The sequence below is a fragment of the Spodoptera frugiperda genome, chromosome 28 (assembly GCF_023101765.2).
Source record: "Spodoptera frugiperda isolate SF20-4 chromosome 28, AGI-APGP_CSIRO_Sfru_2.0, whole genome shotgun sequence".
NCBI classification, from domain to species: domain Eukaryota; kingdom Metazoa; phylum Arthropoda; class Insecta; order Lepidoptera; family Noctuidae; genus Spodoptera; species Spodoptera frugiperda.
The window spans coordinates 3,359,282-3,486,064 of record NC_064239.1 but is presented as its reverse complement, the minus strand read 5'-3'; the positions used below and the strand labels follow the sequence as shown (position 1 = coordinate 3,486,064).

Here is a 126,783-nt window from a genome sequence, read left to right as displayed (position 1 = left end):
AGCTCCAATATAGTTATGATGAGATCAGTGGCGGCGTTAGATGTGTAGTTATTGTACTTATTTTTTGTGTTTTTGTTTTTTATGTAAAATAATTATGTATTTTTTTAATAACAGGCTACTAATATTCTTACCTAACTATTGTTTGCCCAAAGGGCAGGTCATGACTTATCTATTTAAATTGTATTTAAGACATGTATTATACACGAACCTGTGAGCCACAATAAATAAAAAATAATTTAAAAAATTAACACAATTTAAATTGCGTACATTTTGCTAGTAATCGCTATTCACCACTTTATTTAATCTGATCAAGTCCCTTGTGACTCATATTATATGTTGGTAGTGAGCCTAACGGCGCAACTCAGAACTATTATAAATAATACTTAAATATTAGACATCATAATAGTTTAATACATATTTAGAGAACTAATTAACAATTTACAACAACTTTGTAAGCATTTACATCGTAAGCAGGTAACTACTAAGTACGGCAGGTACCGTGAATCTAATTAATTATTGAAACAATGTGTCTGTTTACTACAGAAAACACGTTCCCTAAAGCTCTTTTGTCAAAAATTTTATTATAAACTATACATTTTATAAAAAAAATTGCTATGCTTTAACATTTAAAATACCTACTCGTGGTGGTGGAATTGACAAGCAGAAATCTTTGCTCTAATCTCTTTTTATTTGAGGGGGAAATCATCCAATGACTTCTCCCGCCTTTAACGAGACGTGAGAGAATAAAAACCACCCCGTTCCTACTCCTGCTTTTCGAGCCGGAACCCTGGTAAATTTGCTTAGGAAGTCCGCAGCTTTGGATCTGGTGGTCTAATGTTGTGGTCTCTTTGAGACGCGATCCCTGAATTGACTACATAACTATCAAATACAATCAGCACAGCTATTTACTTTGCAGGTAAGAAAATAAAAATTGACTTAGTACAGAGACAATAACTGTTATTATACTAAATTATAAAGCTTTATACCCAAGCCACATCTACAACCATTGGTCGATTCAGTAGCTATCCAATTGTCACTGTCTTTATACTGAACCAATCTTTATTTTTTTTACCTGTTTGTGTTTTGTTACGTTGTGATACAAAGAGATAGTAATAATGATCGTAATTTCATCAACAGTACTAAAAAAATAAAATAACACAATCCAGTATTTTCAAGTTGGCTAAATGCATTTGCGAATCGCGAGGTGTCAGTTTCTCTCCTCGATTTTTACGTACACTTGAGAATACTGTACGAGAATAATTGACTAACAAGCGTTCAACAAATAAAAGTAACTACCTATGTGTATTTTTTCACCTGTTAGTCTGCAATAGTAGAAGAATGGAGAACAGGGATAAAATGGGATAGAAAAATATGGAAAATGTAAACAAAATATCGCTGGTAACGTATGCCGAATGGTTAACAAAGGAATTTACCTACATGGTGGTATGTTTTTTACATAGATATCGAGTAAGGTACACAGAGCATTGTTAGTCTTTAGTCAGTAAAGAATTTCGGTTTTGATCCACCGCTATCATATCAAACAAAATATTTTGGTTGAGAATTTTCTCTTTTTATTTGCTACTAACTTTCTAACTGACTATTCCTGCGAATAATTTAAGAATATATTGTCGGTTATTATGTTTATATATAATAATATTTTAATAACATCATCAACAGCCTATAATATAAGTGACCACTGTAGAGACTGCACACACTTCTCGCACGGAGAAGGTTTGAGCATTAATCATCACGCTTGCTCAATGCGGGTGGCAAAATTTTAAATTTATAATTTAGATTAAAAGGCTAGGTTTCCTCACGATGTTTTCCTTCACTGTTTGTCAGTGATATCTAAATAATCTACAATATTTTTAATAGCTTAATACTACTTTAAAATCTTAATTTAAATTGGTAACCTTATACCTCAGGCAGGTTTTCTTATTAACATCTACGGCACATACCTAATAATAAAGTTTATTTTACGTTTACATTTCAACTCAAGATCAAGTGAGCTCGAATTTCCCTTCAAGTACCTATCGTGTTCAAGTGTTTGAGTATCGTTTTAACTCTCTTAAACGTGTGAGTGATTACTAAAACTGTATGAGTATGTATATCGTGGCTAAATATCATACATCGACAGCCAATGAAAGTCAACTGATGGACAATGGGCATATGCATGACAAAATATGGATTGTCTATAATGTTCATGCCTGGTAGGCGCGTTGGATATCGCAGTGGCAAAGGATCAGATTTATCAGTGAGCGTAGTTTTGAATCGTAGCTAACTGCCATAGCATATTCGGCGCACCAACTACGAGCTGCAAGCGCGCAATACGACGATGTTTTACCTGCGCTTGGCGAGTGACTTGCTGTCGGCGAGCAGTAAGCACATGGCCCGCTGGTACTGTTACATACACACTGATACACGCTTCCAGCAGGCCGAAGGTTGGACCTCACTGAACAAAACACGTCAACTGCTATTCAAGAGGACCGCACGCTGGCCACCCACCTTCAGTTTTTATTTTGTATTGACGTTATGAAATATATCATACGACATATGATTTAGAGTTCAAATTAAAATGACAAGTTAATTGCTGGGTTGCTCGTTAATAAGTGTATCCTTTAGTCGGTCTTTGCGACACCCCTGGTAAGAGTAGCGGTGGTGTTAAACTGCTCTAACTCTCACAAAACAACGCTAATATTATAATTAAGCTTAATATCAATTGGCAAATATAATTTAATCTATGTACTCACGTTTCAATATTACACCACTGATCATTACGTTGTATGCAAATACCGTTGCAATTAATCGAAATTTGTATCAAAATGTTCGGTTTAGTAAATATCAAAATTCTATTGTGGCAAATTGCTATACATTTTGGTATTAAAATAAAATGAATAGGCTTATGTAGATATAAGTACGTACGGTAAGTGGTAAAAAATCAACAATTTTAGATTTTGTAACCATTGGTATATTTATACAGGGTTAAAGGGTAAGTCGACCTAAATCCTTTAAGACGTGATAGTTTACATCATTCCTGACCGATTTGACCATGGGACCCCATATCCCAAACTTAACCGTTTTCAAATTATCGGCATTTTAACTTTTTTGATAAAATTTCCCATTTTTTTGGCTATTTCTCCCTTGTTTTGTCTTTGGTGGCTAAATTTTGTTTTGTTTTTGCTTTTTTGTGTAGTAGATTAGTTGCTTTATTATTTAGAAAACTAAAACTGTAAATAACTGTACCAACTGAGTCGTAGCAGACGATCGAATGTTAAAAAAAGTAAATAAATTTGTGATACGTTGTTTTTCTTTGTAAGATATTTAAAAAAAAGTCTATGACAACTGTTCTGCAAATGTGCGTTAAAATATCTACAATTCTTCAGCTTTCTGATAAGGTATAACATGATAGGGAATAATTTGAATTCTTTGCCAAAACATCGATGAAGTACTACAAGGTAGTAATAAGAATATCGATATTTAAGCTTCAAATTTAACTTGAGTCAGATAACAAAATAAAACAAACTGGTTCACTTCACTTCAGAAGGAGTGTCAGGGAGTGGCTTTTTTTTTGAGTGGAGAAAATCATCCAATAACTTCTTCCACCTAGGGCGAGGCGAGAGGGAGTGTCAGACTCTTACTGACTAAAAACCACCCTGTTCCTTCTCCTGCTTTTCGAGCCGGAGCCCCGGTAAACCCGCTAGGTAGTCCGCAGCTCCGGATCAGGCATCAGCCCTACTGGGCTCCATCTGTGGTGGTCTGATGGCTCTTTGAGGCGCACAGACAAAACAAGGGAGAAATAGCCAAAAAAATGGGAAATTTTATCAAAAAAGTTAAAATGCCGATAATTTGAAAACGGTTAAGTTTGGGATATGGGGTCCCATGGTCAAATCAGTCAGGAATGATGTAAACTATCACGTCTTAAAGGATTTAGGTCGACTTACCCTTTAACCCTGTATATTTTATGAGCTATGTAGGAATCGTAACAATTGTCGTTCCATAGTCTTTGCCTACTCCCATGGTAGACAAGAGTGAGATTATGTATTCATGTATGTTTATTACCTAAAATATGTTTACTTATTCAGGTGTTATACTTACGATAGTAAGTAATACCTGTAATATTCTTAGCATAATAATTACTGTGATCTATACTCCAATAAAAATAATAACATTCTTTGCCCGACTGGTTTTGAGCCACATTAGGACTCATAATCACAAGCTCTAAATGTTTATTAACTACATATTTTTTATATCTACATAATAAAATCTAGCTTGGTGTGCGCTAGTAGTTTTAAAATCAGAAATACAAATCTCATATATTTTTCTAAAAAAAAAATTGATGTATCATTATTTATTTAAATTGTTCAACCAAATTTTTAGCTAACTGTACCAAAATCTACGTTATAATAATTATTCTGGGTACGTTTTATTGGAGCATAATATTTTATAGCCGCTTTTGTGGTTTGTTATACATGATATTAAATCAAAAACAATGGCTGGCTCTCAGCCATTTTTGATAACATAAATATTCAAAGTGCATACGTATTTATTATTAATAATTTTAAACTAACTTGTACTAACCCTGTTACTATGGCAAGTTTATTTCAAAAAGTATTATACCTAGTATTTTTTTTTATAGATTAAAAAATATGTTGCCCCACATTAGGATGTCCTCCTGTGTCATGGGTGCATTTACAAACTAACGATTTCACATGCACATTGTGGATCAAATAAATAGTTGCTCCGTGCGGGAATCGAATCCGCTACACGTTGCACCTGCCATTCACTGCACCAGCCGTGCAGTCAAGTCAAGTCAAGTCATTATTAGACTGATATGTATAGCGTGAAGCGAGGTGAAGCGTGAAGCTCAAGACGAATCGCGATGGAGAACTTCAGTGGATGTCCACTGCCTTATCCAGGGCACACGGGATGTTAAGTATGTATTATGAGTATCTTTCATTGAGTAATTGAAATTGTAACTGCGAATCACAAATTTTCAGATCTAGGTAGGAGTTTTTACCCGTACGTGCGGCGCGTCGCGTTCCGTGCGCGCCTTAAACACCCTTTCATAAGAACCTCACAGATGGGGCCCAGTAGGGCTGATGCCTGATCCGATGCTGGGTTTACCTGGGCTCTGACTCGAAAAACAGGAGTAGGAACGGGGTGGTTTTTAGTTAGTAAGAGTCTGAGACTCCCTCTCGCCTCGCCTAAGGCGAGAGAAGTCATTAGATGATATTTCCCCCTTAAAAAAAAGGTAGGAGCTTTTATAAGTAATGGCGAAATTAAATCTTAAAATTCTTGGTAGTTTGTGTAAGTTACGAATATAATAATATATCTTGCTTTAATGTTTGGCAAAACACTTAGTTCTTGTTGTAATAAGCTTACGTAGGTAAAATGATTCACTATAATAATATCTACACTACAGTACAGCTCTATTTACCACTTCGTGGAATAACAAGCGTTGTGTTATATTGAATATACCTTGAGTGCTTTTCAGAGAACGCAGCAATCATCTCTTATTTCCCTTAATATGATGTTTTTTTTACGAAATTCTTAGTAAGTCATGTTTCGGGATAATCTCCAGATTTTCCCCAAACATTGGCCTTTAGTGAGATTTATTTTTTTATGGTATAAGCCGGATCACCTGAAGGTAAGCAATTGCCGCCACCCATGTATACTCGAAACACTAGAGGAGATACAACTGTGGTTGGGGAAATGGAAAGATTGGAAAGAGTGGCAATTGTGCCTCCGGAAACCTTCACTCATACGACGCAAGCGTTGTTTCACGTCGGTTATCTGTGGGGCCGTGGTATTACTCCGATCGAGCTGGCCCATTCTGGCGTACTTCTACTGCTGAAGTATGAGCAAATCTCTTACAAACGAAAATTTTACCACCCCATTTTGATTCTCCACGCCCGTTAGGCATACAGGTAGGAGATCGCAGCATAAAAAGTGCAGATTTATTAAATAGTATTGCGGTCATCTCTGTAAGCCCTTAGTAAGATCTTACAACACTTCCGGGAAGACAAAGGGTTAGTGCTAAAATGTATTTCTACCACGTGGCTTAAAAAGGTATAGGAAAATACAGATCTAAAACCAAAGTAAACCTAGCAAAGTTTTCTCATAAACTGTTGTAAGCAAACGTTAAATATCATGCTACAGCCAAGAAGGCAAACTTAAAAAAAGACACCACTCAACTTTTTAATGGCATGGTCGAGTTAAGATAAAAATTCTGTACCGCCCAGATATTTAAATAGGTTTATGGGGGCCATTTACCGAAATTTATCGCCCACTAGGTCATTTTTATATTATAATTATTTAGAAAAAAAGAGACGATTATTAAAATTTTATCTAGATAATGGTACGTTTATTTTAAACCAACAAATCATGAGCTTCTACGTTGACATTTAATTTAATCTAAATTTTCTCTAAATTCAACATCGTAAAATTAAAATTACTATCACTTTTGATTTTATTTTATAAAACTAAAGGAAAATGTTTTTATTGTTTTATAAAATATAGGTTTATGATTTATTTCTCAGATTTACCTATTGAATGATCTATTAGCCAAGCATAATTTTGCCAATTTAACCAAGTATAAGTTAAATCTCATCACACAACATTTAAATTGCATCCAATAACTCTTGTACCTTAAAAAACATAACTCTGATAATGGACGTTATATAGTGCGTGCGGAACTAGTTGACCGTTCCTTAGGTGGCGAACTGGGGTGAGGTGTGAGCCTCCTCAGGGTTTACCAACTGCTCGCAATGCATATGGGATTAGACAATGATGATTGATGACCAATCTCGAGATATCGTGAATAAGAATTGCCCAATTATTGAAACAAAAATCAAATGAACTTTTAGAAATTTAAGGATGCTTTTCCACCTGCATTATGTAGCTATGCTACGAAGATGTAATAGCTAAGTTGTTAAACTATGAAACTGTTTCCATTACTACTAAGCTATGCTGTTCGAGGAAGATACGCATTTTGAGTATGCGATGTATCGATTGTAGGGAAGCCATCTATAGGACACATCCATGGCACGCATATGTGTATACCATATAAAAAAGATACCTTACCTGAGTCCATTTCCACCAGTTCTAAGCTATATGTACCATTGCACCCATATGATGGGTGGAACCAAACATATCCACAAGAACATAATAATTATAGCACATATCTTTTGGACAAGCGCCCTAACGCGTCAATTAGTTCCGTGCGCACTATAGTATTCTGTGAAGCTATAGCAGGTATGCGCTACACGCCAACTCACCCTTTTTGAGAATAAAAGGCGTATTAAAAATATAGAGGGCTAATATGTCTTCCTTACGTGTTTCTGTGGGAAGGAAGTGGATATAGATAAAAAGATGAAAAGATTCGCATTGCGGCTAAAAAACTACGTCCAACCTTTTTTACTAGCAGAAGCTGGTTGAACAGGAAACTAGCGTGTATGTAACGTTTTTGCAAATCGTTTTTCGCTCTGAATATGTACTGAGAGTTATATTGCCTTGAGATATTTTACCACGGAATAAAGAAAGTCAATATTGAACGATGGAAAAGTAGTTTAGCTGAGTTTTCTAGAACATTGGTGGCTAATGTTTAGTTAATCGCTTTGTGGTATTGTGGTACATATTTAACTATGTTCTTTACTAGTTTTATATTATATTTTCCGGTACTAGTTGTCTAGTTATACAAGAGAGTTTTTTATGGGATATGGGACATACGGTAGATAAAAACTCGTTAGTTTTTACCTATCGTATGTCCCTCGCTTGTCAAGTGACATGGGGATCTTTGTTATGAAATCTAATATCTATACCATGTTTCCCATCCTTCGTTCATTATTAGCAGTTTACAAATTTAATATAAATACAATACATAATATATCGTATTAAAACAAATGAGTTCAAAAGTAACAAATGAAGTTAATCAACAAGCCAGAACAAAATGCTGTTTAATTTGAATTAAACAAAAGCATGATTAAAGAGTAGACATAAAACAGATAACGTTTTGTAGGAGTTTTTCTTTTTCAGATGTTACTGAAGCCATTTACTTGAAAACTTTTCACGTTAGAGTTTCGAACGTTTTCCTGGATAATTCAGGAAGGGGTTGCCTTTACGAAAATGTACTGGTATAATCTAATGCCTGAACTTTAGACGAATAAAATTGAGATATTAAAATGTTTATTATATAGCACATTATATCTTTTAACTATTTTAACGAGAACAGCGGTATGTTACCGCTGGGACCACCCAGCGGTAACATACGAAGCTTGGAGAGTTGATACTGGAAAGACTGCTGAAAAAGAAGTTTGGTTAAGATTGACGGTTATCTTTGTCGTTGGATTGGTTATACATATACAATATACATACGTTGTAATGTATAAACCTGAAACCTGGGCTTATAGTTACTAATTATAAGTTTGGAATCGCCAACCCGCATTGAGCAAGCGTGGTGATTAATGCTCAAACCCTTTCCGTGTGAGAAGAGGCCTTTGGTCAGCAGTGGCCTCTTATAAGCTGTTGATGTGATACATGCGTCCATTTTGTACACATAGTGATACTAGCATATACCATCAAACATAAACACAACGCCATACCAATTTGTTAATGTCCTATATTATTGTCTACGCAGAACAAACATCTTACGAAATCTACGAATCAAATTATAGATTCGATTACAAAACTAAAATACTTAAGACAAACACTAGCGTAGGAATCTACTACCCATTTAGGAAAAGGTCAAAAGATTCTAAGTACTTGATTCTAAACAAACTTTTGGTTTTCGTTCCCACTTGAAATTCACTCGAGAGCAATGAAATTGGGTCGACCCCGAAATCTTAATGTCACGAAACTTTAATGTGGGTTACTAAATAATATAATGGCATAAATATTGACTTTTGATTTGGTCCTATAATCTCTGCTTCTCAGCAGCTACTCTACTATTGACAGACTGGTTATGTCCGACAGGTAGTGCTAAAAGAGGCTACCAGTATGCACCTCACAGTGTCCTGACATGTATTCTTGCTGCCCTGCTATACTCGTTAAGCGAACCACCAATTACAGACATTATTAGGACGTTCTATCTTTTGGGTGATCTCCCACTCTTCAGTTTGTTCAGGAAAATAAACTACTTTATGTATCGTTATTACGAAAACATTTTTAATGCAATCAATAGCACCTGAAGTAAAATAACATCAATAACTGCTTTTCGCTTTAACAGCAGATAAAATACTAAAATATTCAAGGATATATTGTGTTACGTTGTCATAGCCATGTTATGTGACTGACCGGTCAAGCCATAAGGAACAGGACCTCAACTTTAGCTGACCTACAAATAAATTAATCATGTTTCATAGCAAGTTCCTTATCGGTAATAGTGTTGACTCGTCCGTTGGCAACGAGATTGTGTTTACATAATTTTATCTGATGCACGCTTTACGATTACTGCGAGCCTTTGACATGATACTCATCGGGTCGGTACATAATGTTCCTCGTTTGTTTTCTCTCGGCCTCTTTAAGCGTGTGTGCCGTGTTCCTTGATTAATAAAACTGTGCGAATTACATGCATGTTGTTTGGCTTGTTCATTCAAATATTCGCGTTGTTTATGTTGTGATGTAGTGAAACGCGTTTGAGAGGTAATAGTATGAAAGTTATGTTATAGTTACTCTATTGGACTTCATCTGTCAAGGACGAGGTGAAGTTGGTAGTGGGAAAAAACTACTAGTTCTTTAGTAAGATATATACCTATCTATCTGTATCTATATGTTGTCCTCCTTTCATTCCATTTGTTTTCTCATAATTATTATTTATCGTCAGTGTAAATATTACAAAAAAAATATTTGTCCAAATTCAGGTTGTTTTTGTGATTTTATCATACCTAACATAAAACATTTTTCCAATTAAGGGTCTATTTTTATCCATGTTATTGCCTACTGAAATCATAAAGCTCTTCCCCCAAAAATACCTGGGCTATAAAATTACGTCCTGATGTAATCACACTTTTCACATTTGTCATGTCACCATTTTGTCGCCAACCTAAAATTACTTTTCCGTATTCCCACCTGTATCTAAAAATACCGTCATACGTATTATTCATACGTTCATTTTAGAAGATTTCATGGCAAATGCTAAAAAAATCCAGTCAAGTCAAGTCTGCAGCGAATCTTTTCTGCCCAATTTCTCGAAAAGATAAAGGATTTCATATTTTATTTATAAAGTTTTCGGTACTTTATATCAACGCCATCTATTGCTGTAGTCACAGACTAATGTTGAATTATATTCTTTTAAAGAGCGCCATCTATAAAGAAGTGCCTGCAATCATTCCTTTAGAATGTAATTTAAGATACGTATTCGTTCTACTCTCCATAACTAGATGGAGCTTTTGTCAACAATATTTTGCGATTTGCGGAATCACCATTTGATATTTTTTATGTACTGTTTAGATTTTACTAGCTCCAATATTTATAACAAAAAGTGTTTACTTTGATAGGTTTATTAATTCAGAAGAACGCTAATTAAACGGTTCTTTCTCCCTTACCTTTTATTGAAAGGTTTTGTTTGTGAATATTATTTGTTTAATTATTCGCTCGTTCTGTGAAAATTCGTTGCCAAAATGCCATCTCATTATTTTGGGCTTATCTCTAATTCTGAGTTTCCGACTTGGAGCGCAAACTTTGGGCATTTATTTGTTTGGATGAAATGAAATGCTTTTCATTGTTTGACTCAAGTAATGTTGTTTTTATTCAATTACGTAGGTAAGTATTTGATGAATTTGCCATAATAAGAGTTTTTATTTTGTTGCTGCTGCCAGGTACAGCTGAAACAGTGGTCATGTGCTGCCATGCAGCTTGCACGACAAGGCTCAGGGGAGTCTGCCGTCTCCCTAGGGATGTGCCGTAACAGGCGTTGCACCATGGGGCTCCGGAGCAGGTCTATTAAGGTGGTGAGGGTGGCCACCGGGGTGGTTTTAGTGAGGTAAAAATCCCACACTTCCTAGTTTTTTATCCCCAAAAAGCAAGGCGCCTTCTGAAGATTTCCCCCGTCATCAAAAAAAAAGGTACAACTGGAAGAAATAAGTAAAATTTTCACTTATTTATTGGTAAGTAAGTACCTATGCGTCTGCAATTTCTAATTATTAAGATAGATAAAACTTACAATTAATTATTTTCTATGTGTATTCCCAAGTTGCTTTAGATCGGTAAAATGTTTATTTTCTACTCTCCCTAGCTGTCAGATGGCAATCTATCATATTATATCAAATCTCTCACAATCTTAAACAATCGCTCAATCTTTTCTTAAGTCCCTTTCTATCTTACCGTGCTATGGTATGAAACCTTTTAATGTTTACGCCATCTAGCGGTTAACATGGAAACCACCGAATCGGTTGTCTCAGTGTTATCCTTAGAGTTAAAACGAACACCTGTTGGATTGTCGTGGGGAGACTATAAATAACTAGATGGCAGCACGAGCAACTGTTGGCTTTTCTTTTTACAATTATTTTTGAAATGTGTTTTGTGCGTTCTCTTATGAGTGTAAGATGTTAATTAAGTCTAAACAACTAATAATTTTATTAGTAAAGTAATGTTTTCGCTTTTTTATAAAAATCTTGCTCCAAACTTGCCTACGAGGAAGTTAAAATGTATTGTGTGTGCGTTTAAAACACATGATTTTCAATGCATCTGAACAAATAAATAAATAATTATAATAGTACAGATTTATTCTATTAGGAAAATTCTGCTGCAAACAAAATAATTATATACATACAAACAAATAAAGTTACCCTAATCCAATTTTCGGTTGAACACAAAGAGAGTTAAACAATAAAGATAAAGAATTAACTTTAACTAATATTAATGAGAGGGTTTCAACGTATTTTCTCTATCGATTTAAAACCAATTTGACCGAGAAGCGTATTAAATATCGGACTAAATAATTAAGCGGTTGGCTAAATTGGGGTTAGTATTGTCAACCCTGGGTTAGGTAATGAAATTTTGAGTGTGCAGGTGTCGTTATGCCGCCGGCGTCTCCGGAGATTAAACTGGACGATGTCACCAAATAACACGGGTCAAAATCTTGGAGTATGGTAGCAATGGAAGGTTAATTTTGACATATTAAATTTGTTTATTTATATTTGTTGATAATTTCATAATGGAAAGGCTACGTCTATATGCCGCTGTGATCCACAGTTTTGCAGTTTTATAAGTTAAATGATACTTACTTACGTTAAATACTATGCATTTTCTTAGCTGAAAGGGTAGGAAGAGATGTAGCGTGAGTTAAAATACGCAATTTGTATGATTAAATAGTTCAAGATTGAATTTCATTCATAAAAACAATTAATTAAAAACAATAAAAATAGAACTTAAAAACAATGAAATTCGGACGTATAAACTTAAAATCAAATTGTAAGTAAAGACAAAACCACACTCAAGTATAATGGGTATCTTTTCCGCTTAACTGACATGTATAATATTTAAAATATTAACATTCTACCTCTTCAAAGTCTTTTACAAAATATAAAAAGCCTTAACACCATTTATAATATCAGCGACCAACTAAAAATGACTTAGTTGAAGTGAGAGCTTAGCTTGTGGTTAGCGTTCCATTAGTTCCATAATCCGTGGCTCAGACCCATTAATGGAAGACAGCTCCTGATATGAGACGCTGTGGAGTGTTTTATATATTATAAAGCAAGTGTTTTGGTGATTTATAGGCTGGTATCAAGTAATATGAACCTGGATTTATTTTATTAGTACTAAATTTCTTGTAGATGGTATACCATTGTATACAAAACATGGTAGACTTAATGCCTAGTAGGAAAATCATCTAATAGGCTCAACTCGTCTTTATCAATCAATATCGGATCTAATGACTGAAAACCACATATTAATAATCCTGCTTTTGACTCGAAGCCCCGGTAAATGCTAGGTAAATTTTTGGCAGCTCCATTGTCTTTGCCTATCCCCATTCTGTGACAGGTATGAAGTTATGATAATTAATTGAACTATTGTTTTTAGTTTTTTATTGATAATATGTATTTAGAAAGTAAATTAAATGGTAACTTGCTTGCAATACATTTTTATAGGCGTAAATAGATAGTGTAATTTAATTTAACTACATTTTACGAAAAATAAATTGTAACTAGCAAATATGTACTACGTTTAAAATTGAAATATTCTGGGTAAAACAAAATTTATTAACATCCTAAGTATAAAAAATTAGCTTCTATAATTAATATTAAATAAACATTTTATACCAGTGTTAAACGTGTCTTAAACAGGCGAAATGGTGACAGTGACATTTTAAGACAACCCAAATTACCATAAGCTCTTTTAGCTACTCAAACCGGAACAGTATATAGCTATGCTTGCTGTTAAGTATAGCCATTCTCACCAGTAGGAACAGGGATGTCTCATACACAACCGAATAAAAAAATGCAGCCCTTTTCTGAGTAGTTCGTTCCATTTTTGCTTATTTCTTGGTCACCGAATACTAATTAATGAGAATACATAGTGGGTTTTAACAATAGCGTTGAAACGAAGCCGCAAATTGAAAATAAAAATTACACAGCAATCGTTATAAATATGTAAGCTAAATATCACATGACAAAAGTAAATCGTCGAGATGTTTTTTTTTTTTGTTTAGATTGTAAATTTTCTTAATAATGAATAAGGATTAGGACTCCACGCTACATTTCTTAATACATATTACATCAATTTAAGTAGCTTATGATTTTTGCATAAGCCTCAGTTTACACCATAACATAAACAAAGTTATTAGATTAGCTACAAAACGAATTTACGTTTATACGAAATAAAATTATGTCAAATAAAAAGCAATTTAAATTAACAACAGCTACGAAAGAGGAATGAAATAATAATTGGTACTTGAACACCGGAGTTTGGGACATTTATTAGGTGTTATTAACAGGATTTAGGGTATAACCTGGATTGTCAATTGGTAGTTAGTATAGAAGATTCATGAACTCGTATTTTGAATTTAAATAAAGGGTTTACCTGTGTTGGTTGAGAATTTTTCGTTGGTGTTATAGTTATAGCCACCTGAGATAACAGATTTAATTGTCAATTAGTCGTAGCAACTTTTTTATTCATTTTATTTTCATAAGTTTTTTGTTTATTGTAAAATTTAAAAGAAAACGTATGAATATATATAACAAAAATACCTAAACTTCCATTATCTTTTTGAATATTGAACAAAGAGATATCTTTCGCTAATCAAATATGATTCGTATATTAAACAAACAACTATGCTTTTTAAATAAAACTAAAAATTGTATTTATTGGTACCTTCAAAATGTGGTGGAAAATGTAGACGACATCAATAAAACCAAACAAAATGATTTATTCTTTTTAGTATGTAGACAACCCTACCTCAAAGCTTGGTACATGGCTGATAACAAGGAGAAATAGAGCGAGGAGCAAGAAGGGGTGCCACCAGCTCCCGAACTGATGTGAAAACGATGTTTCTCAAACACATTTCCTTTATTGCCACCATCTGTGTTACGTTCCATCGAATTTTATAGTCTAGGCTATAAGTATAGTTCGTTGTATAATTAAACCGGCTTTATTACTGTTGATGGTGTATTTTGGTAGATTAATTTAGTAGTGTTTAGTATGCGAAAACTACGCTACTTTTTTCAGAGGTTTATTAGATAAAAGGTATACTCATCTATACTAATATTATAAAGCTGAAGAGTTTTTTTTTTGAACACGCTAATAACTACTAGTCCGATTTGAATAATTATATTTTTGTGTTGGATACAGCATTTATCGAGGAAGGTTATAGGCTATATTAAATAAAACATCACGCTACGATTAATAGGAACCGAGCAGAGCGGGTGAAACCGCGTGGAAGGAGCTAGTAATGTTATATCCTTTTTTTATTTGTTATTTAATTTTATATAAGTAGGAGATGGGCTTTTTGTCATACATTTCGTACAATTATAAGGTTTGTGGTATTAAACAATCGATATGCTTCTTCTGATATTTAAACCTTTGCTCAGCACGATTAACAAAAGTAATATTTAGTCTTAAACAAAACTCAACGTGATTTAATGTCATTTCGATTTATATCGTAACTGTAACTAGCTCTTAGTTGGAATGGCAAGCCTTTTCTATTTTCTTACTAGTCTAAAAAACATATAGCCACAGAAACTTAATTCATATTTTTTGTTATTAAACTTTTTTACATCTCTATGCAATCACGTATCATATAATTATCAGACAGTTATCACTAGTTCTTTGAAATGCCTCAGAGAGAGAGAGAGATAGACTAAAAACAAAACAGGCATATTTGCAGCGAGTCCCAAAAATCACTTTAAGCAATTCACGTAAAATTGTTGACCCCGTTCCCAGCTCAAACTAGATCTTCAACCGGTCTGCATACTGCATACTCGATCATCCAATCAAAAATCCATTTATCCTTGAGCTGTGAGCTAAATCCTTGCATTCGGAAGTCTCCTGAAAGTCGCCCCTACCGCAGATGGCTTTTAAAGCTGGAAAACAATCGTTAAGATGTTAGGATTAATGGGAGAGAGCTCGAGTTTCGGCGTTTGGACTCGAATCCCGACCCACTTGTTAACAGTTCCGAGCTTATTTTAGAAGTCAATAACGTTTCCAGTCTATTCGAGCTCGCTTCGAACTAACAGGGAACTAATTTATGTCTAACTTCGAATACGATTGCTGCATCTAGTTGGTCAACTTCCAACCAATACGTTTTGTTTCTTTTATAGAACAGTAGGAAAGTTCCCCGCTTTATACGGAACATATGCTGCCAGCGGAACGTACTAATTACGAATTCAATATCGGTTAACGCTGATAAATAAGTAACGATGTAAGTGAAATTTAGTTCAATCGAATTCTATTTAATGGAAATTGTGATATATATGTTTCTTTTTATTATAACTTTCGTGAGACATACTAAATTAAATATTATATTATAATAGGCTTACTCACGAACTGATGGACGAGGAACTCGACTAGTTTCAAAACATTGTATTAGAGAATCATATTATTCATAATATGAGCATCTAGCATGGCACGTCAAACTAGTCGAGTTTCTCGTCAAAAATGTACATGTAAGCCGATAACATAATAATTAATTTAAATATTTCTTGTTCTAAATAGAGAAAATATATGACATGACTACTTAGGAAGTCTGCTTGTATTTTAATCATAATTTAATCCTTATAAACAAACACGATCATTGATACTGTTATAATAAAAAAAAGGTCTGATTAAGTCACCAACCACTAATAACGTCTAAATCAAAATGAGTTGATTTTCAACCTCATCAAACTTTAACTATAGTTACCCACGATAGTCCCTTAACCTTTGCGCCTCTAATGACACAAATAGGTAATCCAAACAACGTGGTTTTACGGGAGGTCCCTAAAATTAGGTGACCGGAAAATAATAATCGCTTTAAGCCTCGATCCGTGGTAAAACCGGTCCCGACCAACTTTGAATTAAAAACGACGTTGACTTTCGTTTGTTTACTCGGAATAATTTGAATAATTCTGTGTTATATTAATTGGGAAGTTTGTGTAATCGACAAATCTTTGATTTATTGGTTTTATGGGTTCATTGTTTATTTTTGGATTAGTAGTTAATTGAGAGTTTACGGTCGACCGTCAAAAAGCAATATTGATTGTACTATGAAAATAAACGCAAGACAGTGGAAACTGTAACGTAGAAACTATAGGTATATTTATTTTTTTCTTCTCTTCTAATAATATCTTCTGATTTATCTTATTGCTGGATTCAAGTTATTCCTAGGATGCGCCGGACTCCAATATTCCGATGTTAATCTGTCGTAGTTCCTGGCTTACAGGAGTTGCAGGTTTTGGAAGGTTATGGCAGGCTTGTCCCATAAAAGAAACGTAAGACAGTGACAGATAAAAGAAAATAAAGAACAGAAGAATAATGACTGACACTGAAAAATATTTATTCTATTTATTTACAGCTTGATTCAAAGAATAACCTAGAAAAACAGTTTTCTATTGTTATATCTACTTGATTGCGAAACCTCTTAAGGTAAAGAAAAATATTTGGCTTCAAATTTGTGCTTATTTACTTCGGAACTCAGCGTTCATGGCCCATTTTCATCAATCGTTTTCGGCCACTACGCTATACTAAAACTAAAAATATATTCCTTTGTTAGCCAAAAGATAAAGAGATCACAGGGGTTCCTAAATATAACACAATATTGGCGATTCGACGCGAAGAAAATATTAGTTTTATCCGGCGTCAGCGATCCGAAGCAAGACAAAGACTGAGGCCCTTTTGTTGTTCTCATACTATTTTGAGTAGACTTTATGTAATAACATTGCTTACAAAACGTCTTGATAATGTTTGTTAGTGATCCTTATAGTGTGCTCATGACTTGCTATAATATCTTATTCAAATTGTGTGCAAGATATGGTCTGTTTCGTTAGGGGTAATTGGAAGAATATAGTCTTATTCATAATACTCAGAAATGTCTGCAGATCGCATCGTTATAAAGAGTGTGAAATTTCAATCAGCGTATTAGTAGATATTGAAAGTAAATAAATTCTTAGCTAACGATGCTCCAGAACTATTTAGTGCATTTGATTCTTGAAAGTTAATTGTGTAAGAATGACAATGCTCCAGTGTTTTTTGAATAAAATACAGTGCGTTAACCTTATTGTTAACACCACAGTTACAAACAAAATATCCTAATACAGGAAAATACTTCGCCAAAAAATCAAAACATTAACCCTTTCTCTTAGAAGCCACTCAGTATCATAAAGCTAATCTTCCTATGTCCGGCCAGATTTCCTTACGAGGATAAGGGCTCCGTAATGCGAGTTTATGACTCTCCTGCAAAGCTTACATGCAGAGATTAGGGTCGGGCAGGTCATATTTAGGCACTCACTGATTTGGGTCCAACTTGTAGTATATTCGCCAACATATTTGCCATTCTACAACCGAAGGCTAAAGGTATTACAGATATCTGGGTATTATAATGACTATACACAACATAGTTAGATCTTTTGCCTATTCCTTTTTTTATGGAACGCGCCGGTAAACGAGAACACGTATCACCTGATGATAAGCAATCGCCGCAGCCCATGGACACTTGAAACACCAGAGGCGTTACAAGTGCGTTGCCGGCCTTTTGGGGGTAAGGAATTTAAGGGTTATTAGGGAATCGGGGATCGGGAAGATTGGGAAGGGGAGAATTACACACAACAGCAAGCGTTGTTTCACGTCGGTTTTCGGTGAGGCCGTGGTATTACTCCGGTCGAGCCGACCCATTCGTGCCGAAGCATGGCTCTCCCACACTAAAAGAAATAGAAGATTATAAGTAGTGTTTAATCATTGCAAGATTTATTTTTCCTTTAGAAACCAATCTAAAAGTGCTTTAAAATAATAGAAATGAAACACCGACCAAACGTTTCACACAAAGAGTATCTAGTTACATCGAGTAGCAAATTGCATAGTATAGGGTAGGTAAGGTAAAGTTGTTGGAAATTGCAACAAGTTGGGGTGCAAAGCTTAATGCTAATGGTGCAAACTTGGCACCAGCACTTTACGAATAAGGTCAGCTACTCACATCAGATTTTTTCTATATATTTTTTTTTCTTTTTGTAGGGAGTCGTGTCCGTGTTGGATTTTTTATGTTCGATTTTCAGAGGAAAATTTGGTCGTGCGTAAAATTGACGGAGGTGAGTGAACCGCCTACGGATTGGCAGTGTACTCCCACTTTAAAAAAGTTAACGACACCAGACTAGGTGCATATGTGTTTCTAGCGAGTTGCCAAGTTGCAAACTGTCTAAGCATGCCCAGTTTCTTGAATAGGTTTTAGTTGCAAAACTTCGTTCTTAGAATTTGAGATTAGATTCAATTCTTAAGGCAAAATATACGTTGATAGATATTTACTGTTCTTTTCTACGAAACGATAATATTAATGGTTTTATTTGTATTTTATAATAATATAAAACGTTATACGTTTAAATATTATAGCGATACACATAATATTAGGAAATTGAAACTGTATAAAGTTAATTATATGTTAGTTAACTATGTGTGTGTTACCTATACTTAGGAAAGTCGTGGGAAAGCGATGCTTCGGCACGAATGGGCTGACTCGACCGGAGTCATACCACGGCCTCACAGAAAACCAAAGTGAAACAACGCTTGCGTTGTGTTTCATTGTGTGAGTGAGGTTACCGGAAGCCCAATCCCCAATTTTCCAACAACCCTTAAATTCCTAACCCCTAAAAAGCCGGCAAAGCACTCATATCGCCTCTGGTGTTTCGGGTGTCCATAGGCGGCGGCGATATCTTACGGTGGTCTATCTGCGTGTTTACCCGTTTATACCATAAAAAGCCTGATCCGATTTTCATGCGTTACCTGCAAATTATAGAAAGAGGCTACTTACATATAAGCTTGTTTTCAGCTTTCTTGACGCTACAAAAACAAGGACTGTTTAAAGTTGTACTGGTCTTTAGCATAGCCAACGAAACAGTATTCATAAGCTAAAAAAATACTGAGTACATTAAAAATAACTTTTTTTGTCATTGAGCAAAATACTTCTGTCCATGGATGAATAAGTAGTTGGCTACTTGTAACAAATTGCCGCTTCAACATTGTGAGCGTAACAACGCGAAATCGCAAACGCTTTGATAAAAAACTTTGAGATTTATTTCTTTGTAGTTTTTAGAGATCTGCAATAATGGAATCTGATATTGTATATTTTAAGTAATGCTATTGTTGATACTATTCATAAATCTTTTGAGTTAGTGTGCTCTCAGATACGTATTTGAAACTTTAGATTTCACTCAGTCATAATTTACAAATTGTGGATTTTTCTGACGAGCCTAAGTTCTGTACCCTTATTACGAGTTTGCTTGACGTTTAAAGTAATCGAAACGAGAGCGCGTTCGGCGCTCTAATTGGTTGGTTTATTCGAGTCGGCCAATCAGAGCGCCGAACGCTCGTTTCGATTACTTTAAACGTAAATCAAACTCATACTATAGTTACTAGACTTAACTGTTACGTGAAATAAACATTGAAGAACTATCTAAAAACCACATTTAACCATCTAAAAAACCCTCTAATTTTATTTATCGTCCTAATATACAAACAAAGACAAAACAATCACAAAGACAACAGATATACCTATAATGTTCATACATCTACATGATATAATGGCACGACAATATTCCATCCCGAATAATTCCCAGCTGCAATTTGAATTTGAATGTCTCGGATAGCGTACGAAGGATTAAAATTGCATACCTTTTCGCTCGACGAACTCTTTAATTAGAGAACCCTGGTAAGACAAAATGGCTGCCTCTAATTTGTTGGATACAATATTTTTACGTATTTATAAAAGTAATGAAGCATCCGTTTTCCTTGGTATAATATTTGTGTAGCTAATTTTAACTTTTTCATCGAATGGTTTTCTAAGAAAGATATTTTAGATCTGTATCGGCAATTATTAAAGAACGAAAGACGATATAAGTTACGTAAATGATGCATAACTTAAACGTCACGCCTTTTATCCCCGAAGGGTTAGACAGAGGTGCACACTGCAGGAATTTACACAGGCATTACGTAAATGATCTAAAATAAAAACACTAAAACAAATATCTCATGTACACTTTTGTATGCAGTCAATCTCTATTAGATATATTTAGCCGCCATGAATCCATTCATTCATTCTAAAAAAAGCACCGAACACACAAATCCCATTCACCACATTTCCATTCATATTTCCCATTCAGCTACAAATAAAAACTGCGCAGATAAAACAAGTATGATTGTCAAGTATAGGCGTGATACCAGCTTACTCTAATATTGATATTCAAAGGGTATTTTCTTGCATTACAAAGGGTTTCAATTTTATTTGCAAGCCCCTAGGGACCTCACATAAAATCTGTCGGGATTTGACGTAGCGCTGACTGGATGAAAATAGAGGTATAAGTATTTTACGCTGAATTCTCTGTGTTATACCGACCTGTACGGCAATCCGAATAAATTCAAATTTGAAAAAAAAGAACCGTTCCGATTCGCGTGTCATGGCCGCCCAAAATCTAATTTAGAAAGCTATTTTTACCCTTTTTTTTTTCAAAACAAGCGTAGGAAATTGTGTTTGGAGTACATTCAACTAATTAAAATTCGCTAATCGAGTTGCGTAAAAACAATGGACGGACGGTGACATTAAACAATGAACGGTACTAAGAACAAATCCAAACCCTTTCGGGCGGTCGGTGCACGAAAACAATTAATATGATTTATGAGAGAAATAAAAACCCTTGAGGCCATTTAGCAGCATTTTTGCTTTAGCAATAGTCGACTTTCGTAATAAAATTTGATTTATAATATATTAAATTTCACAAAGAAAGCGGGAGAATTGTATTAGAAAAAAATGTCGATAAAAATTCGTAGGTAAGAAACGTATGTTATAATATAAACGAGATCTCTCTTCCATGTTATATTTTCGGAATTTCGGAAGCCCGCAGGTTTTCTTCAAACGAAGTGGGCAATTTATATTTACAAGTGAAATAAGCAGGTGTGTGTACCTAGTCAAGGGAATTTTTATAGCAATAAGTAGGTACGTACATTTTGTAGGTAAACTTATTATGTTGTCGGCTTCTTTCTTTTTCGAGATAAACACAGTATCTAAGCGAAATACTCTTTAGTTCGGTGGTGTACCCACATTACTTATGATGATAGGTGCCGGAAAATACTGGTATTAGATTGAAAGCCGTGCCGAATATACACTTATGTACAGGATGTCTCATTTGGAGTGGTCTTACGTAAAAACTCTGCTAAGGACTGTGTACAAGATGATACATTTTCTTAATAGCTTTACGTTTTATCTTTGTCTATATTTCGTATCTGAAAATCTCTATACAAATGGTTGGTCCAACTTTTGATGATATTTTTTCATCATGTTCTTAGACGAGATAAGAGGAAAAGTACTTATCAAGAAAAAGCTAAACGCTTTATCTGAAGTCTTACTATTGATAACATTTTCTATCATAAAATGAAGATAAATATTTAATCTGTTGAGTAGTTTATTTTATTTATCCCAATACAGAAAAGTAATAAAACTTTTTATATAAACACTTTAGAACACTAAGAAATATCTGAAGTCTATATACTCTACAATGCATTTTCTAGCCTCTAAATAAAGGAATTACTTCAAAGAAGACTTGCCCAGCGAACTACGTAGATAGAAGTGATCTGTCGTGCAAAGGTCACGAGCCACATAAACATGGGTGACCTTTCTTGGCGCGGTGGCTCGAGTGAGCCTTAGTTATGGCACACTGAGCTAATAGGTGTTGACATTTTCAAACATACTGTAGGTAAGTTTAACTCTCTATAAGTGGATTTGAAGATAGATGTTTTTTTTTGGTAGTATTAGCTACAATCAGTGCGATTTGTCTTGTGGATAACTAGGAGATTAATTACAATTAATAAATAATTTATTAAGTCCACATGAAACTTTGTTTTAAGTAATTTAAAATCATCTTTCAGGAAGTTATAAAATGGGTGACTATACTAATTAAAAAAGTACCTAACTATAATTATTTTACATTAAATCACCCGATATCTAATTTACACATGACTGCACGGTTGGTGAGGTGGCTGGGAAACTGGTAACGCAACGGATAGCGAGTTCGATTCTCGGAGCAACTCCTTGTGTGATCTACAAAATGTTGCTTCGGCTCTGGGTACCATGTGTATGTGAACTTGTATATTTCTAAACGCACCAACAAATTCCCGCACGGAACAACTCTTTGTGTAATCCACAAATTGTTGTTTCGGGTCTGGGTATCATGTGTATGTGAACTTGTTTATTTCTAAACGCACCCACAACACAGGAGATATATCCTCATTTGGGGAAATTTTTAACACTTTATATGACTCATCTACTCTTTAAACATTCAATGAGCCACTGAGTAAGTTGCAGGCCATCACAGTTTGCAGTGTAAAGTAGAGATCCGCAGAGGAATAAAAGTTTGAATGACGTGTCATACCATAACCGCAACTACCGTTTAAAACTTCATACGGCGACAATGTCGCATTTTAAGATCTATGGCTGAGTCTACACTGAAGCGTTTGAAAACGAAGAGGAATTATTGCGGACTGCCTGGTGGGTTACCGAGGCTCCGGCTCAAAAAGCAGAAGTAGGAACGGGGTGGTTTTTAGTCAGTAAGAGTCTGACACTCCCTCTCGCCTCGCCTAAAGCGAGAGAAGTCATTGGATTATTTTCTTCTCTTAAAGAAAGAGAGTCAATGTTTAGGTACGGTTCCATTGGTTTAAATTTTAACAGTGTAAAGTATATCTAACATTTTAACTGTATTTGCCGTTCACAGACCACAACTGACTAACGAGCTTGACTTGACTTGACACTGTTGCGGGTGTCCATGGACGGCGCTAATTGCTTACCATTAGGTGACCCGTCTGCTTGGTTGCCTCCTATTCCATAAAAAAACGAGCAAAGAGCCCAAAGTTTTATTATAGGTTCAGAAAAATGTTAAAGGAATTCGATATTTCTTAAATTATTTATTCTAAAATAATATAACTAGTGAAATCGTAATCCACTAAAACAAATACCCAAACTATTTACTGGAAAATATTTTCGTGGAGACACGACTTTATGGTCGGTAATGACAGAACGTGGTCGTAAAATATTCGTGTAAAACTGCAGTAAAGCCTGATGATATCCCCAGTGATAATTCAGGAAGCGATTTAGTAATTTCTGCATAACTACTAGTCAGTAGTTCTTAGCATGTCTGTCGTGGCGGCCCGGCTTAAGACGCCCGCTTCTCATGCATGAGAGTGCGGGTTCAAAACCTACCAACGGCAAGTACCAATGTGACTTTTTCTGAGTTATATGTGCTTTGTAAGATTATTTAGACACCACTGACAAACGGTGAAGGAAAACATCTTAAGGAAACCTGGGCTTATAATTTCTAATTATAAGTTTGAAATCGTCAACCCGCATTGAGCAAGCGTGGTGATTAATACTCAAACCTCTTGTGAGAAGAGGCCTTTGGTCAATGGCCACATAGGCTGATGATGTAGTTCTTAGAAAACAAGTCAAATTATTAATCCATCTGCTTTACAAATAAATTACGTAGCTTTAGTCAAGTTATCTAACATTTACCATTTGACTAGAGCTAAATTTAATTGGAACCTAACTTCATCGTGAATATCAAAGAATTTCTCATAATTTTCATCAATAGTTTGAAAGCGCTCTTTAGTTCAGTCTCTGCAAGATATCTGTTTAATTAAACCTTAAAACTATGTTAACTTTCTTGACAAATATTGTTCATTCGTCTATAGCCCACTTATAAAAGCGAAATGTTAGGTATAAATGATAAAAAATTGCATGTTTTGACATACTACATTTCGAAACAAATATTTATAACTGGGTTTGGCTAGGTACCCGTGGAATAAAAAATATCCTATCTACCAAGTCAGGTCATATCCTGTCTGTATACCAAATTTCATTAAAATCAATTCAGTAGTTTTAGCGTGATTGACGGACAAACATCCAAATATTCAACCTAACTTTCACATTTGTAATATTAGTACGATGATATGCCTAGGTAGATTATTTACAAAATAAACCTATATACACCATTTCCACAATCCAAACATTGAACGCCAGAAAATATAAACAAAATAAAAAATAAAGATCAGACATCATATACGGAATACGAAGTCATCATTCAGATCAGTATCAATTTATAAATAATAAAAAAGATATTTCACATTTAATATTTAAAAGGCAACCTGTTAAAGTAAATCGTGATTCAGTCGGCGTCCATCGCATGCGGCGGGTGAATCGATACCGTGTCCGGCATCCGGCTGTCAGTCCGGTTGGACAGCCGGACAGCCCGTCCGTAATTGTGCGTGTCAGTGAGTACGATACCAATTTATTCTGTCACCCGGTAATAGGTCGGCTAATAATACTTTTAGAGGCTAATTTGAGTAACCTTTGTCAATTGAGGGTTTGTAATGTGCGGTATTTTTAGAGTTTGTTTTACTGGTTTTGGATTGTAGACTATTTAGGGGACCCGGAGCTGCGAACTGCTTAGCAGGTTACCGGGGTTCCGGCTCCATAAGCAGGAGTAGGAATGTGATGGTTTTAAGTCAGTAGGAGTTTGGTACTACCTCTCGCGTCGCCCGAGAACGTCTTTTCCATTTACAAAAAAGTCGCTAACTCTTTGGTTGAGTGAGAGTAAATGCGAATGGACGATGTCAAAATAAATTATCATTTCCGAAAAAATATAATTTTCAATTAGAAAATTATCGATTACTGATTTTCTCAACTTGATTCCAGCCACGGTGTTCAACGACACAAGCTCGTCATGTAATACAGACTAAGGACTAAGGAAATATTTGTAATATAATACTGGCAAGTAAATAAGCTTCAAGGAATTTAAAACAGTATTAGCACATTCCAAGACGTAAACAGACTTAATAAAGAAATATCTATCACGACATACAACGCATCCTCTCATTTTAACCATACACGCGCAGAAGCATAAACAATTCGTTCACGCAAGTTTAATAATGGCAGCCACAGTGGCCGAACCGGTCACGGTATCTAGGCAATACACTGTGGCACGCGGACAGGCGGTTTACGAGCGGCCCAGTTTAAAACACTCCGGCCCTAGTTATGTGGATGAACAATGAAAATTTCAATCATTCTGATGTAATCGCTTTACGTTTCATTTTGTTGTCTTTCGGGAATAAAATGGGTAAATTATGTTCTCTCATAATTGTATTGCGTTCGTTGTGGTTAACGCATATGGTGTTTTCATTGTTATGATAAGTTTTTGGTACCAATAAAAGTAAGTATTTGTCACTGGTATGTTATTCTGATCTGTGCCAAAAATATTTACATGCTTTTTCTACCTTCACGGTTGGCACAGTGGTCGGTTAACCGGCTGCTGTGCAACGTGTCGCGGATTCAATTTTCGCGCCGGCCAAAAGCGCCCACCACCGACCATTAAACCCAGGAGTCAGGAAACTCTGCGATGTTTCACCGCCCGTGGCTCGGAAAGCACGTGTGATTTTTAAGTGTGGGAGAGCCATTATGCTTCGGCACGAATGGGCCGGCTCGACCGGAGTGATACCACGGCCTCACAGAAAACCGACGTGAAACAACGCTTGCGTTGTGTTTCGTTGTGTGAGTGAGGTTACCGGAGGCCCAATTCCCCCCTTCCCAATCTTCCCCATCCCCGATTCCCGAACATAAATTCCTAACTCCCAAAAAGCCGGCAACGCACTTGTAACGCCTTTGGTGTTTCAAGTGTCCATGGGCGGCGGCGATTGCTTACCATCAGGTAATACGTCTGCTCGATTGCCGGCTTGTTCCATAAAAAAAAAAAAAAAAAAAAAACGTAAAGGTGTTGATCCTGCGCCTGACTTCTCTCCGGTCATGTCGGTCTGCCGTCCCATTGGGTTTAGAGAGTCTGTTCTAGTCAAGTCTGTTCCCTTACAGACTTGTACCTGTATTTCCGCACACACCCTTGTGCAGAAATACAGGTGTGTAGTGGGCTAGTCTAGTTAGACAAATTGGCCACCGCAATCGAAATGGATCGAGAGATTTTTTATCTTTTTAATAATAATTTGATTCCAAATAGAAATATAATCATGACCTATAGTATTTTGGTGTGCGCTACCTAACTATTCCTTCTAATGAAAGTGTCTAAAAATAAAAAAATAAACAAATGTGATATTTCATTATCAAGTATATTACTCACTAGCTTCCGCCTGCGACTCCGTCCGCGCGGATGTTGGTCTAGGAGTGGATGTTTTATTTCTCAATTTTGAATAACTCTGACAATGAGATCTTATAAATATCTATTGGAACCAAATACGGCTAGGCCCATAATAATTAAAGAGATCTACTGAACTACTGCTGTTGAGCTCGCGTTCTGTAGTATAAAACTGAAAAATTTAGATTTCATTGCAACCCCTAGATTCAGTATTCACGCACGATGGCTTTAGCGTAATTCATGTATATCTTTGGTGTTTCTGTACCGATTTCTATGATTCTTTTTTTATTAAATAGGTAATAATGTTAACATTTTTAATTAGGGATGAATGAGAGTGTTATAAACGTAAGAGTAGACAAATATAATCAGAAAGCTCCGAACTGCTAAGCTATCGGGAGTTATAAGTGTTATTGTGAGTCAACCATAAAAGATAGACATTTGCTGTCGTGGAATATTTTTTAAACAATTTTAAGGAGAACATTTCCGTCATACATGTTTTCTGTGTAGCTTTAACCATTAAGGCTGCACTCGCGACGAAAGCCTAAAAAATTGAATAAGTTCTCCTGTTTTCCCAACATTTCCCTTCACTGCCCTGCTCCTATTGATCATAGCGTGATGAAAAGTATACTATAACCTGCCCAGGAGTATGAAGAACAATTGTGCCAAGTTTCGTTGAAATCTGTCGAGTGGTTTTTGTTTCTATAAAGAACATACAGACAGACAGACAGACAGACAGACAGACAAAAAATTTTCTGATTGCATTTTTGGCGTCAGTATCGATCACTAATCACCCGCCGATAGTTATTTTGGAAATATATTTCATGTACAGAATTGACCTCTCTACAGATTTATTATAAGTATAGATATGTGTAGGTACCTACAAATACATAGGTATAAGTAGCCTATACATACATATTACACAGTTCCATGTCAAACTAATCACCGTTCCAGTACCCGTGTAACTATCCTCATTGTTAACAACAATATGTGCTGTGATTGAGACATTTGTAATAGATCTTGGAATCCAATTGTTAGGACGAAGGGTCTCGATGAAATGGCCTTAGTTGATGTTCATTGGCATACATAATACAGTAGGTATTATTAACTCATATTATCATTAAAGTAAAATCAGTTTCAGATACGTCAGATCATAAACACGTCATTTATCTATCTACCTGGCATGGCTTGCATAGTATGGCTCTACTAAGTGTGGGAGAGCCATGCTTCGCCACGAATGGGCCGGCTCGATTGGAGTGATATCACAGCCGCACAAAAAACTGACGTGAAACGACGCTTGCACTGTGTTTCGTTGCGTGAGTGAGGTTACCGGGGTCCAATCACCCCCTTTCCAATTTTTTCAATCCCCAATTCCTCAACAAGCGTTAAATTCCTAACCTCCAAAAATGACGCCTCTGGTGTTCCAGGTGTCCATGGGCGGCAGCAATTGCTTTTCAGGTGATCAAAAAGTACGTATTTATGGTTTAATCGGAATAATTAATTTGACTTTGACTTACCTTCAATAAAAACTGAAATGTAACATAGTAGTTCATAAAGGTGATAAGTAACCTGAGTACGTAATAAGTAACCGTCACAGATTCGCTAATAATAAATTGATAACCAGCTAACAAAACCACAAACAAATACAAATGACACCAAACAATCCAAACATAAATCACTTACTAAAATTGTGTCTGACCACTTGTATCGAACGTAAAATCTGTTTGTCCATGCATCACATCTGTAATCGGGAGTAATAATGAAACAGTCATCATTATCCGAGCTATGCGGTTCACACAATGCTTATCGAATCGGAAACCATTAGCAAATAATCTGCCCAAGTAATTATTCTGATTGGTCTTTGGAACAAGCGAGGCTTTATGATTGTGAAGTTATGCGGTAAACTAAACGAGTAGCTGATTCAATCATTGTTCATATTAATTATTCAATAATGATAATTATTATCCGTCTATTAGTGCATACATATATAGGTACATACGGCTTATCAGTTATTAGACAGTATCAGGTAATTTCATAATTAATTGAGTATCTTACCTACCTACATGTTGAAATTTTGATTATGTAATTAATACTGCGGTCTGATTATCTTGATTTTGACTGTTGTAATGATTTTACTCATAACTTAATTTTATAAAGTAATGTCACGGTTTTTATCTTCGAAAAGGTAGGCAGAGGTGCACATTACGGCATGTACCTAATACTACTGTACAATGTACACCTACTTTTTACCTTTTTTGTGTTATAAATAAGTTATGATTATGATAATCATTCAATGCTTAATTTTAATGCGTACAAAACACTATGGATGGAACTGACACAAAGTTAGTTAACATCTTCACTCTCCACTCTTCTGGAGAAAACATGTCATGAACGTCTTCATATTAAAATGAATCCTTCATGTTCTGTCAGTCAGACTCCTATATTAAAACAGTGAAGACTAATTTAATAATATAGATGCAAAACAGTACAAAGTTTAGTACTCACTCTCGGGCTACGAACTACATTTAAATTCATAATATTTTCTACAAAGAACAACTTTAGGTAGTGAATAATAAGGTAGCTAAGAGCTTACACACATTATGTTAGTTTTTAGAAACTCAAACTAAAATTATAAAATTCAGTTGTGAAGAAACTTTTAGTGACTTTAATCATTGATGAGAAGTGTACTTCTTGTTGTATAAAAAACAAGACTCGATATACTGTGGCTGTGTTTAATCCTTAGGAATAAAATAATAGTGGTCAAAAGAAAAACCAGTCATTATCATTCTCCCGCGCGCGGTTCAAAGAGGCTTCAGACAACCACAGATGGGGCTCAGTAGGGCTGATGCCCGATCCGGGGTTGCAGACTACCTAACGGGTTACCAGGGCTCCGGCTCGAAGAAGAAGTAAGAACGGTTTTCAGTCAGTAAGAGTTTGACACTCCCTGTCGCCTCACCCTAGGTGCAAGAGATCATTGGATGATCCCCCCCCCCCACAAAAAGGTTTTTCAGTTATACAACAAAATAACAAAAAGCGAGCGGGTTTACACCGAGCCGTTAACTCTTTATATATTTTTTAAATCTTTCATAAAACATTTCACACAGACAAACAGATTAAAAATACCATAAAGGTTTACTTATCCTTCACGTAAAGTGCAAAAGTGGAAAGAAAAACATCCACCACATTCATGTTAATATTTGCCACTGGAAACCAAAAATATAAAATCGGCCGGTGTAAACTGGCCTGTCACATACAGAGTAACCGGCTTCTGCACGCGGATCTGCTCATGCTCTTTTAAGAGGTTGAAGGCAGATTCACAAAAAAAATTGTACGATATTTTCTTTAGTGACAAATAGTGCACGGGTCTACTTTTATTAGTAGAATTTTTTGGTCATAATTTTATTTTGCATAACAACGCATGGCAGAAACTTCATTTCGCAGAAAATCATTTGGTATACCATCATTTGCAATACATTAAATACGCATAATTTTGTAAGTCAGAATCATCTTTAGGCATAAATTGATACGCATAATAATTGAAAGGTAGAACCATCATATTGCAGAATGTTCATTGTCAGAATCGTCTTTTGGCATAAATTTCATAACCATAATAATTAAAAAGTAGAACCATCATATCTCAGAATGTTCACAGTTAGAATCGTCTTTTGGCATACTTTTAATATCCATAATAATTGAAAGACTCATCTATCACGCAAGCATGCAGCATGCAAGCAGGCTTGCAACAAGCAAGCAAACAAGCATGCAGCGTGCAAGCAAACAAGCATGCAGCGTGCAAGCAAGCATGCAGCATGCAAGCAAGCATGCAGCATGCAAGCAAGCATGCAGCATGCAAGCAAGCATGCAGCATGCAAGCAAGCATGCAGCATGCAAGCAAGCATGCAGCATGCAAGCAAGCATGCAGCAAGCAAACAGCATGCAAGCAAGCATGCAGCATGCAAGCAAGCATGCAGCATGCAGCATGCAAGCAAGCATGCAGCAAGCAAACAGCATGCAAGCAAGCATGGTTTCCGTCACGGCTCCGGCGCTGCGGGGCTCCGGCGGCCCCACGCGCCTACGCGATTTTAAATTGCACTCTAGGGGTAGGGCAGACAAGACTACGTGCAGTCGGTTTTGCAGCGATTCGGTTCTGTCACTTTACTAACTTTTATTCTACCATCTTCTTAATATGCCAAGTGAAATTATGCCAAACAATCGTCGCTCTAAATAAACGTTATGTGAAACAAAATTATGCAAAATTAAGCTTTGCCAAACGTAATTATGCGAAATAAAATACTGCCATTTTTAAAGTATGCCTTTGTAAATTGGGACATAAAAACATTCGGGCAAATAATAATTATATTAAACAATTTTTATGCCATATGTATATTCGTTTAAAGAAGATTCTGTCAGGTGTGTTATGCCAAACAAATTTCGGAGCATTAAAATTCTGCTAGATAGAGGGAACCCATAGTGCACATTCTAATTTGAAAATTAAACCTATTTGTACATTGGATACTTTTATGGTATAAACCAGTAAATGAGCAGACGGATCACCTGATGGTAATCTATCGTCGTCGCTCATGGACACCCGACACACCAGAAGCGTTAATAAGTGCGTTACCAGCGTTTTGGGAGTATCACTCCGGTCGCCCACACTTACACATAGTACCCATTGTTACTCTCCATTCCTTTAACTTAATCCACTTAAAATCTAGTCAATTCGTCGTTCCTCGAACAGCAGACAAACAGACACGCATTCACATTTATAGTATTAGTAAGGGTTCCACAATTCCACGATTTACATTTTCACATTGCTCCCGTGTAAGTTAAATTTGCAGAGATATGAAAAATGGCGGCAACTTGCAATGTTAGTGTTATGAATTGTCTGAGATAATGCCAAACGAGGGCTGTAAAATATTATTGTTGTAGTGTTAGTTGGAACATTGAGCTGCGAGATACGAATGTCAAGTGAATTGCGTTTTGAATGAGCATTTAGGATTTACATAGGTACTGATAAAATGTATTTTTATTATTCATAGTTTTTTTACACACGACGTCACGCCTTTTATCCCCGAAGGGGTATGCAGAGGTGCACATTACGGCACGTAATAACGCTATACAGTGTACATACATTCACTTTTCACCATTTGTGTTATTAGTCCCATGTAATAGGGGTTGACCCTATTGCGATATACTGGGCCCAATTCCAGACACCGCGCTACTAACGAAAAATTTACCGACCCGGGAGTCGAACCCGAGACCCCTTGTTACCATTGACCAGCCGGTAGCGGGTTCGATTCCGATTCGAGTGTAGGTTATATATTGTTTCGAATCTCGATATCATGTGTATGTTTTTAAAACGCACCCATGACACGAGAAAACGCTAGTGAGTGGCAACGTTATATAAAAATAATTAATTGTAAAATATTAACAAAAGATTTGCTAGACAAAAAATATTTTACCCAAACTAGCAATACCATTGGAAAAGAAACTAGCAAGCAAAACAAAATAATGAATTTATCGACCGATTATTTGCTTACACATTGCAACAATAGATAGTTACGAAGTTCTTTACTTGGTCGGAACATCTCATTCCCCGTGGAATAGAAACACAATGGCATATTATCGGAAGGCGATTACGATTGAATCGTATTATCGTGTATTATTAGTGTGGAAGCATATCGGCATAATACGGGATTTAGCTAACAGTTGCTGGATTATATTGGTTGAAGTAACATACCTATGTAATATTATGTAGCGTGGTGATTATATTTAAGTTCTAAGTAAGAAGGTGATTTTGGTGAACAGAAAAAGTTAGTAGTTAGTAAGCTATCATGCTTCACACTAATATTATAAATGTGAAAGTTTGTTTGTTTGGATGTTTGTTCGTCAATCACGCTAAAACTATTCAGCGGATTTGCTGCTGAGAGGTACTTTATATTCCATAGGAACGCGGACAAAGCCGCTGGCAGAAGCTAGTAAAACCAAATAAAACAAGATAATAATATCAGTACCTACCCTTACTCTTCCACGGGTTTAGTAGGAACTCCACAGTAGATTCTCGTATACATATAGGAGAAACGTCAAAGTTACTAGCAAAATTACTTCTTTTAACTACGATATCTATATTGTGAGGTTTCAGAAAATAATACAAGAAATTACGTCTTAAAAAATTAGAAATCCATCTCAAAATATATATTACTCGAGCTTCCATTTTCAAGTACGAAGCCAGTCATCACAGTTATTATATAAAATTATTCAAATTTTCGCGGAGAATACCTTAGCACAATCTTCGCAAAATAGGGAATTTCGTAAAAAAAGTCTTTATTGGCTGTTCGAATAAATAGCTACATCTTTATTATACAGAAAATATCTTCAAATTTTTGGTCAACGTTTGCAAAGAATGTTGATGAGTTTCCCAATAAGTTTGATGAATTTACTTTTTAAAACATACCTACATTTATTTTTTAGGTAGAACGACCGGAGCTTTATTAGATACTTATACGACCTAAATAATTCAAGTGATATCAATATCAATCTAGAAAAAAATCTCTGGATCACTACCTTTTTTATTGTATAAGTCGGCAAACGAGTATACGGATCACCTGATGGTAAGCAATCGCCGCCGCCCATGGACACCTAAAACACTAGAGGCGTTGCAATTGCGTTGCTTTTTGGGGGTTAGAAAATTTTAAGGGTTGTTAGGGAATCGAGAATTGGAAAGTGGGATTTTTGGGCCTCCGGTAACCTTACTTACACACACGAATCACAATACAAGCGTTGTTTGACGTCAGTTTTCTATGAGGTCGTAGTATCACTTGGGTTGAGCTGGAAGCATGACTCTCCCACACTTATTTAAACCTACCTATTTTGATTGGCTTAGTTAGCAATTAACGAAATTCTCATGCAAGTATTCATCCACAACTTGACACGCCACGTAGGTACTACAACAATATTTAAAATAAATAATCACACTTTTTATATAATACACTCGTAACATTTTTCTAACACACAACAATCTCATAATGTGTAAATCTGAAACGCGTTGTGTATTATTCAACAAGCTATTATGATTCTTATCCGGTTTAAAATAGCGTTAACTTTTACTAGCTGTATAATGATGCTGCAAAACTTTGTGTTACGAAGCAAGAGTTGTAGAAAGGAAGCGACAAACTTGAAATCGATTTGTCGAGCTAGTTTATAGTTCTGTGATATAAAATGATACTTCTTTGAAGATTTTGTTGATATGGAGCTATTTATTGTTATATTAACATCAACAGCCTGTAAGTGGTCACTGTTGACCAAAAATCTATTCTCGTACGGGGAAGGTTTGAGCATTAATCACTACGCTTGCTCAATGCGTAGGTTTGCTCACCATGTTTTCCTCTACTTTTTGTCAGTGTATGCTTATATAACTCAGCAAAAGGCACATTGGTACATGCCAGGTTTCGAACTTGCATCTTATGCATAAAAAGCGAGCGTCTTATACCTCTGTGCCACCAAAACTTATAATTATTACATGCTTTTAGTTAACTGTTGTTAACTGTGTCAGGCAAAATATTACCGCGCGTTTTTCGGTATTTGGATATTTTTCTTGGAATCTCGAATTATGTTAAATTTTTCGGTGTATAACAATAGGCTCACATCCTATTTTATAAGGTTGATGAAACTTTTAAAAACTCAAATTTATATATTCGTGACACGGTAAAAATCTGTGTGAAAAGTCAGAACTTTCTGATTTAAAACTAACCTTTACCGTGATAACTACAAACAAATATACCCCACCGAACCACTATACCAACAACTAAAATAGCATCTCATGGTATGGTATACTATCTTGCCAATCCCCAACCAAAATGATTTACGTACAGGATAATCACAAACGAGATAAATCGAGCTCGATTACGAACGTTACCGTGCGGCTAATGTTATGTGAACACCCTGTAATTATACGACGACAGATCTCAAAGACAACGGTTCATTAATTACATACATACTGTATAATATGTGTGTGTATTTCCTTGTCAACTAATAGACCTGTAGACATTCTTGTATTAATTTAGTGGGAAATTGTTTTAGTGTAGGAGCGGTCGTATCGACTCTCGAGGAAAAGGTTTCATGTTTTGGGTTTTGGTTCAGGCAAAACGTCATTTGGCTTTTTAACAGACGTGCTTCATCGTAGGCCACATCATCACTTACCATCAGGCGAGATAGCGGCCAAACGTCGGTCCATTTAACATAAAAAAAAATTCATGTAATCATGTGTGTCAGTTAACAGAGATTATAATGGAAATATGATTGGCGTCTATTATGTTGGACTCTTAGTCATAGGCGATACTGCAGCCGATGGGTTGTGTCTGCGGGGCCGCTAGTCGTGACAAACTTGGCCGCTCCCGTTCGACTTGCATGATTTTATTTTTCACGCTTATTGCAAACGTAAGACGCATCGCGGCAGAGAAGCCTACTAAGTAATAATATCGACGGATGAATTTAACATACATCATTCTATAGAAAAAAGAGGACATTTAACAGAACTAAATACAAATAATTTCAATAAAAAATTATAATAAGTAACTATTATGTGGCTTCTTAAATCGCTCTATTTCGTTCACTAATTACTTAAATGACTACATCTAGTATATTTCCTTTAACAATCTAGTCTAGACTAACAAAGTGAATCGCGTTAGTGTATTTGAATAGCGAACACAGCTTAGTTAAATTAAAACAGGTAATATTATCTATGCAGACGCAGAGTCGCGAATTTAGTTAATTTTCACTTCATTTTCTGTTGTTCATATATGATGTTAGTTGGAAAGGCTTTGCGTTATTTAGTCCCAGGCGTGGGTTGAGTTGAAAATCATGGTGATTGAAAACATAGAGATATTGAATACCTAAATAGTCTAAATCATAGTAGCCATCTCTACATTACCAAATAAATCCATGAAGGCCATTGCTGAATTGCACAGACATCTCCAATGACTTCCAGATCGGTCGGATGGAACCGACCAACTAGACCTAGCAGTAGGTAATCAATATTCCAATTTTTAAAATAACGGTTGACTATAAAGCTTTATACACAAGGGTTGTTACCCTTACTGTGTTGTGATCACTTTAAAACCAGGTGTACCTACAACTTGTGATCAAGGGTGAACATAATTGCTATGTGATAAGTAAGTAAGTAAAGATAAGAAAAAATATGATCAAGGTAAAGATAAACTGCAAGTTATGAAGGTCAAATAGCACCACTTCCAGTTAAATACTATTTAACCAACCGAATATGATTAATAGAATTATCAAAAAGACCGGAAGAAAGACACACTTTCACAATTTCCAATCCAAAAAAGCACGTCCACGTTAGCTGTCAGTATAATTCCCATCAAATTATACACAAAAACAATCCAACTGCTCAAATATAACCCTAATATACGAGAATAAAGGTGCTCACAGCGGGCTATACAAAACCAGTTCATTACGGTCTTGCTTTGTATAATGTTTTGGCACGTTCAAAGCTCAGGTTATACTGGTTTTACATAGCTCGATGTGTACTTGTGTTCACATAAAACAAAATCCGGCGTCGTAACGGCTCAGGTGCTCTACCGGAAGGCAAGCCTGCGTCACTGAAATTATGACGTCACTGATTTACAGCACACTTTTGTTTTGCTCAGCCAAAAACGTACTAAAATGTGCCAGTTTCATAGCACTTTTGTATTTTAGTAAAATATTCGGTTATTTCAAATTTTTGAAGTGAATTTTTAGTGTGTACTGTGTTTGATATAAGTTTATGTTTGTTACTACTAAAATGTGCATAGTTTTATCTTTGGGGTTTATCTTTTTTTGTAGCTCTCAACTATAATTTCATTGGTTGGTGGACTTTAGCATTTCTTTAACTTTCCTGTACAATACAACCGTACCATTTTTTTTTCTGTACGGTAACATTAGGATTTTAAAAGGCCGACAACCTGTGACTCCTCTGGTATTGAAGGTGTTCATGGGCGGCACTGACCGCTCGTTTGCACCTTATCCCATGAAAAAAGAAAAGAGGAATGACACAGAAATTTTACCAAATCATTAAAAAAATAACCAGAAAACAGCAAAAAACCTGGCCTCTAACATCGACTCTGAACAACTACAAAGTAAATTTGCAAAGAGGAAACTTAGTTAAAAAGGGTCTCGCTACCAAAGGACATAATAATGACATTTTCTCGAAAAAAAAAAATCCAACCCAAAGTAACAATTATGAATGTACATAAATTGTGATTTTTCGAGAACTTCTTAATCCTTGAACGTGGTTTAGGCTTTTGAATTATGCCTTATAATATTTAGCCTTTGATCTCAGTCAATTAGTGTTTGATAAAGGAAAATTAATTGAACCCTGTAAGCTTAGTGTGTAATTAAGATTCAATATTCTGTAACGTAATTTTATGGTATGTGAAAGGGATTACTTTTAGGTTTCTTGTGTTATAGCTTTTATTAGATATACTTAATTGATTATTATATTTTCTGGCTTCCACACCATGTGTAACTGTTTGACGAAAATCTCGACTAGTTTCAAACCACTCTAGGAGCTCATATTCATGAGCGGCATTGCGACTAACAATAACGTGAATATGCCGAAAAAGATTTTTTAAGAGATTTCTTGTAAGTAAATATTTAATTGTATGTTTTATATTATATAAATCATATCATCTAATCATTGGGGGAGGCCAATGTTCAGCGGTGGACCGTCTAATACCTGATGTGATGATGATGACGATCATGATCATCGTAACTGCTGTTTGGTCTCGGTAACATAATTTGCAAATATGTAATCTCTATAAGTAGGTATAAAGTCTATTTTCTATTATTCAGTTACCATTACAAATTATCTTTTAGTTATATCACTCACTCGGTGAGAGAACGTTTTATGCATATACTTACATATAAATTCTCAAACGAGGTACTTCCAAAAGACACTTCCAAAAATGTCTTTCTTTTTTATTTCTAAATCTTCGAAGCAGGTCGTAAAACTCAAAAGGCGGGCTCAGCTTTAATTCAGTATTTCTTGATGGAAACTAGCTCTCTATAAAATTTTATTTTCCAAGAAATAAAGAATAATATTGGCTAACATGCTTCCTGGTTATTTTCAATGAGCTTCACTCGGTTTTGTACTCGTATAATTTATGAGAACGTAACGAGATGGATATTATTGATGATTTTGAATGATGTTTTCAATATTTGGGAATGAAAAACAATGACATTGGTTTTTAAGCTAAGATTTTTCTAAGTTTTTAAACTGACATGGTCACTAATACTATCATTACAACTTGAGATGGGATATTTACCATGTTTATTTATGTCTTTCAGTTCATCGGTGATCATGGCGCTTGCAATAGTGCCGAAATATTGGAAACGCAAAGACATAAATAAAGTAATGATAAGATTTTTTATTTCAATGTTACTTGAAGTGAGAAATTTAGAAAATTACATTCTATTCAATAAGTTAGTAATATTTTTGAATGCAATATTTCAAATTATTTAAAACGATACTTACGTATAACACATGTGCATTCCATTCCAAACACGACATTGTGTTATTTATTCTAGGACCCGACTAGTTTTCACCACATTCGACACAAACTTTTAAATGGAGAAGTTGGTCTGTGCTGTTACTACCGTTAATATTTTTATATGTAAGTTTAATTATATATTTAGGCAATATCATATTAGAATATTTAGAAACGATAAGTTAGTACTAACTCTATTATTATTGCGACTCAAATTGGATCTTGCGCTGAGATAAAAGAGTCAGCATTTTCTTGCCATTCTCGTAAACAATTACACCTAGTTTGTTTTTCTATCGACTATCAAGACGAAAGTCTCTCTATCTCCTAAAAACCACTCCATATCACACAAAAATGAAAAAGAGAGGGAGCGAACGATCCAACGATTTCTATAAAATCAAGTTTACATCAATAAAATCCTAAAAGACCAATGTTTCAGGTTTACGTGGTGACCTGTTGAACTACTGACGTGCCAGCTTTGGTGGCTGGCGTTCAGCCAACCTAGGGCTCTTTTACATAATTCTCCGAATCCATGATAGCACACGTTTTAAAGCTATTACACGATTGATGACCCTTTCCGCGTTCGCAATTAAGGGCGAGATCGTTCGACAAAGATCAATGCGGTGTTACATCGCTCACGAATATTGGAAAGGTTTGAAACGTACTACGCCGTAAATCATGTTGGAACGATGCTTATCACGCTGTCCGAAATGCTAGTTTATGTTTATGCGAATTTGTTCAGTGAGGTCTTAGTATTCTTTGCTTTACTTTGCTTTGTTGATCGAGTCGGTTATATGAAAAAAACTCGCCCAAAAATTTTCAATCTAAAGACTCATTGTGACCAATTTGGTGACAAACCTTAATTTTAGAATAGTAGGCGCTACACTGTTCACTTTAGAGTACAAAATTAGTGACGATACCTTCACAATTACTTCCAACACTCTACTTACGCCACGCCATAATTAGATCGAAAGCAATAGCAATATGTATGACATAGGTACAAACCATTATGCACCTAATTGCTACTTAATTATAAGTATCAAATAAGAAAAACAGTGCAAAACCTGTAATGTAAAACCCACTATAAAAATTTAAAACCATGCAACCTAGGATTACAGTTGTAACCGTTAATTTCCTTCACTATCGCATGTTGTCAGGAAATGGCCACAAATTATCAGGTTGTTCCACTTAACTGGCTACTACCTACGATTACTGTAACCTGCTATTACATTCTTTGTATGTATGTATAAAGTATTTATTATAAAATGATTGGTGTATTTATATTGTTGTTGATAAATATTTATTAACATTTCTATAATCTAATACAGCATGATATTGTTTTCTGAAGAGATTGAAGAATAAAAATGTGTACACATTTTAATAGTACATACATACATACATAACCTCACGCCTGTTTCCCATGTGGGTAGGCAGAGACAATGGAACGCCAATTGCTACGATTCTTACACACCTCTTTCACTCGTCGGTTAAAGGTACTTTTTAATAGTATCACGCACTTTTGCCTGATATAGGAGCCAAACACGAATTCTCTAACATAGCAGCCCAAATTTTCAACCACTGTACTTATCAACACTCGATCAACGAAACAATTCAACCCTGTGGACATATAAAATGACCATAAACGTTCAAAACTCAAATGAACCAACAAAAAACTTCAATAAAAACTAAACACACAAAACACCAGAAAACAATTAACAATTAGTTTCGAAGCAATAATGGGAAGCTTGGCTAAAGTCCACAGGAGAGAAATGTTCAGTGTTCAGTGTTCAGTGTTGAATGCTCAGCAAAAGTTGTGCCGGCCGGCCGCGTATGTATTGTCGTTCCGTTGACACGCGACATTCAATTTCCTATTGTCAAGTTATTGCGAACTGCGGCTGCAACGCGACGGTCATGTTTCCTGTCGCCTTTAAAAATATTAAAATGTAAACGTTTTTGAGAGGTGACGGTTTTCGAATTTTGGTGGTTGAGAAATTTGTCAAAGAAAGTTTGTGATGTGTAATTTTTACTCACTATCCTAATGTCTTCAAAAAGATTGCTATTAAATACAAATACATAATTATAATTCAAAACCAAGGCGATTTGACAATTTGTGTTTAAATAACAACAATCTTAACGTCAGGACTTACCTTTCGTTTCCAACATTCCATTTCAAACCTCTTGGCTATAAATTCACTCACTCACTTTCAGATGACATTCAGTACCATTAAAATACCATTATCAAACAAACAGAATCAATACCCACACAAAAAAGGAAAAGAAAACTTCTCACAATACTCACAAAAGAATTTTACATTAATTATTCAAAGTCACTCGTCAAAACCTTTCAGAGAGCGTTTAAATAAAACAAGGGTCGGTATGATGACGTCATCAGTGACGTAATTAAATTAGGCCGTCCCCTCGTGATAGGGATTTCGGGGAAGCTATTACCGCCGTACGGAGTAATGATGGCCAGCGTGCCGATGGTGGGTAATTTATTTAATTTAATTAATCAACTTAGTGTCTTTAGCAGAATGAAGTTATTCGTGTAAGTTCGGTCTGTTTTCGGTGTTGTGATTTGATTTGATGGGACTGGAAATCGATTGAATATAATTTATTCGTAGATACTATTGAAGCTGTGATCGTATTTTTGAAATTGATTGTTCTTTCTTCGATAAAATTAAATGTCGTGATTAATGCTTAAAACCTTCCTCGTACGAGAAGAGGCTTTTGGTCAAGAGTGGCTACTTATAGGCTGTTGATGGATTCGAGTTTTGCAGATTAGATATTTTACATAATTATATGTATTTATTATTGTGTATGTAGGTAAACTTTCACTTCAAAGTTGTATTAAATACATAGTCGAGGGTCCGCTAATTATTTAATAGAAATCTTGAACTATTTTATAATTAAATAAATCTAATAATAATTTTCCTAACTATTCAACTAACGAGGCTGTATATAAACATCCAACTTCACTTTTACTATATTTTTATTGTTGTTCTGAAACTGCCCCAAATTGATAGTAGGGACTTTATCATAGCAAGCTTGAACTCCCAAGGGTGCGAGATAGTGTGCAAGTATACCCGGTCATCCTTTCACGCTGTAACTTGAAAAAACAGCTTTGACATTGACTCACAAGTTTATCTTACTTTTTGTATTACGTTGGAACAGTTGAGGTATAAAATGTATTTTTATTTTATTTTTTTTCTACGTTTGAACATTCAATATACTACTATATAATATTTACAACTAAAACAGAAATAAAACTAAATACAGATATATTTTTTTAATTATATTCATTGCATGTTGTCTCTTTTTAACAGTTTCCTATGGACAGTATAAAATTTACTGTGTACTTTTTAATTTGTAATAGATAGAGATGATACTAATTGCAGGTAAAGCCAATTCCACCCGAAAATAATGTAAATGATAACATCCACAAACATCATGCCTGACCCAAGGACCAAACCCGGAACTCCATCCTCAACAAACATACCTACATATTTGCGGCTACCATACTGTTCATACAAAACCTCCCTTTAATGACTTTTTCCATACTTATAAGTTTATTTTATCCTCCATACATACACGCGTTTATTGCCTTTTGACCCTCCAAATGTTAAGTTTGCAGGAAAAACTGCAATTACACGAAGCATTTTCCCTAATTTTACCCAAGTTTAACGTAGTGTGGGGGATTCACGACATGTTTTAGCTTAGGGTAACATTATGAACAAACGTGAACGAATTAAACTTTGATTACTTCTTTTATATTAATGTACATATAATTATTATATCATTAGAATTATTTCATTTTAAAGGAGTGTTATAGATATTCTCAAATCCGTATAAAAATATTGGGCCATTCTCATGAATGTCCACAGGGAAATAGCATTAATTTAAAAACACAGTTTTCTTTTTCAATATTTCAACCAGAAATCGGTGTAGTGAATAAGCATATTTATTCAACTTGCGGCTGTACTTCACTGCTCCATTTACCCTTTCGTAAAAGCAGATTTCAATGTTCAAATCCTCCAAAAGCGTATTTACCTACATAGTCGTATTCGTAATCTATCGATTGAATATTATTTATTGCCCAAGATTTTACTACATCATTTTATATGTTTATACCAACGAAATGGTGGCTCATAAAATTTTATCACTTTCTCGTACATAACATTTTCTAAGTGCCTTAGTATTGGATTTTTTTTGTAATCAAAACAACACTGTTGTTTTTGAATACCGAAAATGGTAAACAACACAGTTCAAAGTAGGTTACCGAAGTCTTTTATTCGAGAGTATACCAATAAACAAAATTTTCACCGCTGTTTCGTGCTGCCTTTGGCCCTGTTTCGCTCCCCGATAATAATTTTAGGAAAAAATAATGAAGTGATAAATACAACAGAATGGGTGTAATTTAAATTCATTTTTTCTGGAATGAAGTGATAGTAAATTGAAAGCTCCGTTTTTGTATATTATTCGGCGAAAAAATATAGGTCTTAATACATCTTCTCTTTCATTCAAAGATAGGTAGAAGACAGAAGGGAAAATTTGACACCTACTATTAGTTATTTATATTACAAATCTCTTGTTTAACATTACATAATAATATTACCTGTAGGTAATATCAATATCAAATTCTCTCACATTTTTACAAACGCGAATAGCTATCAATCAGTCGAATATTAATTACGCTTAGCGAATACTAGGAATAGCGGCTGCAAAAATAAATTTTAATATTAAAGCTATTTCAGTTCATCGATATGGTTGCAAGTTCTAAACTAGATTCGGCTCTACAGTTTAAAAATAGAAATTTTGCAGTATTACGTTTTAATTTTTGGGCTATTCTAAAAATTGAGAACGTTTTTAGATTTATCCAAATAAACTTACCGATCGTTGCTGTGGTACGCAGACCATGTTATCCAGGCTTATAGGCTTATAGATGGGTGACCATTCCTGGCAAGAGACTTCGCTGTACTTCAGAGAGCATGCTTCACCTCTGAGTAAACAAGTGATCTTTCAATCTTACCAAGTGATTTTTATTCTTAGATATACTACCTAAAATAGAAATCTTTACGTATATTCAGAGCCTTGATTGAATAAGAGTGCTGATGATACTAAGGATTAAAGTGTGCAATATATCCAATCTAGTTGCCACAATGCCAACCCTAACTAACTTTATAAAAAATAACCAAAGAACAAATAGCTTATTCTACTACATTTTTGGATATACTCGTATACATAGCTGATGTTAGTTCAATACAGCAGATTTTCTTTGGCAAAAACATCACGGAAGCCTTTGAAGTTTTCTGTTCCAACCATTACAGGTACGATATTTACAAAATAAACAGTTTTTTGATTGCAAGTGCACACTGAAAAGCCTCCAGCAAAAGTTATAGAGCACTTTGTATCTTCATTCAAAGAAATATCGCGATAAGCGAACTCATTCAGCCGCTCGTCTTTTCAAGACTCGACAGAATTGCTTTTTTTTCTCTTTATTATTGAAAATGCCGCAAAACGCTTGGTAGGTGTGGCGTATTTTAATTTCAATATGAAATGAATACCTATGGGGTAAAGTTTAAGTTTCAGTTTCAATTATAGTTTTTTATTTTATCTGATGATTTCAAATGCAACTTTTTTGTTATGAAATCCTGTGTTGTGGTGACAAATTCTGCTTAAAAAAGATCTCTTGAATTATTTTGAACACACACAGGTACTAACTACAATTAAACATTTTCAACATGACATTCTAACATTTAGCACCCCTGTCTAACAATTATAGTTAGAATAATGCACTCAACTTAGAGTTCCCTCACTTGAAAACTAGTATTCACAGGTAAAGACAGGGACCGTCTGCTAACTTTTGACATATTGCATGAATACAACGATGAAGTTGATCAACTACGCCACTCGACGCGACGTCTCACTTTCTCTGTATTTCAGACTGTTGTGGAAACATTCTTGACATGACTTCTAACTACTAAAGTGTGAGACAAAGGTTTTCTGTTTGTCTCTGTCTTTTTGTTTGAATGGTATGCAAGAAGTGAATTCAAAAGAGGAGATATTGAACTGGTTTTCGTATGGTTTTCACCAATGGGTAGTGTTTTTCAGAGGGACTTTGTAATATATAAGACAATGGTAATATTTTTGAGGGAGGAAATCATCTATTTACTTTCTTTGGATAGGCGAGAGAGAATGTCATACAATTACTGACTAAAAACCACCTTGTTCGCTCTCGAAGAGCAGGAGTAATCCTGCTCTTCGAGCCTCGACAATCCGTCAGGTCTTCCGGCTTCGTATTGGGTATCAGCCCCACTGGGCCCCATCTGTGGTGGTCTGATGGCTCTTAGCAATTCATTCATGCTGTCACAATACCACGCTTTCAGACTGCATGCATGGTTTAAGGAAATATCATAGATTTCTTTGTACCAAAATTGTCATTAATACGGCTTACGTAATTTTTTTTCTCACGAATAACTGTTGGCACTTGGCACTTACTTAGCAACAGAATAGACTGATTATCTCCTAAAAAGATATACAGCAAAATCCAACTAACAACATTCTTTCTTTTTCCTCAATCTCGTTTTCCAAGAAAAATGATTTGGTAGTAGATGTTTTCGTAATCACATTTGAAAGTTACTTTACTAGAATAATTATGTTATTCAATGTACCTCCCTGTCTCTTAGTAACAAAGAATTTTCTAGATCTGTAAGAATTTGGAAAATGTGTGGAAAAATATTTTGGCGATGGATCAGTTAACATCATCATAACAGCTACAAAATGTCAGCTACTAAACATAATTAATATTTAGTCTAATTATATGAAGAATTAAATATGTTTTGTGTTAAAAATCATGCCATAAACACCTTAAAATGGTATTCTGTATATTTTAAAACGAAGCGAATGCCATCTGCCATTCACAACCCAAAGGTTATCATACTTCTAACGTCAGTCAAAATTATTTATAGACGAGAAAACTCACAAGTATTTTTAGTCCCAAGCAAGAATCAAATTGAGGACTTTACACAAACAAGGGTTGTTTTGATCTTATTGAACAAAATATTTAGAGGAGGTTTAGAAAACATTGTTTTGTCCCGAGGCAGTCATAGCGGAAGCATTTTTTGTTGTTTTTCATTTCAGTAACCTGTCTTTTTCTTTTGAAGTTGTCACTCTTACTTAGTAGGTAAGTAGAGGAAGCGCATAATATTATGTGTGCGATAGAACATTTCTCCAATAAAATTAATGAAGTCTTTACCTATTATACAATTTATTGAATGAGAATTATCGGCAACCAGTCGCCAGTGGATTACGTCTTCAGTTTGTCCTATCGAACAATTGCTAGTCACTCTAATCTTATGGAGATGGCGGGACGAACTCGACATCTATGACTAAGATTGGCTACAAAAAGCTTTAACAGAGAAGTGAAAGGTGAGTAGGGAGACTGTTGCATTGCAGTGGGACGATCATGGCTGATCATCAATCTAAAATCATATAATCTTATCAATTTCTAAGTAGATGAAGAAAATAAAATCTACATTTTCATATAATTGGCGTTTTATATCCTCTGCCTACTCCCTTGGGAGACAGGCGTGAGAGACAAGCGTATATATGTATTCCATAATTTTGCTTGTGGGAGACAGGCGTGACGTTATTATGTATGTATATTTTCACGTCAGTGCACATAATTATTATTCAAGCAACAATGACAAAACAGTGTCAACAATCTCACACTCCAATATTCGATAATTGAATCAATTCCAATCACAAACAAATCGCACAATAGCAAGCGAAACCACGCGGTCGGATAATAACTTTTAAGTAGGAGGTTTCTATTCAAACTTTCGAAGTGAAGGGCTGATTTATGTTGATAATCTGAGTATTATAGAGGGCAGCACGAATCCTCCCCTCCGATCTATGGGCGTTCGATAAGCCTGCCTTTAATTGTATCTGTCGCTAAATTTAGTATTGTAAACAAACAAGCTTGGATACGGTGATTGTATTTAGGAGTTGAATGAATTAGATGAGATTGTATAATAATGTGTACATATAATGAGCAGCAAAAAATAGGCTCATTAGCATTAGCTTTGTTAATGTCTAAGTTAATGTAACAAACTGAAATTTATATTTAGGTAGTTTGAACGTGGCACAAATCATCAACATAGCAGCTATATAGGTTATTTAAATAATCATTTAGCGGCAAGGACTTTATATACAAATTCCGTATACCTAACGGAAAGAATAGAACTTTAATAATTATTTCAACTTTACTTACTATCAGCATAATCTTATCATGGAATTATAACACCTAACTAAGTTCCACGTCGAAACTAACACGAAAAACATAGTAACGTAACCTAACCCTATATTCCTAAACAAATTGAAATATCCTTTAATTCTGGCAGGCTGTGATCCTGCCTATCTTAATAAGACATTACTAGAAGTCAATATCTTCAAGATCTCGGCAAAAGTCTCTTCTGGCGCCTACCCTTCGCATCGAATTTTCCAAAAGGGATAATACGGGGTTAGTGGATAACTTTTGATTCGAGAGCAAGGGATTATAGTCTTTGTATTTATTTCTGTAAAGTAGGTTTTGTTTTCAGTTTAGTTTGTGATGATTTGATTTTGTTAGTTTGTAAAATTTAGGTGTTTTTAGTATGATAGGTGAAAATAAGATTTTACACTAGGTCAAATCAAATCTAATCACTTTAATGTATCCATAGTGTACAATTTGGTCTACAGTTTTACAGTAATATGTTTCAACTATTACAGGTCATGACACTGTAGACTGCTTAGCGGGTTACCAGGGCTCCGGCTCGAAAAGTAGAAGTACGAACGGGGAGGTTTTTAGTCAGTAATAGTCTGACACTCCACCTCGTCCAAGGCGGGAGAAGTCCTAGGATGAATTTTCCCTTAAAAAAAGATATCATGATGATCATCATAATGTTGAGTTTTATACTTATGGTATAAGTAATTATCTACTAATACAAACAAGACCAAAAGATTTCATATGTAAGCACGATGAAAAACGTATAATGTTTGTCTTGTTGTTCAGTATTGAATTTGTTTGGAAAGAATGTGTTTTACTGCTAGCAATAAGACTCTCTTCATTAACTTTGTGCATTCTCGTGAAATTACAACAGTGCACGACTTGAATCATAAAAATGATACGACCTCAACTATAGTAATAATGTTTACCGCACAATTAAATGTTTCAGAGAAAATGCGAATTCTTGCTTTTACTTACCTGTCGTATAAAAGTATTTTGTCGTATTCTGTTTGCGTAATATTCTCAAACTAAGAACTAAGATCACTTTGAACTTGGAAAATAAAGTATGTCATATAAAATCGACAGTAAGTTAAATTATTGTTCTGATGGGTCCCAATATAATGTATTTGCCTTTTAAAATTTTAATAATGACCATTGATGAAGCATAATATCGTTCAAATTAAATTAGATAACAATAATTATATAACTGTTGTTATATAATGTATATTATAACATAACAACAGTTATAGAACTATTGTTATTATAACGTATTCACTTTAATGTGATACTTACCTTTTCACTCCTAAAACTGCTTCCTTTTAGTGTCCATACCTGAATATTAATGTTACGCTTGAAATTTTCGAGAAAATTCACAGCTGTAAAGGGTAGGATCGCCGTTCATCTTAAATTTTCCGCTGCAATATTACGGTAACAGCGACTTCCTGCAGTAAATCCAGCTCATTTCTTTACGATTTTAATAAAGAGAAAGATATAAAAAACGTTATTTTTTCAAACATAATTTTCACCCTATAACTCATTTAATTAAAAAGTCTCGCCTGCATTTTCTAAACGAGGTATTCGACAGCGGTTTAATTAGAGTCACAGTTTGATTTTCATCGTTTGCGTTTTGTTGATTCATTGCAAATACATACTTGTATGTGTCACTATCGATATATGTATCACTATTATGGAGTAGAAGGAGGGTAGGAAAGCCTTTGCCCTGCAGTGGGACGACCACGACTAAAAATAAAATAAATAAATAAAAGTGTCACTATCGACAATGCCAGAGAGGAATAGTTTGGGATACCCCCGTAAATGAACCCATTCATCATCACCTGATGGTGAACATCATCATCAGCCGGAAGACGTCAACTATTCAACAAAGGCCTCCCCTTAGTCCTCCATGTAGAACGACTAGCCGCCATCTGCATTCACTAGCTCCCCGCCATTCTGACGATGTCGTTGGCTCATCTATTTAGAGCCTATTATTAAGCGTTTATTAACACGTTGCATGAACATTCACAATACGAGAGGAGTTAAACATTCACAATACAGCTTATAAAAGAGTCACTGCTGACCAAAGGCCTCTTGTCGCACGGAGAACGTTTGAGCATTAATCACCACGCTTGCTCAATGCGGGTTAGCGATTTCAAACTTATAATTAGTTATTTACCATTTTTTGTTGTCCTTCACCGTTTGTCAGTGGTGTCTAAATAATCTTACAAAGTACATATAACTCGGAAAAAGTCACATTGGTACTTACAGTTGGTAGGTTTTGAACTTGTATTCTCATGAATGAGAAGCGGGCGTCTTAAATATCTGGGCTACAACGACATTAACTTAGGAAACAAACCTGGCCCAAATTGATTGCTACAATGTAAATTTGTTCTAACGACCTCAAGATAGTACTAAATCTAGCTACAAACTTTGTTGACGGACCTATCTCGGCATTACGTCATCAGCTGTGATATCTCAAATTATTCCGTTACCACATTGAATAATGTAATTAATCATTGACAGTAACAGATTCACATTTATCATCGACATTTCCGATTACGAATTAATTAATTAGTAAACTTGTATTTCCTCACAAACTTACATGTTCTCGTATAGTTATCAAACTTCGTATATTACTATTGAATTTGTCTGTATGTATGTGGTATTTCATACATACATATAAGTGTGAGAGAGCTATGCTTCGGCACAAATGGGCCTATTCACCAGGAGTGATACCATGGCCTCACAAAAAACGGACATGAAACAACGCTTGCGTAATGTTTCGTTGTGTGAGTGAGGTTACCGGATACCCAATTACCCCCTACCCTATCTTCCCAATCCCCGATTCCCGAACATCCCTTAAATTCCCAATCCTCAGAAAACCGGCAACGCACTTATAACACCTCTGGTGTTTCGGGTGTCCATGGGCGGCTGCGATTGCTTACCATCAAGCGATTATAGCATGAAAAGAAACATGGTTTCGTATGAGAGTAATTAATTAAATAAATCTCTCGGATTATTGACAAACGACTTTATACTTCACATCAGTCTCCAAAAAGCAATAAACTTACTAATTATCCCTAATGCCCGCATCTTACAATGAAAGCCTCATCTTGAAAGGGTTAAGTATGTAAAACGATTTCAAAGGAGATAAGGAGTATTTAGGCTTACTCCTCAGATCCTTATTACCCAAGGGTTGGTTCTTCGGCCCACTCTGCCACAATTAGCCGCGGTACGGTTAACTTTTGGGCCTAATTTAATTACTCGGCCAATTACAGCTCATATCGCGTTACGGGTTATACGCCGTGGTATAAAAAAAGGTCAGAAATTTATTACTATGTTCATGTTGTGTTTTAGTGATTTGTTGTCGCGTTTAGGTTGGTATACTTGAGTGCTTGTCGTTTGGATTTAGTTCTTATTTACTTGTTATTTAGAGTTTGTTTTAGGTGGGATTTGTATAATTTGTGTACCGTAGAAGACTTAAATAATTGAGAATGGTTTTGTAACACGCATTGAAAATGTATTAATTTGTTATTAATAAGAAAAAAGAATGTTCCACATCTTTGCATAATTTTTATTACGCCCAAACTAGTACTTTTTAATACGGATCTATTTAAAACTAGATAAAGCAGGTATATTATCAAGAAAAGGCCAAGAAACAAAAGAAAGGCAATCGAAAATTTTCAAGGCGATACCAGATTCTCAGTTCTCTTTAGAGCCGTTTTTGAATAGAGCCCATTATTCTCCGATATTCGCCCGCTATTCGAAATCAAACGACTGAAGTAACAATCGATAGTTTAACTTCGATAGTTTCCGAGATTTATCACCAGCGACAAAACTGACACGACTCCGTTCATTTGAAGTAACAAAAACTATTATTATGGAGTTATTGCTTCGCTAACATCCGACTTCACAACTTCTACGGCCAAGTTTAGAGAATTATTTCTCTACATAGAAACTTTTATTGAAAAATCAAACTTCAGTGAGTTTCTCAGTAGCGAAGTGGACTGCAGCACTTGCATTTTAAGCTGTATTTCGTTTGTTTAGATTGCAACGGGAAATAATCTTTTCATATCTTGTTTGCGAAGTTTTCGTTTCGGAAGAAATAAAATCGGATAGGTAACTGCAGTTTTTATTGTGTCGTTAAGATTTCTATGTCTTTCTTGTTTATTACAAATGTTATGGACGTAGCCGGCAAATAATTAGGAAAGTGCGTATCGATCAGATTTTCGATGGCCAATCCTTTTATGATAGTGACTGTTACGGTCAGCAGAAAGTAGGTCTTTGATTTAGGATCGTACACAAACTTCTGGGGACTATTGAATCCATAGTTAGTTCACAAATTGAACAATCAGCAACTTTGCTAACTACAACGTGTTCTTTTACAAATTCAATGATATTTAATGAACTGCACTCTATCAAATTTTAATGTGGAGTCAATCACTCATTTTAACTAACTTTACAAAATTATTATTGTTTCAATCTCAGCGCATATAAGTCATTATAGATCATTCTAGACATAAGGAAAGAATGTAAATTAATCATCAGCGTAACCGCAAAGGAAACATAGCGGGTTACGAGGATATCCGCAACCCTTAATCATAATTCACCAGCGTGTTTAAATGATAAATGAAAGGGGTAGGCGCGCTGTTTATATTGTGTATCTATGAGTACGAATGCCTTGTTGCTGTGCGGTTGCAAATATGAGATTTTTCGCCCCGATTTTCTGGGAGAGAGTGTTGAGAATTTTTTATTGGGATTCTAGATTTTAGTCTGGATGTTGGAATTGTATGGATGCGGCATTATTGAAATACCGTAGTAATATATAACTGAATATTAATAATTGCATTAGCCTCTTCAACATTAGCCTTTTCATATCAATGAAGGATGGCTTCTTCATTAATTGGCATTAATGTTAACAATGTCATTTACATTGTGAAAATACATAACATGTTATCTTAGTACATCTTGGATATTATGTAGATACATGTATGTAGTTATTAGGACTATTTTAGGGTAGCTTTCAACAGTTTTTCAAGGCCAACTTTAATGAATAAATAAAATAAATAAAATAAATAAAATAAATAAAATAAATAAAATAAATAAAATAAATAAAATAAATAAAATAAATAAAATAAATAAAATAAAAATAAAATAAAAATAAAATAAAAATAAAATAAAAATAAAATAAAAATAAAATAAAAATAAAATAAAAATTAAAAATTAAATAAAAATAAAATAAAATAAAAATAAAAATAAAAATAAAATAAAATAAAAATAAAATAAAAATAAAAATAAAATAAAAATAAAATAAAAATAAAATAAAATAAAAATAAAATAAAAATAAAAATAAAAATAAAAATAAAAATAAAAATAAAAATAAAAATAAAAATAAAAATAAAAATAAAAATAAAAATAAAAATAAAAATAAAAATAAAAATAAAAATAAAAATAAAAATAAAAATAAAAATAAAAATAAAAATAAAAATAAAAATAAAAATAAAAATAAAAATAAAAATAAAAATAAAAATAAAAATAAAAATAAAAATAAAAATAAAATAAAATATAAATTTATTCCGGAACACAGTGAAGCCTCGAGGGCTTCGGTGTTCTATAGAGGGATTATTTTAGTTCATACAAACTGTTCAGGCCAGTTTTAACTTAATTCCTCAACATTAATAATAATTAATTTTGTTCTTAGTTACAAGAACAAAATTAGCTGTAAAAGATTAATTTCATGTTTTGTGGATTGTGAATGAATTGATATTTCATTTTTACGTATTTCGGATAGTCAGGGATTAGGGTGCTTTTCCACAAGAGATGTGCTATGTAGCTATGCTATGAAGATGTAATAGCTAAGCTGTGAAACTATGTGACTATTTCCACTGATACTAAGCTATGTAGTTGTGAAAGTAAGATGTGCTATGAAGATAAATCGATAGTAGGGAAGCCATCCATGAATGTGAACTATACATTCATAGGACGCATCTATCCATTATAAAAAAGATAGCTTAGCTGAATTCGTTTTCTACTAGTGCTAAGTTATGTGTACCAATGAATATGATTGGTGGAAACCAATCGCATCCACAGCAACGTAGTATAGCACATCTCTGATGGAAAAGCACCCTTAAGCCTTAAAGATATTACAGAGCATAGCAACACACATACATAGGAAAATTCTCCATCCAATCATTAGTAAAAATCTCCCCCGAACTAACTAACACGTTGCCGCTCAATTACTCCAATGCCGTTTGAATAATAGAACAGTACTAATGATTGTTATCAAGCATCATTAACAGAATGTATGTAAAATTCAATTTTCCGTAGTCATCCGTTTTGGCGTCAGAGTCGCGTTCATTGTGTGACGCGGATATGAAGCGCAGGGTCATCACAACACTTAATGAGTTTATTGGAATTTTGGTTACTAATAGATGGTGCTAGTAATTTGATTTGATGTGTGAAAATGTGAAAGATAATCATGTACATTTTTTTCTTTGTAAGGTGCATTGTATTTTGATTGGAAGCTGTTTTTAAGGTGCGATTGTATATTTTTTACAGATAATGGGTGCTATATCGTCTGCCTTATTATCACTACTAACCACCAGGCTACCGAATTGATTAGGTAACTTGATTTTCTTTGATATATTACAGGACCAATACTGACTTCCATTCCAATGAGATGACTTAAATCAAACTATACAGGTTTTTTTGTTTAATTTTTTAAATTGTAAATATTTTAGTCTTCTTTATTTTTATTAAGTCTATGTATTTAAGTTCATGTTATGTCTATGCTTCTTACATTTAAATAAATTATATTGTCGATCTAATTACTATTTGTATTGTAAATCAAAAGATGTTCTAAGTCAATAAAAACTAAAGTCAATAAACAATCTAGTCAAAGGTTAGACCTTTGACTATATTGTTTAACACAAAACAAAAAAGCCCGTCCTATCAATCAATAAGACTATTATTACTTTGTACCTTGCTCTGATTTACTACATAAGTCCATAAAATCTCACACACAGTCACAAACCAACCCTCCATTCCACCAGACAACATTGATGAAGTTCGTTATCTGAACAAAACCACAGGCTATTGACTATGTTCACTAAAACCAACACCAGTATCGTTTAACACCTTAGAACCTACGTACAGAATATTAAATCCAGTTTCGCCTCGCCTCGCCTTGCTTCCCGCTAGCCCTGTACATACTATGTGGCATGGACACATATCTGGGGCGACGTCACGCTCACGTCCGCCCACATACAATAGATCGGAAAATGCGAGTCGTTTCATATACATAGTCGTTTAGTAAAGTGATATTATGTTTTCTGTGTCGTATTAATCTGACATTGTGTGTGTTATCTAGATTGTGTTGTAATTTTCTGGTTGAAGAACTTGTTATGGACTTGTATAACTGATGTAGAGCTGATGTTTAAATAAAATGATAGCTAACCATCATAATATACGCACTGATAGTTTACTAGTCGGTGCCAGAATTCCAATAAAATATAACTTACCGATACTACCTACTAGTATCTACTGAGGTTTTATTATAATTTTGTTTGGGACTTGTCATGTGTATGTTTGTAAACGCACCCACGATACAGGAGAAAATCCTAATGTGGGGCAACGTTTTTAAACGAAAATAAAAGAAAGATACTATCTAATTAGATTTTGTTATAATTTTGCTTAGTTCTTGTGGCATCGAATTCTTAACTATTAGTGGATAGACACAGGCAGTACAGTGAATTATAGTTATTTTTTGGTTTTTAATTTAAGGTTTTTAATCTTTATTTCGATTTACCTAAGAGTTGATTTATAAAAATTCTAAATAAGGTAAAAGTTCACTAAAAGTACTATAATTAAAAATTGATTTTGAAAATCAGCCTGTAAATCGGTATGGGTAGTTAAATCGCTATACGTAAGTAAATCGGTAGATAACATTCATCGTCTACTAATCTAACATGACAATATTACATAGAAACGTAAGCACGTTGACTGTTTTGTAATTAAGTTTTGCGTAATTACAGCTGTCAGTATCGATGTGAGCCGTGTAAAGTTAATTATGTGAGCGAACGGATTATTGGCTCGGCTACAGTGGTGTCAAAATTATAGTTTAAGCTTTGAATAAATATATTTTATTTAAAGTATATTATGTGACTTATTACTGTAAAATTTGTACCGTGTCCAAGCGATTTAAATAACGCCTTTAACTTATGTGGTTAACAAAAAAAAAACTACAAAACATTTAATTCTGGTAATTCTTTTATCAATATTAACGTCTAAATAAAATAAGCAGACGCTTAACTTAAAATGCTATGTATTATACCTCTGTATACTTCTGTAAAAAAACCATGTGCATTAAAATTTATAAACATTGTAAGCATCTGTAGACCGAAATGATTTCACCAATACTATACCATTATTATATTTATATTTAACATATTTCACACTAAAATTCGTCAACATCAAACAAAATAAAGATACCAATTCATTAAAAGCGAGTACTTACTAAGAAACGAAAGTTTAATTGGAAAAAGTAAACTAATTTGTGTTATGAAAGGCAAACGGTTCAGAATCAAATACACAGAGATATAACTGCACTTTAATTATCTTGTCGCTTTCCTGTTCCCTTTATTTTTATAGAAAATAAAATGTAAATGGTTTTTGTATTTGATTTATTAAATGGGTAAATATAAACTACACTTGGGAGCATTAAAACGAGGCCAATAGCGCTTTTTCTTTTATTGATAAATATTTTCTGATACAAGTATTTTTTTAATTGCTAACGTATGATACAAGGCAATTTAATTACCTTTAAAATTAGAATATTTTGTTGTTCAACAAATAATAGTTTTTAAAGTTATAAAGGTTTCTTTCAAATGAAAATAAAAACGCTTGTGGCTCCGTTTCTTTGCTCTCAAGTGTAGGTGCTTAGCAAATTAACTTAAAAGTTGAAACTAAGATTGCTTCGTTAGTAAATTTATGATATAGTAGGTACGATTGCTTAACAAGTTGTAACAGTTGTTTGTTTTTTAGCGCACTCAAATAAAGCTGACAAAATTTTTTATGCAAATTCTTTATAAGTGTTTTGAGTGGCAAATATCATCCAATAACTTCTTCCACCTTGAGCGAGGCGACTCTTGCTGACTAAAAACCACCCCGTTCCTATTGCTTTTCGAGCCGGAGACCCAGTAACCCACTAAGAATCTTTGATAAGCAAGTATTAAAAAAAGCATTCATAAATCTAGTAAAATCACTCCCTCTACACCACAAGATATGCAGCATAACAGACGAAGAGCGAACACAGACACATTACATGCATATTCTACAACCTACTTACAAGTTGCAAGTAAAGATGCAAACACATAGCCAATGAATGTACGAGTATATAGGTCAAACCAATACTGTAGACTTGCATAAGCTGAAATTGTTATGCGAAGGCACGGTAACTCTCGGCCAACTTGTGGGCTTTGACGTCATTCTGACCCTAATACTTTAAATACTTAAAGCCGCATGTGTCATGTGTGTGATACTTGTGTAGTATATCTTCATAGCTTTTGTGTCTAGAAGACTTGTTATCGAGAAATTTTGTGTTTATACTTTTTTTTTCTTAAGATAGATAAGTAGAGTAATTAAGATAGATAGAAATATAGATAGATAAGAATATTGCCCCACTCGGATTTTCTCCTGTACCGTGAATGCGTTTACAAATATACAATTTTACATTATACACATGAATGACACCCAGACCCGAAACAATAAATTTGTGAATCGCACTAAGAGTTGCTCCACGGGGGAATCCAAAGTCACCACACCTTACGCGGTAGCCACTTGCCCAGCCACCGCACCAATCGTCTCATCTGTATGGGAACTTGTATGTTTGTAAACGCACCCACGACATAGAAGAAAATCCTAAGTGGGGGACAACATTTAAAACAAGAGCATACTCGATTTTGCAATATACCTAAATACCATGAAACATTAAAACAGGTATCTTATAAATGAAATACCGAAGAATGTTAATAAAAACGCAGACTACATAAAGCGAATAACAAAAAGAAAAAAAAACAACCCTCGTATTTCCCACGTTCAAGAACTTAGTAAAGGAGGAGTAATTCCACATTTTTTCGGTACATGAGTGAACCATAAAAAACCAATGAGACATAAATGTTTCATATTTTTTACGCTTACAAAGAAAACTGCGAGTGTGAAGAGATAGCGTGCTCGTTGCTAACATTTTACGATTTTAGTGATGAGACACACTCGTTTTGTAGTCGATTAGACTTGATTTACTTTGTGATAGCTACACTTTTCAGTGCTATTTTGGAGCTGTTTGACTGAGTAATTTTAACTCTAATACAGCTATATTCTGGAGCTAAGTCATTACTTAGCTGTGATAACTTTGAGTTTAGTAAAAATATATTTAAGCTAAGCTTGAGCCTGTGTATCTATATTAAAAATAGCTTTATATATTTAGCTACATAATGTTATATAGATGCCTGAGTCTTAACTTAGCTATTTATGAAGTCGTATACAAATAAAAGCTAATGAGATAATATATTCCATTCTCTCTTATAATATTAGGGGATAGGCGCAGATAATTTTTAGGATAACCTGAACTTTTTAATCGTGTCCTAGATCTTAATAAAACATAATATTCGCTTCCTACAAACAAAGCAAAATAACTCAGTATCTACTACATAATTAAAAAATAATAAAATATGAATACCTACTCATACTCAGCTACAAAACTATTCAACATTGGCCCGCTACCAAACTCATTACATACGTCTTTCAAGCAACCCAAACTGCGTCGACGGTTTTCTCATTCCATATTCAAGTAGAACCGCGAAATTCACATCTCTACGAGTGCTTTAACTTCCCACAAGTCCGACAGCTCGTGTCCTGTATAAACATGGAATGCAAATGTTAGATCTATTTAGTAATACCCCCGGGATGATATGGGTAACATATTATGGCCGCACCACCGCTCGTGATCGCTCTAGCTTATAATTCGTAATTTAAATATGAAACGACCTCTTTCTATAGCCTGCCAGTTTGATTCAAGTTATTTAAAAAGTGTTGCTAGGGCCGTCCTCTGTTAATGGAGTTCGTTGTCGAATGGGGAACTTATTTATTTGTTTTGTGATACTGGAGTTAGTGATGTGATGACCTTGAAAATTGCCTGATATAATGTAAATAATATTATTATGTGTGAACAAAAATCTGCCAAATAAATGTTAAATTCATATGCAGTATGTTCAATTTTATTCTAAGTTATAGAATTTTTGATTAATATCAGCTTGTCGTTTATACACTACTGACAAACGGTGAAAACATCATGATGAAACCTGGTCTTATAATTTCAAATTATAAGTTTGAAATCGCCAACCCGCATTGAGCAAGCGTGATGCTCAAACCTTCTCCGTGCGAGAAGAGGCGTGTGGTCGGCAATGGCTGTTGATGATGATGATGTCATTTGTCGACGAAATAGGCGGGGTCAAAGACAACAAGCACAATAACTTTTAATTAATATATTATTTCATTTTCATAAAATAGATACAAATGTTCAGATTTTTTACCTAATAAATAAACTGTGAATCAACCAAAATATTCGTTAAAACTTCAAGATGTATCGGTAAAGTAAGTCTCGAAGTAACAACTTAGGTTCGAAGTAATTAAAGTTACTGAGATATGATCATAATATTTTGATGTACGCACAACTTTTATGTAGGTTAATTATGTTGTTATTTTATTATAAGTTGATAAATAAAATCTGTTTTCATTTCATTTCTGACAACAAAACAGACCTCGTAGGTAGCTAATTCATTCGTTGACATTAAATATCTTATTTGATAATTTACTTTTTACTAATAAGACTAATCTAAAGTCTTCTCAGAATCAACAACAGCTATAAAAAAAGCGTTCACAAGTTTCACAGCCATTTTGATCGTTCCTATCAAAACCACCCAAAACCCAACTTAACAATTCCATCAATTTAATCTTCAACAACGTTCATTCCAAAAAAGGAACAACCCCGATTACATCCTATAATAATCTCATTACATCATAATGAAGATAAATCTCCCGCTTTATGAAAACCTCTCGGAAAATAGCTCGTCTAAATTGCATCTTCAATAAAACATTTGCACAAAGCCGATGAATATCAAAGTACCAGGAATTCATAACATAGAGAGAAGCTATTTCTCTTTTCAACATTCTCGGCTTCCCACAGATTTGTACCCTTCATTTCCAAAAAAGGCTTTTGTTTGATTTAACGACGGAGAGCACGCATTTGGCCCCTGTACTGGAATCCGGACGTCCGAGCCACAACCGTACATTTTTTTTTCTTTATATTTAAAGTGCTCTATCAAGCCTTGTTGGACACCTGTACCTCGGAAATCCTCACTTTACCCCGACGTTATAACACCTTCGTATTCCCGAACAAAGTTTAAACAACCCTGTCTTTGTTTTAATAACGTTCAATTATGAGAAAAAAGTTTTTAGTTTCCCTCGTGACTACAGTTAAACTGTCTGGAATAAAATTGAAGTTCTCATGAAAAAAATACAAGTAATGTGTACATATTTTTATCACCAAAAAATGGCTAATGCTTTCATTTTCAGTCCACATTAAAGGAGATCTATTTCAAATCTCATTTTCACTTATCCAAACCCACTTATCTTTTTTACCTTTCTCAATATCATAGACAGGCAAAAATGTCTAGAGGTAAGTCATTTTCGATATCCACAATCTCTATAAGTAACACCAATATTACTTAAGATTAAGATTAAAAAGTATAAAAAGAAATTGACAAATGACATCAGACAGGTGAAAAATAATCTTATTGTGATGTTGATATTAAGTGATCTCGTCAGGCAGGGAGACCTTAGTCTTCTACAAAAAAGGAGTTTACTATTATGTTTGCTTGAGCGGGTTGGAAATTGCAATTTTAAAGAAATTGAATGGTCTCTGTCAAATAATATGTACTTAGTCCCTTACGATACATGAAGGAAGACTGAGCTGTCTCAGTCTGGAATTTGACTGCACAGTGGCTGCCGTGCAATGAGTAGCGGGTTCAATTCCCGCTCAAAGCAACTCTTTGTGCGTTTCGGTTTTTCGTGTCATGTGCATGGGAGATTGTATGCTTGTAAACGCATCCACGACACAGAAGAAAATCCTAGTATGGGGAAATGTCTTTTTTAAACAAAAGTTTAAGGGTGGCAAGAAATGCATTGTTCTTATCACACGGCTAATAGCTCCATAAGTACCAATTATCAAACATCAAGTATTTATTCGCAACCAACTATGATATTTAAACCTTAGTGGTTTTTTGGTTGCTATTTGTTATTTATTGTATTATTGTGTATTTTGTGTAAATAATAAATAAAAAAACTCAATTCCATTCAGCCTCTGATTAATTTTGAATTAGCTTACAAATGATCGAGCTGTTATTTGATGTTAGTATTTAATTAATTTTAGCATTATTGACTTTTAGTGTGAATTGTTTGGTTTAGTTTAAAATCGATGTTTAGGTAACATTTCTGTATATTGTAGGTACTTACATAGAGAATACTCAGAAATATTCATCAATAGTTATCAGTCATTTCATGCGTGCTCGTCGGTTTAGGGCATTTCTAATTACTTGAGAATATAAAAAGGTAACAAATTAACAAACATAATTATTTGGTAACATATTATATCTAAGACTGCCTCGTTGGTCGAGTGGTCGCAATTACGACTGCCGGACAAGGAGTCTCGGGTTCGATTCCCGGGTCGGGCAAAATATTACTGGGGTATTTTCAGTTTTTCGAAAATTTCTCAGTAGTAGCACGGAGTCTGGAATTGTGTCCAGTATATTATTATGAAACTTATAACACAAATGGTGAAAAGTGGGTGTACATTGTATAGCGGCATTACGTGTCGTAATGAGCACCTCTGCCTACCCCTTCGAGGATAAAAGGCGTGACGTTGCATAATATATCTAAGACTCTAACATTACTTACAATTTGATTTACCATACCGATTACTTTGTTCATTTCTCACAGCAATATGCAGCTGAAAAGTCGTTGGCACGAATGTCAAAGGTAACGCAGAAAGCGTTTCCCTTGTAACATGGCAAAGTGCTTTGACTAAACCAGCCTCCAGCCCGTTGCCCCGGGGATTACACATACAGTTCTTGAAAAATACGTTCCTGGTTTAAAATGTTCTCTCTATCAAGTAAAATGTAAAATTTAAAGTTTTTATTGGTAAGTTGAAATAGGCTATTGATGTTTAAAACTATTCGTAAAATATGGAAATTAAATTATTTTTGAAAAATAAAATCTTCATCAATCTTTTTGACATTAACTAATAAATGAATGAAAAGATAAACCTCACTTATAGAAGGCAATACACTAAATTCCACTTCATAAAGAGTCAATAGTTCAATGGTATCAGTTGACTCGTTCTAACTCTAAGTTCTGTTAGTAACTAGTATCTACTAGAAATGTAGGTTTTTCCACCAAATTTCTTTATAACACTAAAAAATCAGCCACAAGGCGTGCCGACACATACATTAGCAGCACCAAAGTCGCGACATCGCTAATTTTCCTCCGTCACAATTAATGATTAACGACTCTTCGAATAGTCAAGTAAAATTGATTTTCCATCGACGACTTTCTTCTTCAATATGTATGCTTGCGTCATTGTAAACGCGCAACAGAAGTAGGACAAGATAGATTTATGTACGTATCTACGTAATGTGTTTGTCAAAGTGAATAGTGTTACAAGTTTATATATATTTTGCTGTCGTAAGCATATTTTGTTAGCTTAGTTTATGTGTTCAGTTGCTCAATACCCATCTTTTAAAGATAGTGTATATTTTTAGTAAAATTTTACAGAGAGAGAGCAGTACCTCGGTGTGAATAGGTTGGTTAAACCGGAATAATGGTAGGAGAGCCCACGAAGGCATTTCGGTGCTTGAGCGTATCAGATAAACATAATATGAGGTATACCTAGGGTCATTTTGTCATTAAGCATCGTGAAGCCCCGTACTATAAAACCATGACCTCACAAAAAATTGGCGTGATACAACATTTGCGTTATGAGCCCTTGTGTAAGTAAGATTACCGAAGACCCCAATCTATTGAAATGACACCATTACCTATTAGAAATGTTTGCTGAAATAAATCATAAATTAAAAACAATTATCCAAACATATTCCCAAAAAATATTAACACAAATGAGTATCAATTGGTACCAAATATTGTTTGAAAATACAGTATTAAACAGCTATATTAGAAGTAATACGATATGAAATGTTTGAAGCCTAATAGCGATCTGATTGCCATTATCAATTAAACTATGCGGATTCTAATTCGGTATTGGTATAATAATTACTCTGCAAATGATCGAAATTGATCATTACAGCTTTGGAAGGCAATTCAATGAACAATATTATTTGTATTTGTGATTGGTAGTAGTGATATCATTAACTAAAAATAACGTTTTACTCACGTAAATTAATGGAGAAAAGCTCTACTAGTTTAAAATCAGTAGGCTGTGCGATGTCGCCGCATCTGTGCACGCTGCTCGCGATGAAGAGTCCCTCTGTGACTCGAAACTAGTAGAGTTTTTCTCTATTTGTGTTATAAGTCCCATGTAATAGACGGTGAGTATTTTGCCATATACGGGGCACAATTCCAGACTCCGTGCTAGTACTGAGAAATTTTCGAAAAACGAAAAAAGCCCAGTAATACTTTGCCCGACCCAGGAATCGAACCCGAGACCCCTTACCCGGCAGTCGCACTTGCGTCAACGAGGCAGACATGGTTATTCTCGACTTCATATCCTTAATTAACTGTTCTCAGAATTCCAGTACCTATACGAAACATCTAACGGGATGGTAATCCATTAGCTGGTCCATTTTAGTCCAAAGCTACGAGTGGGTAGCATGAACGTCAGTATCCGACCACGCTATCGCAAAGCTATCTTGTCACAGCTAGATTAGAATAGTGCAGTGTTAAATGCAACATGTATTTTTTTATTTTTTTGTAAATGAGATCATTTCGTCATGTTTCGTTTTCAATCTAATCAAAATTCGTTTCATTACTTACTTATTACATAGTTTTATAATTATTATTTTTTGGTATTATTGTAAACTTAAAATTATAGGTAACCCTATGATTGTAAATACAGATAAGCTTAAGACATTTTTTATGTTACTGTTATATTCATTGTGCAATATTGCTGTATTTATGTTGGTGACACAAAATAAATAAATAAATATCTTTACAGTTCACACAATCTCCATTTTAATGAGAAAAACACCCGCTGTATTATTATCATCACTAAATACATTTTTAAATGAATTTCGCAAAGAAATTATATTGAAAGCCGTGTGACAAAACTTCCTTAAACTTTATAATTAATACAATATTTTTGTGAGCAATCTCTCGAAGTTCTCAAGCAAAATAACACGTGTATCTTCTAAGGAAGTAATAAAAACGAATTATGTTCTCAAACCCGTGATAAACATAGGCGATTTATATGTGTTTTTTTCCTATAGGAGCCTAATAAAATTTATCGTGGAATATGGTTGGATATTATTGTAGGCCCATGTCGAATTATGAGCGATAACAAGTCAGTGCGAGCCGAATGAATTATTCATTGAAACGACGATCGATATGTCGGATTCTTACAGAATATCTTCTGGTTTTTATATTTATTTTTATCTATATATTTCGCTAAACAATTTAGTGGTAAAAGAAAATAGTATACCAAATATAGGTACACTCATTTTAAATTAATTATTATGTTATCGGCTTACTGACTTACAGAACGAAAGACGCCGCGTCGTGTGTCGCAGAATGAATATGAGCATCTAGCATGTCTTGAAACTAGTTGAGTTCTTCGTCAAAAGTTACATGAGGTAAGCCAATAACTCAATAAATTGTTTAGTATGTCTCACGAAAGTAATAATAAAATCACACCCATTTTATGATTTACTTTTTCAATTTGACTGATTTTTCGTTTAAATAAAGCGTTTTTTTTTGTGGCTTTTCTGGAGGAGCGGTGCTCATCGCTTATAGTCCGTTTTATATTCCGTTCAAAATGTTATAAACACTGTCTTCAGCAAAGTCTTAGTTCCTTCAAACAGTTACAAAAGTATCGTTTAATAAGATTTCGTAAACAACTAACTTCTAAGTGATACCTACACATTTTCGTACCCATTGCCCTAGAAACGAAACAGACCGAGATAAGTAAACGGAAAATTGAGGCCTTGGCCCTTTGAGTGCCAAATAGTAATAAACAAGTAAACTACTATCAAAAACATTAAAAGTACTATCTTTTACCCGCGACTCTGAACAGAAACTCTCTAACAGTTTCCAGGATCCTTTAGTTTCTGAGTTGTTTAGAATTAACAATTTAGGACATCACATTCTATTAGGTATTGTACTGAATTTACCTATTACTTTTAGTGAAGTAGACAAACACATTACTTTATTATACATTTTGCTTGATTTTATATTTAGTTTAATATTGTAAATGCGATCACGCAGGTGCACCCGCGGGCAAAAGCTAGCATTAAATATAAAATGTAGCCGTTATTATTCATACAAAATGTGGTTAAGCAATTTTTGACGAGTGCAATTTAATTTACACATTATTTTCGATAACTTAATTACAATTTAACTACAGTAATTGCATGTGACATTAAAATTAAAAATCCACGATGAGGTCAGAGTGATAATTTATACATAGTTCCCAAAAAAATTAAGTTGATGTAATTTTTTTAACAAAAGTTTTTCTAAAATCAGCGAGCATAGGATTTTTTTAAAACTAATGATTTGTGCTATACCTAATAATCACTTAAATCAGGCAATTTTATTGATATTGTTAAGACTTTAACTGTTATTTATAAGATATAATATCCTATGTATACGCCCGTATACGTCCACAGAAGTTCTCCATTGCGACCTGTCTTAAGCTTCATCACCTCACTCAACGTCATACCGATGCCCATCGCTTCTGCCAGCACAATCAGGTTTGCCGAGGACGGTCACGCTTTAGTAAATGTAAATTGCTATGATTTCAGTCTCAAACCCTAACAAAACATAAAATAAAATGGAGGACTTTTTCAAAAATCGCTTAGTAAGGACAACCAAAGACAGGTACTTTATATAAGAAAAGTAATCATTAAAGTTTTATTCAAATAAGCAAAGTCTTCTTACAATCTTCGTAGTAAGAACTGCATAATAACATTTATAGAAAATGTCAACTCGCCTTTGTGTTCTAGAAAAGTCTCATGCAGTTGTTCAGTATAATTAATGTTTGTAGATTTTTATCTAGATTCCTTTTATAGAACTTTCAGATTTATTATATTGCCACAAGCCTTTTAATAGAAGGAATGGTCTGTTGTTCTTTGTAAGTGTAAGTGTAGTGTAATATTTGTTTGAAATACACGCACCTACCTACCTGTGTATGTATGTACCTATACGGTTTTATTATATAGTCATCAAGAATAAGAGTGTGTGTCAAATATCAGATTGAATTTACAATAGAAAGGGGCAAAATTCCACTTACATACATTTGACCTAAAAAACAGGCAAACTAAGTAAAGTCGTTTAAAAAAATATTTATGTTGATATTATGACTGTCATTTCCAGTTAGTTATAATTATGACTTTTACGTGATTACCATACACTGGGCAAAATTCCATACCCCATGCTGCTACTGATGATTTTAGAAAAGTGATAAAGGCCAAAACAAGCTACTGCCAGCAATTTGCCTGCATTCCCGTGGGATAAAAACTATCCTATCACCCAAGTGAGCTGTCCTATCACCCAAATACCCTGTCTGAATATCGAAATCCGTTTAGGTGTTTCAGCGTGATTGACGGACAAACATCCGAGTCTCTAAACACTCAATCATCCAAACAAACAAAAATTCACATTTATAATATTAGTGTGATTACTATGATATCTGAGACTGGCTATACAAACAGCAGCTTAGCAACAACAACCATCGTAAATAAATGGGTACATTTCGACAAGTAAATAAATTTCAATTCGACACTTGCGTAGCTCCTATATTGGACTGTCAATATACATAACAAGTACCTACACTATGATATAGGGGAAGGGAATAGTCCTTGGAAGGAGTAAATCGAATTCCTTACCAATTTCCTTTCATAGTTCGTCATCGATATACATACTTATTTTCTAAATGTATCTTAAAAAAACCCAAATCCAATGACGAAAGCCTAAAATTGTGGAAAATATATTATCTCATGTTATTTAGGGAGTTTTTCAAACAGACTTCAAGAGCCTTTTTAGAAATTATGATTAAGTTTTTTGTAACTTAACTAACACAATTTCACATCACATCATCAGCCTATAAGTGGCCACTACTAACCAAAGGCCTCTTCTCACACGAAGAAGGTTTGAGCATTAATCACCACGCTTGCTCAATGCGGGTTGGCGAATTCAAACTTACATGTAATTAGAAATTATAAGCCCAGGTATCTTCAGAATGTTTTCTTACACCGTTTGTCAGTAGCGTCTAAATAATCTCAGATAGTACATAGGTATAACTCGAAAATAGTCACATTGGTACTTGCCGTTGGTAGGTTTCGAAACCTCCCGGCCACGACACAATTTCGTAATAATTAAATAAACTTTGCAACAGAAACTTACCCAGATATACTGCAACAAGCACCGATAATATTTTTTGACGAAAAATAAAATGGTGACACCAGGAACACTGAAAATGGCTTGCAAATTCTGAAAAATGGAGAGATATATTAAAGATTTAAAATAAAATACCAGAGAGGCTTAAATTAAGCTTTTATTAATCATTCACATTGTACGATCATGTAGGTACATAAAATATTTTTTTTTTATAATTTTTAAAATGGCCAGAGGACTAAAGAAAATTATTTTATGATTTATTCTGACAATCGCTTCTCGAATGTAATATTTAATTGAAATTATTCAATTTTACTGGGATAATATTTTATTTTTGTTGTTTATTTATATTTATACATATACAAAATATCGATAGTTTTTAAGAAACATAAATAACCTGTTCGCTTTTATAAATTAATGTTTAATACTTTAATTTAAGTAAAAACACAGGATAAACTTTTGGTTAGACTCGGGTTTCCCAAACAAAGAGTCGCGACCCATTGATGGGTCGCAAGCGAATTTTTAGTGTGGCTTGTCTGTAGAAATACACATTAACCCACCATTCAATAGATATTTTATATTGGTAACAGCTTTATTCCCGGGAGGTGTGTCCTGTGAGTTTTGGAACTTAATTTCAATAGGTCCAGACAACTTTGTGTGTACATCGTAACAATATATTGAACATTATTATTATTCTTGTTAGTAAAGACATTAAGTTCAATTTACATTAAATTTGATTAATCATAAAGTTCCACAAATGTTCACAAACTTATGTAAACCATTTACAACCATACTCGTCAAACTTTACGATTCAATTTCGAATGAACAAACCGACTGCACAATTATTAGAAACTGTTTGTAAATTGCTTTTGCTTTGTTTCCATCATTTGTGTTTATTGAATAAATTAGTATGCAGTCTAAGTTTATTTAAACACAACATTAGTTAGAATTGTAGGTAATTACCTACATTCAATTTTGCATATGAAACGCGAAATAAAGTAACAGTTAATTGAATCGACAAATAGACACAGTAACCCCGAAGCTGCGGATTACCTAGCGGGTTTATCGAGACTCCGGCTCGAAAAGCAGGAGTATGAACTGGGTAGATTTTAGACGGTAAGAGTCTGACACTCCTACTCGCCTCGCTTAAGGTGGGCGAAGTAATTGGATGATTTTTGCCCTCAAAAAAAGTCAAAATTATTAATATATTAGGTAAAATGGAATAAACTGTATTTAGTACATTGAACCAAACCATTTCGCTGAATTAGAACGTAACACAAGATATAAATAAACATGCCAATTATATACCCCACGCACGGGCTGTTATTGAAGTTTAGCTAAAAATAAAAATAGGGACAGACATTGAACACATTTATCCTGAAAAGGTATAATCAATAAACAACAATTTGAAATGCCCGAAACGATTGCCAGACACATATGTTTGGATGTTACCTAATACGCCTATATGTATCTATTTTACAATTATTATTCATATACTTTCATCTATACAATAGCACATAAATAATTAATCTATTTTTAAAATATATTTCGCTTCAATATACACATTTTTTCTTAACTTATCACATCTTTTAGCCTAACAAATAAACTTTCTACAGTAGTCAGTGTAAAGAGCTGCAGGAAGACATTCAACGCCAATTTGGGAGATGGAGCCTCGTCACGGAAACCTCAATTCAATTTGCCCCGAGCAGGTTTCTTGAACTAACGAAATTAAACAATAATATTGCCTTAATTTCTCCCCAATATGTCATTTAATTTACTCAATACCTCCAAAGAGCAAATGGAATAGTTCCAAAGACAAGCCATCTCCCTCATGGCAATTACGATTAAATACCATAACCTCTGCTTTACAGCGTAACACTAATCATATCGAAAATATTCTGCTGAAATATATTAGACAATAATTTAATTCTCAAAATACGTTCTCACTTTGAAAATCACCTACCAACATGAATATTATGAACGAGAATTATAAACGAAAACGACAATCTTCATTTTTCTATTATACTAAAAAAATCTTAGATCTAAATACAAGATTAACGTATAAGTATAAATTATTGTGAGTAGTGGAACGAGTACTACGTAGACGCACACAGGTGTATAAATAATCCCCAGGGAACTTAGTACTGAATATTTTATTGTAACCTTTAATCTAGGGGTAAGACAACATTCAAAGCAGTAGCGAAAGAGGATTTTATTCCAGAAGGTTCATTAATTCTATTGTTACTGTTATTTATTCTGATAGTACATATCAAATATGACATTAAGGGAAATATGACTCCAGCTTACTTTAGTTATTGTTTTTCCATTTAACATTAACATATTACCAATGCAGAGATATACAGAAATAGCCTTTAAATGCGTTAATAAAAATAGCGATAGTTTGGTAATCCGTGGAACCCTGTAGTAACTAGATCAGATAGGTATAATTGACGTACAAAAGCTCAGGAAGAAAAAGGACACGTCCGAATGTAGTGATTGAAATATGCAATAATAACATCGTCTTAAAATTAATTATACACTGTAACGATAAACTCTAGTTACATCATAACATTAACATATGAACACAGTAAAATTATATTTATATTTCTTTTATTTTAAAATATTCATATTCGCTTTAGAACGTCTAACATCAGAATAAATGTATAAATATAATAAGGGTGTATAATAATAATTTGTAAAATATTTATTTAGCAAAACAAATGATTATAGGACAACCTTATTCCTTGAAAGTGAGACGAGGAAGCTTAAAGGTACACAAAATTGTATAGTAAATATAAATAAAGGGTATCTAAGAAATATTGAAACTACAGTCTAAAAGCCGCTTCGCAGATAAAATATTTGATCAGGGATAGGCGAGATTCATAGCGTCATTCAATTTAATTGGAGTGTAAATTCGCGGAATATGATACCGCAGCCGAGGATCCATAATGGGTAGCTCTGTAGGCAACTTGAGGTGGCGTTTGCTTGGCTTGTCTCTGAATGTGGCTTCTTCAAACTTAGTTCGTTGACTGCCACTGTAAAAAATATTTTTATAAAATACTTGGTTTACTACTCGAACCGAGTTATTCTAGGACTGAAGTAAGATTGAACTATTTCCCCAAAAGATATATAGATGGTTGAAATGCCAATTGGTCTAAGCGACATTTTTTGCGATATTTATTTATCGGAATCATTGAATTTTTCTCTATTGAATGATCTATATATAAATATTTCTTAGATCAATTATTAGCCTCTCAACCGTTGATATTGATAATGGACACGTTGTATTCCATCAATATTCTCAGCAAACATCAAGGATGAAATAAGACATGAGGTGATACTGAAAATTAAGGTCATTCGTGTACTTTAAGGCATTCATTAGTCCAAATGAAGTCTTATAAAAATAAATGCTATATAGGTATAGATACGACTTCCTACCTAACTACCTACATACCTACGCTTCGTTAGCAGTAACTCGTGGAACAGACTTTTGCTTATTTTGAGTTGAAACTTAACTCACTTGAAGTTTCTTGCGGGATTCGCATTAATGTAAATGAAAGTTTGTTCCACAGTTCGTTTTTAAGTTTCCACCAGCTTCTTTTAAACGGTATAATAGACACCATTTTAACGTTCCCAGTGAAACGTTGGAAAGTAAAAAAGTTTTTGTAATTAATTTTCGTTTTGGTAAATACCTACAAATGCTTGGGAAAATGACTTCAAATTTTTAGTAAGAAGCTAAAGTTTTTCTTATGATTTATTATACTTAGAAGATCTCCCCAATCATTGAAATGTGTGTGTTTTTTTATATTATAATAACACACGCTTTCAGTACAACAAGAGCACATTACATATTGACGATAAATAAAACTGCGGAAGAGCGTTTAATTAGAGCCGTCTTAAAAACAATGCATAAATATTACTTTAAGAACTTTAATCAAAGCCTTTACCTGTAACAGTTTGCTTCTTAATATCTGCAAATTTCTCCCCTGGACCTACTTCGTCAGGTATGGTAGCGGTGCACGTGAGTTGGAGTCTGCCGTGCGCTGGGGCCTTCAGCTCAGCTATAGACACCCATAGAGATATGGGCACCGCTGGTGGAACTCGGGGCCTTTCTTGTATCTAGACAAAGTATTATGGTATGTTTAGTTATGTTGAAGATAGTATTTTTAGGTAGTCGAAGATCATAGTGAATAGAATTAAAGAGTGAATAGATACAGGAAATGGGTGAATAGATGTTTCACATTTATTCGCCCCTCTTCTGTATCTATTCACCCCATTTTATCGTTATCTAAATTTCTTCTTTAATCTTTTAATGCCTAGTTTGGATAACAAAAAGTTGCCTTCAGAGTCCATGGTATGTACTACTTGGTGATGGTCTTGTTAAGTTACCATGGTAAAATCTTTGAGCCATTCTTAAAAGTAAGTAAACATACGAACATCAAATAAATAACTTCATAAGTAAAGATCCACATACATCCGTAAACTAAATAAACGTTAAAATGTTATTGTAACTTCATTCCAATTCCTACCAAAACATTTGTAATAACGGAATACAATAAAATTTGCATAACATCATATTCAATGAATTCCATAAAATTAACATGAGAATTCCATCGTATTCTAAGCAAACTCCTAAGGTAAAGCATACTTAAGAAAAGCATGTAACTTTGAAAACATTTCTTAAGAAGGTTCTAAAACAATTAAATATTCCTCAAGTGCCTTAACTTGGGTGAAATTATTAACGTAATCCCAGCTCAGCTGCCAAACTTGGCTAATTTTCCGTTCCTACAAGAACGTCACGGGTGTCAAAGAATAGGAAATTGGTAAAATATATGGACTCGGCAAAAAAAATCTATTCGAACTAATGAAAAAGTTCGCATTTGAGTTACGATAACAGGAAATTGGAAAGTTTTCGGAGAAGTTTGTGATGTTTTTTTTTAAAGGATACTTCTGTGTAATTAGTCTTGGTTGACTATGATAGTAACCACCGTACTCAGAGTCATTACTTAACCCAGTCTTTAGCAATTGTTTTCGCATCAAAATCGTAACTAAGGAATATTTTAACTAATCATTGAATGCCTCTGAGTTCGGCTGTAAGTCTTAGTTGGTCATAACAGTGTTCTTAAAATTCAACCACAACAAATACAACATTCCACTTTAAAGAATTTGCTTTCGAAAACTCACCACACTGACCAATCGACCAATCACAATTCTATTGAAAATAATCGTCAATTTAAAGGGAAATAATACAAAAAAAGAATACTCAATAATATTGAGATACAGATCAGCTGTAGATACTTGAGCCCAATCGACTTTGGATTGAGATTGTCTTTTGTTATTTATTGTAAGACGCCCGCTTTGATTTGTTCCTTATCTTGTACATTCATTGTGATCTTTCAATTTGCTCTTTTCAACTTCCAAGATTAAAAGGCTTTTCATCCACAAATACGTAACAAAATGTGATCCATTTTATTTTAAACAATCATCTAATTGTTGCCATTAGTCCCTTTAATCATTTACTTTTTAATTAAAAATACAAGAGAATTGGCATGTACCACTTTGCTAATGAACCTTCATGTTACTCGATAGTTAATTAATGCAGGAGCAATGGAATTCTAGCTGAATTAATGTTAGCATTGAATTGTGTGAACGACCAGTGGAGCAGTTACAACCGTAATTTGATATCAAATATCAATCAGCTAGTTGTCTGATCTTTGTAGTGATCTTGACTTAATTTAGGAAAGTATTTTTTATGGAATAGATGGCAAACGAGCAAATGAGTCACCTTATGGTAAGCGATCAGCGCCGCCCATGGACACCCGCAACACCAGAGGAGTCACAGATGCGTTGCCGGCCTTTTAAAAAGGAATATGCTCTTTTCTTGAAGGTTTGAAGATCGTATCGGTATTTCATATTTTTAATATTTTTTTACTGTGTTTTTCATCAACAACTTACTCACGTATTGGCTGCACAATACTCACAATACAATTGCTATGAGCCCCTAGCGTCACTTGAAATCAGTCAAGTTACCTCGTCAAATAGTTACGTGAGTAGGCCGTGATGCTTAACCATGATGATTTGCTAAAAATATTTAAAACACAAAGGCCGGCAACGCATTAGTAATTGCCTCTGGTGTTTTGAGCATTAATGGGCGGTGCCGATTGCTTATCATCAGGTGATCCGTCTGCTCGTTTACCGACTTATTCCATAAAAAATAAGCTTCATGTCTTTTTTTATCACGCTTTCACGTTTTTTTGTATTCAAAGGCTTTAAATTATAATATAACTAAAGACCCGTCCAAACTTCGCATAGGTGCAATATTATGTACATATGTATTATTCGTATAAACCTTCCTTTTGAGTCAACCTATCTAACAAAACGCATCAAAATCCGTTGCGTAGTTTTAAAGATTTAAGCATACAAAGGGACATAGGGATAGAGAAAGCAATTTTGTTTTATACTATGTAGTGATTTAAACATTTCACATACCTTGGCCATTTCTTCACTCTGTTGGTCTTTCAAAGTGCACTTGTGATGTTTTGAAGTATTCACAGTGGTAGGTACCGTGGTCTCGCTGACCAGTGCCCAGTATTTAGCTGTGTAGTTTGTCTGTAACTCCGGTGCTATCAGTCGGTGCTGATGTTTTCTGTGACGGAATCCACCTCCCCCCTTCGTACGAGTAGAACTTGACACTCGGTACGAGAAATATTTCACTGATTCTTCATCGACCTGGGTGGAGAAACAAATTGCATTAAATTTAAAACAAAAAAAAAAACCTTGCCCCACACTAGGATTTTCTCCTGTGTCGTGGGTGCGTTAACAAACATACAACTTCACATACACATAACACCCAGACCCGGAACAACAATTTGTGGATCATACAAAGAGATGTTCCGTGCGGGAATCGAACCCGCGACACGTTGCACTGCAGCCAGTTTCTTAGCTACCGCGCCAACTGTATTAGATATTTAGTAGGTTCCATCATCGTCTATTCAGTTTGGTTCATTGCTTGACGTAAGATTATCCAGTAATTACAAAATACTTCAGTGGGCTAAGAGGATAAAAGGTCGTGTCCATGTTTTTCACAATTATTTTCGGAATAAGGAAAATTATGTTAGTTGCAAAACTAGTTTTCAAATACTGGTATATGGATACCGAATTGAAAAAATAGCTACATTTAACATTGAAAGTTTACAATGCATTATTTATTACAATAAAAGTTATTCCAACTCATAAGTACCTTTTCATTGTCGATGTACCACGTAAGACGCGGCGCGGGCGCAGCGGGCGCGCTCGTACAGTTGGCACGCAACAACCCCCCCACCACCACATCCGGCTTACCGAACGTTATAATTGGCGGGTGTTTTTGTGAATCTGTGCAAAAAAATAAATATATTATTCTGGATATTTGCTATTTTGTCTATATTTTGAGTACTATTGAAAGAAAGAAAAAATTGAAGATTCTAGAGTTCCATCAGACGCGCTGGACTTCAGTGTTCCGGTGTTTTCATGGTTGTATCTACTGTAGATCTTGGCTTACAGGAGTTGCAGCGGTTTTGGAGATTGTGGCGAGCTTGTCTCATTAAAAAAATCTAAAGTACTACACAAAGCTTGAACGAAAATCCTTGTGACCGCTCTCAATATCAGGTAACATTAAATCCATTGCATCCATATAAATTTCACTATAGTTACTAATATAAGTACACACTATAAGTAGATACAACATAAAAATTAACAGCTCAATAGGTAGACACCAAATAACCAAACCCTTTGATTAAAAATCATCCCCCCAACGTGCCAAACCATTTGTAAGCCATCTCATATAACTCCTCTCACTACTAATATCAATATCACAGAAATAACAAACATATCAAGCTTCCAATATCTCATAAGTAATTTGCTACATTAATTGGAGAGCTTCTACCCAAGTAGAATGTATCCGTCTACAGACTAATGACGTCATCAAACATTATGTGAACATCAATTCAGATAATAGAGTTAACATTTTAGCAAAGCCCTTTAGCTATAATGGGGATGGTTGGCTAAATGTGAACACGGACAATGGACTGCAAAATAACAGCTATTTCGAGACGTATTGGTTTGTTTTGGACATTCGCCAAACACATTGTGTAGAACAATGACTATAGGTGTTAATTTTGGTAAGTTTATTATAGGTTTTGATTTCTTTTGGTAATCCACTTCTAAAATTATGTTTTAACTCTTTCTATAATTTAATTTGATAGTTAGCAAATATTATTATTGGTGGTTCATGAATGAAACACAATAGATACTTATGTTTTTAATGCGCTATAGCACACAAGAATTTGTGTATCAACATTTGACAGCATTTGTTGCATAAAATTTTATAAAAAGGAATCAACGCTGTCTTCGAAGACAAATAGATGTCTACACCTACTCTGTTATAATATCAACAACTAAATAAGATTATGAAACATCTAATCTAGAACAGCAAAACTACATCGCTTCCATTTTGATAATCGCCCGTGTAGATGCTAGTCATGAATATAAATTGTTCAATCTTCAACGCTTTGGATGATAATAGTTATTTTGTAAGAAGCTCTGAGGCTACGCTTTCGTGGTCGACAAAGTGACAGCGAATAATAGTAAGGGATATGATGGGAAGATGAGAAAATAAGCATGAGATAAGAAAATGCCATTAATAATAGCAATTTGTATTCTCTGATGTCGGGTGCTACATGTTATTAGGGTTTCTTGTTGGTTCATGTTTGATGGAAATTTGCTTTGTCATTCAGGTTTTTGGTTATGGAATGTAATCTTTTGATGATAATATGAGGAATGGGATAAGATAAACTTTTTGAAATATTGATTGTGGTATTTGATTTGTGTGAGCCGATTATGCAGATTTCTGTTAGTATTTCAATTAAAAACTAATAAATCGTTAATAACCTATATGAGTACTTAGAGGTAGAGGTTATTAGGTTCTGTAAAAATACTAGGCTCAAAATTGAATTCCACGCAATAAAAAAAATAACGCCAACTAATACACACAAACGCCACACATCTGAAGAAGGTATCTCCTCAAGAATGTTCAAGTGTTGTATTTATTTTTAAATAATATACCAAAACGAACGTAATTTAAAACGTAAACAATTATCAACAATATTTATTTAAACAGAGTTTATTAATACGTCACCCACTATCACAATATAAACTCAATTAAGATTTACTTAATTATTTACGTAAATATGCATCGCAATTAATATAAAATTATACTCGTGTCCAATTATAATATGAAGTTAAATTAACGCAAAATTCATTACAATTCCCAGAAGCATTCCTGTGGGCGTTAACTGTATTTAGTCAATGCAACAATGCTTTATTTACTGGTAGTAAATAAATAATTGTGTTATATTAATGTATAAGTGAACATGATCCTATTTCTAACATACGTAGAAATCTAATATACAATGTGATAAGGGTGGGACTTCTAACCCGTTAAGGCTGAGTATTACATCTAATTTTATCGACAAAAAAATAATAATATGGGGTTAAACCCCCAATTGAAAATAGTAAAAATAATTCAGAAATGATTGTTTTTTCTCACCAAAACATTATCAAACATATGAAAAAAGTAATGAATTAGTTAGCCAAGGTTATTAGCTACCGTTAGTCGTTTTTTTTATTTCTACGACGCTTACAACCTTTGATATCACGTAAAGTATCAAGCCTGCCGTAACAGCCATAATTTTGAGAGGGAGGGGTTCAACCCCATATTATTTTTTTTGTCGATAAAATTAGATGTAGTACTCAGCCTTAACAGGTTAGAAGTCTCACCCCTATCACATTGTGTTAAATGTCCATGTTACAATGTTAGTTACCAAATTCCTCCAAAACGGCCTTACCGATTTTTACCAAATTTTATTTGCGTATTCAGAAGGTCTGAGAACCGGCCACTATCTATTTTCTAATAGTTAGGTAATAAACATATTCTTCTCTGCCATCACTACAAGGCTTAGCTTACGTAAACTTTATACATAATACAATAACATAGTTATGTCTGTGGTTAGACATTTTTACCCCACTCCCTTAGATTATGCTAATCTTACAACTGCCCGATAGCCTAAAGCCTTGACCTACATCTATTCTGAAGAAGCTCTCGTTAAAGAGTTGGGTCAAGAGCTTGATAGTTTACAAAGTACGCAACTCTTCTGAACACGGTGTTATTATTTGGGCAGGTTATATTTTTGGAATAGAATGACGTGTAACAATGAAATGCGAAATACTTCGTATCTGTCTATTTATTTATCGTCTATTTGAAATCTATGTAATTCAACTAGTTTTCGGCGCGGGCGCAGCGGGCGCGCTCGTACAGTTGGCACGCAACAACCCCCCCACCACCACGTCCGGCTTACCGAACGTTATAATTGGCGGGTGTTTTTGTGAATCTGTGCAAAAAATAAATGTATTATTTTAGATATTGGCTATAAAATACATGTTTATATTTTGAGTACATTAAGATTCTAGAGTACAGAGTTTTCTAGAACGCGCCGGACTTCAGTGTTCCCGTATTTTCATGGTTGTATCTACTGTACATCCTCGCTTAGAGGAATTGCAGCGGTTAGGGAGAATGTCGCAGGCTTCTCCCATTGAAAAATTCAAAGTACAGAAAATTTGTATGAAAACCCATGCTATATAAACGCTCTAAATGACAGATAACATTAAATCAATTTTCACTATAGTTACTAATATAAGTACACACTATAAGTAGTTAGTTACTAAAATAAGTACACACTTTAAGTAGATACAACATAAAAATTAACAGCTAAATAGGTACACACCAAATAACCCAACCCTTTGATTAAAAATCATCCCCACAACGTGCCAAACCATTTGTTCGTCATCTCATATAACTCCTCTCACTACTAATATCAATATTACAGAAATAACAAACATATCAAGCTTCCAATTTCTCATAAGTAATTTGCTACATTAATTGGAGAGCTTCTACCCAAGTAGAATGTATCCGTCTACAGACTAATGACGTCATCAAACATTATGTGAACATCAATTCAGATAATAGAGTTAACATTTTAGCAAAGCCCTTTAGCTATAATGGGGATGGTTGGCTAAATGTGAACACGGACAATGGACTGCAAAATAACAGCTATTTCAAGACGTATTGGTTTGTTTTGGACATTCGCCAAAAACATTGTGTAGAACAATGAGAATAGGTGTTAATTTTCGTAAGTTTATTTTAGGTTTTGATTTCTTTTGGTAATCCACTTCTAAAATAAACTTTTAAATTGTTCTATAACTTAGTTTTAAACTTAAAAAAATATTATAATTGCTGGTTCATTCATGAATGAAACACAACACACATAGATTTTAATGCTATATAGCACACAAGAATTTGTATTATCAGCGTACTTGAGTTGCATAAAATTTTATAAAAAGAGTCAACGCTGTCTTCGATGACAAATAGGTGTCTACACCTACTCTATTATAATATGCACAACAAAACAACTAAATAAGATTATGAAACATCTAATCTAGAACAGCAAAACTACATCGCTTCCATTTTGATAATCGCCCGTGTAGATGCTAGTCATGAATATAAATTGTTCAATCTTCAACGCTTTGGATGATAATAGTTATTTTGTAAGAAGCTCTGAGGCTACGCTTTCGTGGTCGACAAAGTGACAGCGAATAATAGTAAGGGATATGATGGGAAGATGAGAAAATAAGCATGAGATAAGAAAATGCCATTAATAATAGCAATTTGTATTCTCTGATGTCGGGTGCTACATGTTATTAGGGTTTCTTGTTGGTTCATGTTTGATGGAAATTTGCTTTGTCATTCACGTTTTTGGTATGGAATATAATCTTTTGATGATAATATGAGGTATGGGATAAATAAACTTCTTGAAATATTAATTATGGTATTTGATTTTAGTGAATTGTTCATGGAGATTTCTGTTAGTATTTCAATTAAAAAACGAATAAATCCTTCAAATATGAGTACTTAGAGGTAACTGTTATAAGGTTCTGTAATAATACAATGCTTAAAATTTTATTCCACGCAATAAAAAAATTAAACGCCAACTTATAACACACATCTGAAGAAGGTATCTCCTCAAAAATGTTCAATTGTGGTACTATTTTTTAAATAATATACCAAAACGAATGTAATTTAAAACGTAAACAATTATCAACAATATTTATTTAAACAGAGTTAATTAATACGTCACCCACTATCAAAATATAAACTCAATTAAGATTTACTTAATTATTTACGTAAATATGCATCGCAATTAATATAAAATTATACTCGTGTCCAATTATAATATGAAGTTAAATTAACGCAAAATTCATTACAATTCCCAGAAGCATTCCTGTGGGCGTTAACTGCATTTAGTCAATGCAACAACGCTTTTACTTTACTGGTAAATAAATAATTGTTTACATTAATTTATGAGTGAAAATGATTATATTTCTAACATACGTAGAAATCTAATATACAATGTGATAAGGGTGGGACTTCTAACCCGTTAAGGCTGAGTATTACATCTAATTTTATCGACAAAAAAAATAATATGGGGTTAAACCCCTATCTAATTGAAAATATTGAAAAATAACGATTTTCGGTAAAAATAATTCAGAAATGATTTTTTTCTCACCAAAACATTATCAAACATATGAAAAAAGTAATGAATTAGTTAGCCAAGGTCATTAGCTACTGTTTGTCGTTTTTTTTCATTTCTACGACGCTTACAACCTTTGATATCACGTAAAGTATCAAGCCTGCCGTAACAGCCATAATTTTGAGAGGGAGGGGTTCAACCCCCATATTATTTTTTTTGTCGATAAAATTAGATGTAGTACTCAGCCTTAACAGGTTAGAAGTCTCACCCCTATCACATTGTGTTAAATGTCCATGTTACAATGTTAGTTACCAAATTCCTCCAAAACGGCCTTACCGATTTTTACCAAATTTTATTTGCGTATTCAGAAGGTCTGAGAACCGGCCACTATCTATTTTCTAATAGTTAGGTAATAAACATATTCTTCTCTACCATCACTACAAGGTTAACTTACGTCAACTTTATACATAATATAACATAGTTACGTCTGTGGTTAGACATTTTTGCCTTACTCCCTCAGATTATGCTAATCTTACAACTGCCCGATAGCCTAAAGCCTTGACCTACATCTATTCTGAAGAAGCTCTCGTTAAAGAGTTGGGTCAAGAGCTTGATAGTTTACAAAGTACGCAACTCTTCTGAACACCGTGTTGGCAGGTTATATTTTTGGAATAGAATGACGTGTAACAATGAAATGCGAAATACTTCGTATCTGTCTATTTATTTATCGTCTATTTGAAATCTATGTACTTCAACTAGTTAATACTTCTTCTTCTAGAAGTTATGTAAATAAGAGATTAGCATTTTGCTAAGAATATTACCGAAATAAACACCTAAACAGAAGATTCCTAAATTAAGAAGTAAAGAACCTACAGAGATTTATAACCTTCACCAAAAACTGATTTTGAACTCGAACACAAGTAACTTAGAATACATTTTTCATTAAACGACATTACACAGTTTCCGCAACTCATTCTCATAGTCAGTAATGCTAAAACAATTGGGTTAGACGGCATTCTCGGCTAATTCTCGAGCATAAAGGAGTCCCACCTTCTCTGGAATTATTCATTAAAATGTATGTATTCCGTATTCAGGGCACGATGTATGTACGATTACTAGTGCCGAAATTTTGAGTTGAAAGAGTGGTTCACATTTTGGTGAACAGTCTCCTTTTGGGTTGTAAAATCTTTGTAGTGATAATTATTTTTAAAATAGATTCAGTTATCTTTGTACCTAATGATATTTATGAAAAACATTTTTTTTTTAATACAAGATTTATCTTCATTTTGTACGTTTGTGTGGATGTATGATCTGATTTAGTCACTGATCTGTCATGATATGTACTGTGAGTGTTTTAAAAGGTAATTAATAGTATTTGTATTACAAAGATGGAGCTTAACAATCTATAACACTTTCGAATTTTATTGTACGGGCATGTTGGAGTTGCATTGCGAGTAATTAGTCTGTATTTTTTTATTATAACTTTCGTCAAACTGTTTCACTAGGAACTCGACTTGTTTCAGTTACGTTAGTAAGCCGACTACATAATAATTAATTTAGCCTGTATCTTATTGCCTAGAACTTAAGGTTCAAATATAATTAAAATCTTACTTACATACGACAGTCAATTGTCTTGGATTCGACGCAGCTGTGAAGATGGGTGTCTCTAATGAGACCTCGCACCAGTACAGTCCTGATGCTGATGGATCCAAGTTATCAATTGTTATTGAGTTTTCTGTTGATAGTGTCATCTGAAACCAAAGTATTGCATTAGATACCGGTTTCTAATCTTTCTAATTCCCGATTCTTAAACAACCCTTAAATTCCTAACTCCCAAAAGCCGGCATCGCATTTGTAACGCCTTTGGTGTTTCAGGTGTCCATGGGCGGCGGCGATTGCTTACCATCAGGCGATCTGTCTGCTCGTTTACCGGCTTATTTAATAAAAAAGATACAAATAAAATTCTTATAGCTCATCAAGGTATTAATTATGATGGGAATTAATAATAACGAACTTTACCGCAAGAACTTAAACTTTGACGGCTTCCTCATTAAAGCGCAGTCGAACTCCTGCACTCTAATGATCGAGGTATTACTCTCACATTTTCAAATCGTTAACTATTTATAAGTATCACATTTCAGTATCAAAACTGCCATAATTACATTATTTAAGTCATTATATCAGACTGCCTCGTTAGTCAAGTAGTTGCAAGTGCAACTGCCGGACAAGAGGTTTCAGGTTCGATTCCCTTGTCGGGCAAAGTATTACTGGGCTTTTTTCGGTTTTTCGAAACACAAACACAAATGGTGAAAAGTGAGTGTACACTGTATAGCAGTATTATATGCCTTAATGTGCACGTCTGCCTACCCCTTCGGGGATAAAAGGCGTGACGTTGCATCATCAAGTCACTATATCATCTCACAGAATACTGGCCAATTTTCAATGCCACCGTCAGACTTAAGAAAACAGAATTCATAATAATTTATCGTCTCATCTGTTCCTGAATCGTAACAAAAGAGACAAAACTTCCCCAGGCCATAATTTACCTGTCTTACTTCACAGAAAACTCATAAATCTAGAATAATATACAATTCTGTCTGCCATACGAAGACATAAAATACGACAAACAGTCCTAGTATACGAATCAAACGGATAAAATGGATCTCCGAATCCTATTGTGTTCAAACTAGCTCTATTGTGATGGAAATTACGTCCCTATAATCAACAGGGCCTTACAAAATGGGATGTTTTTCTTGAGTGTAGATATGTACCCGTTCTATTATGTATATGTACATGGATCTTTATGAAGGATTCGTTGAATATAGGAGCTTTATGTAGACAGATACATAGGTATATCATCTCATATTATAGTATTTATGACATGGTAACTACTAGAGCCAAAAATAGTAAATAGTAATTATACTTACATTAACTCTTCCACCAGGAAATGTATAGCTGGTGAAAGGTGGCACCCTTTCCCTGACATATTGCAGAAGCTTGGTCCCAGTCCTCAAAAACTCCACTTTGTAGAGTAATTGTGGTGGGACCTGATGCAGGCACCGTAATGTGGCTGAACCACCCCTAGCCACCCACGCTGGAGCCACCAACCGGACATCCACGTCCGTCGCCTGACCGCTTCCTGGGATAAAATATAATAACTATTTAATATCATCAAAAATGTGACCCAATTTTAATATAGGTAGAAAACATTTTGGCTTGTCAGTGCCAGCTCGGATTACATTAAATTAAACATTCTTCGCTGAACTTTGAAAGTAATCAGGTTAGTCTGACAGAAGAATTTGTCTTGCAAACCGTTCCAGAACCTGGCCTTTTGCCAACTAAAGCGCGATCAACACTGAATCTCAACAAGACTGTCTTTTTTCACAGAGTAACTCCCATCTGTCATCCTTCAGCAGTAATCCTACGTTCTTGGTAAAATTAATGACTCTCAGCTTTATATTTGCTTCTCTATGTTCGGTTGAGAAAACCATATCAACAGGTGCCTATCGTAAGAGGAAAAACTGTTTACACAAAACCTACTCCAAAACCTCTTAAGCACCGTAATGGGTAAGGCCATCTAAATGATTGCCGCGCACGTTAATTTACTCGGTGACAGATTTACAACCAGACTTTTTCTTCACGAACTTCTTTGCAAAAATTATTTACTTCAAGCGACTTTTATAGGCCGCGGCCGTCCAGAATGACATATTGGGACCGAAAATATTTTCTTCAACGTCCTCTCGTAAATGAAAAAGTTTTAATTACTTTTAATGTGAACGTTTATTTACTAAAAGATGTTAGACAACGTTTTCTGTAGAGCCCAATTGTAGAGCAAGGTCACCAAAGACTAGACTTGTTTATACATATAATTGAATCAATTAGTGATAACCTGCATTCTTCAATGAAAATCTTTAACAATTCTAACTATAAGCCCGATAGCGTACAATAACGATGCCTATTAATGTACCACTACCATCATAAATTTATCGTTTACCCAGAATAAAAAAAAAAGATATCGATACAAATCGAAACAAGATACAGCACAAATCGACACCAGCAATTTATACTACGCTAACTCGAAATTTGGAAAAAACTTTTTTATGCCAAGTTGCTTAAAATGTGTGTTTACATACGTCATAAAAAAATTGAGATGAAATATGCAAAAATAAGAAAGTTACAAATCTTATAAAACGCTAAGTAAAGGTACTTTTTGAAATCACTCGATTTATATTACGCCAACTATTATTAGCGGATCGCGAGGATCACTTTGGTCAAAGTCCGAGCAACACTGCACTAACTCATAGTTAGCGTAGTTTAGTGCGTTCATGTGTATACTTGTTCGTTTGTAAAATGAACTACTTAGCGACTTTTACATAGTAAATACTTATGTGTTAACGTATTAATTAGTTTATTAATGGTACGTTGACTATTCTTTTTGTAAGTAAGTACATGTTCTTTATAAAATATTGAAATATGCATCAGATGATTGATCATGCACTACGACGTCCCGCTACACTACGCTAAGATAAGTTAGACGTGTATAAGATGTAATTTTTTTTTGATGAAATACGTTTATATACGGCTAACTTGCGCTAAATCAAAAAATAGAAATAATTAAGGAAATATAAATATGAGATATTACAATGAATAAATTAAATATTAAGCATACCAAATTTCAAAAAAGTATCTTAATTAATGTAAAAGTTATCACGTTTTTCCCTTTAAACGCCTCTACTGTAAAGTACGCTTTTTGAGTTAGCGCAGTATAAATTGCTGGTGTCGAAATAAGACACTGATTCAGGATAAACGATGCGAAATTTATTAAGGGTTGAAACGGGATCGAATTTAAAAAGAGAGATACTAAAATCTAAATGAAAGGCAATCTGAATCCCACCTGACCTTGATCTCCAAACTCCGAATAAACAAACAGACTTAAATATGTACAAAGGGAATAACTAAAAGAGATCTTTCGCTGTCTCTTTAATAACGGCACAAAGCAAAACGCTTTAAGATACAAAAAGATGTCCAAGAAAACAATAAAGTCTTTGAAGTTAGTACACATTGTCACCACGTCAATTACACTCATAGTTCCCCAAGGTAACAGCTAAACGGAATTGTTTGCAGCAAGACAACGCTGTTAGTTGTTTACCTATTAAACTCAAGACCTTTTCGTTTTCCTTATTTCTTGTAGATTTAGGTGGAAATTCAATTCCCTTTGAATATAAAAGACGTGTGTACATAATAACGTCCCGTCTCCCCCTAATGTTATTAACATACGACTCAAACGTGTCTCGGGCTGTTTGTTCGGGCAACTAAAGAATAAGGGATTCTTAACAAACTCTTTGCTTTACGAGATTTCTTTTTGACAATCAAAATGCAGGGAAATGTTGTTTTCTTCTTCTAATTGCGTGGTTGGTTGAGTGGTCGCAAGTGCGACTGCCGGGCAAGAGGTCTCTAGTTCGATTTCCGGGTTGGGTAAAGTATTGCTGAGCTAATTTCGGCTTTTCAAAAATTTCTCAGTTGCAGTTTGGAATTGTGCCCAATATAATTATGGCAATATGCTCACCCCCCTTACACAAAGGACTTGTAACGCAAATGGTGAAAAGTGAAATGACAATATTCTTCAAAAAATAAAGTCAGTCTCCTAATTTAATTAAGTATAGAAACATTAAAGCGTATCAAGTTGATTAATGACTATATTTCAAGGAAAAGGAAAATACGAAACGGTGCCAATCAAATTCCTTTGAGTTCTTTTACGAAAACAAGAGCGCAGGTGAGTCTGCTAATGAAAACATTACTGTTGTCATTACTCCAAATTCACCAACGTTGTTTATTTTCCAGAACAACAAATTAGGTCTTTGTATTCCAGCAATCTCGGTGAAATATAGCCGTATGCAATTCGCGTAGGGTTCAAAATTGTTTGTTTGTTAATATTCATGGATTCACAGTGTCATTTCCATGCAAACACGTGAACATCCGTGATGTCACGACTTGTTGCGATACAGCGATATACTGAGGTTAGATAGCGGCAAATGTCTTGAGAGTTGCGAAGACGTATGGAGCATACAGCCTCCCCATACAGGGGGTGACATCCGGGAACGTGCATCCGGCGTACGCATCAGCGACACCGGACAATGAACGTGTCGTGTAGGGTTGCCAGATTGTGCAAATTTGATTACGGGGCTACATTTGGAAGTAGGACGCCCGGGTCGCTGGGATCAGTGCCGTGCAATACCTATTGTCTTGATCAGTTGTCTTTTGTTTTGCTCACTATATTTGTTGTTCGAAATTCGAGATTTATCTAGTGTGTTCAGTTGGTTGGGTGAATTCACACCAGCAGCTATGCATAGATTTTGCTATTTATGGTAAATGCAGTAGAAGTGTTTTGTACTAGTTTCTGCCAGCGGCTTCGCCCGCGTTCTCGTGGGATAAAAATCTTGTCACTCAAGTCAGCTCATACCCTGCCTGTTTCAAATTTCACCAATATCCGTTCAGTAGTTTCAGCGCTATTCACGGACAAACATTCAAACAAACAAGCTTTTAAATTTATAATGTTACTAGCGGACCCGACAGACGTTGTCCTGTCTACACGTCTTTAATTTGAAAATTTTAAACTTTTTTTAATAAGCTAAAACATTCTGGACCATATTGATGAAAATTATTATTCAAATGTGACAATATCTAACGTCATTAATATTTGACACTGCGATGATAGCGCCGTCTGTCGGATCCTATGTAAAACATTCCAAAATCAACAACTACTAATAAATTAAAAATTAATTAAAAAAACATTGTCCAGCGAACAAAATTGTGAATCTAAACCATTTTCAGATCCCCTTGAACACACACACAAAAATTCATCAAAATCGGTCCAGTCGTTTAAGAGAAGTTCAGTGACATACACACTTACAGAAGAATTATATATATAAAGATGTAGTTCGGTTTCATAGATAATATGAATACCTTTATGTCTTTATCTAATCAGAACTTTGAACCAGTACCCTTAGTACGAATTTCTTTTACGTTTACCAAAATCGAACTGAGACCGCGTTCGACGCTCTGATTGGTTGGTTAATTCGCATCGGCCAATCAGAGCGCCGAACAAACTCTCGTTTCGATTACTTCAAACGTAAAGCAAACTCGTACTAAGGGTACAGATCTGCTGAATCTATAAATGAAATAAAAAGGACCGTCTAGTGGTTGGACGAGTCTTGGTCACACGTGCGTCGAGCTCCGTACAAGACCCTTCCCCAACCCTAATGGATTTTTAAGTGTTTAAAGGATTTTACTACGCCACACGCCGTTTTTACGTTATTCACCTTTAAGTGTTTATTCATGTTTGATGCGACGGAATTGAGGTAGATTTTGAGAACATTAGCGTTGTTGCGTAGAAATGTATGGTCGGGTGTAGTAGGATGTAATGTTTTGCTATTTTGTGTGAAAAATCTAGTATGGACTGGTTTTGTTGATTTTGTGGTTACTATCTTTTATTTGTACCAAATATTATTTACAGTATGGAGATCAATCACATGACTTAAATTAAATTACATGTAGAGTACTACAACATGTAGAGTACTACTCGTCCACAGAAGTATAAAACTACTAAATATTTCAACGAAAACCGAAAATTAAAAAAAAACTAACTAAAAAATTATGAAATTAATCAAGTATTAAATTCTGTGTGAACAACTCCATGTACCTTGACCACAGAAGAGCTGTAATGTTGTAGGTTGTCTAGTAATGCCGTATTTGTAAAGAGTGTTCAAATTAGCTCAAAGATAATAATGCAATTTTTGGTTTAACTACTGGGCCTATTTCGCTTATTTTTCGTATATGGTCAGCCAAGATGATAACAAATATGTGGTTTAAATTAAGTTATAAGAGGTTATTCCATACGAAATAAAATTCAATTCTACTATGTATAAGAGTGAGCATATTCATATTCATGCATCAGACCAAAACGCGTAACACAATGACTATCTACGCAAAACCGTAACGAAAACTAAATATTCAGACAACAAACAATATTTCAAAATCTTCTCCCACGCAAAAAACTTTTCCAAAAAACAATCAAGCCTTTCAATTTCTTTGAATAGAAATCTTTTTTCAGCAGCAGAGCCTACTTAAAATTTATGAAGACCCTTCTTTAGGTGCTAGCTCAGACATTTTTTCAAATATACACTGAATACGGAATCTAAGAAATGTTTGCAAGTTTTCTTTCTTGTGATTACCATATACATAGATTGACTCCCCATTGGTCGAGTGCTCGTATGGCTCCCTTGTTATGCAGGACCATAAATTAACTGGTAAAAACTGGGTCTTATATTTATTAATATGATGCAGAAGTATCTGCCTACCCTATGAAATACTACAGATGGGGCCCAATAGGGCTGATGCCTGATCCGGAGCTGCGGACTACCTAGCAGGTTTACTGGGGCTCCGGCTCGAAAAGCAGGAGTAGGAACGGGGTCGTTTTTAGTCAGTGAGAGTCAGACAGTCCCTCTCAGTTCGCCCAAGGAAAAGCCATTGGGTAATTAGACCCTCTAAACAAATTTCCAGCAGAGAATAAAAAGCGTTGTGCTGCCAAAGTTTTCACTACGGATATATGTACAAAGCAGAGCTAGTGACTGTTTGTAGATGTCTCTGAAAATGACAACCTTGCATCCGACTTGTATAGCTCATGCATAAGTGATATGAGTCATAGGTTATCGGAATAGGAAAATGGAAGGTAGCCTGTATTTGATCTATAATATTTTAGTGCTTATGTGCCTATTTATTTAAATCCAAGCATAATACTATGATCTGGAGTACTTTCGGCGAACAATGTATTTATTCTATGCTTTGAGAGCATGATAAGGTTTGTGTAAATAATAAAGTTATGTCTATCTGAGTAAATACACTCGTTACTCTTAGAGATACATAATAATGTAACAGCTATTCTTTTAGATTATGGTTACTTATTTACCAGTTAGATTATAGTTATATAATAGTGGCGCTAAATAGTACCGAGAAATTTTCTTTTTGTGTCTAGTACCCACTAGACACAAAAGAAAATTTCTCGGTAATAGGATGAAGTCTTAAAATAAACTAAAAAAAAAATCGAATCAATCTCTCTTTCTTCAACAAATCAGTATCTACCTAATTAACTTGATTATAATATATCTACACAACATTAACAAATAATAGATAATAATAAATAATTAACTTGAAACTATAATCAGGTATAAACTCAGGTCTTAATACAAGACTAACACGATTATTACACGATCATACGTTACATAGACGGTGTAATCTTTAGAGGATTGCTACGCACTCGACATGCTTCATGCATTGGGCACTCCCTTGAGAGAAATAAGGTTAGCTCGCGTGGGCCGAGATATAAGCGATGAGGTTGCAGGTAAATTGATATATGTTTTTATAAGTTTTTATATAGAATAGAATGTTTTATAGAATAGAAAAAGAATATAAAATATAGGCATAGTATTTGAGTTAAAAAATAATACAATCTGAACCGATACCACGGCCTCACACTAAACCGACGTGAAACAAAACTTGCATTTTATTTTGTCATATAAGTGAGGTTACCAAAGGCCCAATTACCCTTAATCACAATCTCCGAATCCGTTTCTATCTTAAAATTCCTAACGCCTAAAAGGCCAGCAACGCACATGTAACGCCTTTGGTGTTTTGTGTGTCCGTGGGCGGCGGCAATTGCTCCGGCGATCACCTGATGGTGATCTGTATGGTTATTTACGGCATATTCCACAAAAAAAAATTCAAAAAAATTACAATCGAATACAATTACCGAAAGCATTGGCATCTATACAATACACTATCGGTTTTAATTCGACAGTTTAACAAGCAACAACTTGATAAAGTTTACCCGTATTAAGTACTAACAATCCAAATATTTCCAAACAAAATTAAAGCATGTTCAAGAACAATAAATGCCAATAAGTTTTTATTCTAATTTATAGCTGTTTCTTCAATACCCACTGGGAAATTATGGAAGCGAAATATTTGTAGTATTTTGAAACTATCGGGTAAGCTCAGTTACGTGACCTAGTTTTGGTTTAATGTGGCTGCTAAACCAGGAACGCTAATTAGAATTTATAATATCTTAGCACTTTCCAGTAGTTTCAACTGCGTTTTCTGTTGTTATAATTATAGGTAAGTTGTCTATGAGCTCTTAAGATAGGATTTATAGATATAAAATAGTCAAAACGGATATTTCGATAGATTAAAAAATTAACATATTTATCTAGTAAATGCGTATTATTTTATAGTTCCCTGTACTACGTGATATAGGTAACAGATGTGAAACTTACTTAAGTAATTATGTTACTTCACAGAATACGTATTCATAGCAATGACATATTTTCCTGAGCTGCGGACTACCTATAGGGTTTACCGCGACTCCAGCTCAAAAAGCACGAGTAGGAACGGGGGTAGTAGAATTTGACTCTCGTTTTCACCTGGCCAAAGGCGGAAAAAGCCATTGGACGAGTTCCCCCATATTGCTTTCTTACAACCAATTTGAATACTTTTCTGTTCTAAATTATTATTAATCACAGAAGTATATCAAAATTAGAAATAATATTTTACACACACTCTGAAAAAACCCTCTGGACTGCCTCGTTGGCCGAGTGGTTGCAAGTGCGACTGCCGGGCAAGGGGTCTCGGGTTCGATTCCCGGGTCGGGCGAAGTATTACTGGGCTTTTTTCGGTTTTTCGAAAATTTCTCAGTAGTAGCACGGAGTCTGGAAATGTGCCCGGTATATTACAATAGGCTCACCACATGGGACTTATAACACAAATTGTGAAAAGTGGGTTTACACAGTGGCATTACGTGTCATAATGTGCACCTCTGCCTACCCCTTTGGGGATTAAAGGCATGACGATATGTACCTATGTATGTCTGAAAAAACATACCACACTACCAATTAATAGAAAATTTTCCAAGATGGCGCGTAGATAGCATCTCTGTGCAATATGTTCGTTGTACAGCCATAGTAACCTCGTTAGTGATCGAAACTTGGTCACAGTTAATAACTTGACCGAAATTCAATTTGTTTGAAAGCAAATCCGTGTCGCCATTTAAATAATTCATTACTACCGTCCTCTGTTTACCTGCGACAAATATTTTTAGACAAGAATAATGACATTGGGCTTGATTAAAAGTACTCTCAGTCTGATTATATTAATGAATGCATTGTTTACGAGCCAATTTCGGTAATGGTATATAAATATTGTTTCTGAATCTTTGTATAATAATGTAATAATAATATGAATTCATATTCGTTGTGATAATTGGAAATGGAAGTCTTTTTGTCCGCGGAAAGTGGACAGAAATATATACGTAGACTTTTCTCCTTTTTATGATAATTTGGAAGATTGAATGCTGAATAAATCTATTTCTGGGTTAACGAGTTCAGAATCTGGACTTTATTAGTTTTTACAATTAGGAAACCTTTCTACATTAATTGTGCATAATCTTAAACCACCAAGCGATTTTATATTGTTGCGAGACATTCACTTATACCCCCGAGTACTCGTATAAAAAGAAGAAAATCGTATTTTCAATTACCATTAACGTTTTCTCCCCTTTATTCACAATTCACAGAAAACAATCAATCAGCTGACCCTAAAATTAATCAAAGAATACAATATTTCGGTCGCTTTAATCCCAACCCACACAATTAACCTTTACTCAGAAAACAACAAAAACCCAACTAATATATAAGTGTGCGATACCCGATCAATTGTGAGAATTAGACAGCGGGGCCCCACAAACAAATCGTAGACATTTCGCCTTAGTGTAGGTAGATCGGTAGAACTAGTGTATCGTGTAGAACAGCGGTTCCCAACTGATGGTCTGCTAAAGAAAAATATACACCAGACAACCACCAATAAAAGTACCACTGTTAAAGTTCGAATTAAACTTATATCTAAGGAGTCAACTCAGCTGATTTTAATAATAAAAAGTCTTATTACAACTTTCGTGAGACACACTAAATTAATTATTAGTTATCGCCAGTAGCAGCGCGACAATCGCCGCGTCATGTGTCGCGGAATGCTGCTCACGAATATGAGCCTCTAGCATGGCTTGAAACTAGTCGAGTTCCTCGTCGAACAGTTACGCGAGTACGCTGATAGTATAATAATTAATAAAAAGGTCCTTATTTTAATGAGGACAAAACTCTGGAGAAAATTTTATGTGGGATCAGATGAAAAATGGTACCGTAATAGACGTCCCTTAACTAATAAAAATATTGGTCCTTGACAAAGAAAAGGTTTGAAACCACTGGTATACAGCTATGTAATATATTTTTCCGTTGGACCCCGATTGGGGTCGGGCGATATAGTCCGCGGTTCGGTTAGTCTACTGCAACTGACACGCAACTGTATATTGGTAACCTTCTGCTAAGTTTAGCACAACGGTACATTAGGCTCAGACTAATGTGTGGTCGGATAAATCATCTTGAATGTTAAGGCAAAACGGTTTCGTATTTGGTTGGGATTTCATTTGGATCTCTATGTGTGATGGTAATGATTGTGACCTATACGACTTGCAATTCTAAATATGTTTAATGTTACATGTAAATATGAATTGCTGTTCGTTAGTCTCGCTAAAACTCAAAAACGGCTGGACCGATTTCGCTAGTTTTAGTCTTGAATTATTTTTGGAAGTCCAGGAAAGGTTTAAAAGATGAGAAAAGAATTATTGAGGCGGTACGAAGACTACCAAGTTAGAAAAATTTCAATTGGTACATAATCTGTCACGTAAATAAACCGCCTATAACCATGTAACATGTGTGGTGCTGGGGAAACAATAACTGTCAAGATTATACTTTACAGGTTGCGTTATAAATAAAAGATGTCACAAAACATTATAGTTCATACTCGTCCCTATCTTTTATCTTAAAGTAACGAATGGATAAAGTTTCCTTAATCAAAAGTTTCAATTTATGCAGTAAAGTAATGCAAGCTTCCCCAAAAGGTCGACATTGCTATAGAAAGTATCACGGACAAAGTTTCAATATCGAAAAGGAAACAATTTCTGGCCAGATAAGGCATTATGTGTAGCGAACCATGCTTCGATGGTTAGTATCGAGAATTCATATGTGTTTCGACTCGCCATGGGTATTCCTTTTACGTGCGAAGGAATTTTTGTTATTCCAATTTTTCGTAGAACTTTAGATATTTCTGTATTTCACAACAGAAGGATGTTTTCGGAAATATGTTACCCTAATCCTTCAGCCGTCAAGGTCACTGACGTTTCTGATAATTTCTGTCATACACATTGCTAAGCCTGACTACGGAAGGTTAAATTGGGATCCGAAAACCTTGAATATTTCACTAGACTAACCCTAAAGCTTATTTGAACATTTCCGACCCTAACGCCATCCACGCGCAAAAATAAAAACAATTTACCGTCAATCTGATTTCGGGACCCTGAAATCAAAACAAGAATCTGTCGCCCAGTAAATAGACGTCACAAATTTTACTCTAGGGACAGCCAATTACTGGGAGATTGGGACTGACCTACTGTGGCTTAATCGTTTTCGTCTTCACATTCCAACGGCGTCAATGGAACTTAATTTACTCGTAGGGATTGTCCCTAATTTCCATTTTAGTGTTGGGACAACCCTAATGCAAGTTCGTAGCCAAACGTTTGAGATAAGTCCTCACTCGGGGGAAATTGTATCTAAGTCGGTGAACGTATCAAAAATTGCTATCGTACCTCGGTGACATCGTTGAAATTGGGAAATAAGATCATGCTACAGCTTTGTGGCGTTCGACGTGGATTTTAAATTGTAAAGCATTGTCAATGCATGTATGTGCTTGATGTGAACCGATCGAGGGAAAATGTTGGCTCATTTATTTTCTCAAGGGCAAACCTCAAATTTACAGGCAATTACGTTTTTGACAATTTCATAGATCTGTTTAAGTATTTGCGTCTGAAATCATCCCATGTGAATGAGCTGATGATGGAAGGTACAACTAACGGTTAGGAGTTGAAAGAAAATTCTTACGAAGTTATACGTATGTGAGGCTATTATTGACCTGATAATAAAAAGTAAATCTCATTAACGTTAAGAATTTAGGTGAAAATGGATGCGGACAAATTTCGTCTCTTCACTTGTTTCCTTTTAGCTGTTTGTATGGGTAGTGTTAACACAAAATAGGGATTTAAAGGCGTGATGTTATTAATGTTATGCATGTATGTACATAATTATGTATGTTATTATGTATGTTAAAGAGAAAACTAGCATGATTGTATCTAGCTGTAAATATTTTAAGGTTACTATTTTACGTTTACAGCGTGATGTGACGTGACGTATCAAGTTGTATTGCTAATGGTTCTAAAATAATTTACTTTCAACTTAATTTGATAAATACCAAGACCATTCTGAATGCATACACAATAAATCACTATGTAGGTTATCATTATTCAGATAAAACTAAAAAAAAATATTTCCTTTAATCTACTTTACAATTTTCGAACGAAATAACAGACTTCCAGAAGCTTTTCATTTTATAAGAACGCAACTCTACCGGCTGCAGGCGCGATGCAAATCAGTTGGGTGATAAGGCACTTAATTTGAATTTATAATGACCTCAATGAATTCACCATTCTACACTAAGAAACTACCTAGGAAGTTACTTTAATATTCTAATTAGTATGTTGCGTGGAGCTATGTAGCTTTCGTCAGTACTGTTCATTAAAGTAATTACTAAGATTTTTAGGTAAATAGTAAATAATCGCAATAATTTACTACGATAGACAAAAGTATAGACCGATGGTTAGATGAGTTAGTGTAAGCACGACGTTTATCACGTTGGTCGTCGAGCACGCTGTTCATGATTATAGGCCCTTGCCGTGTCACGAAACCAATCGAGTAATCGCGTCGGACGATTTAGACTCATAAGTCGTATTGACTGTTAATTTGTGATGGACAAACATTAAGCACAACATAATTTTAGACTACATAGTTATTTAGAGACGTATAATATAGTAAAAATACTTGTTTAGTCTAATATTGCCAAAACTTTTGCATAATTTTACACGTTTATGCTAAATTAATATCTTTCATTATTTATTTGAGTAATAGGTAAATGATACTTATCAGTTCATCTTAGAATACAAGTAGGTACAACATTTTACACTCACCTAGTCTTAAACTGCAGGACAGGAGGAGTATAGCAAGCCATGACGTCACCAAATGCCGCACCATCGCCCAAACGTTCCTTATCACATCACTTAAACCATCACTTGAGTCCTATGTTATCACTCATAAGCACTATTTTATCACAATTTTATTTCTATAAACATTTTCAAAGTACTCTCACGTTCACTGGATTATTGTCATCGCGAAATCTGTAAAGAAAGAAAAAATATAATTAGCTATGTACTTAGTTAATAGTAGACACTTACTTTCATAGGATAAAATAATATTAATTAAAAACATGTTTTAAAAAATCTAATTTTAGAACATGTAGGTTAACATTAGGTATTTCCGTGCATATTATAGAGAGAGAAATAACAAAATATTTTTATCTGGATTTCACCAGAAATGCCACAGTATTTAATTATTTTTATGCAGAAAAATACAAACATAAAATAAAATAAATTAAGTAAGATTTGTGCTTGCTGTAAAGCTTTTTGAAAAAGGAGGATAAGGGAGACCCCCTTACCCTCCTTTCTGCTCTGCAGTAGGACAAACATGGCTGAAAATTAAGGAAATAATAAAATATAACTGGAAAATATTGATGTGCTACAACCAAACACTTTGTAAACAGATACCACGAAAGAAATACCACCACGCCTGGTCGTAAACACATGAAACAATCCCATAGCAGACACATGAATGACAGCTACATAACCTAAAAACTAAAGATAGAAAACATTAAAAGAAAGATTCGTCCATGAAGGGTTGTATGGCATATCGTTTGAAAATCAACCTTCAAGCAAACAGAACGTAAGTTGAATTTCGCATGTGTACGAGTATAAGCAACGGGCAACAGTTTGGTAGTAAAAAAAATAAATGAGGAAATGTTGGCCGCGTTAAAAAAAATGGCGTCATGATTCTAAAAATAAATTCTTACTGTTTATATTTAGGGTTCGGTAATGTGCTTTTCTGAAAATATTATGTCACTTGAGTTACGAAGTTATAAAAACGGTAGAAGGTACTTAATCAAAATATATTCTACCGAAGCCTGACTTCGTTCCAAAACGTTTCATTTTTAGTTGATAACCTCTTAATAGTCCCTTACTTACATAATAACTTTACACTCAAATCTAATAATTCACAGGTGAGTGTAAATTCCTTTAATCGGGTTTTTGGAAATAGTATAGTTAATTTAATAAATTCTTTTACAACCTTTTCTTAGCCTTTTGTTAGTCCATTTTCTCAACACTTTATACTTCAGCCTATCGTTCATAGTTCTTTGAAGATTAATTACATTTTAATTAGGTTTCAATATGCATAAAGACGGCGGTATCGCTACGTTTACTTAGTTTGTTGCGAGCTTCAGACAAAGATGGTTCAAGAAAATTGATTATATTTTATTAAACTTCTTGTTTTGTTACTTGAACATTATGATTAAGTTTAATGATTGGATTAAGCCACACTAATACTCTTCTAGAGTTATGTTCTAAGAAGTTGAAATCATCGTATCACATTTCATAAAAATCTAAAGGAAGACGTTCTATTTTAAAACAAATTAAATGCAGAGAAGCTCTTCAAACCACAGAAACTGCGGACAAAGCGAAGAAAATTCTCTTCAATCTGTCAAATCATCAAAAAATAACCTTCCAACGGCCGTGCGTACAAAAGGCTTGCTCCAAACTTGTTGAGACGGCAGAAACACCTAGGTATTTGTCTAATACTCGGGGAGGGTCCCTTTATCGGCCCACATCAGTCCGTACATGATAATAAAGGGGTTCACCCGTGGCGTCCCCTACCGGCCAACATTTTATTCAATGAACCTTCAATATATCTCGTCTTCTGTGGGCCGTATTTCTACTAAAATATTTATTGTTCGCAGTCCGGCTGACTGATTCAATTCACTTTGGGATGGGTGGTTGTTATCAAAGATACAAATGCGTGTAAATCAAAAGGATACATCTGGTGAAATAAGTCGCGTATTGTTTGTTTGAAAGTATATGTTTTTGTGTTTATGTTTTTATGAAAAGGTGAATTTTGATGTTTGTAGATATTTTTGTTGTCATAAATCGGTAAGGATTGTCTGTTCCATAATGTAGAGGTTTTATCTTTAGTATGCTGAATATCATAGTCGTATGTTTAGTAAAATCATTATTTTAAAATGATACGTGTGCGTTATAACAGGCTCTATTTTTACTTTCTTTCACAGCTCATAATTAATATTAATCTTTGTCATATCAATTTGAGCTAAAGTTAATATTATTATAAATTTATCATTTTGTTTATTATTTTATCATGAAAACCTTTATCGTTGCATTTATTTTCAACCGAAACATATACAACAACTTATCAACGACCATTTTCAAACAAATGCGACGTAAACCTGTCTCAACTGTCTTAGCCAATAATATATTCATTCTAAATATGGAAGGCAAGCGCGCCATTTGTCTAACCCCTGTTGTCTTCAGATAAAACGTGAACCGGTTCACCTCCGTTCCCATCTATTCAGTTAAACTGTATTTCGTTCGATTTGTAACTAAGTACCTGTCGTACACTGACATCAATATTAATGACCCTTGCTTACGAAGGAAGGGAGATAATAAGACAGATAGCATAAAGTAATATTTTACCTTTATACCCCAAAAATGGAACACAACCATTTTCCCAAAAATGTATATTAAATGTAACACAACCATTTTCCATCAGTTTTAGTACGTCTCTTGCAATAGTAGGTGACTATAGTGATGCATCAACCATAATTCCAGAACCCATGCTAATATGGAGCCACAGAAGACCTGACGGGTTGCCGGTGCAAACGGCTCCGGCTCAAAGAGAAGTTGTAGGGACGGGGTGGTTTTTAGTCGGTAAGAGTCTGATATTCCCTCTCGCCTCACCCAAGGTGGGACAAGCTATTGATTTTAACCCCTCAAAAAATATCCCATTCTGTCATTGACTGATGCGGAGCTGCGGACGACTACCTAACGGGTTTACCGGGGCTCAGGTTCGAAAAGCAGGAGTAGGGACGGAATGGTTTGTAGGCTAGCCCAAGGCGGGAGAAGGAAACGGATGATTCCCCCCCCCCTCCCCAAATGCCATGCCACTGGACATTTTCTAAAATCGAAAACCAAATAATACTTCAAGCTAAGATTTTGTGTTCAACGACTTTGCTCGTGACCTCTCGATCATTGGATGTTTAATTAATAAGGTACAAGAGATACACTATAAAAATGGAAGCGTAATTGAAACTACGCAGCTATTGTGAAAACAGTACAATTGTGATTGGCAGTATTATATTGGATACGGGCTTTGCACTGCTGTGTAAACAACAAATCAATTATGCGACACACGCCTCGAATGGATAAAAAATAACAATGCTGTTAGATAACACAGCATATTGTTATAGTTTTTATTCCATCAAGGTGTAAGCAGAGATTGTATGTAGAAATATTTACACTCGTTTCACGTTTCGATTCTTTTTGGCTTCTTAAGCAAACTGTTTAAGATACGTGGCTTTAAAAGCAAAATTACTTGTGATACTCAAAGCAAATTTTTGTCAGACTTTTTAGTCACTCGAAAAGATCGGAAATATAAAACCCTTTTGCACGGTTAGCGCGGTGACGGGATAACTAGCTGCCGTGCAACGTGTAGTGAGAAACTCTTTGTGTGATCCACAAATTGTTATTTCGGGTTTGGGTGTCATGTGAACTTGTATATTTGTAAACATATCCAAGACACAGCAGAAACGAGTGTGGGGCAATGTTTAAAAAATAATATACCAAATCAGCTCAGAAAATCATTTTGCTCAGTTGTCGCATTTTTGGTAAGAATTTTCCTTAAGAATCGACTGAAGGATCTATATTGTTGTACAAAATTCTTGATATTCATAAGTATGGTTATCCTGATCGCTGGGAAGTCATCCATCAAGTAGTTTTAACAACGTACGCGACGGTGATAAATGAGGCCAGTTGACCTAAACGTTGTCTTGGCGTTTAGACGCTGACAACACTAGAGAATCTTGCGTCTCTCGAGACTAGTGATGTGTCATGTCATCATGGTGTGATGGATCTAAACAGTCATTGGATTTGTTTTTCATGGAAATAAAGAATAGTTTCGTGTATTTTTGTGAAAAAGGTTGAGAAAGTTTAGTTTCTGGGTGACGTTGTTATAAAATTTTTTCGGTGGAGAGGATACTTTGCGTAGAAGACTTCTTTAAGCGCCTTGTGCCCAACAATGGAAGACAGGACTTTAAATTGAATCAAGTAAATCAATTCTCATGCCCTTAATTAATTATTTAGTTCAAAAACATTCCATATTTTTTATCATTTCCATGAGATATATTTCATAAAACGTCTACATTCTCTATCTGTTAATTAAATAAAACTATCCATTTCAAACAGCAACATTATCTCAGAAAAACAAATTGCATCGCATCCAAGACGCAACGTGAATACCTTTAAACAATATCTAACGTAAATAAAGCAGGCTTCAGACGGTACAAGCACCTTAAGCTCCGCCACAGCTGTTACTCGAACTAATTAACTTCTACTAAGCTAAATACTTGAGACTGCCACGTAATTATTTCTCAAGATAGTCTCTTACTCTTTAAACAAAAAGCAATAAGGGATGGTTAATTGAACGGCAAGTACCCCCGTCTGAAGCAGACACGTTTTAAAGCGAACATCGAATCTACAGTTAATAAGCCAGGAAGCCAAAGTGTTTGCTGAAGAGGTTTTCAATTAGGTGGGAATTTTCAAAATGTTTGTATTCAATAACGGTCCGTTGTCCTCTGTTTATAAGAAGGCTTTGAATAAAATGCCTTTGATCGATTTCAATTTGTGTTGTTATTTTCTGTAAAATAATATTATGGTACCAGTTAAAGGTTAACACGTACTTTGCAGTCGTGATCGCGTTTGGGAGAATAGGATAGATGACATTTTTTTATTATTATTATTTAGTAGATTATCTTAAAACATTAGACACGTGTTTTTATATCTTTACTGAAACAAAATACTTTCGACGATATATTGATGTGAAATAACGCGTGACGTCACTTCTAGAGTTTCAGGTTACGTTTTATACCTAGAAATGATGTAGCTAGCTCTATATTATATTTAGATATGTAGAAAAAAAAGTAGATTTAAATAACCTTAAGCTCAATAAGGTCATTCATAAAGCCAAGTTATTCAAAACCAACCATCCCTTCCCAACCCTCACCCATTTAAAGCGAAAATAGGAAAAAATATGCAGAATTTTCTCAAAGATTTTTCAAAAGCGATAAGGGTAATGCTTATCACGATACGTTAACGAGGCAAAAACACGTGCACTTGTGGTTATGAGTCGCGATGACACCTCCCATTACTCAACATTATGACGCTTTAAGTACCATAAAACTGTGATTGAAAAATGACAAAGTTAATGTTGAGATCACGCCGTGTTATATAGAACATGTTTTTTATGTGTAAATATTATGTTCTTTGTTTAAAAACGTTTTTTTTTTGATGAGTGGTGATTTGTACCAATTTTTACAGTTTTGTATAATTTTTTTGCAAATAATCATAGTATTTGAATATATTAGGAAAAAAATGTTATCAGATAAACATGTATTTTAACGACATTTCTCACTAAAATAGACACGATAGGTGCGGCGGCTGAGCAATCGGTGGCAACGTACAGCAACTTTGATTCCCGCACGGAGCAACTCTTTGTGTGATCCACAAATTGTTGTTTCGGGTCTGGGTGTCATGTGTATGTGAACTTGTATGTTTGTAAACGCACCCAAGACACAGGAAAAAAGATGAATAAAAAGTGATAAATGTAAATAGGCCAGGGTGATGTTATAAATTAGCTTGACTTTAAAAAACGTTTAATCCGCATATTGTAACTTAACCACAAACACTTCAATTCTGACTGTAATAACAAAAGCCCTTGAAAATCTTTCTATTTAAAATTCCAAGTGCCTAAAATTATTATTTTTATAACAGAGCCTCTGATTGTACTCGAATATTAGTTTATACCGGCGAAGATTATTGCCACAAACGAATTAATCAAAATCTTTGTAAGCACTTATAATGAGTTTTGTTTAAACAACTTTAATATTTTACTATCTAGTTTATTTTAATTTGATTACAAGATTTTCCCGTAACTTTGTCGAACACAATTAATGTTGGCAAGTTTTAAAAAAATTGTACAAAACGGTTTTTAATTTTTCTACATTAAGTGTGTGTAAAACCACACTGTTTGTCAAGTTTTAATGTCATTAGGATTAGTTACTAGAAAAAATATTATATTTTCTGATTTTAATTTGTGATTATGTTGTTCCCCAAATAAGGATTTTTCAATGTGTAAGCCTCTATCTTATCATTTATAATAAGATGCCTCTATCTTATTAAATATGTCAATACCAATATCTTGGCAAAAACTTAACAAAGAAACAATCCTATTTTCTAGGATAAAAGAGACTTACGTAAAACTATACGCTAAACTTTTTCTATTGAAAAACGTATCAACATAATTTTCAAGGTCATTCATCAGGTAATAAGTTAATAACAAAATACCTATCAAATCCTAGTGAACTATAATGGAATCTTGTAAACTTATGCTTCATTTAAATCTTGGCACAGCAAACTATCCTGAGGGGATCCAGAATACGTGATTACCTTCCTCAAGGCTGTATCTAAATATCGATTCAGGGTTCAACGTAATTTTCAAGGTACAATATTAACCTCCAGATTCTAAAATTCTAGTCACAGCAAAATCCAACTTATGCTGACTGTCTAGAGTTGAATATTGTGAATCTTTAACATCGCAGTTGTAATTCTTATAATTTTCTGTTTTAGTTTATTCTTTGTAGTATTCATAATAATACAAGAAATATTGAATATAACCTTCTATGTATATATTTACGTTCAAACTTCTGAAGTAATGATATTGAATAAGCAGCTTCTGCCAGCGGTTTCGCCTACGTTCCCGTGGGATAAAAATAATCTTATCACCCAAGTCAGCTCATATCCTGTCTGTATACCAAATTTTATCGAAATCCGTTCAGTAGTTTCAGCGTGATTGGCGGACAAACATCCAGACTAACAAAACTTTCACATTTATAATATTAGTGTGATAAATATTATAATGATAATTGCTATATAATTTAATTACTAGATTAAATTAATATTGGTCATCGATACTGGACGCTGGATCTAGTGGATCAGGATCATGTAGGTTCTAAAATTTCTTCCTAGACATTCTCTCAAATAAATGGTTTGGTTTTTGGAACAGAAAAGGCCTGTCATTCACTGTCTGATTGTTCTTGCATCACGTGAAAAGGGCTAGCTCGAATTGTGTTCTGGTATTTTAGTATTTTCACAGTTAGTAAAGAATTGCTTTTTTTCGTATGTTAAACGTTTTGTGAAAGCGATGTTGATGATGGAATGAAATTGATTGATGAAACCGAGCGTATCTTTCGTGAATTATTATTGGTACCTATCTATTAGCTATAGATACAGATTTGGTAAAAGAATCTTCAAATTATTTTCGAAATACCTTTGGTAAAAAAACACGCGTTGTTAGATTTTTTGACGTCTCACTACTTGAAATCCAAATCACATTCTAAAAGATCTGATATATTTTCCATAATATTATCTTCGTTACAAAAACGAACAAAACAACTACCGTACATATCTGGTCGAGCCACTACAAAAATTCTTCACCAATATTTTCCCTCACAAAATCTTCTATAATTTTAATTACAGTCTGAAAACTTCAAATGGAAGTAGTTAAACAAATTCATGGTAAGATGAACCTCTTAACAGCCCCGTAACCTTAGCTATAGTAATTCAGTTTTAGGGTGATGACTAAATTGTGGCCCCCAAGTATATTGCGATGCGTATCCTACGTTAGGGTGGGCCCACACTTGACTTTGATGGTGACAGGGAAAGTGATAAATTGAATTATTATTCTCTTTGAAGCGGCTCTTTTATGAGTTCAGTGAGTGTGTAAGAGGTTTTATGTTAATTAGTTTTGCTATTGTTTTAAAATGAATGGTGGTTGGTTATGGTAGAGACGGGTCTGTGGGTAGTCATTAGTGGAATAGTCGTCTATAGAAAATTGTGATAGAGAGGATTAATTTATACTGAGTAAGGTTGAATTTTCTTGTATAAATCTACTATTACGTCACCAAATTTTGACCTTCAAATTTTGTCCTTCCAGAGTTCATCGAATTTATTTCTCTCGAAATATTTTAGAAGTCAATCAGAATCACACAGATTGATTATATCAGTGATTCCATCTATAAATAGTTGCCTACCTTCAGAAACTCGTTCTTTTACATTTTGTTATGTCCAATATTAGTATTGAACTAAAGTCCATGATCAAAGTTAAAATTACATAACCGAAAAAGAATCAAACCAAAAAAATACAAGCTCTTGATAAAATCTTTTGATCTTCACAAACATATCATACATCTTTTATTCAGCAGTAATAAATAAACAAAACGAAACGAAAATTGTATACAAAAAAAAACATACGCTTTTACGGTTTACCATCTGTAGCGTGCAAAGTTATTTCGGGTCTTCATGTAGTACGTACCTTGATGAGTTGTCAAAAAGAGCTTCCACAAAGGATTTAGTAACAAAATCAACGGGCATAATTACAAAGACTGGCGTACAATGCGGGCCAATTATTATAGGCACTGTGATGTATCAAAGCAGGGACAAACACTGATTACTGTGAGATACAACATATTGTGAGTTCTCTCGGCAAATAGTCTCGTTGTTTGTCAGAAAATTGATCTTTAGAAACGAAGCTTGTCTCTTTGAAGGTTTATTTTTGAATGATTTTGTTGGTTGAAGAACCTAAAGTTCGATTGCAAATGCGAATTCAGGTAATCAATTTGAAGGTAAAATTTGTTTATAATGACGTGACTTAAAATATCTAATATATTTGTATTGTAACTTTAGTGAGACATACTAAATTAATTATACGACTACAGCGCGACAGTCACCGCCTCTTGTATCGCGGAGTGCTACTCATAAATGTGAGACTCTAGAATGGCTTAAAACTCAAACTCAAACTATTCTAGAGGCTCGTTAAACAGCTACGTGAGTAAGCCGAAAAACGTAATAATTTATATAAAATATGTCAATTAATAATATCTTTGAAATGTAATGGCCATTTTCTGGATGGGCAGGTGTTGCTAAATTATTCCATTCAAAATTCCCAATGGATCCCAGAGTTTGGAATACACCCAATAAAATAGTAATCCACGGTCCTACCCTTTTCATGGGGACTGAAACAATAATTGACAACCTATGGGACATTTCTGCTAACCCTCACGAGGTTAGGGATATATTAATATACCATGACGTTAACGATATTTTGCGAAACAATTGTTGTATGCTACGACGATTTGATTACGTGGCTGGTTACATAATTTGATGATAATAGGTTCTATAAATTAATTTATGTAGCTGTATTTGTAAGATTTGAAATTTATTAAATCTTCTTACAAATGCAAGAATGTCAATTTGTCGTAAATGTTCTTGTAAATTTTGTCCCTGCCTCATCTAAAGGCTGGAAGAGAATACCCATGGCATTAATCCCAATTTTGTGCATATTTTTGTCATTGAACCCTCAAATAAATAAAATGTATTTGTTACATTTTCTTTCACATCGCAATGAAACTGTTTAGAAGTACGATTTTTGTGTCCAGAGTGAAGATATTTAAAAAAATATGTCAGTCTCTAGACTCCTAGTTAAAAGTGCAGCCTATTTCACTTCTTAAGCTACATTTTTCCTTTAACCGCGTGAAAAGTTCAAGTATTCCACCTTACAACTTTAACGTTAATTTTGCGTCTATCCTTTTTGCAAATGAAATCTCATCCAATTTGTACCCATCAATCTCTATTACGTCATTGATCTATTGATGAATGACTTGCGAGTAATATTTTTAGTATTCCACAAGAAAATATTTATAGAATCACATCTAAAAATACAGTATTCATTATTCTGCTTCATTGATCAAGGACTCACGTCTAGCTTTATATTGAGCTTAGTATAGGTAAGGCTATCCGGAGCTGCGGACTACCGAGCGGGTTTACCGGAGCCCTCGCTAGAAAAGTAGGATTAGAAACGGGGTGGTTTTTAGTCAGTAAGAGTCTGACACTCCCTCTAGCTTCGCCCAAGGCGGGAGAAGTCATTGGATGATTTTCTCCCCTTAAAAAAGTATAGGTAAGGCCAGTAAAAACCTCTTATTTTATTGAACATGTTCCATTAAAAAATATCCAGTATGGACTAATACTTCTTAGAAGTGATTCTAAATGAGATTTATTTACAGGATAGGAATCTTAAAAAAATATATATTAAGATCTTATTTAAAAAATAGCACCCTTTAAGTAGTCACAGTTGTACCTTCCGAGATACTCAGACCCCCATAATCCCATCGTATTAATATTTCAATTTTCGTAAGCATTAAGATCGCCAATGTCCTTGAACGCTTTTAATCATAAGCTGTTAAGGTCGTTAATACTCGGGTAAAACCGTCCCACTCATCTTGCTAATTTAATCCTTAGTTTCCTCTTACGTCACCCACGACACGTTATATAGTGATCTGCTTTTAGCTTAACGCGAATTACAGATCAGGGGTGTTATGTAGGATACTTCATATTCTTAGATAATAATAGATATGGTAAATAGATTTGATATCGATTATTGAAACCTACTTACTGCCGTATCCAAACATTTAATGATTACTTACTTATATATTTTGTATGGAGTTTATGTCATAATTGTATGTCTAGTAAGCAAATCTGCAGATAGATAGGTTATTGGAATTAGCCGTGTCACTATTCCTTAGTAACGATTTGGTCTGAACACAATTGCTTAGGACTGATTTAACTAACCATTAAATTAGATATTTTTGGATATATGTAGGTTTCTATAATCGACAGAATCGATATTATAAACAGTCGATTGTTTCGACAATACCACATACATATTACGATATTACGTCGCGTTGTTCCCAAATATTTTAGTAGAGATGCCTACTTGGTTGGTTCATTGGCGCCGGCCAATCAGAGAGCCGAACGCGCTCTCGTATCGTTTTCATTCACCCTAAACCAAACTCGTTCTAAGGCTACTCTGGTCAGGGATTAAAATGCGTGACTTTGTATCATGTCTAACTGTCAAACATAATGTACTTACAAATAATACAAACTGTCAACATTAATTAAACATTCAAAGCGTGCACTGTAATAAAATACATTGTACGCTTATCTGACTCCTACTGAAATTTCGACTATCTAGCGTAATTATTAAAACGTTAAAGTAATTAAGCGACACTGTTGCTTTGTGCCACTATATATATAACATTGTAACGTTATATATACATAGTTTTATTTATGTACAGACATACAGTCGTATCGTGAAATATTTGGACGGTGTCATGAACAAGTAAATGAGTTTTTAATTTCGTTTGCCTCGCGTTGTGTTGATAGTGTCGAATGGTCTTGAAAAATGTTTCGTGTTACGACTTTTGATAGTTTAATATAGTTTTTAAGTTATACTTGTTTTGTTTTCATTAGCGAATACGGTTAGATTATGTAATAATACGTAATAACCTTAAATCGAAAATTCTTAAGGTTCATTTTTTACGGTTTACAAAAATAACTAAAAAAATTTTTTCTATTAATATTGAAAAAGGTTAGCTAATATCGTGCACTATTCTAGAGTCTATGTCTTTATAGATAATGCCTTATCGATACCTTTTGTTCTACGATAAATAAATGGAGATTAGTGGTATTTAAGTATTCCCCTAATTTATACATACCCATAACTTTAAAGAATAATAATTAACAAAACCTGACTCAAAATTACAAGAGAGTATATTTGTTTTTGATATAAATAATACATCGAACAATATCATTTATTTACCTTCCAAAGGCCAAAAAGACCACTATCTAAGAAGTAGTTTAACTAGGATACTTTTCTGTTAACAAAGTATCTACGAACACATGTGACACATCTAGCTAACGACCGGATGGTGGACGAAAGGAAACAGGACGAAGTAAGAGCTCATTTCCACCCTCCACACTTCAACAATTTGTTGCTCATATATTCTTCAACTTATTTTCAAAGAAGGTTTTAAACTGGCATGGTCACTAACACTATCATTAGAACTTGAGATGACATAATTACCATGTTTATTTATGTCTATGAGTTTCCGATATTTCGGCACTGTTGCAATCGCCATGATCACGGATGAACTGGTGAGAACGTTTTGAACATAAACATGGTAAGTATTCCGTCTCTAGTTCTAATGATAGTATTTTCAAAGAAGACGCATCTACATCGGACCACAGATCTAATTTTATGGCTGTGAGACTACCCTTTTAAACAAACCAGAATTTTTAGAATCGATTCATAAACATTCATACGAACGAATTTTTCATAACAGCGCCTGAACTATTTTCAAAGCTATTTTTTCATATGAATGTGTAAAAAATTAAGTTAGGGAGTATCCCATATTTTATTTCCTATCTTTTTTTTTTGAGATATGTCATGTAGGATAGGTCGTGGGGTAATTTTGTATGGGTTGTGATCCTTCTTCTTTAAAAGAATAATAAAAAAGTATTGAGCAAACTTCAACGCCTACTACCCTTTATGTATAGAAGGCGTGAAATTATGATATAAAACGGTGTCAGTAGTTAGGTAATACTCGTTATATACGTGGTAATTAAGTTGCTATTCGTACATTTTTGTCCTCCCTTTGGGAATCAACAAACATGGTTATTACCCCATTTAGTAATTTGTATTTCACGATTACGTTGAAAATTAAGTTGTCAAAAGTTACGATGTAATGAATTTACCACTTTACAATGTACACCTATTTTTTAAAATTTGTATAATAGGTTACATGTAAATGAGGGTGAACCTATTGCCATATACTAGGCACAATTCAAAGCTCCGTGCTACTACTGAGAAATTTTCGCAAAACCGAGACCCCTTGCCCGGCAGTCGCACGTGCGACCACAACTATCTAGGCAGTCGTAAATAATTATATTAGGTGTTGTAACCTACATTAGAATACGTATAAACATATATATGTAGATAATCGTATTTCAGTACTATATGTAAATGACCCGTTTGTGTCGCAACCATGAATAAAATGTTGTTTAATGTGCGTTACGCATGCAAGCCCTAGAAAATATTAGCTCTAAAATAGTAGCCTAGTTTGTTCTAGATTTAATTATAGTGTACCTAGGTAAGCTGACCAGTGTTAGATATCGTGTTTACCACCGTAGATACATGTGGAAATTAATTGCCTATAACCTAAACTGCCCATACATCATTGATACTTAGTTGAAGTTAGGTAAGTAAATCATGTAGCCATTTTGAACAGTAGTGGTAAGTATCTCTTGTATTCTAGAATATTCTATGTATAAACTATATTTTAGAGTGTATATTAAGAGTTATATCTTGGATTTGTCCTAATAAAAAGTGTTTTATAAAACTGAAACTTGACTGATATGAAGAATTTTAATCATCGTTACTATCGTGAGATATACTAAATTAACTAAAAATAACGGTTTACTCACGTACATTCATGGAGAAAAGCTCTACTAGTTTCGATTCACAGAGGGACTTATCATAAACAGCGTGCGCAGACGCGGCGACGCCGCGCAGTCTACTGAGAAGACCAGTAGAGCTTTTTAAATTATTGTGTCTCACGATAGATATTATAAAAATGAATACATTGCTCGACACAAGTACAATATTATTTTTATACACACCTTATACAATAAGTGATATGAAATACTAAAAGAACAAATCACACTAACACAAGTAGATTATAATTGTAAGTCAGTCTTACTTTTGCTAAAAAAATTTTCTTTGAACGTAAAATATCTGAATTAATAAAGCAAAAGTCTTCCTCTAACTTAAGAAAATATCTAAAAGGGGAAAAAGATTTAAAATTCCACCTTCTAATAGACACGAACGACATTATGCCTTTCCGGAGCCATTTTTATTTTATCTGAGGCATTGTATTTAATATTCATGAGCAGTGCTTATACATTCACAGAAAAATGGCGGCTGTTACTTAATGAGCTGCTAATAATGATAATTACTGCTTGGAGCTTTCTCTTTATTTCAGTAGCTACCTAGTTACTTGTGGTATTAGTACTGGTGTAAAATTGTTTCTAAATGAATAAGTGAATATTGGCTGTTAAGGAATATATTAGCAGGTATGTAGTCTGAATGTACTTTAAACCTATATTCTGGTCTACCGAAATTCAGTATAATGTGATACTCATACTAATATTATAAAATTGTAAGTTTGGTTCTTTGGGTGTTTGAATCATGCTGAAACTACTAAACCGATTTTGCTTTGAGCTGACTTGGGTGATAGGATACTTTTAATCCCACGAGAACGCGGGCAAAGCCGCTGGTAGAAGTTATTAATCATTTATTTTTAATTATGTCCGTAAACCACACAAAAAAGGTTAAAGATGGCTGATACAACTATGTTTTTATAAATTCATAGCACCAATCACAAAGTTTCGTTACTTACAAAATAGTGGATTTGTATGTCTAGCACATATCGATCCCGTTTACGTATCGAATATGCAACACAGACTACAAAGTAAACAATTGACAGTCATGTCAATGCATATATTGCGCATACATAGAATAAACTCACAGCGATCACACTCCCTAGCAACTCTACATATTTTTTATTTTTAAAAGCAAATCGCGTGTCGGTCAATATAATAGAATATTCTGTTTGTGACAGTCAAAAACCGTTCGGGTCAGATTTATTCTCAAAATAGATTCACCTTTCAAATGTTATATCCAAACGTATCCACGTAAAACCGTGTTATTCTAAGCAATGTCAACCGCCATTCATTGAGGTTACCTTCATGGAAAATTTCTGGAATTTTCTCGAAAATTTCTAGTTTTATGTACGAAAAGGTGGAGGTACCATTATACGTCCGTAGACCACGGAAAAATGTGCGGTCATCTAGATTCATTGGAGGTACCTACGGCTAGTGCAAGACCTAAGCTGGCCCCATTTTTCCTACATTTCACCTGCTCTTGAGTAAATGGGAGTAGACAAGTTTAGAGTAACATTTTAGTTGTTTTAAAGTATAATGAAAGGTCCAAAAATAGACTTAATAACAATATAATAAATTCATTTATTCAGTGTCAGGCGACACGGCTTTAGATGGTGATTACAGAGGAATTATTATTCATTCAAGAGAACAGTAAAGTAGCGAAATTGCCAAATTATATTGTATTACAAGGGCTTTCTGTTATGCCCATGAGAATGCTACTGTGAACTAATAAAATTATTCTAAGTTCAGATACCAAGTACTTTTACTTACGCTTTCAAAACCATAAACCTCTCAATAAACCCACATGGATAGAACTTTAATTCCTTCACAGTTTCTAGAACATTTCCTATAACTAGTTCACATAGACGATGGCACATGAAACTGTAATTTTCCAGGCTACGTTGATCCTCTAATTGAGCAAAAAGCTACATAATAGGAGGTCAGCAATTAAATGGTCACTCTGACATACCGTTGACGGTACATTTCTCTCACATTCAGTTCAGTTTTACCAAAGTCCGCTCATTTGTCCACTGTCCTGCTATTAAGCACATTTAGGTGGGCGCCTGCAAAACTACACTTTACACTAAATGACGGCAAGAGTTTTTCATTTGTTTACATTTTCCTTTTTGTTTTTTTATTTAGTTGTACAAGTTTTGAGAGGCATTTTTTGTGGACATACTCTGACGCTTGAAGGGACAGTTAGAGGACTTTATGTGAGAAGTTAACGTTTCTATTGTCAAAACTACTTTCGTCTGCGACAATTTGCAGATGTGACTCTATTATTACAGGCTAACTTCATGTCACGGGTATGATTGAGGAAAGCAACTGTGAATGATAAAAAAAAAAAGCAATAAGATTAAGTATTAACTTAATACGGAGAATGAAAAGTCTGTTAGAAGTAGTTGCATAAATAAATGAAAATATGTATATCGAATCTTTAAACTAGTGACTCTTAAGCTATCAAAGTAAAAAATATTATTACTTAACATATACATAATTCAACATCGAATCTTTCGACTCCAGATTCAAAAGAAGAACCATTGTACCAGAAAATGACTTCTCGCAACATTATGAAAAATAAATCAGGCTCCGTCAAATGCATAAAACATAACTTATTTACGGGACAACAGCTCTAGATAATTCCGATAACTTTTTATTATATCATTCTTTTTTAATTTATATTTAATATTCAATAATGCCTCAATATTATCTCTTGGGAGTTCCCCTCATTTTTATGCGCCACCTGAGATTATGATACCGCCTTGTCAAATTATCTTGGTTTAAAAGAGGTTTTATTTATTCATGAGATATTTTAACATACCCTGACCTCTGGGAAAAGGACGCAACCGCGGCTTTCGTGTTTGCGAGCAGCCTATTCAAAATTACTGGTTTTTTTTCTTTTGTGCTTTATTTCGACGAAATTGTCATCAACGACCACTTCGAGAGAGATATTTTCATTAGAAAATTCATCTTTTTTAACAATTACTTTACATTTTTTCGTTACAGAATCAGAATAAATTATCCTTGTTGTGTTTATAGAAGATTGTTGGTACGTAGTTTTGTTAATTTATAGTCTGAGTACTTTTTCACGCTGTCTCACGGTAGTGGTTGGGCGATAACTATCGCGTCTCAGATAGTTAGTCGAGCGCACGTAAGACCATTTATCCTGACGCTCCAGTAATTTTTATTTTGCTAAAGTAGACGAAAATGTTACGGAAAACATTAATGTTTAGACGTTGAAGATATATTTTATGAGTTATAAAAGTACCTTACGTGAGTTCCAAGTAATTTGTAAACTCCAAAGATTTGGTACTATTGCAAAACATTTGACAATCCCGGCTCATTTAACAAGTTCACCAACACGACGAGATTTCTAATAAGAACAAAATCCCTTGGCTTTAAAACGACATAGTTACGTGACAATACGTACAAAAGGCGAACCCATTGTCTAGATTACAGGATTAAAACAATGCAAGTTTTTAGCACACACTACATGGAAGAGTAGAAGGTTCATTTTCGTTTACGACTCTCCACATTGGGTATTAAGCAACTTTGTGACTCCAATCTTCAAAGGACTACGGCTTGAAATATCAGATACCAAAGTTACCTTTAATATTCTAGGCTTTAGAAAGTGATACAGGATTTTTACAACGTATGTAAGGGAATGACAGTATGTAACCAAATTTGGTTTATATGAACATTACAGTGGGTTGTTGGGTGGTTGATTAACAGGCTGCGGTGCAACGTGACGCGGGTTCGATTCGCGCGCCAGTCAAAAAGTGATAATAGTATTTTCTGAGTAAAATTACCATTGTTAGCCCGGGGTCAGTAAAGACAGTCAGTCTAGTTAGACAGACTGGCGATCGTAATCGAAATCTATCAGAAGATTTACGAGTATGTTCTCCCATAAGATACTACTATTAAGCAGTATCCGAACAGTCCCAGCTGGGGGATCCTTCTTTCATAAATCGTAGGGAACATCACACCCTACTCCTTAAAATATTTGTGACATTTCATTCTACACCATCATCTATTAACATTTTTATTTGACCTTCTACTCTCCAATTTTATTGTTGGCATAGTGTGAATGGTTCCGCACGCTTCGTACAGCCGAAGCTGATATAATTTAATACGCCGCTGCGAGAGGGTCCTTTGTTATAGCGTTATAGGTTCTTTAGTTTCATGGCACTTTTATGGGAAACGGGGCAAGTATTATGACAAGCGGCTTGGCGTATTTTATATTTTTATTTTTTGCTACGTCTAGAGTTTAGTAGGAAAGAAGTTTACGGGACGTAGACGTTTCTCGTGTGTTTTTTGTTTTTGGGTATTCGGTTTTTTAATTTTCGGTATTTTTGGTCAATGAAATCAAATATCATGATTAAATCAAACATTACGCTCCTCCAAAACATATGTTCTACCGAGCTTTATTTTTAAGTATTTTTGCATCAAATATTAACAGTGAACATATGAACTGTGAACAGCTTGGTCATAAAAAAAACTTTAGGTACGTTTTTACCATTCGACAACGGAACCCTAACAAAAATGTCACAACATATTTCCCTAAATCTTCAAATCCGACGTAATTTTCTGTCCCCAAATCTCAATACGAAACATTGATTACATCAGATACATGTACTTATAGGTTATCTCGAGAAGCCACAAGCTCTTTGTTAAGATCAAGTCTCTCTAATCTTAGGATATTACCGTTGAATCTCTTTTAACTAGCAAGATATGCTTCGTAAGCCTCATTGGGTATTCCCTTAAAGCCCTACTAGATAAAATACGGAGTAATCACTAGTCTTGCTCTTAGTACGTGAAAGGTAGTGCGTGGTTTGGCCAGACTCGGTTGAGCCTTTCGTGTTTAATGTGCCATTCGGTTGATACATTACTCTTAGTAGTGTTGTGGAGTTTGTTTGTGCGTTTAATGTTATTAAATGGGTATTTAAGTGATTTGAGAATATGTGTAACTTACTGATTCAATATGTTTTGTAACATTTAGTACACATTATATATTACTTTCGTTATATTCTATAGATTTTAGTTAGTTTATACGACTCAATTTTGGCAAGAAACATGTCTATTTAAACACGTAGGTCTACTTCTAGTACCGTACTATCAGAAAAAACAATTTTGTTATTAGAAAGAATTGCTGAGCTAACGTTAAAGTGCTACGTGTCGTAGCACTCGTAGCACGCACGTACGTCTTATCGTAGACAGAAACGTCGCAATAAATAAAATGCTAACTTTGAAATTAATGTAGGTGTTAAAATATACACCTTACATGAAAAAGAGAATATTAAACCCATAAATAACACTTCATTGTTTACAGATTCAAAGGCAAGAGACTGCGAGTAAAAGTTTACCGGCCATAAAATTATAATCATGCGAAAGTATCGAAACAAACAAAGTTACTTAAACGAAACTCTCGATTACTTTCTTCCTGTAGGAGATAAATAAAACAACATTTTGTAATCATTTAATTTGGATCAGAGGAAAACAATACTCAAAGCATCTCGAAAAAAAACAACACTTAAAATCGTCTCAATTTCTTAAAAGCCGATGGAGGAATCCTTTAAACGAAAATCGGGAAAACAATCTATTAAAAGAAGAACGGTAACCAACAGAGCAGAAAAATAAAAATCAAATTATAGAACACTGATCCAATTTAAAAAGCTTAACGATCCGCATTTTATTTCAGTAATTCAAGTTAATTACGATGCGAATTAAAAACATCGATACGGGATTAACGAGGTCGATAATCGATATAGCTTCGGAAAATTGAAATGAAAAAGTGTGGATTCGGAAAACCTTTTAGTTCAAAGTGAACGGTATGAACCGGGTGGGGTAGTCGTCATCCGATTTTGCATCGGAGATTGGGTGCAAAAAAATTCGTGTCATGGAGAGCTCTGTAAAAACTCAAAAGGCGTTGGAAGTGAACAAGCTGTATGAGCGCTTAGCACGCGTCTGTGTCGCACTGGAGTGCTCGCAGTCGGTCGGATGTAGTGGACGGCACAAAGGTTCCGTCGGTTTATACAGACTAACAATAGTTCGGTACTCAGAATAAATGTACCCATTGAAATTATGTAAACAATATTCCAATTTTAGCTTTTTGTTTGAATTGTTGTGGAACTGTTTACGTACGGCTACGATTTACGCGTTATTTGGTTGTTTATGTATATTTTTTATTCATCTTGAGTACAGATTTATGCTTGGTGTATATTCATAGAAAAATGTCCGTGTCATGCAGTCTTATGCTGTTAGCTTGTCATGTTATTAATCTTGTCTTTTGACAAACAGAAATGCATGCACAGTACGCTCTTTCTACTGAAAACACTTATCTTCTCGTAGAAAATAATTATAATTTTACAATATTATGATAAACAATCCACTTATCATATCATTCCACGAGATGGAACTTTTATAATGAAATTGTTCATTATAAAAGTTCCATCTTACTACTAGTTTAACTTAAAAAAAGAGGAACCGCCGTCAATTTTCTTTGCCGTCTTCATTTTTTTTTAGGTCAGGTCAAGTCTGAAAAATTCTATGCTGAAAACCGCACCAAAATCGGTCCAGCCAAACGCGAGATAACCGCGCACAAATATATTATAGAACAACGCAAAAAACTTCCTTTTTTGTAGTTGGTTAAAAAATAGATTATGCTGTGTCTACAAAATATCCTTAACCACTCCCTACTCACAATATAAAACACCTGTACACCTTTCCTACAACAGTACGATGACACGACATTTTCGTCTATTACGTGTAAATAACTCTCATACCTAAACCTCTACAGCTGAAGAATTTATTTTTACCTAAAGTGTACCACCCGTAAAATTACGCCTGGACACACCGGACCGCAGTGGACCGAAATTCTCTAATATCACTAAGAGCTTTTTATACAGCTATCCTTTTAATGAGTGTCGTGATCATCCAAGTTAAAACCCGCTTCTCAAGTAGGCACGATGTTCGAGGTACTAACGTGGTAAGGGCCAGTGGAAATTTCGGTCCAATAACACTGGTCAACAAAAATTTGTAACAAGAAAGGTGCTTACTATTTTTGAATTACCTACCTACCCTTATATAAAAACTATATTTACTTTGATTCCATCAGGTCATGTTTTTGTGTTACAGCTACTACCCATAAAATTTAAGATTAACCGTAATTTAGTTTTATTTTCACATTCGGAGTATTTAATATTTGAAGAGCGTAGTTATGTTTACTCTTTTATGAGTTAAGTGATTCTTATACAATGTCAAGAAAGTGTATAAATGATCCTGACAAGTTTTGTTATATATGTGGAGGCATTACTTTTAAAACTCAGCGAAGAAATTTGACACCTTTAGTAACCAAGTTATATGAACAGTATTTTGGCTTTGCTATCGGACAACAAGACAAAGCGTGGGTTCCACATATATGCTGTGTTACATGTGTGGGTCATCTTACTGGTTGGGCAAAACGATCTCGATTTATGCCATTTGCAATTCCGATGATTTGGACGGAACCAACGAACCACTCATTTGATTGTTATTTCTGTTTAACTGATACAAAAGGTATTACAATTAAAACAAAAAGTAAAATTAAGTATCCTAACCAGTCATCTGCTTCCCTCACAATGAGGAACTACCCATACCAGACCCACCTAAAAGTTCCGATCTGTCCGCTACACCGGAAACAATCGACGACGAAATTTTAGATTCTTACTTCCAACAAGGTTAAAGTTAAAGCTTAATCTTTAAGTCCTTATATCAGGCAATTAATGAAAGATAACATATAAAAAAAACTAAGCGATATGGAAAAATCAGCTTGGGAATCTTTCATGAAAGTGACTCAAAACTTTTCTCGGAAACCACCGATCGAATGACTATGAAAGTATTGTTGAGCAACTTTTATCTATGTATAAGGCTTTAGGGTGTAATATGTCGTTGAAAATACATTTTCTACATTCAAATTTAGTCTTCTTTCCTGAAAATCTGGGCCGTTAGCGATGAACACGGTGAAAGATTTCACCAAGATACTTCTACTATAGAAAAAAGATATCAAGGCAAGTGGAGTCCACGTATGCTGGCGGATTATTGTTGGATATTACAACGAGACATCCCTGAAGCAAAATATAAAAGAAAATCTTAAGGTTTTCCCGATTTTATTATTGCAATATAGAGAAATAACTTCACTTGGTCAATCAATATTGAAATTTTCTAAAATATTTAAAATTCGAATTACAAGAAAACTATTCGTATTTGGAACATTTTGTTTTCATTCCTATTATCCTTATCCTTGCTCGAAACATAATTAGACAAAAGTTTTCATGTTACACACAAAAACTGTTTTTTTGTTGACCAGTGTAATTATTTACGAAATTGTTGTTATATATCGCAGCCTATTACATGGGAATTGTTACAATAATGGTGAAAAGTGGACACTGGCATTATGTGCCGTAACGAGCACTTCTGCCTACCCTTTTGGGGATAAAAGTCTTGAAGACACGACTTTACAGTGATAGTGAATTGTACATAACATACTTTACTACACATAAACGTATCTTAATATCAAAATTCTTCATTTTAATTTTTTGTGGTTATTTTAACAGATTTATGTACCTATTATATAATCCTATCACCAAATACCTGGTGCATTATATAATCGGCTCTAAAGACCGTTAAATGCAAGATCCGGTATCGCTAGTAAGACTAGTACTCTTGCAGTGTAAGTGAGAAGTTGCAAGTTAAAGTTTTGATTTATGTGAGAAAGCCGAGCGTAAATACATAGACTAATAGCATATGAATACATATTGTATATGAACATCGAACAGGGTAATTAACAGCTAAGTTAATAGAATTGAATCTTAATCTGATCTTAATTGATCATCCCAAATTACGTTTAAGTACTCAGATAGATACTAGAAAATAATTCCTACTAGATACCTATTAAAACGAAAAAGTTTGGGAGAATGTATGAGTATGTATGTCTGTTAACTTCTCATGAAAATTGAAACTACTGGGCGGATTTGATAAATTTGGTACAGAGATAGTCTGAAATATTATTATTAACTTGTATCCTGGAAACGCTCGCTGACGAAGACGCAGAAGCTTATTTATAACATATACGTCAATATTAAAATATTTTTAAAATCTGTACAAAGCATATTATAAAACTTTTACATGACATCTCAGTATAAAAAAATGTACACCCCCTTTAAATTCCATAAAAAAATCTTTCATCCTGGCATCTTAATAACCAAACATAAGCATATAACCTACAAGTTTCCACATTATATATCTACACATTCTATGTAGATGCATTTTAGAAGAAAATTCAAGGAAATTGATGTGAATACCAACCCTGTTATTACTTGAGCGAGGCAAGTACTGTCGGCTCTTTTAAAATGGTTACCGTCAAGTGAAATTCTTGAGATGCCTTATTTAGAATCAAGTGTCACTTCAATGAGTGGTTCGCGAAATTGGATGTCATTAAGGAGCAGTATTTTGGTTGGTGTTTTTTATATGTGCTGGCTGATTGTTTTTTTTTTGTTTGTTATACAGTTTTTAATTTATACATTCATTTAAAAAAATATATTATTCTATATTTCAATCTTGTGTATGTTGAAGTAATTTTGTATGGTGTTATATTATTATCATTACACCGGGGTATTTTATGGATATCTCTACAAATATCTCATTTAAATATCATTTATCATTTATGCCCAACTGTTTCTAATTTCCTTAAACCCCAAATCCCAGAAATCTGAAAATTCTTAACTTCCAAAAGCCAGCAACGTACTTGTAACGCCTTTGGTGTTGCGGGAGTCCACAAGCATGCTCGTTTACCGGCTTATCTCAGAAAAAAAAAACATTAACCGAAATATTTCAATTCATGAGCATTATTTAATACAAATGTAAAGTTTATTATATTACATGCATGTTACACACATACAGTGCAGTACCACATCTCTACTTCATCAAAACCAGTTTCGAATGAAACATGTATTTACACGCATAAATCAACACTCTACCTCGAACTCTACCGACAAACCAGAAAATACAGCGCTCTGTAATTAGATGTGTCACAGTGTAATAATTATGAGCGCTACCGCACCTGCGCTACGATCGACACGAATCTACGTAGCTCTATGTAGAGCGACGTAGCGACGTAGAGACGTAGACTCAGTATCGCCAATTTGTGTAGATAAATACTTTTAGAAGGTGTAATTTATTTATGTTGTCAGCTTGTCGATTTTATGTGAGAGAATGAATTTTGTATTTGGTGTAGAGTTAGTGAAGTCTAAAGTTTAAGTTTCACAATGTTATTTGGTTTTAAATACAGTACGGTATATAGGTAAGTATATACATAAAATAATCAATATACAAATGTTTAATATAAAATATAAAAGTATATATAATTTTCAGTAAACTGCGTTTAAAAAAACCGTTTCTAACCTCCTCTTTTTATGTAGATTCATATACTAAAACCTGCCCCTGAGTTTAACAAACACTTTCCTGAAAACTACATCAAAATTGGTGAGATAATTGGGCACAAACATACATACAAACAGGTCAAACAGAAAACCTTCTTCTTTTTCTCAAGACGGTTAATTATACAAGATATTTTTGGAAGATATCGTACAATCATTAATGTAGTCATTAATTCATCATTTTGATCACCTAGATTACTAAATCGTGCAATAAAGTGTTAAGACAAAAGAAGCTCTAAGTGCTATTTTAAACCTAATTTCTAATTTAAATTTCGCGTGTACCTTAAATTACAGGGATACTATTACTGGGCACAACTGTTCTACGAAAATACCCACGCTGTATAATCTGACCACAAAATTGAAAACAGCGGTCAAGGTTCCAACAATTAAAGCCTCAATCAATCAACTTAATAATATATAACGCGGTTTGTACAGTCACCGGCAAAATGTTTACGGATACAGTCGGTTATAAAAGTGATTTTCTTTTCATAACTTTGTAAATTATGATTTTTATTGCAAATATTTTGTTTTGCCCTAAGTCGTTAATCACACTATAATATTATAAAAGTGAAGTTTAAAATTTGTTTGTATGTTTGTTCGTCAATCACACTGTTACTGTTAAACTGATTTTGATGAAATATGTTATATAGACAGGATATGAGCTGACTTGGGTGGTAGGATACTTTTTTCCAAGAAATAAACACTGGTAGTATAGTATAAATCATAGTATTTTGTGTATCAATTATTGACACGTAAAGTTGTATGACTCTGAATTGGTTTCGTTTTAAAGTATTACAAATTGAAAAGATATTTCTTGCTAACAATGATCTAATGCTCTTATGTCTTGTAATAGTTTGAAGTTTTTCTATACATTTCGGACTTCGAACGTAAAAACTAAGCTCTTATGAGAAAAACTAACATGTTGTTCTTAACTATACACTTAACTAACTAAACTACTCGTTCACCGACACAGTTAGCCTACAGTAGCCTAAACAAACAGCGCACTCAAATGTTTTGTTGTTAGAAAGCTAGAGCAAACAGAACCTTATGGGGTTGACTTTAAGAAAAATAATGTAAATATTTACTGAGGAGGTTGTTTGCAATCTAGTTAGATGAAGAAACTTGATATACTGATGAAATATGCGTTGGAGAGGAAATATAGTAACTCCATTATTATTTTGTTAGCTAAAAAGGTTGGACAAGTGGCGTTGGTGCCAACGTTTGGACTAATGTAAATGCTGGTCTAAAATGAGAAGTTGGTAATCCACAATGTTAAATGTACTATGTAATTTTCGTCTGTTGCGTCTTCCGTCTAAAAACTAGAATTAAGTTAACTGTTTTAAAATACAACTTTTACAAAAAAAAGAGTCTTCAATATCTGTTTTTTTTTATAAACCAGGCTACTCTTAGTAATAATTACCAATTTCAAATTAAAAACCATACGTTTACATAAAAAGGTTTAATGATAACTATTTGTCATAATGATTAAATGCATATAAACGCGAAGGAAGCAAAATAAGTTTCTAAGAATTGTAGTATAGTAGGTATGTATATCTATATATCCAATATGAAAAAAATAACTCAAGTATCTATAAAAGTGTGAGACCGGACCGGCAATAAAATGCAGAATAAAGTGTTTGAAACCTGCATGCTTGCATAAAAAGATAAAATAATATTATACCAAACATTATGTGCAGGACAGTCGGTGGCTCTTCGCCCGACAATATAAAAAGATACTGGCAAAATGTTTTAGCTTGCTACTCTCTAGTTTTAGTAAATCCAGTACATTTAGTAACAGCCACTAGTTCTTTTAGTGAATGCATTGCTGGTTAAATGTTTCTTTTCAGATTATTATTCTTTTCTCTTAACAACGTGTTCAAGTTATCGTTATCATGCCTCGTCCTTTTATTAATGTTTACAATACAATTACAATACAATTTCATGTTTACATGTTGTTTACAATACAATTTGAGCGGGGAATCATCCAATGACTTCTTTCGCCCTGGGTGAGACGAGAGGCAGTGTTAGATTCTTACTGACTAAAACACACGCTGTTCTTTGGTCAGTCTGGGATCTAGTATAGTTTCTATTTCAAAAGTACGTTAACTACTACTATAAATGAAATTGGATACTATTTCACTAATTAACACGACCTCATATTGGAGCACTGAATCTTGGTCAGAATCAGCTGAAAAACCGCCTGAAATACCACTAGTATTTCCAGAGTTTTGCCAATGCAGCTGACAAAAACTCATTTTTGGTTGAACTGGTTGTCGGTTTTCGTTTTGTGACTATCTGTAACAACTGTCATAGTCTCATGGTCGTTTGCATGTTAATTGAGAGTGACGGCCAGTGGTTTTGAGTTATAACATAAAAACCAGTTTTGTCAGCGCTAGTACAGTGATTGCATTTTTTTTACTGAATACGAAGTCAAAGTCAAAGCATTTATTTCAATTAATCCTAAATTAGGCACTTTTGAAACGTCAAATTGAATTGTCCGTCAGTCTGTCTGTCAATGAAGCAAGGTGCTCGTTCCAAAGTGTAGCTTCGAATGGAGAAGAATGAGCAAGAAACTCCATCGTTACTCTTTTTTGAAAAGAGTTTCTTACAATATTTCTGATACATTATTTGATCATTTATCTATTGTATATATACGAGAATTTAGATTAGATTCCAGAGCTGAGATGGTGTAATTAAAATTAGACATGTTTTATTATAGCTTGCGTGAGATATACTAAATTAATTATTATGTTATTAGCTTACTCGCGTAGCTAGCAGTAGTAGCAACAATGAAGTAGAAGCCCGACCGCCACGACGTGTGTCGCGGAATGCTGCTCATGAACATAATTCTCCAGTATGGCTTGAAACTAGTCGAGTTCCTCGTCAAACAGTTACGTGAGTAAGCCGATTATATAATGACTGATTAAGTGAGCATTTCCTAGTTTTTCAGAATCATGTCCATTTTCAAAGTTATTGATGATCATTACACACAATCGAACAATTAACTAATTAATTATTTTTTCGGTCATTAAGGCATAACCCGTTTAATCGATTTTGATAAAACTAATGTAAAAACGAAAACTTAAAGCTGCATTATAAATACTAAAACATTTTAAAATCCAAGTTTTCTAAACTATGTATAATTTAAAGAAAGTATTTGCTCATATCCCGATTTTATAACTCGTGTTAAGGTCGTAAACAGTTTCAAATCTTGTAAACAAGAATCTTAAATAATAAGAATGAAGGAACATGTGTATCTATGTACGTATGTGTGTGCCTGCATTATGTTATTATGTATGTATAAGATCGAAGAGCGTTATATCCAATATGAGACAAATCTTGTATGCATATACATATAGAATGCGTACGATAGGGGATATACAATAAACTTAATTTTATGCTAGTCATATAATTAGATTAACGATCTCGATTTTCTAGTTTTAAATATATCTGTCGATAATTAAATAAGTTTCAAATATGAAAAATGCAACTAACTCTGAAACCGATTCGAAACAATCTTGTTAGCAATCGAACGTTCTATTTAATAATTCTCTGCCGTAAATAAGAAATATTAATTAAATTATTTTTAATAAATATCTAGGGACACATGACAAGTGACAGATGACAGAGGTCGCATATCACGCGATCGACGAACAAATCAACGGATGACGTCATAAATCCTACATCGCACGTATAAAGTTTACATGAATAGAAAACCCCAACGAACGAACATTTGGGCAGAAAGCCCGCCAGGCACGATCAACTCGCCTAGTCGGAAGATCCTCCTTTTCTTACAGAACTTTACTCACTATATATACTATATAATGTATAGTTATACACTTATGTTTATATAATTATAATTATGTTACAGAGATGTATAATAGAAGTAAATCTCCATGGGAGGAATTAATAAAATGAAGAAAATATTCTTGAACGTATATAAAAGTATCAGCTGACGCAAAAGGTATAAGTAAGTAAGCAGTGCGCAGTAGATAATGCGCGGGTACGATAAACCCAGGAACACTCAACCTCCATCACCCGTTGAAAATGAAAAAAATAACATCTTAAAATATCTATTCCTTTAACAAAACATTACTATCACACAAAACAAACAGACTTATTCATTTGGCATACCTCTATAAATAAGTAATTAAGTAGATAACGTATTTTTTTTTTCAGATTAAAAGCAGATCATGGATGTAGGCATGAATAAAAATAGACATTAAACATTCCTCTCATCAAGAATGTTAGTTTGTAATAAATCTTATTCAAAAAGAACTAGATAAAAGCTTTAAACTTAGGTTTATATTAAAATTTTCCCCTGGCCTTTCATGTTTGCAGACTGAAAGGGCAGTCAGCTTACTTTCTATATCTTATTAGACTGGCTATGCTACTGGTATAATCGTTGAGACTGGTTTCTTAAAGCATTAACTATTCAAATACTACTTACGATGAAGTAAATTAAATAAGACTAAAAGAATTTTCAGATGTACTTTTAACAGGAAATGCATTCGGTATTTGTGAAGGCGGCACTTAAACTATACTGAATCATTAATCGTGCATTTGTTAAAATTATGAATAACAAAACAATAAGGATATCATGAATGACCCTTTCAATTGACATGCAAAATAGAACATTTTATTTTGGATTGGTGAAAACTAATGTTAATAGGCATACGAACAGAAATTACAAAATTAAAATGAGTTTTTGTTGAAAAGCAACACGACACCGTACTAAGTTGTTCTGTATCGTAAAATTCTTCCAAAGTATAAGTTCTGAATATCTTCAGGTAAAATAAGGATGTAGGTACTACCGCGTCTATGATCGATGACTTCCCCAAAAGATTCTGTGCAACATCGTAAAATAAAATCTAGGTCACAGGAAATTCTGCCTTAACCCTGTTACGTATTTCATATAGTTTATAGATAGGCAGATGCTTTAGTACCTCCTGCGCAGGTCATGCGCAATGGGCTGATGCGCAAAAATCACCCTTATGAACATTAAACTTTTCACTTAACTTTTTAATGAGAATCCTGTCAAACGTCAACGTTCATTTCAAAATAACGACGCATCGCAAACTTTCCTTACAACACAAGCGCTATCTACGAAACAAAATAAAGCGACATGGGTGAGTCATTACATTTATAAATAGAACAAAAGTTTAACTAAGGGTAATTCACTACAAAACTATCCACTTACGTAACGGTCAACAAAACACGCAAACGAAGATGTTCTATGAAGTATGAAAGAAGTAAAAAAATAAACAAAACTTGTTTATTTATTCGTATCGCCTATTTCCTACCACTCAACTCGTCGGGCGCGGCTGTCGGGTCGAAAAAACACTGTCATTTATCATGTGGCTGGCGATTAGGGCACCTGTAGCGTGTTGGGTGTTTTTTGCAACATGCCGCGTGTTGTGGGCCGCGGAACGGAGAGCGCGCGGTGCTTCTATCGCGACTAGGGGCACACTGAACGAACTCCCCGCCCGCTGCGATCGACCGTCGCGCCTCGGCCCCGCTCCGACTCACAAAAAGCCTTGTTATTCGCGGGACAATTAATACGATTGAGCCTTTTTCGTGAATTGCCTCTCGTCGGTCAAGTTTGCCCTAGCAAGTTTTTGTACGCTGGATTCTGAATAGTCGAGTCGGTGTGACTTTGATAACAATGTTTTCTATTGTTGCTCAATACATTTTGAAGGGATTTTATTAACAGTTGTTTATGACTTTAAAAGAAATGAAGAAAGTAAATATAGTAGGAAAAATAAAAAAATAAAACAATAAACTTTAACTGGTTAAATTTTAACATCGCATCTGCTAACCACTTAAACTTTCGGCTTTTGCAGCTCTTAAAATAGAAAATTTAAAACAAGTTCTCGCTATAAAGTATTCTGCTAAAATAGGAAGCTTGTATCCATAAAATACAGCTTTGTTTCGTTATAAATGATTTCCAAAGTAAGCGCAGACTGGAATATAAATTATAGGGGCAAGCTGCCAACACCTCGCTCTATGTAAAATGTAATATTAATTTTCACACTATTGTACCTGTTGCGATTATTTTAGAGTTTGTACGAAATGAGGCGAATGTCGAACTGTTTAATTGAAGTGCAACGAAAGGGGAAATTTGCTCGTGGAACTGCGAACGTAATGCATACATAAGTAGGTATGTTGTCTTTGATATGTTGTGGAAGTATCTCCGTCTGAATTTTAGAGAGGAATGCTTCGTTGTGCTCGTGTGTGTGGTAACTAGTTTGTGAGTGTTAGCCATTCTTGTATCTACAAGCGTAATACATTTATTTGCATGTCGACCGTGGTGAAAACATTATTTGCTGCCATTATTTTAGTGTTTTGTAGGATTTACTAACTTTGTCATACAGATTATATGAAAAATATGAGTAGCTGTTTTGAGTAGCGAAAATCATCCAATGACTTCCCACACCTTGGAAGAAATGAGAGAAAATGTCAGACTCTTACAGCCTAAAAACCTACTCGGTTCCTATTCCTGCATCAGTAGCCTTAATTTTTATTGCACTGCAGAATAACGATAATATCATCAAAGAAATACTGCATATCTTTTTTTCCATACACAAACTAGGCACGAAAATAAATATGCACTTTCGGTTTGACATTTACTACCTAAAATAGATGAACTGTAGTCCCACGTTCAACGACGTCAGGTATCGCTATAACAGTAACCGCCCACTCAGAAGGCTCGTGTCGACAGATTGACAAAACAAAGGAAATAAATTTCAGTTATTGCACCAAATGTTTCAGGTTTAAGTGCCTTCTGTTAACTTGACGTGACTGATGTCAAGTCGCCTGGAGAAAATCAATAACTTAACTAAAAACCTGTACCTTAAGGAAAGTTTAGGTTGAACTGAAGTTTAACTTATATATAAAATATTTTAATTATTTATTAAACATTTTGCAACTGAATGTACGAGAGCAGGCTTAGTGTCATGGGCATTGCGTGTATTTTATAAATAATAATAATTTAATTTCCAAAACGCACACGTTTACAGTATATACACAAGTCAGTGCTTAAGATAATGATTGTTAATGAACGTGTCAGTACGCGTACAATTATTATTAGGTACCGTAAACTGCGCATAATAGTCAGGAGAATTACTTTAATAAGTAAAGGAGTACTATTAGTATTTGGTTACTAAAACGGATTCATGTTATTCTGCTAATAATTATTATTTAAGGAGTTTGCACGTACTAATAAAACGAAAGTACAAGAAAAACCACCAAATAGAACATCTGCTTCTTATTTAAATTACTTCAAACGACCGAAAATCTCTATAAACTCATTTAAAGGAACTCCGAAACTGAATGCAACACGAAAAGATTGCATGTAAATACGTACGGTAGCGGCGTAGCACTCGTAGCCGTAATGACCATCTCGTAGCGAGTCGTAGCAAGCCGTAGCAGTTTCGTAGCTTTATTTACAGAAAGTTGCATGTTTTCGGTTACCACACGAATTAAACTAATCTTGCTAATGTTTACACCAAATAAATGAGTTTCAACTAGTTTCAGTTTAAACATTGATACTGCTTAAACACGTTTTGGTTAGTTGCTCTGCGGTTTTAGATGACTTAGGGCTTTTCATAGTTTCCAAATTGAGATTAATTCAGCACTGAATTGGTTTTATGTATTTGATGTTTGATATTTAGTTATTGTCGAATGTATTTAGTTAGGGTTTTAACATTATCACTTAACAAATTGTGAAATCAATGAAAACGTATTTTAACATTAACAGTAAATTCATTTTGATAAAATAGTTTTTACTTGGATATTTATTATTGAATCGAGCATTAGGGTGCTTTTTCACCAGCGATATGATATGCTACGTTGTTGTGGATGCGTTTGGTTTCCGTCAATGATATTCAAAATACACATAACTTAGCACTAGTGGAAATGGAATCGGCTAAGTTATGTTTTTTTTATATGGAAAGATACGTGCAATGGGTGGTTTTACTATGCGCATATTCCTTGCACAGCTACTCTACGGCAGCACATCTTACTCGCACAGCTACATGGCTGAGTATCGGTGGAAACGGTCACTTAGTTTCACAGTTTAGCTATAACATCTTCGTAGCCTAGCTACATAGCACATTTTTTATGGAAAAGCACCTTTTAGTATATTTAGCGATGTGTAAATAATCTGTTGTAAAATATGTATGTATAAATCGAAAAACATTTTGATGCATTAACAGACCAGATTTGCTTTACAGTAATGCATCAAAAACCGCACATATGTGGAACCTACGCAATCATTTCACCGCCCACTCGGAATCAGTTTGTACGAATATAAATTATTTATTTTATATCAATCTCGGTTTACGTCACGCCTTTTATATCCGAAGGGGTAGGCAGAGGTGCACACGACGGCACGTAATGCCACTGTATAATGTACATCCACTTTTCACCATTTGTGTTATAAGTCCTATATAATAGGGGGTGAGCCTATTACCATATACTGGGCACAATTCCAGACTCCGTATTACTACTGAATTTTTTTCGAAAATCCCAGTAATACTTTGCCCGACCCGGGTATCGAACCGGAGACCCTTGCGACCACTTGGCTAACGAGGCAGTCAGTAATATCAGTTTACAAGTTCTATAAATATGACTGCATTCAATTC

General features: G+C 34.4%; 1 protein-coding gene across 2 annotated transcripts; it reads right to left on the bottom strand.

Annotated features, from left to right (window-relative positions):
• Positions 1-66,411: 66,411 nt before the first annotated feature.
• On the bottom strand, positions 66,412-123,609 carry LOC118265490 (uncharacterized). 2 transcript variants are annotated; one of them, XM_035578388.2, is made up of 8 exons: positions 123,339-123,609; positions 94,068-94,274; positions 81,820-82,031; positions 80,508-80,643; positions 73,510-73,643; positions 72,759-72,998; positions 70,217-70,388; positions 66,412-69,304 (listed from the first exon to the last, which is right to left on the bottom strand). In XM_035578388.2, exons 2-8 carry the CDS (start codon positions 94,129-94,131, stop codon positions 69,162-69,164), a joined length of 1,101 nt encoding a protein of 366 aa, XP_035434281.2. In that variant the 5' UTR covers positions 94,132-94,274; positions 123,339-123,609; the 3' UTR covers positions 66,412-69,161. The 2 variants fall into 2 exon arrangements, with proteins under 2 accessions (XP_035434281.2, XP_035434282.2); XM_035578389.2 differs by having other exon boundaries at positions 123,442-123,596.
• Between the last annotated feature and the right edge of the window lie 3,174 nt (positions 123,610-126,783).

Bases quoted from the DNA above. Each gene is read 5' to 3' on its own strand.
- LOC118265490 (XM_035578388.2), bottom strand. From the start codon at position 94,131: ATGGTGCGGCATTTGGTGACGTCATGGCTTGCTATACTCCTCCTGTCC. The intron at 72,999-73,509 runs GTACTTATGAGT...TTCTCCACCCAG, and splicing joins GGTACATCGACAATGAAAAG to GTCGATGAAGAATCAGTGAA. The intron at 69,305-70,216 runs GTAAAGGCTTTG...TATTTTTTACAG, and splicing joins TAAGAAGCAAACTGTTACAG to TGGCAGTCAACGAACTAAGT.